The 144179-nt window shown below is 48.4% G+C and overlaps 2 protein-coding genes and 9 non-coding genes across 12 annotated transcripts; all 11 read left to right on the forward strand.

Moving 5' to 3' along the window:
- The first annotated feature begins 466 nt into the window (after positions 1-466).
- Positions 467-66107, forward strand: LOC149327250 (uncharacterized). 2 transcript variants are annotated; one of them, XM_089562908.1, is made up of 5 exons: positions 467-905; positions 56598-56736; positions 60492-60656; positions 63952-64187; positions 65723-66107. In XM_089562908.1, the coding sequence occupies exons 1-4, from the start codon at positions 483-485 to the stop codon at positions 64002-64004; spliced, it is 780 nt and encodes a 259-aa protein (XP_089419034.1). In that variant the 5' UTR covers positions 467-482; the 3' UTR covers positions 64005-64187; positions 65723-66107. The 2 variants fall into 2 exon arrangements, with proteins under 2 accessions (XP_089419034.1, XP_089419035.1); XM_089562909.1 differs by lacking the exon at positions 56598-56736.
- A 14032-nt stretch (positions 66108-80139) lies between these two features.
- On the forward strand, positions 80140-80212 carry TRNAF-GAA (transfer RNA phenylalanine (anticodon GAA)). Its single transcript has one exon. It is a non-coding gene; the product is annotated as a tRNA-Phe (tRNA).
- Positions 80213-95293: 15081 nt separating this feature from the next.
- On the forward strand, positions 95294-95366 carry TRNAF-GAA (transfer RNA phenylalanine (anticodon GAA)). Its single transcript has one exon. It is a non-coding gene; the product is annotated as a tRNA-Phe (tRNA).
- A 68-nt stretch (positions 95367-95434) lies between these two features.
- TRNAF-GAA (transfer RNA phenylalanine (anticodon GAA)) lies at positions 95435-95512 on the forward strand. Its single transcript has one exon. It is a non-coding gene; the product is annotated as a tRNA-Phe (tRNA).
- Positions 95513-95728: 216 nt separating this feature from the next.
- On the forward strand, positions 95729-96149 carry TRNAF-GAA (transfer RNA phenylalanine (anticodon GAA)). Its single transcript has 2 exons — positions 95729-95765; positions 96114-96149. It is a non-coding gene; the product is annotated as a tRNA-Phe (tRNA).
- Positions 96150-101335: 5186 nt separating this feature from the next.
- Positions 101336-101408, forward strand: TRNAF-GAA (transfer RNA phenylalanine (anticodon GAA)). Its single transcript has one exon. It is a non-coding gene; the product is annotated as a tRNA-Phe (tRNA).
- A 71-nt stretch (positions 101409-101479) lies between these two features.
- TRNAF-GAA (transfer RNA phenylalanine (anticodon GAA)) lies at positions 101480-101552 on the forward strand. Its single transcript has one exon. It is a non-coding gene; the product is annotated as a tRNA-Phe (tRNA).
- Positions 101553-101767: 215 nt separating this feature from the next.
- TRNAF-GAA (transfer RNA phenylalanine (anticodon GAA)) lies at positions 101768-101840 on the forward strand. The gene has a single exon. It is a non-coding gene; the product is annotated as a tRNA-Phe (tRNA).
- A 71-nt stretch (positions 101841-101911) lies between these two features.
- On the forward strand, positions 101912-101984 carry TRNAF-GAA (transfer RNA phenylalanine (anticodon GAA)). The gene has a single exon. It is a non-coding gene; the product is annotated as a tRNA-Phe (tRNA).
- A 71-nt stretch (positions 101985-102055) lies between these two features.
- Positions 102056-102128, forward strand: TRNAY-GUA (transfer RNA tyrosine (anticodon GUA)). The gene has a single exon. It is a non-coding gene; the product is annotated as a tRNA-Tyr (tRNA).
- A 24326-nt stretch (positions 102129-126454) lies between these two features.
- Positions 126455-137530, forward strand: LOC149327260 (uncharacterized). The gene is made up of 2 exons (XM_089564829.1): positions 126455-126459; positions 136192-137530. Exons 1-2 carry the CDS (start codon positions 126455-126457, stop codon positions 136940-136942), a joined length of 756 nt encoding a protein of 251 aa, XP_089420955.1. The 3' UTR covers positions 136943-137530.
- Positions 137531-144179: the final 6649 nt, after the last annotated feature.

The raw sequence follows: 144179 nt of genomic DNA on the forward strand, positions 1-144179 counted from the left end.
TTTTCCCGGTCCCTGCTAAGGGCCTGAGTAAAGCTGATGAGCGAACTCTGAGGCGCTTGCAGACCAACACTCTGTTGTGTCCTGCAATAGTGAAACATTTCGACCCCAAAATTGATGGGCGCTGCCCTCACTGTGGGGAAGTTTCCGATACCTTCCACATGGTTTGGGCCTGTCAAAAGAATCCTTCCCTTCCCCCCAATCCTTCCCCTTCCCGAGAGGCATGGGAGGCAGCCCTGCTCAACTGCTCGGGGCTGGAGTCTCAAAGGGCTCTAGTCCAACGGGCGCGAGTAGCGGCCTCGTCCAGCGGGGTCCCGGACTAAGGACTCCACCTATGTAAACGGCCATTTTTGGTCTGCAAACTCTCCTGTTGTTTATTAAAAAGTTTTCACCACCACCACTCCTCGTCGGAGGGCAGTGGCCCGTCGCCGCTCGACCGCGCACCGAAGAAGAAGGTGCGAACGGTGGACGAGGAGAACGCTCTGATGGACTTCTGCGAAGACACGTATTCTTCGCCATGGCGTCCCCTCCCAGGACTTCGGGCCGTGCCGGCCCCTTTCCCTCTCCCCTGCTCGGCGGCGGCTCGAGCGCCGTTGTTTCGGCGTTCAGCTGGCGCCGCTATCTTATCGGCGCGCTGGCTCCGTCGGCGCGTCAGGCGAACGATGGACGGTGTTTGTGCGGTGGTGTGTGTTGGTGCGTGTGTGACTGTGTTTATGTACCGCTGCCGCGCGCATCGGCCGGACCTTGCCACCGTGCAACCGTTGGCACCGCTTGGCATCGTCGCCCCGTCGCCGCGGGGCCGCCAGCCAGGACGCCGGCAGGGACTCGGGACGCCTCCCCAGCGTCTCGCCTCCCCCCCGGCGCCGGTGTGTCGCCGCACCCACAGACTCTGCCTGCAGGACTGTGCCGTGAGTCCGTCGCCGTTTTGTTTGTTTTCTTGATCACCCGCTTTGTTTTGGTTTGCTGTGTTTTCTTTTTGCGTTTATGATGGCTGAGGTTCGTTGTCTTACTTTTAACGTGCAAGCCTTCCGCTCTCCCGACAAGCAACGGGAGGTGCTTCACCTTGCGCGTTCGTTATACGTTGATGTTTTGTTTCTGCAGGAATGCAATTTCCGCACCCCGGCAGACGTTATTGTTTTTCGTTCTCTTTTTCACGTAGACGCTTTCTTTTCTTTGACGGACCCGCGGTGTTGTGGCGTGGGTGTCATTTTTCTGAACCCAGCGTTCTGAACGGGAGCGCACTGCACTTTCGGACACGATGGCCGTGTGTTAGTCGTCGATCTCTGGCTGGACGGGCGGAAGACGCGTTTCGTGAACGTTTACGCGCCTGTAACGCGAGCGCTTACGAACGACTTTTTCAGGTCGCTCGCTAAACACCTTCTCGAGGGTGTGCCACATGTGTTGCTGGGCGACTTCAATTGCGTCCTGGATACTTTGCGCGACATCGAGGGTCCGGGCAGAGGAGCGTCGAATTGCCACGCCAAAGAGCTAGGGAAACTGGTCAGGCAGCTTAATTTCAACGACGCGTGGGTGTTCCTGCACGGCGACCTTTTCGCGGCCACGCGCGTCATGGGACGCAGCGCCAGTCGCCTAGACCTGTTCTACCTGCCGGGCGTTCTCGTCCACGCCCTGGTGTCGTGCGACGTGGTCACCGCGTCGGGGGGTCTTAGTGACCACTTCCCTGTCCTGTTAGCTCTGAGGTGTGCCCCTGGGCGTCCGGCGACCTCCCCAACTTGGCGGATGGACGCATCGCTTCTCAACGATGCCATCAGCGTTCGCGACATCCGCGCGGAGTTGGCTAGCTCCATCGCGGAGATCGAGGACTTCTCTCCAGCTGTTTGGGACGACCTCAAAGCGCAATGGCGGGACGTTCTTGTTCGGGCTGGGAAAGAAAGACGCAGGCGAAACACGGTGGCGCTGAACGACGTTTTGCGTCGTATGCGCATCGTGAGACAGGCGGGCGAACTGACCTTCGCGATGAGGGCATACCTCGAGACCCTGCGCGTTCGTTATCAGCGCATTCTGGAGGAAGGGTCCCAGGCTTCCCGTATTGCGGCGGACCTCCGCCTGCCCTCAGAAGACTCCGCCGACATGAGGCATGCGAACAGCAGACGCCATAAGAATGAACAAGCGCCCCGCATCGAGAGCGTCACCATGCCGGATGGCGCGGTTTTCGACGAACCTCGCGATATCGAAAGCGTCTTCCGCGACCATTTCGCGAGCGCCTTCGCGTCGCAAGGCACGTGTGAACGAGACAGCTTCCAAGAGGATGTCGCCGCCTTCTGCGGCTCCCTTCCGCACCCTCCCGACGAGGCAGAAGCCGAACTCTCTCCACCGGCGAGTAAGGAGGAAGTGTTAGGCGTGTTGAGCGCTATGAATCGCACGTCGGCGCCGGGGCCAGATGGACTTGTCGCCGGCTTCTACCATGTCTTTTTCGATGTATTAGGCGACCTCCTCACCGAGATGGTCAACACCTTTCTCGGTGAAGGTGCTTAACCGGCTTCCTTTGGCGGGGGCCGCATTGTGTTGGTGCCCAAGCGGGGGATGACGTCGGCGTGCCCGTCGGCATGGCGCCCGATTACCCTGCTGAACACGGATTACAAGCTGGTTGCTTCGCTCTTGGTCCGACGCTTGCGTCATGTCCTGCCGCATCTCGTCAGCCCCTACCAGTCTTGCGCTGTGCCGGGCCGTTCTGTCTTCGCGTCTCTTACACTCACGCGAGACGCCTTTCCCTATGCACACGCACAGGGGGCTGGCGGGGTGTTTATTTCATTAGATCAAGCCAAGGCCTTTGACCGGGTGGAGCACCAGTACTTGTTTTCCGTGTTGCGCTGTTTTGGGCTGACGAGCAACTTTGTTGCTAGGGTTTAAGACATGTATTCGGGCCTCACCGCGGAGCTCGTGGTGAACGGCTCTGTCTGCGCACCTTTTCCGGTAACGCGCGGTGTGCGTCAGGGGTGCCCCTTATCGCCGGCACTTTTTGCCCTGTCACTAGACCCGTTGCTGCGGAGCGTGGCCACTAACCATCGCATCCGTGGCTTCCACATGGCAGGGCAAGAGACTGCTGTCGTCTCGGCTTACGCCGACGACATTTCATTGTTTCTGCGGGACTCGTCGAGCCTGGCGTGCCTCCTTGCAACTTTCGAGGCCTACGCGTCCCTGTCAGGCGCGCAACTGAACGCGGAAAAGAGCCATGCTCTTCGATTTGGCAGTTTCCGGGACCCGCTCCCAGTTCCCATTCTCTTCGTGGACGGCGTCCGTGTTCTGGGCGTCCTCTTTGACAGCAGTGGAGTGTCGCCTCGGACGTGGGACGAGGCGGTAGAGCGGACGACACAGGCGCTTTCGAGGGCCGCGCGCTTCGATCTCTCGATGGATGCGAAGCTAGCGGTAGTTAAGAGCCAGGCGTGCGCGTATGCTTATTTTGTTGCGCGCGTCGCGGTCATGCCGCGCCGCGCAGCGGCCCGCCTCGCGACCCTTGTGGGCGCTTTCATTTGGGACGGCGGCACCGCTCAGGTTGCACGGAACCTCTGCCAGCTCCCAATGCCTCGGGGTGGACTGGGGCTACCTTGCGTGGCGACAGTCGCCCGCGCTTTCAGTGCCAAGTTGGTGGCTGCACTTGACGACGAGGCGTACCCGGGGCGTTCGCTTTTTCTGTACTGGCTCAGCACAGCGCGACGCGCTTTCGCCCCCGGTCGCCATTTAGGCCCGCAAGCAGAGCGGCCGCTACCTTTTTACAGAGCCGCGGCCGGTTTCAAGAGGGCGGTCGAGGCCGACCTACCCGACGTAGACTTGATAGAGACATCACCGTCGAGGCCCATTGAGCTCATCGCGTGCGCGCGGCTGGGTCCCGACGACCAACGCCGCACAGCGGTGGGCAAGTGGCGAACGTGGGCCACAAGTCGACTGCCCGCGCAGGTCCGCGACTTTGAGTAGCGCAGGCGCTGGGGCGTCTTGCCCACCCGATCGCGACTCGCTTCCGGGGGGCTCGTACCGTATAGTCGGTGTCCTAACTGTGGCGCCCCTGAAACGGCGCGACATACCTTTTTTCAGTGCTCGGTCGCCAAAGTTATGTGGTGGCTGGTACAGCGCATGTTTTCTGTGCGGGTCGGCCCAGGTGTCCGACAACCGCGGAGCCACTTTGGCAAACTTTTTTTTGTTTGCGCATTGTTTGTGCTGTGGCGACGCCGCTGCCTTGCTGAAGCCCGCAGGTAGCCGGCGAGAGCGATGTATCCAGCGCTGCAGAACCTCCGCCTCCTCTTGTGGCAATACTTGTCTTACCGACTCGCTCTAAACGGAGAGGAGCGGTTTCTGCAGCGCTGGGGAGTCGGCGTTCCTGGCCTGGTGTGCAGACGCATGTGCGTATGGGCTCCGGCCATGGGCTCCGTCAGCGGGTATAAATACTAACGAAGTAGGCGAGGAAGACGTTGTCATTCCCAACAGGAAACAACATTCAATCCTCATCGCCACCACGAGTGGAGAGAGAAAACTGAAATACGCCAGCATGAGCCGAATCAAGCTTGGAGAAGAAGACATCGCGGTTTTCGCCTACGTGGCCACGCCAGATGACTGCGGCAAGGGGGTGGTACACGGCGTCGATGGAGAATTCACGCAAGAAGACATCATGAGAATGCTAAGACACAAGGCGAACCCCGAAATCATCGGGGTCAGAAGACTAGGGAAGGACTCCACATCAATACTAATTCTTTTCAAAGAAACCAGAGTACCAAGAACGGTCATCCTAGGATGGGCCCCACACAGATGCTACCTATACCGGAAGAAATATGAAGTCTGCATAGCCTGTGGCCGACTCGGTCACCGGATTGACGTATGTCCGAACCCCAAAAACGTCAAATGCCGTGGCTGCGGGCAGGAGAACCCTTCCGAAAACCACTCCTGCACGCCGAAATGCCAACTCTGCGGCAGAGACCACATACTCGGAGACAGCAAATGCAAGCTAATGCATCGCACACCGTACGAGGTCAAGAAGAGATACTGGGAGAAGAAAATGAGAGAAGAGGAGGCCGCGGCAGGAGCCAGCGACCGATCGCAACAGTCACAGGTGCACCAGAGCCGCCCGCGCACTAAACCAGGCAGCGAGGGGAGTGGCTATACAGTTCGAGACAACTCATTTCCGAGGCTAGGAGGAGAACAACGACAAACTTCCCGGGGACGGAGCGCCTCCAGAGGAAGAAGCAGATCCAGGAGACGTTCGAGCTCGAGAGACCGGACCTCCAGCCGGGCCCGGGGAGGATCAACGGCCTGGGGCGGCGAAAGCAAAGGGGTGAGTTTTGCGAACATGGTCTCCCAGAGCGATGCCAGCAATAATAAGAAAGATAAGAAAGATGAGGAAATAGAAAGACTAACGAATATCGTTAAAAATATGAGTGATACGATCTCCAGTCTTAAGAGGGAGATACAAAATCTAAAATCAGCCCTGACTACGGCAGACGCTAAGCCAACGGCAGTTGTAAGCACTCCCCAAACAGGGACACCATCCTTGGTAGCAGCTAAAGCACAAACCTCACTAAATAATAGCCAGGAGAGCGAAAGTAACATGGTGGTCGAGGATGCCGTCCCGCCCCCATCCAAGCGCAGAATAAGGGAAGAGAGCAACTCAGACCTGACTGTGGACGAAAAGCTAAACAAGCTAGAAGCCAAAATGGACAGACATTTGAAAAATTTCGCAAAGGAAAGGGATAGGAAACTAGAGGATTTTGCTAACCAAATCCAGAACCAAATGCAGAACCATTTCCATTTAATAACTGAGGCACTTCAGCAGCTAAAGGGGGAAAATGCCGTCATACATGCACGGCTCGCTAAGGTTGAGGAGAATATCGTCAAGCTTAGCAATGGACAGATCGTGCAGTAGTACCCAAATTTGGCAGTGGAACTGTCGCGGATACCGACGCAAGCGGCCGGTGCTACAAAGCGCCTTGTCGATGCTCGATACAGCCCCGCTGGCAGTTGCGCTGCAAGAGACCGGCGGTCCGGCTAAACTGCAGGGTTATCAGGTTTTCCATAGCAATAGGGGAGACAAATCAAGGGTATCAACATTAGTCAAGAGAAACGCAGCAACAATAGAGCATGATCTAGAAGACAACGTAATCGAAAACGTCTTCGTGGAAATTTTAACAGGAAAGAAGGGAGAAGCAAACACTTTTCTCTTAAACATATACAGCCCACCCAAACAGAGGAAGGTTAGGTTTAGGGCGATAATTAACAAAGCACTTAAAATAGCCGAAAACCAACCCCTAGTCATAGTAGGCGACTTCAACGCCCATCACCCGGAATGGGGGTACCTGAAAGAAGATCCAAAAGGGAGACAATTATGGGAGGATATACACAACCTGGGACTTACGATACTAACCGATCCGGAGCACCCCACACGAGCCGGAAATAGCGTCAGCGTGGACACTTCACCGGATTTAACCCTCCTTAGAAACGTAGGAACGGCGAAATGGATTAACACGGAACAGAACTTAGGCAGCGATCACTATGTCATAGCAACAGAGATAACAACCAAGAACAAACAAATAGGCAAGAAACAAACCCCTACGACGATCACAGAGTGGGACCACTTTAGGGAGCTCAGGGAAACAGAGACGAGACAGTCATAAAAAATATCGGAGAGTGGTGCGAAGCAGTTAAGAAGGATGCCAGAAAGGTAACCAAAGTGCTAGACGGGGAAAAAGCCCCCGAGATAGCGGACAGCCGACTCCTACACATGTGGGAAGCCAAACAAGGCATCGAGCGCCGACTAAAGAAACAGGGCAGGAACAACCGCAATCTCAAAATAAGATTGGCGCGGCATAATAAAGAAATAGAGGATTACGCGTTTAAACTGTGCCAACAAAATTGGAATAGCAAATGCAACGAAATGGAGAGGAGCATGAATCTCCCCCAGACGTGGAACATTCTTAGGCATCTCATAGACCCCAAAAAATCCAAGACCCAAGCAAAAGTTACAATGACCAAAGTTAGACACGCGTGTGGGGAATACGATGACGAAAGCTTCATACGTAAACTAGCTGAAACCTACATAGGAGATACAAATAAAAGCCGGCTTCCCGATTATGAAGGAGCCCCGAACGAGGCCCTGGACGCGCCCATTACGGTAGCCGAGGTAAGGGCTGAAATAGTCAGACTCAAAACCAGATCGGCTCCTGGTCCAGACGGGATTACGAACACAATGTTAAGGAACCTCGACGACAACTCCATAAAGGCCCTCACAGGTTACATGCAGGAGTGCTGGGAGAAGGGCGAGATTCCCCCGCAATGGAAAACGGCCACCGTGGTCCTAATACCTAAGCCTGGGAAGCAGCCGCAGATAGGGAACCTCCGACCTATATCCCTGACATCGTGCGTAGGAAAACTAATGGAGCATGTCGTCCAAACCAGAATATCGAATTACATGGAAAAGAATAGGAAGTGGCCAGATGAGATGTATGGATTCCGACCACATCTCAGCACACAAGATGTCATGCTGCGATTAAAACATGATATCATTGACTCCAGAACCAAGGATGCAAAGGTTATCCTAGGTCTCGATCTCAAAAAGGCATTTGATAACGTCAAACATGAGGCAATATTGAAAGGACTCAGCCACGCCGGAGTAGGCCACAAAACCTATCGCTACATAAGTGACTTCCTCACAGATAGAACTGCGAGCATAAGCTTCCAGGAGATTAAATCCGGGGAAATAAAGCTGGGAAGCAAGGGAACCCCTCAAGGGTCGGTGCTATCACCCATTCTCTTTAACATGGCCATGAGAGAACTCCCGGGCGAACTTGAGAAAATTGGCAACCCAAACTTAGAATATAGCCTGTATGCGGACGACATTAATCTATGGATCAACCGAGGAAGTGATGCAGAGATTAACCAAACCCTACAGGCAGCTGCCAATATTATTTCGATGTATGCAGAAGAAAGGGGCTTAGAATGTTCGCCCGAAAAATCTGAAATATTCATATATAACGATAAGGCTCTGAGGAACAAACCACCCTCGGAAATTCAGATTTCTGTAGGAGGAAAGGAGGTGCCCAAAGTGGACACAATCAGAATCCTAGGCCTTTATATGCAATCAAATGGAAAAAACATGACAACCATCAAAAAGCTTGAGAGCCACGTGATGCAGACCCTCAATCTCATCAAACGTGTCTCGAGCAAAAGAGGCGGTCTTAAAGAAAAAAACCTACTTAGGCTCATACAAGCTTTCATAATAAGTAGAGTCAGCTACGCTACGCCGTACCTAAATCTCAAAGCAGCAGAGAAGAACAAGATCGACGCTCTCATAAAAAAGTGCGTCAAGAAAGCTCTAGGCCTGCCCATGTGCACATCCTCGGAAAAACTCCTATCACTGGGCATACATAACACGCTTACAGAGCTTGCAGAAGCAGTCTATACATCACAGCTAGAGAGACTCAGCATAACACATGCCGGAAGAGCCACACTAGCCAAAGTCGGACTCAAAACAGATAGGGGAGCTAGACAGAGGGAGGATATCGACATGGAGATTAGGAGCAATCTCAGGATTCCCCCCTTACCCAAGAACATGCACCCAGAAATAAACAAGGAAAGAAGACAAAACCGGGCACAGGTGATAGACCGCATCTACGGTGACAAGCCTGAGGAGGAGGTCGCCTACGTAGACGCAGCGGGTGATATACATAGTCAGTACACGACCGTCGCGGTAGTGAACGGAGCGGGTAGCCTCATTACGGCCGCAACCGTCTTAGGGACAAACACTGAGACGGCGGAGGAGGTCGCAATAGCACTAGCTTGCGTCGGTTCCAAAGCTAAATACGTCATAAGCGACAGCAAAGCTGCAGTCCAAAATTTTAGTAGAGGGAGAGTCTCTCCCCTCGCTGCCAAAATTTTAAGACAAGCGACATTGAATAGAACAATCAATATAATCTGGACCCCCGCGCACAAATCTGTCCGTGGCAACGAGGCGGCCCACGAGGTGGCTCGAGATCTCTACCACCGAGCTGCACACGACGGTCCACCGCTCGTAGATCACGGGAGAGATGGGCGACTAATTTCCTGTCAGGAAGTTACAGAATATTATAGACAACATCGCAGGTACTTTCCCCCGCCTAGCATAACACTCAACAATCAACAGGCGGTGGCGTGGAGGCGTCTACAAACAGATGTCTACCCACACCCAATTCTATGCAAACATTTAATTCCTGAAATAGGAGACGATAAATGCAAGAAGTGCGGAGCGAGAGGGTCCCTCGACCACATAATATGGGAGTGTAGCCAATCCCCAGGCAGGGCGAAGAACATTAATAGTAGAGACGCCTGGGAGACCTTGCTCCGGAGCTCGGACCCTGAGCTCCAGCTCACGGCCGTCCGACTGGCTGAAGAGGCCGCCGGGATACAAGAGATCCCGGCCAGCATCTGACGCGACTACCCCATGCGGCCGGATCTCTCCTGATCCTCCTCCCTCAACTGAGGGTATGGGACAGGGGAGGTCTGGGTGAGGTAGTCTCATTCTGTTGGACAATAAATGTTTTTCACTTCACTTCACTTCACTTCTCCTGTTTTGACCGACTTTTGACCTTCCGCCGAATTTTATTGTGTCTCCCGAAGTTCACGAAGGTGCTCGGCACCTGCCCAGCCCAATTTCGGGACCGGCACTCCGTTTTTGTGACCTGCATAGACACTTGTTTCCACCGAGCCCAGCGCCAGCCTCGCTAAGCCTACCGCCGCTGGCGATAGGCTCTGCTTCGCAGCAGTGCCCAGTGCTTCGCCAAGCATGGACGTCGTCACCGTGGAGGGGGAGGATCTAGCCCCTCAAGATTATATACCCACGGGCTGGACCTACGTAGCCCGCTGCTACGAACGCGGCTTCACCGCTTCTTCATCGAAACGCACTCCCAAGCCACCGCTGACGGAGTCGCCTTCCGCGTCCGCCCAGCATACCGCGTCCCAGCAGCTACCTCCCTCCACGTCACGTAAGCTACCTCGACGTGCTCCGTCGCTGCCACGTCTCCCTCTTGAAGACTTTAAATCATTCGCCCTCGCGGGGGCCTCAATCTGCGTGCCTGGGGCGAGAACGCTCTTCGCAGAGCAATCAACTCAAGCCTTCGTTTGACTTACTCCGATACCGCAGAGGACCGCCTTCGGGTGAATTTCGTTCACAACACCCTCACCTTTAGCACCCCGAACCGGGACCGCGCCATCACTTACATGAAGCTACAGGAAATCATCCTGGGTCCGACAAGCTACCCAGTTGCCACCTATTTGGCCCCACCAGGCTCATACATCCGAGGTATCATTCACCACCAATACGTGGATGAGACCCAGGAGGAAATCATGGAGTACTTGATACCCCAGAATCCAGAACACTGCATTCTCTACGCCCGTCGTTTAGGCAAGACCCAATCTATTGTCATCACTTTCGCAGGGACAAAGGTCCCCCGCCAAGTCTCCTACGCAGGCAGTGCTGTGCACTGCTACATCTTCAAGAACAAAGTGGAAGCCTGCCTTAAATGTCGCAAAACGGGCCACCGAGAGGACGTTTGCCCGTCTCCCAAGCTCTCCAAGTGTCCTCACTGCGGAGTTTGCGACCCTGACGAGGCCCATGAATGCACCCCCACTTGTGTAGTTTGTTCTGGTCCTCACCAGACTGGTTCCTCCAAGTGTAAACGCCGCTACAAAATGCCTGCTGCCGTACTGAAACCCCAGCTACAAGCTGACTCAGACAGTGCCTCCACCTCCCATCGTTCCCGATCCCGGACCCGTCGCCAAGGGGCTGAGAACACCTCGACCAAAATGGACTCCAGCCACTCCTCCTCCTCCTCTTACCGGCGCTCCAGCCGGAATCGCTCCCGGTCCTTCCCACCCCTGGACTCCAAGTCGTCTCCTCACCGAGAGCCCTCCAAGAAAAACCAGGTGAGCTGGGCAGATGCGGCTTCTCACTCTCAGCAATCTCAGTCTCGTGATTCAGAGCTGCAAGCCCTGCGCGACGAGATAACAGCCCTTAAAGCTAGCAATCATAGACTCCAACAAGAAAACGCTTCTTTAAAGCGTCCATCCTTTGCACCCGATCCACCACCTCAAACAAATGCCACTTTACCACTTCAACCTGTTCCTACCATCTCACCTCAGGCGCCATCATCTACTCCCCCCCAAACCAAAGATACTACCTCTAGTCCTCCCTCTAAGCGGAAAGCTACCTCCCGCTCAGAACGCTACGTTAATTTTGCCGACCTCGAGGAATTTGAGGCTCGCCTAGAGGAAAAATTACAGGCTAACATTGATGCTAAGCTCGAAGCGAAATTTGCTGAGTTCTCCCAACAAATCCAACAGCAAATGCTCCAGTTCCAACAACAAATGCAGCAGCAAATCCAAAAACAAATTAACACCCTCATGCAACAGATCCAAACACGCGTCACAGGCCTTGAAGCTAGGGGAGACGCAGCGGCCGCCCTCCACACGACGCGCGGTAAACCATACGGTCGCTTGCCGCACGCTCCCGCCACCCAACCCATCTTAGCTTCACCCACACTTCACCATGGCGCCCCGCCACCTACTTAATGTGTGGCAATGGAACTGCAGGGGGTTTCACCGCAAGCGAGGCAACCTGCAGCAGTATGTCCAAAATTCCGACATCCCCCCTGATATCATCGCCCTTCAGGAAACTCATGGCCTAGTGAAACTACCTGGCTGTAAACCATACTCCCCCCTAGATGTCACCACTCCCGACGCCGCTATTTTGGTTCAACGCAACCTGACGGCCGTCCAACACTCCTTAGACGACGTTGGCGTAGACTGCGTCTTGCTCGAACTCTTCCCTCGTAAAAGGGGCGACCAAAGCCTCTTCATTCTTAACCTTTATAGCTCTCCAAAAGACAGAAGACGCGACTTCACCACCCTTCTTTCCCGGGTCAACAGGCTTGCGCACCATTCCGGTCTCCTCATTGTAGGAGATTTCAATGCCCACCACCCCGCTTGGGGTTACCGCACCGCCAACCGAAAGGGTAACACTCTGTGGTTGCGAGCACAGGAGCTGGGCTTCACCCTGGTTACTGACCCTCACACTCCCACCCGCGTAGGAAACAGCGTGTCTGTTGACACTTCACCTGATCTGACATTCTGCAAAAACGTACGGTTCGATCAGTGGCTCAACACTGGGAATACCCCCGGCAGCGACCACAATCTCCTCGCGACCACCCTCAGCATGACCCCGTTCCGCCGGAGAGGTCGCCCGATCCTAATCACGGATTGGGACAAGTTTCGTTCCCTACGGGCTCAGAACGCCCCTACCCGGATTAATAACCTGGACGAGTGGATCCCTAAACTGCAGGCAGATGTCTCTGCTACTACTCGAGAATCACCTATCACGGCTGATCAGTCCAATACAGACAGCCGTCTCCTCCACCTATGGCAGGCCGGCGAAAGCCTGCAAAACCGTTGGAAAAAACAGCGCCACAATAGAACGCTTCGGCGTAGAGTAGCTCAGATAGACAAACAGATTGAGGCGCACACTATCGCACTGACTACCCAGCAATAGGGTCAAGTTTGTGACAACATGCGTGGACAGCTCGGGCTAACTCGCACCTGGCACCTTCTCCGTGACCTTTTAGACCCAGACGGTTGCAAAACATCCGAACGAGAGAGCATTTCCCGCATAGTCCATCAACACCCCGGCTCAGACCAGGATCTTCTCGATGAACTTCGTGTACGCTATCTCAATACTACTTCCCCGGACCCTCTCCCCCCTACATGGGCGGTGCCAACCCTGCCCTCGATCAGGAGATTTCGGAAGCTGAGGTAAGATTCGCTCTCACTCAGCTCCGTCCTAACTCTGCCCCGGGACCGGACGGCATTTCCAATAAAACTCTCCGTAATTTAGATGACCCGTCCATTGAGGCCCTCACTGCCTTTATGAATGATTGCAGGAGAGAGGGTAAAATCCCCACAGCATGGAAACATGCACGCGTGACTTTCATACCGAAGCCAGGCAAACAACTAGCTCTCGAAAACCTCCGCCTCATCTTCCTCACTTCCTGTGCTGGGAAACTGATGGAGCACGTCATTCTCAAACAACTCAATAATTACGTTGAAGATAACCATCTCCTACCTCGCACCATGATTGGCTTCCGCTCAAATCTCTCTACGCAAGATATTATGCTCCAGCTGTCACGAGAGATACTGTGCCCCTCTGCCAGAGCGGGAACAAAGGCTGTTCTAGGGCTTGATTTAACTAAAGCATTTGACAGCGTCTCGCACGGAGCTATTCTCACTAACCTCTCCCTACTAAATCCTGGTCACCGTACCTACGAGTATATAGGTACTTTCCTCTCTGGTCGTACAGCTGAACTTAGCTTTGGCTCTCTCCTCTCAGACCCTATAAACCTCGGTAGCAATGGCACCCCCCAGGAATCCGTTCTCTCCCCCTTTCTTTTCAATGTCGCCTTGCTCACGCTACCTTCTAAATTAGACGCTATCCCCCGGCTATCACATACCTTATACGCAGACGACATTACCCTCTGGGTTTCAACAGGCAACGATGCTGAGGTTGAATCCGCACTTCAACAAGCGATCGATGTCATTGAGCGCCATGTAGCCGCAGCCGACCTCTCGTGCTCCCCTCAGAAGTCCGAGCTGCTGCTCATCCGAGGTCAACCCGGCCTCCACGGCCATCCTCCCATCTGCATTACTGCTAGTGGTCAGACCATACGCGAAGTATCCACCATTAGGGTATTGGGGCTCCTCATCCAGAGCAATCGGAAAAACACCGACACTCTAGCTAAACTTACAGTCTCTGTATCGCAGACCATTCGTGTAATTCGTCGCATTGCTAACAAACATAGAGGCATGCGAGAGGCTGACCTCCGACGTCTTGTTCAGGCTTTTGTTTATCAGTCGCCTCACATATACCCTCCCTTACCTCTACCTTAGCTGCCAGGAACAGGACCGCGTTGACTGCCTTATTCGACAGGCATACAAGGCGGCTCTTCATCTCCCCCACCGGACCCCCACGTATAAACTACTGGCATTAGGTGTCTACAACACTGTGGCGGAGCTCTCGGAAGCTCATCTCACTTCTCAGTACGAGCGTCTCACTCACACCTCCACGGGACGTCACATACTCGACAAGCTTGGAATACGCTTCGAAACAACCACACCCGACAGGGTCCAGCTTCCACACCATATCCGCAGTAACCTTATCGTTACCCCTCTTCCTAAAAATATGCACCCAGAGTATCATGTCGCTCGCCGCAAGCACAGGGCTAAGTCTCTGCACAAAAAGTATTTAAAAGATCGGACAGCAGTCTATGTCGACGCCGCCGAATACCCCGACCGTGAAGCTTTTTCGCTCGCGGTTGTAAACCACTGCAGACGGCCGCTAGTTGCGTGCTCCATTCCCGTCAGATCACCTGAGGAGGCCGAGGAGGCGGCCATAGCCTTGGCGATGGTCTCCACCTCTGCAGAGACCATCTTCAGCGACTCTAATCTGCGATTCGTAATTTCGCCAAAGGCCGGGTCTCCCTTGTTACCCTCTCTCTCCTCCACTCCACCAAACTTCAACTCCGCCCGATCCAATTAATCTGGGTCCGTGCGCACTCATCGCATCCAGGGAACGAGGCGGCCCACAATTATGCCCGAGGATTCGTCGACCGGGATGTGGTGTCGCCCGTCCTGCGGACGGCGAGGGACCGTATGGTTACATTTAATGACATAACCATGCACTACCGCGTAGGTAGACTTCTATATCCACCCGCACATAGTTCTCTCACCAAACCCCAAGAAGTTGCGTGGAGGCAACTCCAAACGAATACCTTCCCCAACCCCGCGATATATGCCCGCATATACCCTGGGGTCTACTCCCCTTCCTGTCAACTGTGTGGCCAACATGCCACTCTATTCCAAATACTCTGGGCTTGCCCTCGGGACTCCCCCCCTCGAGGCTTGCAGCTCTCAAATCCAGACCAGTGGGAGGCCGCATTGCTCAGTTCCGACTCGGACACACAGATCCGGGTTGTGACAAGAGCCCTAGAAGTCGCCGAACGCCACGGGCTCATGGCCACTTGATGGGGCTGTAACCCCACAGCGTCAGATACATTTGTCGACGGAAATAAAGTTTATCCTCCTCCTGCAGCGCTGGCATACAATGTCTTATTTTGTGCGAAATGGCAGGGTTGGCCTGCCAGCTCTGCTCTATTAGTGCATTTTGTGTTTGTTGTACTTTTCTTGTATGCGACAGTGGCGAGAGTCTCGCACCGAGTTCCCCCCCCCCCACTCTCCTCCTGGAGTAAGAAAGTGTGATGTGTAACTAGTGTACAGGCTAAGGGGCCGAGACCCCCCCCCCCCTACCTTTGTTGTCGGATTTTCTTAGTGACAGGGGATACCCGGTCAGTGTTTTGCTATGTGCTTTCGTGGAGTGTTTGTCGCGAAGTGTCTCGGCGTTGCCTATGTTTTATGCGCTTATGTGAGTGCAGTGTTTGTGTTTACTGCTTAGTCGCGAAGTTTTGCCACGTTACCCTTATGTCCACTCTGAACTGTTTGCCTCATTTGTTACGGTCACGTCTGGCCGTTACAATAAACTTCCCTTTATGTGTTACCTACTGCAGGAATGCTGTCTTGCCGTATAATGATTTCATCGGCACGGGTTCGAAGAGGCGAAAAGCAAAAGCCGCCCGACTGATGTGCCATATCAGTGCATATTAAAGGTCTCCAGGTGGTCGTAATTATTCTGCAGCCCTCCACTACTGGCCCTTCTATCTTCCTTTTTTGCTCAGTGATTACGGTGCTCGGCTGCTGACCCGAATGACGCGGGTACGACCAAGGCACTCGGTTACGGTGGCTGCAGCGGCCGTGTCGGCCCCGGTGCTCCGCCAGCTGCGCATGCGCAATAGAGCAGAAAGCAGGCGAGGCGGTTGCATGAAGAGGCATTTGGCAGTGTAGCCCCGGGAGGGGTGAATGGGGCCGAGTTTTTGTTGTTTTAGCTTGCGTCTTCGCTTCGGCAGACGCGTTTGTTGCGACGCGCATCTCTTCTTTCGCTCTTTTCTTTTATCTTTTCTCTCTCCTCTACCTGCTCGTGGCAGAGGTGGTGGCTCGACTCGAGCAGTCGGCAGTTCCGTGCATTTTCGTTTTCTTCCTTCTCTCAGTCGCAACAACAAAAACACCAACAACAGCCTCGGGAGGGGAGTATCTATTACAGCTAGCGTCTCCGCTTCGGAGGACGCGGTTGTTGCGACGCGCGTCTGTTAAGGCGAAAGGCTTTAATGCCTCACTGTTGTCGACAGAAGACTGTCAGTAGAAGCTTGTCAGCAGAGGTGTCACGCTTTTAAGGCGAAAGCCTTTACTGCCTCATCGTTGGAAGCAGGAGTTGATAGAAATGTTATGCTTTTCAGTTGGTCGAAATGGTCATGCGTCGCCGCGGTGGCTCAGTGGCTATGGTGCTCGGTTGCTGGCCCGAAAGACGCGGGTTCGATCCGGGCCGCGGCGGCTGAATTTCTTTGGATAAGAAATTCGAGGCCCGTGTACTGTGCGATGTCAGTGCACGTTAAGGAACCCCAGGTGGTCGAAATTTCCGGAGCCCTCCACTACGGCGTCTCTCATAGCCTTAGTCGCTTTGGGACGTTAAACCCCATAAACCAACCAACCAGAATTATTGGGTCATACGGTGCCCATCCTCATTTTCTATTATCAGCAGGCTCTGGTACGTAATGCAGGTGTTGCACTATTCAAGGTTAAGCATTCAAAAGCTACACAGGAGTTTCGCCGTCTTCATCTGGTCGTCTGAGGGGGAGCGCTGCAGCCTGACCAACCTATTCAGACGGATACGAGACGCAGGTCTGGGACCGGGCCATTTGTTTCTGCAGCAGCTGGCCGATATTTTTTTTGTTTTTTCGGGACACAAGAGACCCGTTTTTGCGAACCGTACGCTATGTTAGGCTGCAGCGACTGCTGCAGGAGTACGTAGTCCCTACTACTGAGGTTTACTTTAGGATCAGCGGCTTTTACGGGAAATCCTAGCGAGTGTGAGATTCTTTTCCGCACGGTTTTAAAATGATAGTCTCTCGACTCTGAAACGGAAGAAACTGTACCGTGCTTTGTGATATATAGTTTTCGCAGTGAACTTGTACAGGGCCTTGTAGAGTGGAGGCACAGACAGAGATATTTGAAATAGGATTAAAAAAATGCTGGTGCCGCCAGGAACAAAAACCTTCTTTTTTAAGCTGCACACAGGAACCTTACCGTTTAAAACATTTTCAGGGGAAGGAAGTATTCTTCCCTTGGGGATCTCACTGTTTAATCTGCAGAAAGCAGGAAGCAATACACCACGTTTTTTTTTACTCTATTGGGACGGAGGATATTTTTGGGATGTGTTGCAGCGAACCCTAAACAAAGATTTACCACTAGACCCGTATGGCATCCGGTACTTATCCGCCATGCCAGCTCGATGGTTTGGAATGAACAAAGGCGCGTCTGGTGAATACGGTGTCTTCGTTCACTCCCATCTTCCTTCCTGCCCTTACAGCGAGGTTCAGGTGTCCACCGAGATATGCGAGACACATACATTTCCTTTCCTCAGAAACCAATTTGCCGACAAGCAAGGCTGACAACCGAAAGGGCGATGGCGTCCTGTGGACTCCCTGGTGGTGGTGAAAATATTTTAATGAAATTGTTTAGGAGGTTGTAGCGGCGGGTGGAGCTCTCAGTCCGGAACCCCACTGGCGTAGGCTGCGGTCCTAGCTCTTTCGATGGGTTCTTTTTGACTCGTTTCATCCGAGCTGGTCAGAGCTGCTTTCCACCCCTCCTGCGTTGGCTGGTTATTGACAGTGATCGCATGATTTCGTTGGCAGGCCCATACCATATGATACAGGTCCGCCTTCACCCCGCAGAGTTTGCAGTGTGAGTCAAATGACTCCGGGTCTATTGGGTGTAGTCTTCGTGGGTTGTTGTATTGGTCTGTCAGTGTTGCAAAATGCTGTCGCGTTCCAATCATAGAGGCGAATGTTAACATCTTAACCACACATCAGTGACACAAGCAGCAACACCGCGCTTAAGCCTTTCGCCTCACCCCACCCCCACCCGAGAGACGTGGGAGACTGCTCTCCTCAACTGCACCATATTGGAGTCCCAAAGGGCTCTAGTAAAGCGGGCGCGAGACGGGGCCTCGTCGTGCGGTGTCCCGGACTAAGGATACCGACCATGTAGCGGGGTCTTCTGGTCCCCAAACTCTCTCTGAGTATTAAAAATGTTTTTCACCACCACCACCGCACTTTAGGTCAACAAAACGCCCCCCTGAATTTTTGACGGCAGTCCAGAGAGATATGTGAGACTGTTACTGCGCAATTTCCTTTCCTCAAATACACTTTTTATTTCTTCATTAGGCCCCTCTTCCTTCTTTCACGCCCACTTCCTCCATTCCTGTACGGTGCGGTCCAGGTGTCCATCGAGGTGACAGAGAATTTCTGCAACATTTCCTTTCCTGAAAAAGCATTGGGTTCAAAGGGCAAGGCAATGCGCCGAAAGGGTGGTGGCATTCGGTTCCGTGGACTCCCAGGAAGCGCTACACACCACGCTGTCGCGTTCCACTCCTAAAGGCGAAGCTTAAGCGTCATTAATTAGCTGTTAATTTGTTATTAATAATCAGTAATTAGACATTAATTAATAATTCATAATTACTTCCTAATTAGTCATTATTTTTTGTGACGTCATTCGGTGGTGACGTCACCAGTGCCTTAGGGGCAGTCAAAGTGGTGCTTTAGACAGTCGAAGTGCCCCCGAATTTCAACGCGACAGCGTTAAGGGCCTCGTGTCGCAGAAAAGACGGCGTCGGCTTCGCTGGCGTTGGCCGTGAGCGATAAATCACAGATGCATTAATAAATAATACCGAGTAGAAAATTGGTGGAGTTGGGGAATCGAACTAGGACCTCCAGAATGCGAGGCGAGCATGCTACCACTCCGCCACGGCAGCTCGATGGTTTGGCCCTTTGTGTAAGGCCCTTAAGGCGGGGTTCGCGTGTCCACCGAGATATGAGAGATTGTCGTTTCCTTGAAACCAATTTTAATTTCATTTTCCTTCTCTCACGGCGCGGTTCGGGTGTCCACTAAGGTATGAGAGACAGGCTTTGTTTCCTTTCCTTCGGGCAAGGCGTCGCGCTCAACGGGCGATGGCGTTCCGTGGACCCCATGGCACCGCTGCAACACGCTGTCGCGTCCCACTCTTAAAGACTAAGCTTATGCGTCCTCCGATTTATTTCTTTCATTCTTTTTTTCCCACGTCTTTCAACTCTCTTCTTTCTGCACCTGGCAGCGAGTGTGGCTCAGCTCGCGTAAGTGGGCAGTCCCGTGCACTTTCCCTTTCATCCTTCGTACACTCGCAACTAGAGATATGAAGGCGTGAAAAATGCACTGCAATTTAAAAAAAAAAAAACAGAGTTTTTCGTTTTTTCAGACGAGAAAAAATGGAGAGAAACATCGAAAATTTCACAATGTACTTTTAAGGTTTCATGATTAACGGCACTGTTCAGCACTGCAGTGTTAAGCATGTATTTCCGAATGCCACACGTTTGACAAGGCATCTGTTGGCGTGTAAGAAATACCCGCTGGACATCAAGCAAATTTGCAGAAAGGAATGAACGCCAAACATCGTGATGGTCTGTCAACTAAGTCATCAATTAAAACAAGAGAGTCAGAACTCTAAAAACGCGATAAAGAGCAGCCATTGCCAAAAAAATCAAGAGAATTGCGCCTTTTGGTTTGGTTTGGTTTTTTGGGGTTTAACGTCCCAAAGCGACTGAGGCTATGACAGACGCCGTAGTGAAGTGCTCCGGAAATTTCGACCACCAAGGGTTCTTTAACGTGCACTGACATCGCACAGCACACGGGCCTCTACAATTTCGCCTTCAAGAAATTCCTCCGCCGCGGCCGGGATCGAACCCGTGTCTTTCGGGTCAGCAGCCGAGCGCCGTAACCACTGAGCCACCGCGGCGGGGCCATTGCGCCTTTTGTAGACCACATGATTCCAGAGCAGCAAAGCCAAATCTACACTGCCTTGGATCGAGCGATCTACTGAAGCAATGTGATGATGATATAAACTTTATTTTCCGCCAGATAAGGAAGCCCCCTTTTCCCCGTCCCAGGCACGTAGGCCTTGGTGACGGGGGCCGGGACCTCGGCGTTTAGAAGCAGGCGAGAGCTCTTGATTCCTCGCCGCTTCATCCGCCAGGCGGATGGCTTGTTGCTGTGAAGCAGGTGCCTCGCTCCGCAGCAGGGCTTCCCAGGTTTTTCTCTCAATTTATGTTTTAGTTAGGCCCTGGGGAGTTAGCGCATTCCCAGATTATGTGGTCGAGGGTACCTCTCTCCCCGCAGTGCCTGCACTTATCATTTTCTTTGTTATCTCTATGAACTCTCTCTGTGACTGAGAATGAACATTGGAGAGCAGCTTCTAGGATGCTTCGACCATCGTATTCTCTGCGTTCTCGACACCTTCTAAGTGGACCTTTGCTGGACTCGGAGTACACACGAGTAAAGCAACACGTCGAGGAAACCGTAAGAAACGCTTCGTGTCTGACACTTTTGACGGATCAGTGGACGAAAATTCGTAGCGAGGCAGTCATGAATTTTCTCGTGGCAACGCCAAAGCCATTCTTCCTCTCAGGTGTTGAAACAGGCCAAAATCGCCACACTGCGGTGTATGTTGCTGCCGGGATCTACAAAGTGATTGTTTAATCGCTGGGGAAGCGATAAAGTGGTGGCGCTAGTCACAGACAATGTTAGCAACATGCAAGCAGCTTGCAGTATTGTTGCAAGCAAATATGAGCATATCACATGCATTGGATGTGCGGCTCATGGCCTGAACTTGCTTTTGAATGATTTCATAAAAGTAAAGACACTAGATGATGTGAATCATACGAAAAGGTAAGGTACGTGAAGCGTACCCTCATAGTTGCTGCGACGTTGCAGGAGAAACAAGAATCAATAGATGGTAAAGGGAGATCCGAATCTCAAGCTTCCGAGCAAAACAAGGTGGAAAGGCATGGCTCTGTCACTTCAAAGCCTCCTGAGAAAGAAGGAATCCCTTCAGGAGACCGTTATATTAAGTGACCTCAAAGTAATTAAGTCTGTGCGAGAAGCTGTTTTAGACGAAGACGGTTTCTGGAAGACCGTGCAAAGCTGCCTGCTCCTCATTACACCAATTCTGTCAGCCGTAACCTCACTAGAGTCAGACAATGCTCTGCTGTCCGACGTTGCAGAAGCCTTCCATTCCATTAGAATTGATCTTGAAGCAAACCTGGCGACCTCCGCGTTGACAAGCGAGGAACAGATTCGAGCGAAAGAAATCATCAACAGGCGGGAAAAGCTTTGTCTGCATCCAGTACACATCGCTGCTAATTTTCTAGATTCAAGATACCGAGGAAAACACCTGGACGATGCGCAGACTGCAGACAGCAATGAGTGGATATCTCTGCAAGCAGGCCACCTTTCACTGGACATCGGTACACTGATTTCCAACGTAGCAGAGTGCAGAACATCCACAGGAATTTGGTCCAGGACAAGGGTCTGGGACTCAGCGAAGCACGTGGCCCCATCCACCTGGTGGCAAGGCCTTTGCACCTACCAGCCGCTAACTCCTCTGGCTTGCCGACTGCTGCAGATACCACCATCATCCGCCAGCTGTGAACAAAACTGGTCATGTATCAGAAACGCCCATAGATGGATTCACAACAGCCTCGCAAGGGAACGCGTTCGAAAGCTTGTGTATGCGAAGTCAAACCTAGCTGTGCACACAACTTCATGCTGCTGCACGTAGTGTCGCATCCAGCGACAGTGACTCTGAGTCCGATATGGAGATATAGATCAGTTTTCATGTTCCCTTTCTCGGTGCAATAGAAAAGGAAGTTCGTTCCACAAATATGATATTTATATCTCCATATTCGCCTGAAGTGCAAATTATTATTTATCTTGTCGGTGCAATCGAACAAGAATTTCATTTCACAATGACCTCTATAACTGCTTATTCGACTGAACTACGTAGCATTGTTATTGATCGTTGTGCTGTTGCAAATAAATACTTATTTTTCACGTTTTGCGAAATTTTAAATTTTGCCTGAAGGAAGCCAGAGACCGCCGTTGGATTGAAACGATGCGGCGGCGACCAGCGACGAATGAAGAAGAAGAACCGAAACGAAGCGGCGAAAGACTATTTTTCATTTCGACTCGGCGAGTTCCACTCGGCCAGCTGTAGCTATCGCGTCACTCCAGCTTTAACCAGAGCTAAACCACAGTAAAATTTTTATCCCATCCTTTGTGGCATGAGTCGGATGTCCACCGAGGTATGTGAGACGACTGCTGCGTCATATTCGTCCGCAAAAACCAATTTAAGTTAATTAATTTAATGCCAACATATGCAATAACACAAAACAAGCCTTTAAGCACTTCTTTCTTTCAGTGAACTGCCAGCACGGGGCGGTAATGAGACTGTACGACAAGTGTGCTTTGAATCATCGTTAAGAACATTTTGGCAAACAGATATGTATTTTGTGCTTCGCACGCTTGTCATAAAGGCATAATTTGGGTTCGCTGTACACTATAGAAAATCGTGCAATTTATTTTCGTGCAAGACGGGGAAAAGGCTTCAGCTCTTAGTGTTGTCGGTCAGCCACTGCTCGTTTGTCGCCGTTAGTCTCACTTGATGTAGACTTCGTGTCCTTGAAGCTCCTGACCCTGCACACGTTCACAGCAGGCGGTGAACGTACACCTCTGCAGCCGCTGTGGTGCGCCTCCGACAGGTGGTGGGTCCTGCGTCTTCTTGTGAGGCCCATCAGCACATACCCGACAGGTGGTGGGTCCTGCGTCTTCTTGTGAGGCCCATCAGCACATACCCATCGACCCAAGCGACGCCCCAGCCCTTATACTTCCAAGGCATACCTCCTCCAGTCTTGTTAGTTTATGAGGGAGGGAAAAATTCGTTGGAGGCACTTCGATATCACTTCAACAAAACTTCGGGCTGGGCAAGTTGGTAGGATATAGTTGGAACTTGGTTCAGCGCCAAGAACGGAAACGACACACACGGAGCGCTACTAACAATTGATTTATTCATGGATGCAAGAAAAACATTTACAGTCGGGCACCACACATGCGCACATTCGGGCGGCTCCAGGCTATTTTAACAGTTTTACATGGCTCACGCTTATCTAAGATCGCCTTGTGCCTCTAAAAAAAGTGCGGGTAACAAGGTACGCTAGGTAACTCTGAACATTAAAATGACAAAAGGAAAAGATATGGATGGGATATGCACAATAAACTTAGAGAATCGAAGGACGACCAAAGAAACGGGCCAGGACGCTACATGACGTTGTCCAAAAACGTGCTCAGCCGTTACATGTCGTTACATGACGTTTTTACATGGCATTGTTCAAAAACACGCGCTCAGCCGAGCGCAAACTTATGGAAGGGTCGCTGATGCACTGGGTAGCCTTTTTAAGAATATGAAAGACCAGAAAAAGTACTCTTACTTTTGTGCTTTTACTCCTGCCTGAAACTTTTGCTTCTTTGAACCGTGGTGCGCAGCTTCACCTCATTCCTGTGCAAGCGTGTAAATCAGATGGGTCGGAGATACGTTGGCTGCACCACGAATCATCGGGATCGGTTTCTTTCCTGCGCTCAAGGTGTAATCTACTCAATTCCCATGTCTTGTGGTCATGCTTACGTAGGACAAACCCGGCAGATGCCTTAACAAAAGACTGTCAGGACACAAATACAATGTAAGCACACGAATCTCGGGCGATCTGGGCCTTCATTGCCGCGACTGTAAATGCACTCCTCACTGGAGTGACACGAGCGTGCTGAGCAGGTGCAGTGACCAAATCACGTGAGAGATAATTGAAGCCAAAAAAATCTCAATCCTAAAAGACCGCTGTGTCAGCACCCCATCCATAGCCCTTCTGGGTAAGGAATTTCGTTTCCTTGCAACAGCTCGGCATTCACGATTCCCTGCTCGTTTCCTGCTACGATTGTCTGTTTCATATCTTATCCTTCTTGTTTTTGATGCCTCGTGTATATTACCGATGTGTCAGAGCAATAAAATTTCAGTTGTTAGTTGGCGCCCGTGTCCCGTCTACCCTTGCTGCGTCCTTTGTGAAGTTTTCACTGTTTTCGCGTGAAAGCAACACTATGTGAGTCGCTGGACCATTTCGCGGAGCATAGGCAAGTCAATACAGCGCATGCGCGAGGAGCATTGACTCCACACGGCGCACAGCTGGCGCGGGTGACTCAGAGGTGCCGCCGCCGCGCTGTCCAGTAGCGCATGCACAGTAGCGGCGCACAGATAGCGTGACGGGGCCGCAGCCGACGCCGCGCGCTCTCAATCGCCTCTCTCTTTACTCGTTGCTTTCGCAGTCCTCCAGGTTTAACCAGGCTAAACCACTGCCACTTTTTCTCGTTCATATCCCATCCATATTTTTTCCTTTAGTCATTTTCATGTTCAGGGTTACCTACCTTATCTTGTTGCCCGCGTTTTTTTAGAGACATAGGTGATCTTAGATTAGTGTGAGCCATGTAAAGCTCTAAAAGTAGCCTGGAACCGCCCAAATATGCGCATGTGTGGTGAACGACTCTAAATATGTTTTTTGCATCCATGAATAAATCAGTTGTTAGTAGCCCTCCGTGTGTGTCGTTTCCTTTCTCTGTGTTCGTCTTTCGCGCTGAACTAAGTTTCAACTAGATATCTCTTAAGTGCGGGAAAGCGAAAGGCGTTTGCGACTTATTGCACTGATTTGAATCTGCGGTGCTTGAATTCATTTCATGACAGAGGAGCAGAGCGTGGCGAGAGGAAGCGGTGACATCACGCTGTGCATGCGCAGCACGCCGGCAGTTGTTGCTCGGCGGCGGATCACACTGCTTCAAGCACTAAATCTAAGTCACAATAAACACACAACGTCTGATACAACTAGAGCTCCAAAAGGGCATCGACCTAATTGGCCAACTACGGGACACTTATATACCCACATCCATTCAGTCAGCTGATCCACCCAATCTACCTCCACCTAACCCAGAACTTGATGCCGACATCACCTTAAACGAAGTCCGCCGGGGACTCTTCAGTATTCGCCGCTCTACGACGCCGGGGCCGGATTGCATAACGTACAACGCACTACTCACTCTGGACGAAGTCTCCCTCCAGGAACTGACGGAGCTCTTTAATAACCAATGGCAAACTGGGACGCTCCCATCAGACTGGACACATGCCAAATGCGATTTATACCCAAACCTGGCAAACCCCTCACCCTTCAAAATTGCGCCCCATCTCCTTAACGAGCTGTGTCGGCAAGCTCTTCGAGCATGTCATTTCAATCGCCTGCAACCTTTTCTAGCAACAACAGGCTTTCTCTCCAAAGTTCAATTCGGCTTCCGCCCAAACATCTCGGCGCAGGATGTACATACTTCTGGCCCTTAAAGAGTCCCTCTTTTGCACTAAGCGCCGTACAGCCGGTACGCAAGCCATACTGGCCCCGCATAGTCATAAGACTTTCGACGCAATAAGCCATGACCATATCCTCACGACACTAGCCACCACAGTATGCGGCACCGGCATATGGCAATATATTCGGGCCTTCCTTCAGAGTCGCACGGCAGAACTCAACCTTGGGGATATTGCCTCCTAGACCAGGGTACCCCACAAGGCGCGGTTCTATCACCTTTACTTTTTAGCATTACCCTAGCGCCACTGGCCCTTGCTTCTATGCCAGGGCTCCACACAGCCATATACGCCGATAATATTACCCTCTGGACAACGGCGGGATCCCTTGGAACAGCCCAGAATATTCTGCCATCTGCCGTAGACATCACCACCACCCATTTAGCAAACACAGGCCTCCGTTGCTCTTCAAATAAATCGGAACTCCTGCAGCTGAAGCCCATCCCCAGAGACCTCCAGATTGAACTGCACATATACGGGAATCCAGTGCCCATTGTGCCTCAGGTGAAGATTCTCGGCCTTCTTATTAACAACAGACTCTATGCAACCGCCACCCTTCAGCTCTTGCAAAGACAGACCCAAAAGGTCGCTGCACTTATCAGGCGGGTGGCAGCACGCAATCATAGGCTGTCTGAACGCGGGCTGTCTCAATATGTGAAATGCACTAATCATTAGCCGCATTACATACCACCTCCCATACCACGTACTCAACAGAAAACACAACAGGCAGACATCCTAACACGCACGGCTGTCACCTCCGCCCTACGTCTTCCACGGACGGTTAGCACGAAACGTCTCCTGGCCGCTGGTACCCAAAATACAGTGATCGAATTAATAGAGGCTCAATGCAACAACCATTTAGTCCGCCTGAGTCGCACGGAAACAGGACAACGCCTACTGCGACAGCTACGTCTCGATCCACCCATTCCCATCCCAACAATCCTAAACCTTACATGGTTTCTCTGCTCACGCAGGATCACATATATCACAAGCCCCTACCACGCAATTTGAGCGCTAGTCTCCATCAAGGTAGGCGGCAGGCACGAGCGAGCTATTATACCAAAACATACAGCAACCGCTCCGATATCCTTCATGTCGACGCGGCAGAAAATTCGAAACCAGGATTTTTCACGGCAGTCGCAGCCTATGAAGACGGCACAGTGGGGGCCGCCGCCACTATCCGGACTAATTCGCCTGCAGAGGCGGAAGGAGGCGCCATTACACCTGCTCTGGCTCACTCAACCATTGACGAAAACGTAACCGAAATTTACACAGATTCCCAGGCCGCGTACCGCCACTACCTAAAGGGCGTTGCGACGCCGGCAACATAACGTATTCTTGCCACGGCCGCCTCTCTCAACCGAACGGTGACTCTGTCATGGGTGCCTGGGCATCTTCGATCTCCGGTAATGAGCGTGTTCATGCGCTGGCCCGAGAACTCTCCTCCCGGACCCCGAATAATCAGGCACCCAACCCTGCGCAAGAGGCGCAATCGGTCCTCTCTACATATCATCAAATTACCACATTCTACAAATTCAGCCGCATGACAATGCCACCACCCCACAGTACCTCATCCCCGTCATCCAGCGCCACATGGCGACAATTACAGACAGGCTACTTTATTTCCCCCCACCGTCTCTCATGCTTTCACCCAACCTTTCCTGCTGATTGTAACAACTGTGGCGTGCCCAGATCCACACTTTTCCACTACCTTAGGGAATGTCCTTCCCCAAAGGCAGTACCCCCCATCCCCAATCCCACTCATTCTTCTAGGAGAGGCTGCTTTACGGTCAACCCGCCGGCCAGAAAGGGCTGGTGGATCGGGCTTTACGTGAAGCACAAGCCCGTGGACTCCTGGATCAGTAGGGAACCACCCGGGAAGATTTTGTTTTGTGTGCGTGTGTAATAAAGTTGTTTCCATCCATCCACACTGCTTCGACGTCTTTTCGTCTGATGTGACGTCATCACCCAGTTTTCCTCGTTTTAGTGACAGTTGTTACCCAAATTATAGATCTTTCGGTGATCTTAAGCACAAATTACGATTAATTACACTTTCGCAATCTAATTTGACACAAATGCGGTGTTTTTTCGCCCATTGTGTGATAACTTTCACTATGTTGTAACCACTTCCGGAGGATGTGGCGCCGTACCGTTTCAGTCGCTATATCGACGTCCGTGCTATACGACGCACTTTGTTGCTTTCTTTTTTTCGCTCTAACTGACTATAATTAAATTAATAATCACTCTACAGTTGTCAAACTTGGCGAGGGGGTTACATTTTGCCCCTGTATGTGATGCTACCATTCGTTTTCTCCGATCCTGTTTAGTTGCCGGGTTATTCGTGGAAGACAGCGTTACACCGGACGTGACCTTGGCATCGAGTATGAGCCATAAAAGGCTTTCGCCTTAATATCATAGGGGAATGAGGGCACATGTACGTTTCCTTAACGTGTTTGCTAAGATGTTGAACGCGGAGCTAGCATAGCAAGGGAGCCTAGTGGAGGATGTATTAGTGCTGGAAGCTTGGTGTGTGAAGTACCCGACTTTTCTGTGTTTAACGTTCTCAACATATCTTGTGTCCAGTGTATCTGGCCGCCCATCTTTGTTTTCTTGTTGAGCGCATGGATCTCCCGAGTGGCACATAGTGTCTTTGTTACCCTTTTCAGCTATTTTAAGGCGGTTGAGTCGGTGTAGATATAGGCCACTGTTATAATCTGACCACCGCAGTGGCTCAGTGGTTATGGCCATCGGCTGCTGATCCGATAGACGCGGGCACGGGCGCCTAAAATTTCTCCGCCGTCGAAATTCGACCGTGGCGGTCGAGTTTTGATGGGGGCAAAACTCTAGAGGTCCGTGTGCTGTGCGATATTTGGGCACGTTAAAAAAAATCGGGGGGGGGGGGGGCACATTTTTGACCTAAAGTACAAAGAGGCGAAAGCCTTAAGCGTGATGTTGCTGCTTGTGTCACTGATGTGTGGTTAAGATATTAAGCTTCGCCACAAAGAGGGGAACGCGACAGCGTTTTCCAGCACTGCCAGGGTGTCCACAGAACACCATCGCCCATGCGGCTGTACGCCTTGCTCGTTGCCAAATTGGTTTTTGAGGAAAGGAAATGTATGTCTCTCGCATATTTCGGTGGACACCTGAACCTCGCCGTAACTGGAAGGGGGGAAGATGGGAGTGAACGAAGACACCGCATTCACTAGACGCGCCTTTGTTCATTTCAAACCAGTGAGCTTTCATTACTGAGTGGTTAGCATGCCCCTCTCGCACTCCAGAGACCCTGGTTCGATTCACGCAAACGCTCATAGTACTAGGAGTACTCAATGACTGTAACGAACACAGCGAAGCGGCCACATTCTTTCAGAAAGTCAGGCTAGCACAATCCAAGGTAGGAAGGCACCTACTAACGAGACTTGGCGACCTAAAAGCAATGCGAGAGATCAAGAATTCGATTGACATAACACAAAAATTAGGGAAACGCTCGTGGTCAGCCCTGTACCAAAAAACATGACCCCCCTGCACAACACAGGGAGGAGAGAGGCTAGGGCAAGAGCTCCAGGCCGAAGTATGGCAAAGAAATCAAACGTCCTCTGCGTAGATGCTTCCACGTACAGAGACAGAAAAGCGGCAGTCGTAGCCGTCGTTAAAAACGAGGGAAAAAAAATATCCAGCATGTCAATTAGGACTGGGGATATAGACACGGCAGAGGAAGTGGCAATAGCTTTAGCCATCACGGAAGCAAACAGAAACAACAAGAGCTACACAATACTAACATACTCACAGGCTGCGTGCAGACGCTTCCTGAGAGGAAGAATAAGCAAGCAGGCCGGCACCATCCTCAGGGAGACGACAAAACTAAAAAAACAAGCAGAATGTGGTATGGGCACCTGGGCACGGAGGAGTGGAGGGAAACCTTAAAGTCGACGCGACAGTTCGAGGTTACACAAACCGAGCGAGCGACGACAAGGGAGAAACCAACGCTACTGCGAACTGCTACGGAGAGCTCCCCATGTTTTGGAAGTTAGGACGCCGTAAATACCCGGTTCTCCACAAGACACTACGCAGACATTGGGCAACTACATGGACACGGATACAAAGAACTCATACCCAAGTCGCTACATACACAGTAAGATTTGGCCTACGCAATACACTCCAGAATGCGTGTGGTGCGGAGAGATCGCCACCCTGTACCACTCCACATGGGGCTCTCGGGCGAGCCCGATAGAGCCCAAAATTACAAACCCGTCAATCGAGCAGTGGGAGGAGCTTCTGTCCAGCTCCGACCCGCAAGATCAGCTTGCGCTGGTTGAGCGGGCCGAGGAGGCAGCAAGAACCAATGGGATCCTGTACCTAGGAACACCACCTGCTGCTCAAGACCCCAACCCCTAAACCCCGTCCCAATTTGCGGAATCAAGTTTTATACTACTACTCGATTCCCCACCTTGACCAGTTTCCTACTCTGTTTACTAATTGGTTAATTAAGCAATTAACTAAGCTCAGTCACACTTACTCGGCGCATCAAGATACGATCTCTTTAATTGGTGGCATGGTTACTAGCCAAGGTGCAATTAGCCGTCTTTAAAATTCCGCACTGTGACGTCGCGGCCATTTCGACGAAATGAAACAAGGTCAGCGTAGCTACGGCGGCCTCCCGAGGTCTCGCTTTGGCTGTCGGAGTGTTGCTTTCGCAACAAAACCACATGTAGTCCAAATTTCCGAAGCCCTTCACTACGGCGTCCCTCACAGCCTGGGTTTGCTTTGGGACGTTCAGCACCCATAAACCCAAACTCTGTTATCGATTCTATTTTATTTATAGCTCCCATAACATTGCGGATTGCACAAAATTTTATCACAAGAGGATGCTGGTGGTCTGATGCGTATTCATAATGTACAGTGGTGAGCAATATTGGTGAGAACAAATTTTGAAAATGCGATTGTTAATTATTCATTACTTTGTGTGAGAAGTAACATATTTCTTGTTTTATAACTAGTTTTCTTCTTGGCGTATGATATGCAAAAAACATTATCAAATTCACTGAAAAATAACCAGGAAATTCGAAATTTTCTGGAAAACGTTTGTTCTCTGTCATATGGCTCATGGCTGTGCGTTTAGTTCTCTGTCGGGCTAGTGGCGGCTGTTCTACAGCCCATTTCCATAATTTACGCGTCGGTATTCGCAATACATAATCCTGGGCATACATCAACCGGTGGTCTGTTTCTTCGTTTCTCTTTACGACGAAGTTCACTGGTCTTGTTTGTCGTCAATAGTGATGAATTCTCATGGAGGAGGGTCAGCCAGTGTAGGTGTTTGCATTTTCACCGCATTGTACAGGGATGCTAACGGCACAACGTGTTTTTGCTTCGGATTTTTTGTTGCCTTTCTCTGGTAAATTCTTCCTGTCAGTGTATTCAGCTGTGCGAATGCTTGGAGAATTGGGATCATGGTAAGTTTTGGTAAGGCCGTGATGGTATGCATTGCGTTCATATTTATTGTTTCCGATACCGCCCATTTTCGCCGCGCCAGTCTTTGTAAATAGGTCTGGGACCGCATTACGAACCTTTGTCAAAATTCTGCAAAAGTTATTGGCAGTGACGTCAAAATGACGAAACGATGTGACGTCGACGCTCTACGCAAAATTGACGCAAAGAGGAATCAGCCAATTACAGCAGAGCGGCACCCCGAAGCATTTGCCTGCACGACGAGGGACCGTCTGCTAATTTTTTGCTAAAAGAGTAAAGAAATTCACAACGATAAAAATAATTATTACTTTATTTTGCCAAAAAATTATGTTGGAAGCTCAAAAATATCAGAAAAACAAGAAGCGCAAGAAGTCAGTCTATTAAATTTCCTAGTGGGTAACTTTTGCTGCCGCGGGGGTGCGCAGACGGCGGTAAAAAGTCAACACGCTGCTTTGCAGGGAAACACTGTTCCTCGCCTTGATATCATTTTTTGCGCGACGTCGAAAATCAAGGTACTGTGCGGTTGATCCAAGTGCGGAAAAATCGACGAAGCCAACTTGTTAAGGTCTGTGTTATTCGGCTTTTACGATCGATGACAAAAGTGTCAAAGCGTGAAGCGTTGCAGTATACAGGGTGTTTCACCTAAGACTTTCTGGAATTTTTAAAAATAAGCTATTTGAATTAGATGCCCGCTTTTTCTGGCATAGCATTCTCAGTGGTGTAGTACATCATAAGGCAGCTAAGACGTGCTAACTAGCAGGTTTGTTAACCAATATTTAATAGTTAACTTTAAACTATTACACTTGGGCTCCTTAATTATTGAGAGGCATGTAGCCCACTGTATGTAATACCCATATCAGTTTTTAGAATTTCGAAAACGCGGTTATCCTCGGCGCTGTGGCCCAACAAATTTCGCCTACATCGCACCAAAATACATGCGGTTTGAGAAGCTTGGAGGCAAAGCAACCTCTCCAGTGAACCTAACTCGTCGAAATAGCCAAAATTTGTTGGGCCACAGCGCCGAGGATAATCGTGCTCTCGAAACTCTAAAAACGGATATGGACATTACTTACGGTGGGCTACATGCCTCTCAAAAATTAAGGAGCCCAACGGTAATAGTTTAAAAGTTAACTATTAAATATTGGTTAACAAGCCTGCTAGTTAGCACGTCTTAGTTGAATTATGATGTACTACACCACTGACAATGCTATGCCAGAAAAAGCGCGCATCTAATTCAAATAGCTTATTTTTAAAAATTGCAGAAAGTCTTAGGTGAAACACCCTGTATGATGTGTGGTCGTCTGTTTCTTTTTCCTTGACCGGGAAACAGAAGACGACCATGAAGTGCGATTTGCAGGGGAAAATAAAGTTCTTTGCCAGCATAAGCATGTTTTGTTTGTATATAGCTGTGGCACAGAGGTGACGTCGGCTGACGAAGCTTGCATGAAAGCCGCCGGTGGCAAAGAACTGAAATGTACACAGCACCCGCCGCCGCACCGACAACGCACTCGCACACACACATCCCAGTTCATCGGCGAGTTCGTAGGACAGCCACACCGCAGTCTGGTTCTCCAGTCGAAAAAGACGTCGGAACAGCTCACCCGGCAAGTCAAACGCGTCTTCGTGCGCCCTCCTTCGCCGTTGCTCGCGTCGACGCAGCCGCCTCACAGTTACATACGCCGCCGCTGCCACCGCCGCCATTTTATCAAAAACGCAACGGTCCAATTTTGACCGCCTCGAAGCCGTCAAAAAAAAAACGTCAAAATACGCCTGCATAATTAGGTGTTCAACGTCACCGCTTCTGTCATGTCCGTGACGTAAGCGACAGCCAGCCATGACGCAAGAAAGCAACATGGCCGCCGGCCATGGCCGATCAATAGGAGCGCGGCTACCGCGGGGCTTTTTGAAGAGTTTTTGACAAGTTTTAGATTTGACAGTTCCGTAATACGGGCCCTGGTAGTACTGATTGTACAAGACGTCTTTCCATCTCTCTATGGGCTCCTCCATCCCAATGCGAAATGCGTTTGATGAAGTTCAAGGATGCCGCTGTTGCTTTTTTCATCCTATGGAGCCTTTATGTTCATTTGCCAGGTTCATGACTGTGTAGGACAAGGAGTCTCATCTTGTCTACTGGTTGTGATGCCTCATTTCTAATCACTACGTTGCTTTTTTAGCTGCGTATTCCATTTTTGCATTTGTGTTTTTTTTTTGGTGACTGTTCTCGGTCTGCATCATGGACGTACGCATTTGGTGTATAAGGTGATTTTGTATATCAAAACTCTTTGTTTCCAGCTGTTTAACAGCAGACCGAATCGTGGCATCGTCTTCGTAAGTAATGATCTGCACCCCTGGTGTTTCAGCTATTTTCTACACGACTGTTATGAACACAATATTAAATAGCAAGGTGCTAGAACTGACCCTTTGGTGTCCGCTTATCCGGACAGAAAACGGCCTGTTCTTAAGCGGAATATGTGCCACTTTTCTGAATGCCCATACGTTCCAAGTTGTAAAGGATCTTTCCAAGTAAAACGTGGTCGTGTTCCTTCGTCACTTCGAGAGCCTGCACAGTGCGGGCAAGGTGTCAATGACGCGACACACGTGTTACCTCTTCAGTAAGTACAGCCAACCCAGTTTCTCTGTCCGGGCTTGTACGGAACTAAATTTGTCGATCATGTTTTTTTTCTCATTTTTCAACCACTACAATAGGCGCGTGGCAATCATCTTTTCAAAAACCTTTGAAACTGTGGATGTTAGCAATATAGGCTGTAAAGATTGCTTGCAGGAGGTTACATGAGGTGCGCCACCTTTTCCTTCCTTTCTTCTTTCACTCCCTCTATCCCTATCCTGCACCACTGGGGCAGGAGTGTTGTGAGGACTCTCTGGGATCTATTAACGTTAAGGAGAGAAAGAACAGTTCCGCACAGGTGGGCATTCACCTATAATCTATTGGGTCATACCAGTTGATGCAGAGCGCGGGCAACGGTACGGCGGCTGCTACCTACGTGAAGTTAGCGTGCAGATCAGAAGGGGTGCGGCGGCGACTACGTAGAGCCATCCAGAGATAGAATTTCCATCGCGCGGTGACTACAGTCACAGAGTGAGCGGGGGGTCTTAAGCCTTCTGACACGTAAGCTATGTTAAGTCTCTGCCAACTTTTTTCTTTTTTCTTTTTTGGCTCTTCTCTCGACGACAGCGAAAATTTTATAACTTTCTTAGGAGCCGAAAAGAAACTTTCTACCACCAACCTACCACTTGCTTTAGCCGGTGGAACAATTCATGAATGTACGCAATTACCGGATGCTTCTTTTTCTCCCTACTACTGCATGTAAGACCACGGTAGTTGGAGCTTACGAAGTGACGAGCTTTTTCAGCATTTTCCTGCAAGCAAGTATTATAATATTGTTCGCGAAGCCCGCTGATCTTAGCATATGGTCGTGCTGTCTGAAACTGTTGTCAATAGAATATACACATGATTTGCAAACTTCCGATCCCAAGCAAAATACAGCTACTCAACATTTCACTATTTTCGAGCGGCTGAATGCTAACTAAGCCAAGGCTTTTCCAGACATTGTAGAAAAGATCAACAAACATAGCCATGCTTCGTATTTATTCTTATATCTAAGAATTGCCGCTCCTTTATGCCCGAGGTTAAATGAATAAATTTCATCCTTAATCACCAAGATAAAAAATCTCTAAAATGTCGTCTACATGGCTGCTGAATGAATGTTCTGTGCAAAAATGAGATAATCCTCTATATATCCGACCACCTGTTTGCCACAATATTTTGACAGCCTTCTTTTCATAGCACAGGATTTAATTACTCAGCAGTGGAGCCAGTTTTGAGGCAGTGCAAACCCACTTTCTTCAAAATACAATCTTCCCTACGATAGAAAAGTGGATTGAAGATTGCAAAAAAAACGATAGCTCGAGAAAAGAAGGAACTGAGAGCGCGCACTTTGAGATGAATGGCTCTTCATCGTTTTTTGTTCTATACATCTGATCACACTCTGGAAGTGCCTATCACGCGGAAGTAAATAAAGCAAAGCCTGCAGATCGATACTAAACACACCACATGAATTCGAGTTATTGTGCTTTAAAAATTCAACACAGGCAAGGAGTTAGAGAAAACAAACAGGTTATCAATTGCAAGTAAGCATCAATTTCTTTATCAGAAACTTGATACTCCGCGCTGACAGGTTGCAACGTTTGGTAAAAATACATCGGAGAGGAGTGTCAGGTTGTGGGTTTTTGAAGAAAAAATTCTTCTAGGCAGTTTTCTTTGGCATTGATAACAGATGGATGAATGCCCTGAAGAATTCATTTACTCCTCCATCCGTGACACTTAGCGCTCCTGCGCACCAGGAGCTGAGACACGTCCGTGAGCACTCCTATTGTTACCCATATCTGTGAAATTATTTATTACTATTCTCATCAGTAGCGCAATCTCTATACTTCTTGGGTAGCACAAGATCTATAGGTTGTAGACTGGGAGTTTATATTATCCATGTCTTTTCCAAAAATTACGAGGAACTTTAGCGGCTAAAGTGGTGAAAGGCGAAAGCCTGCGTGCTGCATTCTGCTACGCGATTGTTCACTTCACATTTTCTTGGTGCATTAATTAACTGCCAATTAATTACGCTTAAGCTTCGCCTTTAGGAGTGGAACGCGACAGCGTGTTGTAGCGCTGCCTGGGAGTCTACGGAATGCTACCACCCGTTCGGCGCGATGCGTTGCCCTTTGAACGCAACGCTTTTTAAGGAAAGGAAATGGGGCTGCAATTCTCTGTCGTCTCGGTGGACACCTGAGCCGCACCGTACAGGAAGGGAGGAAGTGTGAGTGAAAGAAGAAAGAGGGGCCGTAGTAAAGAAAATGAAAATTGTATTTGAGAAAAGGAAATTATTCATTAACTGTCTCACTTATCTAAGTAGACACTAGTCGAAAATTGTATTTGAGAAAAGCAAGTTGCGCAGTAACTGTCTCACATATTTCGGTGGACACCCGTCAAAATTCGCGCGCGGTGACGTCACGACAATTTGGAGCAATCTTGGCGCGGACAAATACGCCTTGCTCGTCGGTAAATTGGTTTTTGAGGAAAGGAAATGTATCTGTCTCTCATATCTCTGTGGACACCTAAACCTCGCCGTAACTGGAAGGGAGAAAGATGGGAGTGAACGAAGACACCGTATTCACTAGACGCACCTTTGTTCATTCCAAACCGTCGAGCTGGCATGGCGGAGTGGTAGCGTGCTCGACTCGCACTCCGGAGACCGTGGTTCGATTCCCAAGCTCGGCCGATTTCTTACTCGGTTTTATTTATTTATCTGGTCTGACTAGAAAGGTAAATTGGACTAATTAGTTTATAAAAAATTAACTAAACTCAAACTTACTTGGAGCATCACTATTCGATCCCTTTAATTGGTTGCATGGTTAGTAGCCAAAGTACAACTGGCCCCGTTTGAAATTCACGCACTGTGACGTCACGACCGTTTCGACCAACTTAAAAGCGTGACATTTCTGTCCACAGCTCCTGCTTACAACGATGACGCATTAAAGGCTTCCGCCTTAAAAAGTTTCTGTTCTTAGTAGCGCTTGTCCTTCCTTCTCCGTCCCCTGTAACAGTGGTGTTTTTGCATATACACGTGTCAGTAAAAGGAATAACTGGTCTCGAAAGGCTCCTGGGGAACCCTGCCATCACAGGGCAGTGGCTAATCGCTTAACGGCTACAGCATTGCGCCAGGATGGATGGATGGAAACAACTTTATTGCACACACAAAAAAAAATCTTCCAGGGTGGTCCCCTACTGGTCCAGGAGTCCACGGGCTAGTGCTTCACGTAAAGCCCGATCCACTAGCCATTTCTGGCCGGCGGGCTGAGCGGTCCGTAAAGCAGCCTCCCAGGAAGAATGAGTGGGATTGGGGATGGGGGATACTGCCTTTGGGGAAGGACATTCCCAAAGGTAATGGAAAAGTGTGGATTTGGGCACGCCAGAGGTGTTACAATCAGGAGGAAAGGTGGGATGAAAGCATGAGAGGCGGTGGGGTGAAATAAAGCAGCCTGTCTGTAATTGCCGCCATGTGGCGCTGGATAAGGGCGACAAGGTACTGGGGGGTGGTGGCAGTGTCATGCGGCTGAATTTGTAAAATGTGGTAATTTGGTGATATGTAGAGAGGACCGAAGGGGCTTCTTGCGCAGGGTTGGGTGCCTGATCCTCCGGATCCGGGAGGAGAGTTCTCGGGCCAGTGCATGAACGCGCTCATTACCGGGGATCGAGGCATGCCCAGGTACCCACGACAGAGTAACCGTTTGGTCGAGAGAGGTGGCCGTGGTAAGAATACGGTGTGTTGCTGGAGTCGCCACGCCCTTTAGGTAGTGGCGGTACGCGGCCTGTGAATCTGCAAATTTCGGTTATGTTTTTGTCAATGATGGAGTGGGCGAGAGCAAGTGCGATGGCGGCTCCTTCCGCCTCTGCAGGCGAATTAGTTCGAATAGTGGCGGCGGCCCCCACTGTGCCGTCTTCATAGGCTGCGATTGTCGTGAAATATCCTGGTTTATAATTTTGTGCCGCGTCGACATAAATAAAGGATATAGGAGCGGTTGCTGTATGTTTTGGTGTAATAGCTCGCTCGTGCCTGCCGCCTACCGTGATGCAGACTAGCACTCATATTGCGCGGTAGGGGCTTCTGATATATGTGATCCTGCGTGCGCAGAGAAATCATGTAAGGTGTAGGACTTGTTGGGGTGGGAATTGGTGGATTGAGTCGTAGCTGTCGCAGTAGGCATTGTCCTGTTTCCGTGCGACTCAGGCGGACTAATTGGTTGGTGCGTTGAGCCTCTAATAATTCGATCACTGTATTGTGGGTACCAGTGGCCAAGAGACGTTTCGTGCTAACCGTCCGTGGAAGACGTAAGGCAGAGGTGACAGCCGTGCGTATTAGGATGTCTGCCTGTTGTCTTTGCCGCTGAGTGAGTATGTGGTATGGAAGGTGGTATGTAATGCGGCTAATGATTAGTGCATTTGTCATATTGAGGGTCTCGCGTTCAGACAGTCCATGATTGCGTGCTGCCACCCGCCTGATAAGTGCAGCGACCTGTTGGTCTGTCTCTGCAAGAGCTGAAGGGTGGCGGTTCCATCGAGTGTGTTGTTAATTAGAAGGCCGAGAATCTTCACCTGAGGCATAATGGGCACTGGATTCCCGTACATGTGCAGTTCAATCGGGGGGTCACTGGGGAGGGGTTTCAGCTGCAGGAGTTCCGATTTATTTGGAGAGCAACGGAGGCCTGTCTTTGCTAAATGAGTGGTGGTGATGTCTATGGCAGATTGCAGGATATCCTGGGCTGTTCCAAGGGATCCTCGCGTTGTCCAGAGGGTTATATCACCGGCGTATATGGCTGTGTGGAGCCCTGGGACAGCAGCAAGGGCCTTTGCCAGTGGCGCTAGGGCAATGTTAAAGAGTAAAGGTTATAGAACCGGCCCTTGTGGGGTTCCCCGGTTAGGCCAGAGGAAAGGCTGGGAGGCAATATCCCCAAGGTGGAGGTCTGCCGTGTGCCCCTGAAGGAAGGCCCGAATATATTGCCATATGCGGGTGCCACACCCCGTGGTGGCTAATGTCGTGAGGATATGGTCATGGCTTATTGTGTCGAAAGCCTTATGGATATCCAGGGCCAGTATGGCTCGCGTAGAGGCTGTACGACGCTTAGTGCAAAAGACGGACTCTTTAAGCATGAGAAGTACGTCTTGCGCCGAGATGTTTGGGCGGAAGCCGAATTGAACGTTTGAGAGAAAGCCTGTTGTTTCTAGGAATGGTTGCAGGCGATTGAGAATGACATGCTCGAAGAGCTTGCCGACAGAGCTCGTTAAGGAGATGGGGCGCAAATTTTGAAGAGTGAGGGCTTTGCCGGGTTTGGGTATAAATCGCATGCTGGCATGGGTCCAGGCTGATGGGAGCGTCCCAGCTTGCCAGTGGTTATTAAAGAGCTCCGTGAGTTCCTGGAGGGAGACATCGTCCAGATTGAGTAGAGCCTTGTACGTTATGCCATCCGGCCCCGGCGCCGCAGAGCGGCGAATACTAAAGAGTGCTCGGCGGACTTCGTTTAAGGTGATGTCGGCATCAAGTTCTGGGTTAGGTGGAGGGAGATTGGGTGGATCTGCCGACTGAAGAGATATGGGTATATAAGTGTCCCGTAGTTGGCCAATTCCTCACGACGCCGATTTTAATCTAACCCAGCTAATTAACAAACCCACACGTACCACCAGCACATCGTCTAATATTTTAGACCTCTGTTTTACTACAGCTCCAGATTTGGTCTCTCCGCCAACGTACCTAGAAGGACTGAGTGACCACTCACTGCTTCAGTTCACAATTAGTAAGAATGTTCGTCCTAAGAAAATAGTTAAGACCATATGTGATTACAATGCCGCCGATACCACGTCCATCACAGCTGAACTAGAATCATTCATTGCCGACTACACTGAGAACTTTTCCGAACTTACTATTGAAGAAAACTTGTCATTGTACAAAAATAAACTGATAGAATTAATAGATAGATACGTACCAAAAATTAGGATTGTCTCAAATACTGCCTCTCCGTGGTTTACCAAAACCCTACGCCGCTTATGCAACAAAAAGAAGCGTATTTTTCGTCGCGCTAAAGCATCTAACCTTCCTGAACGCTGGGCAGCATATCATCGCATTCATGCTGAATATTTAATAGCTGTTAAAGATGCTAAACAGAACTTTTTTGAAAACACCCTCCCATCACTTCTGCAATCTAATCCGCGTAAATTCTGGAATATTGTTGGGGGCAAAGAAGATAAGGTAATTGAACTAACCCGTTCTGACAATATTTCCATTCCTCCGAACCAGTGTTGTTCCGTTTTAAATGATGAGTTTGCTTCCGTTTTCCAGAAAAGTGCTAATATTTTACCGTCTGTAACTACTTTCTCTTATTTGCCAATGGACCCTATCAGTATTGACTGGGTCGGCGTGCAAAAGTTGGTTGAAAACTTGAAAATGTCTTCTTCGCCCGGTGACGATGCAATCAGCTCTAAAATGCTGACACTCTCTGAACCCTACTCTTCTATTATGCTTTCAATGCTTTTTCCCCAGTCACTCTGTTCCTCAGTACTTCCAGGCGATTGGAGGGTTGGCAAGGTTGTTCCAGTACCAAAATCAGGTAACACTCATTCTCCCGACAACTATCGTTCTATATCACTCACAAGTATACCGTGTAAAATTTTGGAGCATATCATATACTCTCATGTGATTGATTTCCTTGAGTCTAATTCCTTCTTTTCAGGAGAATAACACGGTTTCAGGAAGACATTTTCATGTGAAACACAGCTTGTATGTTTTACTAATGACCTTTTTGCTTACACTGACTTGAACATTGATGTAGACTGTGTGTTTTTGGACTTCGCGAAAGCTTTTGATACTGTTTCCCACGATCTCCTAATTCTTAAGCTTAGCATGCTTAACATTGACCCTAACGTACTGAACTGGATTAAAAGCTTCTTATCGAATCGAACTCAATATGTCTCTGCTAACGACTGTTCCTCCTCTCACACCTCTGTGACATCCGGTGTACCACAAGGGTCGGTACTGGGACCTCTTCTCTTCCTAATTTACATTAACGATATTCCTGAATGCATTTCTCATTCTTCTATCAGGCTTTTCGCAGACGACTGCGTCATCTATCACAAAATATCTAACCAAACTGATTCTATTTATTTTCAGGATGATCTCACAAGCGTATCTAACTGGTGTGATAAGTGGTGCATGCGACTAAACGTTAATAAATGTAAAACGATGCATGTGTCACGTCGCACTAACATCACTTATAACAAGCGTACTTATGTTCTTCACGACATTCCGCTTGAATCAGTTAACTCCTACAAATACCTAGGTGTTCATATCTCACGTAACTTATCATGGCATAGACACGTCGAACATGTCGCAAATAACGCCAACAGGACTCTTGGATACTTGCGCCGAAATTTCTCTACCGCTCCTCTGCCGATAAAACTAACCCTTTATAAAACATTAGTACGACCAAAGTTAGAATATGCATCTGCAGTTTGGGATCCTAATATAATCACACTGATAAACACGCTAGAATCCATTCAAAATCGTGCAGCACGTTTCATCTTAACTAACTATTCCCGTTACGCCAGCATTACTTCTATGAAAAACACACTTGCCTTACCAGACCTTTCTTCGCGCCGGAAGTGTTTTCGACTGTCTTTTCCACAGACTGTATCACCATAACCCTCTGTTAAAGGATCATCTTTTTTCGAGCCCTTCATACATTTCATCCCGTTCCGATCATATATTTAAAGTCGGTGTTCCATTTTCGAGAACAAAATTGTGTCATGGTTCTTTTTCTAAAACCAGCGTTGACTGGAACGACCTTCCTCCCTCCATCGCTGCCATTACCAATGTTGAGAACTTCAAGAAAACTGTGTTTTCTGCCATCATATAACTTGTTTTGTATAACTATGCACTGTATTTTTTTTTTGTTGTACCACTCCTTTCTGTAATGCCTTCGGACCCTGAAAGTATGTGAAATAAATAAATAAATTACGTCGGTGCCCTTTTGGAGCTATAGTTGTATTAGACGTTGTGTGTTTACTTGTGTCTGAGATTTAGTCGTTGTTGGATCCAAGAGAGCGCGTAGGAGGGACCACGTGCGTTTAGTGCTTAATGTACCCTTGAGGTCGTTACAAAAGGTTGCCCAGTTGGCGCGGGCTAGCGTGTTCGCGTATTCTTCTGCCTCGCGAGTGAGAGCGGCTATGCGGTGTCTCAATTTACGATTGTGTCGCTGGTGACGCCAGCGCTTGAGAAGTCCCTGTCGGGCCTCCCATAGATGAGCCAGATGCGGATCAACCTGCGGTGCCTTACGAGTATTTTTAATGCTTTTGCTGTTCGCCTGGATGGCCTTCACCAGGCGGTCTGCCCAGTCAGTGACAGTACGGGGTTCTGTCGAATCAGTTGCCAAATATGTGCGCCATTTATCCCAGTCAGAGAGAAGCTGCGAACGAGGGTTGAAAATCTTGGAATCATAAGTTATAATAGTGGGGACTGGAAAGTGGTCACTTCCAAGGCTATCCTGGAGCACCGTGTGAGATTTAACGATTATGTTCGGTGTGGCCAATGTGAGATCGGGTGTGGTGTCGCGGGTGACGCTTGTGCCAATGCGAGTGGGTACAGTGGGGTTTGTGATCAGGCTAAGGTTGTAATCAGCCATTGCGGTAGAAATCAGGTTACCTTTGGGGGTATCCGAGTTGTATCCCCAGTGCGTGTGACGTGCATTAAAATCACCCACCACAAGAAGGTTTGAGGAACGGAAGGAGCCCAGGATACCCGGAATAACTCTGCCTTTATCTTTAGGATTGCTGTAAATATTAATAATAGTGAGGCCATATGTGTGTCCTGGTGAGCTGAGCTCTATCGCGGTATATTGAGTGCCCTTGCTGTCGGGCGTGTTTGTCGGTGTGCGGTCTAGTACCGGCATGGATGCGAGTGTCAGGATTGCCGTACGTGGTGTAAGGGCTGCCGTGTGATAACCGCGGATATGAATGCGATTTGTTTCCGTCTCTTGCAGAGCGATGACATGGGGGGGATTAGGGGAGTTTGCTATATATGCGGCTAGTTGTGCTTGTTTTCGGCGTATGCTGCGACAGTTCCATTGCCATATAATTGTTTCTGCTGGTGTGTTGGACTGGTGTCGCCGCCGACGTTTTCGCGTGTTATTGTTCTGCGCCATGTTGCTGGTCTGGATAGAGTGGATGAGGACAGGTAGCGGGTTCAACTGCGCGCTGCTTGCGAGGCAATTCCTGATGCGGTACAAGTTCGAAAAGCTTGTTGATGCCAGCTTCATGTTTTTCCAAGCGTGTGTTAATCGTAGCTTCTATCCTGTCAGCCATGGACTGTATCAACTGTGCCTGGGCTAGTATGAGCTGTTGCTGAATCGCTCCGAGTTGTTCAGCAACTATAGTATTTATTATGGTAGTGATTTCTGAGCGAAATTCAGCGGAACGTATGTACTGTTTAACCGCCTCTAGAGGTGTAATAGGGTAGTCAGGGTTTCGAAAAGAGGTGGGAGTGGAGGGTGCTTGGACGGACAACTCACCGCTTTTAGCAGAGCCGGCTTCTTTCTCGGGTGTAGCGTTCCGGAGTGACTGCGTCTCCTGGGTCTCCTGGATGTGGGATGCGCAATCATTGGATTTCGAGGTACAGGCCCGTGGCTCGGCGGCGTCTGTCTCGGTACCACTGGGCACCCGAAGGGATTGAAGTTGCGCGAAATCGCGTTGTGAAGTTTTATATCCGGCGTTCACGGTGTCCACACTGCGCTTTTCCGTGTGGTCTTTGCTATCTTGGTTGTCCGACGGTTCTGAGGTCTCGGTCTCCATGGTCTGCTCCAAAGGTGTCTGGGCACCCGTGGTGGCCACTGGGTTTTCCTTCTTCTGTGGTGGGAGGGGTGGCCATTGTTCTGTGCTTTGGTTCCAAACTTTCTTTGGATGGATGGCGAGTGCCTTGCTTGGACCGTTTTTCTGATTCCCTTTCGTGGGAAGTGTTGTGCTGTTGCTATATCCTTGAAGTTCTCCCGGCCGGTCGGCTTGGGTTTGGTTAAATTTGGGCCGATGCTCAGTCTCGTGCTCCTGCTCAGTATTGTTCTTCTGCGCATTCTTTTGCTTCTGCTCAGGCTTTTGGTTCTTCTGCATTTGGCTCTGTGCAGCAATGTCTTTATAATGATGACGTCGGATTACGGCTTCATCAGCTTTGCTTGTCTTTTCCGTCTTGTGCTGTAGTTCTTCTGTCTTGCCGGGCAGTTCGTGTCAATGGTGGAGTGGCCCGATGTGTCACAGACGATACAGTACTTTTTGCAATCGACATGTCCTGGTGGAGGATTGCGTACTCCGCAATTGTAGGATCTTGTCTCCTGCGGAGTGGGAGAAATGTCAGCACGGTGCCCTATTTTCAGGCAACATCTGCAAACCTGCATCACTGGTCGGAATGGTTTGCACCTGTATTCGATGCCGCTGAGGTAGACAAACCGTGGCACTGCTTTGCCTTCAAAGGTATATAGACATGCCCCCTTGGTGCCGAAAGGCCTCGCTTGAATGATGTTGATTTGTTGGGGATATGTTTCCGTGCAGTTTAGTAATTCCTCTTCTGACGGTATCGGTAAGGCGCCGGTAATGATGCCTTTACATGAGTTATCTGGTGAGGCTGCATAAGCGCTGATTGAATATTCCTTTCCCCCTAGATTGATTGCTTGGATGTTGCATATCTGTTCAGTGAGGTCCGGATCTGGGGTGCTCAGAATAGCGATGTTTTGCTCTGGCTTGATCCTGACTCTGGCCTCGTGGGTCAATTGGCGGCCGAGCTTGAATTGCAAAGCAGCAAGAAGTGACCTACCGGAGTTGTTATGCAGCGTCACCCCTCCACGCAGACGTATTACCACCTTGTAGTCATCATGCGGCAGCCTCGGTAATTTGATGGGGCGTGCGGGTCGTGATCTTTCGGCAGGTGTGTGTGCTTCTGCCTCCGTTACAGGTTTGAATCGTTTTTTGCGTGCGTCGATCATCCTGAACCATGGCGCCGCCTTCGGGTAGGCTTCAGTCCTGTCTCGTTGCGTCCCGTGCGGTAGGCCCCCCTCCGTTGTGTCGGTGGTAGAAATTCCGGGCATGGCGTCCTGGGTATCCATGTCGGCAAGTTCGTGGACTCCCTCCGTTGCCGTGGACAGCGAGCACGACCCGCTGTGGCTGGATGGGAAGGCAGCGGCGTCGGCCATATGAAGCGTTGACGTGGAACGCCGCTCCGCCGCGCCGAGGCGGCGTTAACGTGGAACGCGCTCCGCCGTGCGCCGCCAAGAGGGGTTAGGCTTAGTGCGGCGACTCCGCTTCGGAGGTCTTCGTAAGGTGCTTGTGCAAAATACAGCGTACTCACGGACAAAGGAGTCCTCGTAAAGGTTCCTTGGGTGTTCACGAAAGCCTGAGGTAGGAATTTAGGGCGCTATGATGGGTAAGTGGAAAAAGAAATGCGAAAGTTCACAGCGCCCATGTGAAGCGCGTCCGCTCCGCTCGGCTCTCCCCTTGCGCTAGGAATGATATGGTGACTCCCAGGATGTGCGGCTGTAAAGTAGACGCTGACCAAATATCGGTATTAACCTTCGTTAAATCCTGTCCACAAGAGTGGTCAAATATCTGCCATTTTTGGAGTAAGTTCAGCGCCTTGGAGATGCGCCTGTGCATAGGGGCCACAACAGTGCGCAAAAGGGATTTCCTTTCGCCGCACTAGATGGCACCACCATACCACGGTTTTTCTCGAACTCTGATGGAACCGTCCTGCTCCGGCGGTTTCGTTCGCGTACACTCTATAATATGAAATCATGATCTGGTGTGTATTATCGTATGCTCGTAATAGATCAAGCATTTTTAATGAAATGGTGTAAATATCTCGGGTGAGTAAAGCGAAGCTTATTTTATGGCATCTAATTTTTGTAATGTCTTCTCTAGTGGGCACTGTGCTTGACGGGAATAACCGCCCGTGCATGTGCGGATGTTGTGCGCTGTCTCGCTCTCCTATCGTGTGGCTTCTCTTTTTGTTTCTGACGCTTCCAACATTTATTACATAGCATTACTTTGTTCTAGATAGGATCCAGCGAGCTACACAATAAATCATTGACTGGTGCCAAAATAGACGAAATGTTGGACGCCCTTTGTCGGAAAATGAAGTGAATGCTTTGCTTGACCAATTGCCATCTGGCACTGATGACGAGTGCCTTGAGATCGAAGCTCGATACAGTGACGAAGTAGAGTAAGACATGTGGAGCGAAATCACTGATAGCTCTGATACTGACGATAATGACGCAGACACTGACAGCGATACACACAAACAGTGTGCGACAAAACAGCGTCGAGTACAAGAGATAAGCCAAAAGTTTTGCGCTGGGACAAGAAGGGTTGGTTTAGTTTATGGTGATTTAACGTCTTAAAGTGACTCGGGCTATAAGGTACGCCGCGAGGGAGGGTGGCTCCGGTAATTTTGGCCATCCGGGGTTCTTTAACTTGCACTGATATCGCATAGTACCATGGACATCCACAATTTCGCCTCCATCAAAATTGGACTGCCGCTCCTAGTATTGATCCCGCGTCTTCCCGGTCAGTCCCCGGACTCTATAATAGTTGAGCCCTGTGGCAGCGGGGACAAGAGGTACGTAGCTCCATCTTGACAAACGAAAGCTCAGTGCTGCAGCTGCAAGTGGAAACACTCCCCTGATAATGTTCGGAATCGTGTTTGGTGAGGATCGTATCGAGCTTCTGACATTTGAATCAAAACGATAAAGAATGATCATTCGCACCAGGATGACAGTGATGTTGCAATATTAGATGGAAGTGTTCCTAGGCATATGTTTGTATATGTCAGCTGTGGATAACGCATTTAGGCCCTCTTATTTGACGTCCAACATAAGGCAAGGTATGGTAGCCGATAGCATAAACCTCATTAAATGGGGATAAACTCTCTCATTCACCTCAGTGATCCTTCTCTGGAAAAGAGCAGCGATGATGGTATTGATCGTCTCCAGATGGTTCGTCCCATGGTTGAAAACTCAATGCAAAGTTCAGCACTTTGTCTGAACGAGAGACCTGCCAGCCGGTAAATGATAAAGTGAGCCATTTCCAAGGAAAACTCCTGTTGAAAGTCTACATAGTGAAACGGACCAAGAAATAAGGCTACAATGTATGCATCAGTGCCGGTGCGTCTGTATACTTCAATCAAATCGGATTTCACGGCTGCAATTTGAAGTCGGACTCACCTGATGCACCACTGACAATTGGCGCGGCAGAATGCATGGTGCTGCCTCTTTCCAGAAGTATACCTTCCTGTGCTTCCCTATTCGTCAAAGATGAGAGACGGATTGCGGCATGCACCATGCGCAAGAACAGACGGGCCAAATGCCTCCTGATGTCAGAGAAAGAGCTGAAAAAACCTAGCAGAGGTTAAGTTCACTACAGAGTCGATGGAAACAACAGCATTATGGTGTGTGAACGGTACGCCAACAGGCTTGTCATAATGAGCTTGAGCGTACATGGGGTTCGTCCACTCATAAAGGAGAAACGGTTCGACCGAAAGAACAAAAACACGTTGAAGCCTAATACCCTGCACTAATTGCCAGATACAATAAAACTCGGGTGCGCCGACAATTGCGTCTTGCTACATTCACTGTACCGAACGGTCCTCAAGAGCTAAAAAAGGTAAAGCGAAAAAAGGTAAAGGTAAAGGTAAAGGCGAGTTGTTTTTCATGCAACAGATTTGGCTGTTTGCACGCACGGCTCTTGTACCACTGTCTCCAAGCAGAGGGCACTGTGCAACTCAGCCACTTCAACCTCACGGTGGCGATTGGGCTGGTAAAAGCGGTATCAAGGAACGCAGCTGAAGCAGTTGATCCTTGTATGCAATTACCCGCAGGTTCTGCCACAGCAAAACGAAGACTACCCGTCAAAGTTTCGTCAAAGGGCGAAGTACGTTCAGTTTCCGCGGACGTGCTTTAAACAATATCAGTCATTTTCCCTGTAAGGAAGCATCTGCAGCTCAAAGATTTGACATGAGCGAATGCAAGCGCAAGACTACATATCCTTGTTTTGAGTTCAAGCCTTCGCATGTGCTAGGAAGAAAGCACAGCTTCCGAAAAACAATATTATCGGCACTCAATCATCGAAGCTGGACTTCATGTTGTTCATTCTAGGGGACCTTCTTTATCTTGTGAAATATACATTCGACTTGATGAGAATTTTTTTCCTTATTCTGGATGCACAATAGAAAATCAAATGTACTGGAACTTCAAACGCGTATTTTTGTTCGCGCAACAAAGGTTGAACTACTGACCGTTTCACGTCACATACTTCAGTATAAACGGAGCTTAAGTGTCTCCTCCTTTTTTGTTTTCGACTGCTGCACATGGGTGTAATACCTTTTCATTTGCTGGTACATGGCTGGTATGAATTATGAATAGGCTAGAAAAAAGTCTACACAGTGCAAAAATAAGGCGCCTTACAGGTACAAGCACGTGATGACCGATATATTTTCGAGTCGAGACAGCACTTTCATTTGGATGCAGTAGGCCACACTGAAAGGGCATTTATTCCGTGGACATTTTTCTGTCTAACAGTTTTCTAGGCACCAGACTGGCTGAACCATTGGCGAAAGCTGCGAGCAGCCAAATGCAGTTCGAAATACATGTGAGCTCCTGAGGGCTAAGTTGACGTCAAAATGCGTGACTACTCCTGGTATGTTGGCACAGTTGTTGTACGCCCACATGAGGAACACCAAGTGCGCCAGCGAGATCTCAGTGTTATTTACGTTGTGCAACACGCTCCACTGAAGCGGCGCAATGGCGTCGACTGCTGAAACAAGTGCGAGAGCAGTAGCCACCGTCTGGAGAGGGTAGCTGGTGTCGGACCCGTTGAGGTGAGTCTGTTCTATGCACTGCAGGCGGCCCTCAATGTTCGACCGTGACTCGCTGGACCACGAGTACTCCAGACGGAACGACCAGCATTGTGCCGCCATATCGATTACTGCCACGGGAAGGTCGAGCGCGATGTTCCGGCGGTGGTTCTGGGCCAGTAAGGCCAACAGGTTCGTCGGAAGGAAGATGTTGTTGCCGTGTCGCACGACGACCGGAAGAAAGAAGCTTTCCGTGTCTGGTAAACCGCGTGCTATCTTGGCTCTCCTTACGTCGAACGCGTACGAGCGCGCAGCTAGCAAGTTGGCGGCGATAGAGTCCGACACTGCTGGAACCGCAATGTCCAAGACTGCGATTTGTTCCGGAAGCACAAGCTTGAGCTGATTTAGCTTCTCTATAATTTCCTGCCTGGTAATTTCGGAGAAAAGGGGGAGCCCTGACGCATCACGAGTCACGGTGTCTTTTATTTGCATGAATAAGCCTCGCACATATTCTTCCAGGCGATGACTGCTCACCACTTCCGCCTTAAACGCATGTTCAAGTTCACAGATATTCAGGGCGTGGCATAATGTGCTATGTGGCATCATGCCATTACTGACCGGCGCTTCTTCCAAAGCGTCTCTCGTCTTGAGAGCGGCGCATACGATGACGAAGGCCGCTGCAACGGGCTGAAGAGTCTCGTTGGCTAGAATGCTGAAGAAGTGACTGATGCTCTCCGGCTGTTTCGTCGTAACACTGGTGACGTTGGGATGCACGGGCAATACCAGATCGCTTAAGATATCAGCCCATTCGCGTTGAGATAAACGGGAAAACGGTGACATTTCAATGCTGTGAGCCTGATTTCTTGAGTGACTGGCGTCTGTTAGTGCGGCCATGTCATCTTTGAGTCGTAAAAGCTGCTTGGTTGATACGGATGTGTTAAGAGCACCGTTGACAGCCTCAAGCACAGGATGCAAAACATCCTCGAACGCCGAGTTGGAGAAGCAATCATCAGTTGGTTTTATATTCAAGTCAGTGCCTCCCTCGGATGCACTGAAAGAAACTACGGCTGGTAGGCTGTACTTGAAATTAAGCTGGGCGAGAAAATAGACCATTTCATACTCGGTCATCGTGCGGGAAGGTACGCCGGTTTGCACGATCGCTGTGGCGTATTCGGCAACGTCTTTCACAGAAGAGTGATCTCTCTCCCATAAGCCCTGCCAAAGAAAGGTCAGCAGGGGGCCGGCTGCGCTGCTGCCTGGTCCCATTCCGGCCATATCCATGAAGCTCCACACCATGGCGGCCCTCAGCAGAGGCGACACATGCTCGTAGTCGCCATCGTTGGCCCTGGAGCAGACGTGCCCGTAAAAGTCTTCGCAAGGGTCCACACTGGTGTTGAGGGCACGCAGCACCATCAGAGCTTCATCCGGGCAGCAGAATGGCTCCAGGTTCACTGCCTCAGGGTCGGCTTTCCTTTTTCCAAGCAAAGTCGTAAGCAGCGCGACGAACAGGATGGCACAGAACACGGCGCAAAGGAATACGCTCAGTCTCAGCAGCTGTCTTGAACGAGGCTTGGCCATCTGCGTCTCGCCGTCTCGGGAAGTCATTGGTGTCGCCGGGAGGGACACCGTAGAGTCTGGAGTCTTCATCCCGCCCCCAGCAGGTCAGGAAATTTTGCCGTACGTTGGACACGCGTGAATCTTCTCCGCTCTTCTTCTTCTCACCACAGTTGTTGTTGTTGTAGCCTACGACAGAATGGCACATACCCACTCTGGGGGATCGGCCAAGAATCGGGTGGAAAAGGTTGGTATTCACCTGTACGTAGTAAAGGCAAAAGGAAAACACACGGGAGAGGAACACCGGGGGAGTCTACCACAAAAAGGGCACGGAGAGGATGAAAAAAAAATCAACAAAACTAAAAACAATAATAATAATAATAATCATAATATATATATATATATATATATATATATATATATATATATATATATATATATATATATATATATATACTCAGTTGCTACATAAACAACGCTTCTTCTCCGTCTTTTTCTTGTTAAAGAGCATCGCCGTCTTCTGTTCTAAAATATACATCAGCGACATTCCGAAATATTCTGAATTCGAAATCTTTCTTAATATTCATAACCTTTCTGAAATTCACCTTCTGGCTACACATTTTCAAAATTCATCTGTAACCAAAGCTTTCTAAACGCAGGATGTTTAGGCGGATTCCTATTTTCACTCAAAAATCGCAGTGTTTGATTTGTTAATTTAAGTGTCCAAATGTGCTTTCCCTTTTGATGCTTAGATAAAAGTTTTAAGCACCTCTCAGTCGACGCCTGTGTCTTGGCCAATCCTCCTCAGTGGCGCCCCTCCGCTTGAGAAATCGGACCGGTTGCTCCAGAATGGATATGCTCAGATTTCTCGGACACCATGAACTAGCGCCCTCTGTTGGCAGTAACTGCCGAACAGCGTCATTCAGGTGACGTCGCAACTTGGTAGTGGTAGCACCGTCGCTATCACTACCAAGTTGCGCCCTGCAACATTCCCTGAAAGTTCACTTTGTGTCTCTCTCAGTACCTCGTCCAATGTCCCCCCTGAGAACACCCCGACTGCTACCCGCCTATCGCCCTTTACACGCTCCATTATAGCTGCTTTTCTGCCCCTCCTTATGTTTCAGTCAGCAGCGATAAGCACTAGGGTACTATTTCCCTCCTTCCTAATTTATTTACCGGATACAGCAGATTTAGGCTGGAACAGTTGCTTATAACGGCAGCGCTGTGGCGCTAACGGAAGTCGCAAGGTTCTCTCGTTCGGTATAGGAAGGTCGAGCTTGCTGTGGCAGAGCCCCGAATAGGGTGCGTTTTTTTTGTCTACAAACCAAAAAAGCAGCCACAGTCATGTGTAAGTGGGAGTGCGTATGGGGCAGTACCTGTGGAGGCACCTGTAGTGTCTGCTGGACAGAAGTAGGTGCCAGCCAAACACTAGGCAGCCCTAGGAAGCACGGTGTCGTGGAAGGACTAAATCAAAAATAACGCTCTAAGGCTACCTGACATGCTCGTGTCGCAGAAAAGTTGGCGTCGTCGATGGCGTCGTTCAGCGTGAGGAAACATCCACGCACCTTCCCTAACATTCCTTAAACAAGCCACCTAGGTGACAGAGGGACCAATTTGGTCACGCTACACTGTGTCATCAAGCCAAACTTCCAAATGTATTGTGAGGTAACTGCCAACCGTTCCAGGTGAGAGTTAAACCAATGATTGGTTGCAAGAGGATGTTCGGGAAGAGCAACGTGAGTCGCGAAAACCCCGTAGGTGGCAGCACCTGCCATCGCAGGGCAGTGGAGCATCGCTAAATGGCTGCACCGGTGTGCCGGGAGTGGCATGCAAATCTACAGGGATCTATGAATATTGAATGAATGTTGACCAATTCTACATAAATGGGCATTCACCAACTAAAGATGTGCTGAAGGGGTCTTCATGTTCGTCCTTCTGTCGCGGGAACTCGATCTAAAGGCTTTTTTCAGTAATAGAAGTTACCAGTTGTGTTACGGTGTCGCCGACTTTTTTTGTTACGTTGAACTAAATGTTCCGGCTCCTGTCTTTTTTTTTTCAAACTCACCGCGGAGTGTTGGCGTCAACCAACACGAATTCAATGACAAAATGTGCATGCCGAGGGCTTTTGAACCAATCGTGTGACCTCTTACCGCTCTTCCACTAGAGAAGTAATACGCTGAGTGATCTTTGAAAACGCGTAAGTTCCTAACTGGGCTATGTTCATCCGGAGTGGACAATCGGGCGCATCGCTCCTGCGCCAGCAATGACCAGAAAACATAGTCCGCGTCTTTCGGGCCTCTAATTTCGATTACATGATCTCAGTACCACAAATATGTAGCAGTTTTATCAGAATGTTACTAGTGCCTTGTCCAAAATGAGTAATAACAATTACTTTCGTGTTTTCACGCATTATACAGTTTGTCTGTTTTTTTTTTTGCCATGACAGAGTCTTCCACACACATTTTTTTGCGAAAGAACTACTTCACGAGGTCAAACCGGCACACCGGTTTGTGTCAAGTATGACCTTGAGCGTTACTTTGGGAAAATCATAAATGAAGAAAAAACTGGATTGCACTGCAGTGTCTTGCACTGAAGAAATACGAAAGCATTAGCGCTTGAATACCAGCAACTTTTTTTTTTATCAGGCAATCGTTGTCACATGAGACATCTCGCGTGAGCCTTTTGTCAGAAACTTTTCCACTTTCATATTGTGAACTGACACTGATCACGTGACCTTTGGATGACGTCAGCCATTGTTGTCTAACATCAATGCACATCCATAACAGTCTTCATTGTCGTACACACCACTACGCATTCACTTCGTGCCCCTCTAACACGCTTGAACCTACGAACTGTTTCCCTAATGTTGTAAAGGTGGCTGATCTAAGCAATATATCGCATCATTGTAATTGTAATCTTTCTGGAAACACGTGGCTAGCAATAAATATTTATCTAAATGAAGTGTTTATCAATATCGCATATATATATATATATATCCTTTCTGCACAAAACCATGTAAAGAAATGCCATGAAATAAAAAAATATCCTTTGTGGCGCATGCGTTTTGTTCCCTCCTGCACATAGATGGCCTGCGTTCTATCCGCAATGCCGGCAAATTTCTTTTTTGAATGGCCTTTTCGTGCGAACAAGCTCGGCCGACAGGTCGTGTAAACGCCACTCATGAGACAAGAAATGGTTTCGCGAGAACGAATACTGCGCGGTTGGAGTTCGACCCCCTCGTGCCGCGAATACATCAGCTAGGCTGGCCACTCCACGAGAGAAATACTCCATCGCCGCAGCCAATCACGCAGAGAGTTCGTTGCAGTTTAATACATTGCAACGAACTCTCACGCTGTGCGTTGCATATCTTCTTCTTCGTCATATAATACCACTATCAAACTAATATTCACGTTGTGAGCGACATGGAGGTAGTCTTATACAGATAAGGCTAAAAGATTAAATAAAAGCCAAAAATAGAACGCTCTTTAATGCACCGTTAACGTTATCTCGTGATAACCGTAAGACATGGCTTGAGTATCCCCTCCAATTTTTTTTCAAGGCGTGGTCAGTCGTGGTTAACAGGATACCTTAAAAACAGGACATTTACCAGTATGTAAGGTGATATTCAGAGACCGCTGTTAGTATATTCTATTTTATGGTATGCTGAGGTAAAGAATATAGAGCAACTTCACGGGGGTATAGTTCTGGAGCGCTGTTTTTACTTTTACACACAAACTCGTTTTTCGTCTGCCTCTCCTGCCCGCGGAGGGTGACCATTCTCCGTGTACGCATTCCTATACTCTGGCAATAGCCTACTGCCGCTGTGAGTCTCCTCCTCCTTCTAGGGTAACCACCGTCAGATTGGTTGTTATGGAAACTAACCTCCGCCTGCGCCTTATGATCTCGCCGTGCCCCCCTTGTTCATAGGTGACCCTGCTCATCCTTCCAATGCAACTACCCTCCGACTGGTACCATGGCAACGCACCCACCGGTTAGGCCGAGGAATACGAATCACTACTCCTACGCCTAGAAAGCGCAGAACCCGCGATTAACCGCTGTCACTGCAAAAAATATGCGTATGGGATACGCAAGCGCGATCCCGACAACTCTCCCCCGGTCATGGATTCCTCCACTGGCGTCATACATTGCTCACGCGCTAACAACACTCCGAGTGGTTCCCATAGCAATGCACCCTCTGGTAACGCCGACGACTACGATATACGTACTACCACTGCTACGGTGCGCAACGCGCGAGTTGGCCCCTAATAACTGTAGCTATAAAAACACACACGAGGGTGACGCAGGCACGATCCCGATAACAATCTCCCTTAACGGGTTCCTCCATTCATGTCAGACCTATACCCTTCCACGGTAACCACATGGCAACACACAGACACCGACGAATACGACGTGCTACTACTACTGCTACTAACAGGACGGGAAACCCAATAATGGGAACTTGACAGCGGTCGGTGTAAAACGTGCTTCAAACTTTTTTTCAAACAATATCATAATTATTTTTACTGCTGACTCCTCACTGTATGAGGCCAGTTAATAGGCAACAAAAACGATGGAGTCAGATTTATTATGCGATGCATAGAAGCCTCGTTGGAGGGAAGCCCGGTGACCGGCGTCCTCAAAATGTCGAGAAGTGATTGGTTTATTGGGGCTTAACGTCCCAAAGCGACTGAGGCTATGAGAGACGCCGTAGTGAAGGGCTCCGGAAATTTCGAGCACCTGGTGTTCTTTAACTTGCACTGACATCGCACAGCACACGGGCCTCTAGAATTTCGCCTTCAAGAAATTCAGCCGCCGCGGCCGGGATCGAGCCCGCGTCTTTCGGGTCAGCAGCCGAGCGCCGTAACCACTGAGCCACCGCGGCGGGTGTGTCGAGAAGTGATGTAATCACAGCGGAGAAGTCCACATCAACTCGAGGGACGCGATGCCACCGTTCCAGAAGGGATGTCAGCAGATCGGCGAATGCTCTTTGGTTGGAGGTAAGTGACGTCACGTGACAAGGCTCGTCTATGCGGAGGGACGTGACGCGACCACACCGTAAGTGGACTGCCCGAATTGGCGAATGCTCATTACTGGAAAGAAGTGAGGTCACCTGATGAGCTTCGCCTGTGTGAAGCTTCCACATGCCAAACGTGGCTGGAAGATGCTGTACGAGAAGAGCTCGGTGGAGAGCATAGCTCAGGAAGAGCAGCGGGGGTCTCACATAGCCCTACCAGACCGGCAATAATGTCACTAGACCAAGTTCGTCAGTGTGAAGCATGGTGTAAGGAAATACTGTATTCTTACGCCATGGCGTGAAGCCTCTGCATATCACTTGCGGTGGCAAGGGGTAATAGGTGTAAGGGAAGAGCAACCTGGGCCTCACACGCCTCGCCAGTCATTTCTGGCACAGGCATCAACATCTTCGAAAGCTATCGCTTTGCTGATCCGTGATAGAAATAGGTATCCGATAAATATTTGGTATGCTAATTATGCACAGTGCTCAATGCAATACGGGAGATTCAATGGATACTTACGACAAATTGACGTACGTTTAAATTGATGGACTCCCGTGTTATAGGCAACATGTGCCGCCATCACTGGGCTATTCTGTATGCAAACTGCGGTGCGTCGGCGCAGTTTTTTTGGGCGTGGATCTAGGATTCTGGAATACACTGTCATTTACTCCATAATAGTGATCATGAAGTCGGTCACTCCTTTTCAGTGTTCTCTTGGCGAGTTTGACTCGAATGTCGAGAAAATGTTTAGCCTTTTTTTTGTCGAGGATTACATATGTTTTACCACTGGACAAGCGCCAGTATAACCATAAGAGCTATATCATCGAAATCTACTAAGAATGAAAATTTCATGGTGCTGTCCTCAGCGTACATTTCAACCTTAATGAAACAGACAGATAGCTCAAAATTACACCCTGTGAGCGCTGAAGGATGACCACAGTTGGCATAGCAGCAACTGTTGTGGTAAAACGTCACGGCATTGCTGTGTGTTGAGCACCTTAATGTTCTATGCAGCTATACGCATTGTGTATTCCAGTATTGCTTGTTGACCTTTGTTTCTCTTCAGGAATGTAATTAAACACGCAGCAATAAACACTGCTTACATAAGCTGTGCCTGTATCTGACAGCGCAGTGGGAACTGTAACAGCTGTCGTTGTTCGCTGTACTATGAACGAGTTATTGAAGGAGGGGAGATGACAGGCAGAGTGTTCGTAGATTGCCAGAGACAGAAGAATGTGCCTGCGAGTGCATGAAGCCACGATTATTTAGAGGCAGGAGGCTCCAAGTAGTTGCTACTCAGCATGTTCTGCCCAATGAATAGAGACTAGTGCCAGAAAAGACTGAAAGTAATAACGTACGAAGTAACTATGAACGACACTTGAATATACTATTTCAAGATCTCATTACCTACCTCCCCGATTTTTGTCCATCCGTATCACACCCATTAGGCAGCGCTGGGCGGCGACCGCCAACCACGATGTCTGCCGCCAGCTTTTCTTGAGTATGTGTTGAGCGTGCGTTTATACGCGTGTTCAGGAAATGTTAATTTCAATGAGTGTTCGGGATTTTTGCCGGCCACCACACGAAGGGGACCCATTCATTTCTAAGGGCGAGGCTTTCACTCACTCAAGAGAGTGAATATTTTACAATAGTGTACAATCTTCACCGTCTCTGCAGCGCCGCTCCTCGTCGGATTTCTCTGCGCAAGAGCTCAAAGAAAGAAGAAGAGTTGCCAAACCGGTGGGTCGCACTGCCAGGGCACCATGTCGATCAGCGGCTGTTCGGGCACTTCTGGGTATGGCTCCACGGAGGTCGTGTGAGTAATGACAAGTTGGAACGCAGTGCGCTGTTCCATCGGCATGGTATTATTTCACCCTTAGGGGTAGGCTGTTCGAAACGCGTTCTACGTGGTTCTTGTCCAGTGGCCAGTTTGCGTCTAGCGACCTTCGAGCAAGCCATAGATAAGAGTTCACCACTTTGTTACGAGTGGGCAAGCAGGTTAGTGGGACAGATCCCCGCACGTTCCCTCCTCCTGGCCCCCTAGCAGTATGTCTGAAGATTTTGGGCAGGCTGGACCCATCCAAGTTTCATTTTCACTTCGTCCTTCTTTATTCTTATTGCTTCTAGGGCGCTTTGCCCTAAAAATCACGTTTGCCCGGCTATCATTTGTCCCTTTTTTTTCTTCTAATTGGTTATTCCTAAAGTTTCTCTTGAGCGTTGCCTCCCCCCTCCCTCTCTTTTCTTTTATTTTCAATTGGTTCTCCTGCGATAAACTTTGGTTGGGTGCGGGCTTCCTGTAATATTTTTTTTCATCTTGAGAGTTGTACAATAAAGAACAAGGTAGCATCATTCAGCAGCGTGAGTTGTGCTTAAAGGGTCATGGCTACTGTCTCGTACTCTAAGCACGCTGTGTGTTTATAGGAACGTTTGTTCTGCCCACCACATGTTTTGGCACTTACATGCACATAGGTATGACACGTATCGCATTTAAGGACCAGATTGGACTTGCTAGGAAAAGTGCTGTTTGTGCGCACGTCATGACGTAGAGAAATTTATTGCTGTACGATAATTATAAGTGGGAAGCGTTGCAAACAATGTAAAAAGATCCGCAGCCAACTGTCCCTGAAACATGCAGTGCATTTCAAGAATAGCTGTTCCCTTAGCTTCCAGCTCAGGACGCTGTTATTCTGCACATGTGCCGAATGCGAACGTTGAGAGACAAGCCATCGCATTCAAACAAGCAGCCCTTTACATCGCATATTTTACTTCGTGACATACTGAGGAGCGTCAAATGGCGCGCCGCTTGTTTGGGTGCTTTGGGTGAAAAACATACTGTTAACATTTCATGTGTAAATCCTGAAGTTGAACGAACACTGTCATAAACACGTAGCATTTATTTTTATATTGCATGTATTTGCTAGTCCATAGGTCTAGTATTTTGGGATTATTTTAATTATAATTTAAAGCATGGCTCTCATTTTCAAGTATGGTCATCAGAATCTTACAGTAGTCCGTGAAACTAAAGCTTATCCATACGCTAACTGTTGAACAGCGTTTGGTCGCAACTCCAATTCATCGCCACATTCGCAATGCTTGGTTTTCGTTGCCATAATATACACTAATCAGTTGTCGCACAGTACGAATATCGAAGCTATCAGCCGCGTCCACATTCCGGGTAGTTATGTAAGGCCTTCCTTTGCGCAGCCCTACAAGTGCCCCGCGCACTCTCGGCTATGAGCCGCTCACACGACGAAGGGGCTACACGCGCGTAATGAACGCGTGGAGCATTGACGCAATTTCGGCGCGCAAAGAATGCGGGGCCGCGTGAGCATTCTAGCTGAGTGGCTCTTTATAACAGGTCCCGCTGTAATGTGCCCAACACCTCGTGGGAGGCTGAGGGTACATATGGCCATGACTTCACCTCATTGAGCCCTATTGTGTTTACTTCTTGCTTCACTGCTGTCGCTATAATACCCGGTGAACACGGCTCCTTAGCTAGTGACGTAGCCGAGCTGTCTGCCCGCATGATGATCGTATTATAGCTAAAGAATGAAAGAATGGGCATGCATGGACACCAGCAGCTGTGCAATAAAGAATGCCAGTCATGCAAAAAATTGGTCTTTGTAATCACCTGCTGGAAACATGCTGACGCTTCGGCAGTTGACCTTTCTTGACAGCGCGCCGTACAGCAATCGCACAGCATTTCACTGCGGTAGCAGTAGAATCCGCTATTTATGCGAGTGTGTAGCCTCCGCCCTCTAGAAGCACCCGCCGGAGAAAGCACCTTCCGCGGCTTCCGAGCGCCGACAGGTAAAATTTGCGTCTCCATAACTGCGAACCACCACCCACCTGCACCATACAGAGCTAGGCCTCTGACAGTCACGCGCCGGCGCAGCAGCGGAACAAAAAAGCGAAAAAGGAATTTAATTCTAAAAGAGAAAATGAGAAATAAAAATATAAAATCAACGTTGCAAAAGCAAATTTGTCGTACCAATTCGTGGGATTGTGGGTGGATTCTTGAAATTAATCGATAACAGTATTTTCATTTCAACACTTCGACGGCATTACGAAAATAGGTGTAAGTTAGCATTACAACTGTTTTCCACACCCTTTCGCAAAAGGCCCTACTATGCTGATATTTCAAAAATTAAGGGAGCCAACTATAAATTTGTCTGGTTTCTCTGTAGCTGGCGAATGCGAAGGGTTTGTTTTGTGAATTAGAGTACCTTGTATTGCTAAGCTGGCTTTAGTCTATATAATGCCAGGGACAGTGCACTTCCCGGCATATAAACATTGAATGAATTATCATACAAGAAATATAACTATACATTGTTTTAGGTGACATAAACAGTAATAACAATGTGTTGCACAGTTACTCGCCACCAGGCGCGGCGAGTAAACGCAATACACTTAAAAACTGCCGGTCTAAACAATTACATTCCTGCATGGAAACCGGTTATTTTTATTGGAGTTGCCTGAGTAAAAACTTTACGTTGATTTGAGTTCCGCACAGGAATAATGCGTCATTGTAAGCATGCACGCTGAGGGAGTGTTAACCGAGGCTACAAATGAGCAACTGATTTCTTGCTGCGCGCTGGTGAAGCGCGCAGTTTATTTCGTCACCCAGACATTACTGAACATGACCAACGAAAGATGCTGCTTCCTAGACACACGCATACACATACTTGCATGCATACATACATACATACATACATACATACATACATACATACATACATACATACATACATACATACATACATACATACATACATACATACATACATACATACATACATACATACATACATACATACATACATACATACATACATACATACATACATACATACATACATACATACATACATACATACATACATACATACATACATACATACATACATACATACATACATACATACTACATACATACATACATACATACATACATACATACATACATACATACATACATACATACATACATACATACATACATACATACATACATTCATACATACATACATACATACATACATACATACATACATACATACATACATACATACACACACGCATACATACATACATACATACATACATACATACATACACACACATACATACATACATACATACATACATACATACATACATACATACATACATACATACATACATACATACATACATTCTTTTCTAAAAGTAACCCGGCACAGGTGGTTTGTTCCTTAAAAGCGTAGCGAAAAATTCTCAATCTCTGATTCTAAGCTCTGAATCTGTATGAAGTAAGGTGGGCTCTTTTTCTCACGTTTTGCCGCAGTTAAGTCTTTAGGGGTGCTTTAAGGGCTCCCTTAGACGGTTTAGAAGCAAAAACTTATTGCTCAGTTACATGTGGCAAATGGGGCGCGCGCGCGCACGCGCGCACGCACTCACACGCGCGCACGCACGCATATACAAACAGTAAACTAGAAGATAATGTACTTAGATTAGTAGGACAGTGAGATTTAGCGCATCGCAAGTTCCTCCTAAAGCTTGAATCCGTTTCTGCACTTCTACCGTGTGCAGGGCTATGCCGGCGCAGCGGGTGCCTGCGGGGGACCACCAGTAGCAGGGCCTCCGCCCAGAAGACCCTGAAAGGGGCGCTGCCGAGGTACCAGCGGTGCTGGTCGCGACTCCGGCGCAGAGTCCGCCACGCATCCTTAACCCGGGTGGGAACCCTCTGGACCACGTGTGAGTGCCGCTGAACAAGATGCGCTATGCACGGCGCAGTTGAATAACTTTTTATGTGGGAAGCGGAAGAAGGAGCGCAAATTTCTGCATGCATTTGACTGATCCCACTTTATTGTGTTTTGCTGCATTATACAAATACCTACGCGTCCCAATAGATCAGCTCATTTCAAACTTTATTAATAAATTGAAGTAGCAGAGAAAACCACTCTTTCCGCATCACTGCGAAGTTTTGAACAGCCTATACTGTGAAGAGCATTGATAAGAATTCGGGCGGCGAATCACGCGCTGCGTTGCAGACAGACTCCGCGCAGTGTACTGCTGAAAAAGCGCTCTGTATTAAAGAATTTATCTTACGCGAGGCGATTAGTGAAGGATGACAACCAAAAAGTAGTAAGAACCGCGATGTCGGAGGGAGGCAAGTGCGCTGGCTGCTATTTTGTGAGTAAGCATGCGCTGCGCATACGTGCAGGAACGCCGACTCTCGAGGTGGCGCTGCAGACATTTTTGTTGTACATTCATCTGATTTGTTTTCAGAGTACCGCATTCTATTTCTCCACGCCAGTGGGCTTGGAATAGATATGGCTACCGGAGCCGCAGCGCTGGCCGAACAGAAAGCATCAACATTTGCAGGGAACTGGCATGGAGCGACGGCTATCCAAAGTCCCTGGGCTGTCCTCTAGCACATGCATTAGTGGTGCGCTCCTTTAAGAAGTTGCAAAAGCTATCGCTCACCTTTTTCTAACCTTTGGTGAACAACGTCACTGAAGTTAGCCGTGCTAACTACTAGCAGGAGTTGTTTACAAGCTATAGTGTAGCTGCAATGGCGGCTACGTGGGGAACAACGGATGGGATTGGAATGCACAACACGCCAGTCAGGACAGCCACTCAGCATTCGAACCCGGCGGCAAAGAGCGTAGGACGCAGTACTCGGAATATTTTTGCAGTTAATAAAATTTGTATTTAACCATCCCAACAAAGAAAACTAAATGCCAGCATAAAAATTAAACAGTCCTCCTTCCCTGCGCATACCCTCGACGTTCAACCTTCCCATTGGCTGAACTCCGTCACGTGCTTTCACACGCTTGTTTCTTGCGCCTTTGTCGTGGTGATAAACAATGCTAGGGGCGCATGCAATCTTCACGTTTCACGCCTCTGTCGTGATGTTTCTATTAGTGCTTCGTGTTCTTAATACCTGTACGCTACGGAGAGTGACTGCTAGTACAACACCGCGTAGGGGAGCCATGCTCGAAAGGGAAGAGAGCGATTCTGTTACAACAGACAGAGATGACGTTACAGCTAGATTTTTGAGGAACTTTCACCTGCGCAAAAAGCATATATGTTCAGCTTCATGGCTTTGGGTCAAACTACGCGTCTTTGTTTCACATGCTCTAAATTTTTAGCTGTAATTTTTACTCCAAAAGGAGGTATTTTCGGCTTCATCAGTTTCGAGCTCGTCACATGCAGCTTCTAGGAACAGAAATATTCCTTCCTACAGAGATTTAGAAGCACGTAGCCACACAGGTGTTTTAACGTCTCCTTGAAGAATAAACGGCCAACACTAGCCTCATCACTTTAGGCGAAAGGGCATGCATACAGATAACCTAGTTTCTTGGTACGCGCGCCTTTATTTTTTCTAATCTCTATTATTCCATTGCATGCGAGGGACAGAAAAAAGCTGGTTCGCAAAAAGTGCAGCCTTTTAACAAAACTGAGAAAACAACAATGATCAAATTTAAAGAGCAGGATTGGAGTTATAAAACAGAATAAAACTGCTTGCCAGGTAGGATAAACACATATGGAGGGCACTGGAATGGTTCAAGAGCATGGAGAGGTTTTAGTCTCGAGAGCCACTTGTTGATAGCAATAGGTAAGATGCATTCCATTGTGGGAGTTCTTCGAAGCCGGGACCAGCCCGTGCTGCATCTGCTTAGAGTACAGAGTCGACCACACTTGTCTAGAGCGCTGGAAAGGTACCGTTGGGAAGGGGGGGGGGGGATGAAGAGAAATTATGAAGCAAGTATTGATTTTCATTGATAATGGTTGCGCCGGAGAGCAACTGAATAGAGACGTGAACGCGCAAGCACCAGCGTCTTACCGCTAGCAAATCAGCTGCGAAAAGATCTCAGTTCATTTGCTCCCCAGCACACCGTCCGAGCACTCTAGACAAGTGTGATCGACTCGGTGCATGTCATGGGTTCTTGATAGCGTGACTGCTCTGGACCGTAAGCCTCCTTTTACTGAAGTATATGTAGGCAGCAGCAGAATGCGTGAATACTACCAACAGCGAGGCAAGCGTCGACTGTGACGTTACACCTTTAGAGAGATCCTTGCATTGCTAATGCTGTGAACTAAGAGGATGATAGCCAGGCACAGCGCTGATTGGTACAGAAAGTTTAATAACGTTAAAATGATGAATCCCCCGCCATTTCTTCGATATCGTTTGACAGGGGAAATACCTTGTGATAGAAAGACTGCCAACAAAAAACGACTTTCCGAGTCGCTGAAAGCTCTCCGATAATCTCCAAAGGACCAACAAAGATGTTAGCTTCAACGCTGCCTCATCTAACGCCTTCTCCTTACGATATTACTCGATAGAATTCAGCTGCAACCCCGGAGTCAGCGTTTTGGCAAAAGCAGGCGGTCAAACTGCCACCTAGGTCAAGTGACCTTGTGAAGTCGTAAAAACCGGCCAGTCGTGATAGGTGGATGTTAATTAAGGATTGGTCCCTTGAGCCTGCTCGGCAACAGCACCCTTGGTCTAATTAGCCGCACCGGTGGCTGTGTTTCAAACAGCTACCTTTGACAGCCTGAAACAGGCACCTGTGTTTGAAGCAGTATTTTCGAGGGAGGGATCTCTAATGACAGCGCATTGTGCTCTTTATGGTATGTTAAGCGTCATGTGAAGGTGAAAGAGAGAACTCAATCCAGGTATGAGTAGCGACACTCAAGGAGGTCCCCAGTCCGCTGTTTTAGCCTATTAACGACGTCGCACCATACCCTTAAGGAGGAGCGTAAGCGCGCACTTAAGTTTTTTTTTTTTTTTGATGCATCAGCTTGTGGGCTCGATAGGGTGTAAGAACGGGGATAAATAATGGAGGTTCTCGTGTCTTTAGATAAGCTAATGACATAAGCAGTGGAGAAGAGTCAAATGTCAATCTATCTCTTCAGTACACTCGGGCGGACGTTGAACATTGTGAAATCGATCAGCGTTCGTAGTGCAGCCAGCACTGTAGGACGCATGAAGTGAGCGTTAGAAATACCCAGCAGTCGCTGTGGCGTCTTCTGTCGCTGGCAGGCAGGAGCCGCAGTTGGAGAGCAGCTGCAGCCAGCAGTGGCACCAGCGGGTGACTGCGGCCCTGTGCGTGGCCGGCGTGGCGCTGTCCTTCGTCATCCTCGCCCTGGGGCTGATATTCGGCGGGGGACTGCGCCGAGCCAGGGGGTCTCAGTGGAAGCACACGGAGGTCACAACAGCCGCGGTCGCCAACGAGACGTCCGCTGCCACGCCGCATCCCAGGATGGACTTGTCTCGACGTTAGAGCACCTTACTTATATTTTGATTACACGGCTATTTCTCCCTTATATGAAAACTCTGGCCTTGGTGCGCTTTTGTTTAAGAATGGCGCCCAGGTGGGATAGGGCCATTTGGGTCCCTGCCCAACGTGTACTTCCTAGTGGCCGTTTCAGACAACTTGCCTTGTGTGTTGATGAGATTCATGTCAGCGGCTCAATAGGTTATTCTCTTTGGATTCTAAAACCCCAATGGCTCTCATTTCAATCCTGCGCGAACTGGAAAGCGTGAACTAATAATTTCAAGCTATTAATATCAAAAGAATAAATCAATAAGAAGGGTAGCGGCACATATGGTCAGGTGTTGTTTTTGAATGTCGAAACAGGCATAGGAGAAAGCGAGAAGCAGAACCCTGGACTTTCGGGGGAGAATGAAGCGGCTTCACACGGCAATGAACTGACATGTAGAAGAAGATGCGATTGCAATAATGCGGCGGTAGCGGTACCACAATAAACAGTGCAAGTTGTTCGTGAGCAGTTCACGCGGCTTTAACAGTTTGATTTTTGCACTCCAGTTGACTATCAGGCAGCAGTCACAGAAATGAAGAAACGGTGAATTTAGAATGCACTGGACAGTAGTTTTTACACCACTGTTTTGATCATGATAGATAATTTCCATTGAGAGGTAGCGTTCTAGCTAACAGTCTGCGTTTACTGGAGCCTCCCAATCACATATGCACTCGCAAACTGATCTACGCAGCAACCTTATCCCGCTCTAGTTCGGTGAGGCCGGCAGCGTGCCACAGTAACAAGTTCAAACAGCGCTTGCCTCCGCAATAGTATTTTGAGAAGGCTTTGGGCATTTCCAGTCACCTATTCCATTCATTTTTCTGTCATTTTTTGCTCATGGCACTCTAAAAGCGATACCTAGGTAAATGAATTTTCAAGGACTACATCAGAACTGCGCACTAGTAGCCGGCATATGTTGCATTTTCGACCGTCACTGGAGAAAATGTGTAGGGGTTGCCGGGGTTACTTACAGCACATGCATTGTCTATACACTCCAATAGATTTTCTCTGTTTTCATCATTTCTCGAGGATTCTTCCTTATAAGGAAATATTTTTTGAACCAAGACTTTTCGTGCCAATAAATAATGAACGGGTCTTCGATTTGTTTCAAATTCGGGGTTGGAACTTAATATTTAAGTGTGGGCCGTGTATTGCTTGGCAAGACAAAAGGATGCGACTGTCACCTTTTATATATATAAACCAAAATGAAACGCAGCCAAGGCTACTAGCGTACATCCTGACATCAGGAATGTTCAGCGTTCAATGTTCAAACAAAGCCGAAGAGTTCTAGCTGTATTTATAACTTCTGAAACCACAGAATTTTCAATAATTTAAAGGGCATCTAGTGTTAAGTCCCAGTCACGAAACAAGGCATACAAGTCGCCTTAAACATTGCTTGGCGATTTGGATGAAAACAGTTTTGTAGCAAACTATATTTGTTTCATTCATTGTTATTGACTGCTGCTTGTTTGTCACGCTTATGCTTCCAGATTGATTAGTTTCCCGCAACATGAATGAAGACAGTAATGTGGTAAGAAAAGCACCTGGTGACACAGGAACAATTAAGTCGAAAGAAGGCGACTTCTGCTTCTTTCCTGAAATGAATATTTCTCTCGAGCAAAATAAACATACAAATTATCCTCTGTTCATCTGGAAACAAAATTATTCGCTTGATAACTTCAAATGTGGCGCGTATATGTTCAGATGAAAACAATAAGCAATCTAAGAATAGAATAGTGGCATGAAAATAAATTAGAAAGATCTAGCACGAAGATATTTTGTCTGAGGAGCCAATGGTCTGATAATACCATTATTTCAGCATGCCCTCAGTAGTAGCGGTTGCCTCTTCTGCCGTGGCGAAGCCAACGGATCACAAAAGTCGATCTCATTCAATGCTTCGGTAGCAAAGTTTTGCAAGAAAGCTTATGGCCTTCTAGAAATCTGAGCCTAAAAACCCGCCAAGAATAACGATTCTTTGGCATATGAAGTAGACAGAGGAGATACTAAAGGAGGTATATGCGCAAAAAAGACTTTAAAACACTGAGTGTGGCAAACTTTATATCCGCAGAAATGGAACTAAATATGTCAACAAACACACTAACGTTACCGTGACCACAATATGCAAGAGAACGAAGTACAGCATCGATTGGAGGATTGGATGAAACAATTCGAAATGTTCTAGATGTACAAGGCTTGTTCTATGGAAAAATAAAAGGTGTTCTTACAAGTGAGCTTGATGCTTATTACACGGTACACGTTACGGGACGAGCACAACCATCTAGGCCCCGCCCTAGATGTACGCTGCGGGCTAGGAGCGTGGTGCTCACCTTTTGCGCCTAGCATATCGCTAGACGCTTACAGAAGTCCCGCCGCCTTCACATTTATAGGGCTCGACGTCCTACGAGAGAGGCTTATCGGCTGCCGTCCGCCCCTTCACGATGTTAGGTTGCGGTCTGAAGGAAGGCAGTCGTCCCTGCACCGTTTTCGTTGGTGGTTCCTCGGCGTTGCCAGCGGCCTGCTTATCCGCCCCGTCACCGGCGTCCGCGTGCGGGTAAATTCGGCGCACTGCCAGCGCTCGTCGACCGACCGCCATTTTCTGCAGTGGTGTCACAGCCGCCGTTGGCTCTGTCGTACTTGTCCTTTGAACGGCCGCGTCCACGCCCACAGGCGCCTCCAAAACAGCGAAGTCCTCACCCGCCTCCTTTCCCGTGGACGTCGAAGTTGTCTTGCAGAGGGCCACCGCAAAGCTTTGAAGACCGAACCTACTGGCGAGCAGGTGGCATCCTCTACAGAGAAAATATATTTGGCATCGCGCAGGCCAAGGACGCATGCAAAAGGACCATTGCTATGGTACCCGGCAAACTGAGAGAAGACACCTCGGCAGCACCTGTTGGTCATATTTTTACCATATCTCGTTTTATGCTACCATGGGTGTGTAGTCTTCCACCAGAAAAAGGAAACACCATTAGGAAGAGTATCAGTCTGATAGTCGCTATCACTCCACTGCTAATCAAGGCGTGTCCGCATAAGTTTCGGACGTTGGTGAACTGTGACCTTGCTGTTAAAGGTAATAGAGAGATGCCTTAGTAACCTGTGATGTGCTTTTGACATTGCCTTGGCGAGTACATCAAGGGACAAACTGCCAGGAAAGCAAGACCTTTGAAGAATATTTTTCTCCATGCTCTTCCAACCCATGACTGCTACGACAATATCTAAAATTGATCTGTCCTAAAATAACAATTTTAAAATGCAGTCATGGCCCTGTTGTTTTGACGCCCGTCTCGGCTGCGGGCACCCACCGGTCAAAATGAGCACAAGGGTCCTCCGGCCTGGCGCCCGGCTTTCTTTAGGTGTGTACGTTTGGGAGAAGCTCCGTGAACCGCGCTGCTCCCATCGCGGGCTCAGCCCAGTTTTCAACGACCTTCGCAGCCTTGCTGAAGGTGTGGCACCCTTCGGCCAACGCGGCTCGAACATGGTTCGAGCGCACGCCCCAGAGCAACGGCCTCTCCTCATACGCGAGGACAAAGCAGCCCTTCCACGCGGAAAAACTCTCTCTCTGCGTCTATCACTCGCACTTATCCACTGACTCAGAGCAGCAGATTCAGCAGAAGGTTGCCTGTTGGAATCACGTCCGGGTCACCAATTTGTGGCGTATGAGAACGAGGCAGACATCATTGCCCGGTGTCCACAAATATATATTTTAAGGTCCACTTCGCCAGGCGAAAAAGCAGACTGTGTGCCATATCTGATGATGATGATGTCCTCAGACTTAATGACACATACCCACTTCGGATGATATATATTGCTACGACGAAGAGGAAGTGGAAGTCGAAGTGGTCTCTCGCGTGAAAGGGTCGCACGAAGAAGAGGTTGCTGGTGCTTCCTGCTGGCGTTGGTGCTTCCTGATGCTCGCCGCTAGGAACTATTCACCGATTGCTTGTAAATAAATGTCAATAGTATTTCCCCGTAACATCTTGGTGGAGGTGCGGCAAGACGGAACTACGCAGCGGACGCTACCTTCCACCCCCGACGTACCTTTCACGCCGCCGCTACCTTCCACGGCTTACAATGACGGAAGCCGCTCCTCCAGATTCGGCAGCATCAGTGTCCTCGGTGGTCCTCACTCACCCTCGGGATCCTGGGCCCTTCTCTGGGGACGACGACGCTGACGTTGAGACCTGGCTTCGCAAGTATGAACGGTGCAGCGCTAACAACCGGTGGGACCAAACTTTCATGCTTGCGAACGTGGTTTTTTACCTTAAGGGCACGGCGCTGAAATGGTATGATAGTAACGAAGAGACATTAACCAGTTGGGATGACTGTAAGCAGAAACTTATTGACCTTTTCGGCAAACCACTCGGCCGGCAGCTTGCCGCTAAAAGAGATCTTGCCAGTCGCGCCCAGTCATCCACGGAGTCCTACGTGTCCTATATTCAGGATGTGTTGACTTTGTGCTACACGGTCGATAAGGCGATGAGCGAGGCTGACAAAGTCGGACATGTGCTGAAGGGCATTGCAGACGATGCCTTCAATCTGCTCGTTTATAAGAACTGCGACAAGATTGCAGACATCGTTAAAGAATGCCGCCGCTTCGAGGACGCCAAAAGCCGACGGATCACCCAGCATATCGCACGCCTGCCCAACACGGCTGCGTCTTCGTCCTGCCAAGATCTTTGCCCACGGAACCAGCCGACCTCACCAGAGAACGTGACCCGTATCGTACGCCGTGAGCTTGAAGCCATTGCTCCGGCCTCCTTAGCAACACCTGCAGCCAACCAGCCCCTGCCCCTTCCACTTATTCAAGCCGTCGTGCGCCAAGAAATTGCTAACTTGGGTTTGACCTCTGTCGCCGCTCTTCATACCTCCCAAGTGCCCGAAGTCCCTCCACTATACCCTGTCCGGCCTGTTTACGCCGCTCCTCGACAGCGCAACCTCTCCGAGTGGCGTACGCCCGACGACAGGCCTATCTGTTTCAACTGTTCCCGTGTCGGCCACATCGCCCGTCATTGCCGTAGTCGATGGTACTCCTCCCAGCGGACCCGTTACTCGACCCCACCTTATCGCCCCGACGCTGCAATCTCAAGCTCTTTCTCGCGACCCTTGGACACGTCAAGACCCACCACCGACGTCCCGCCGCCCCGCTTCAGCCGCTCACCATCTCCACAGCGGCGCCAATCCCGTTCGCCGCAACGACCGCGCGCTTCCTCTCCCGGCCCCTACGGACGATCACAGGCGGAAAACTAATTTCTGCAGCGTCCAGAGGTGATGCTGCAGATACGACCCGGCTCCAAAATCCTCGTTTAGTTCTTCGTGCCCCGCGCAATTTACTGACCATACAAGTCGATGGCGTGGCCGTCTCTGCTCTGGTTGACACGGACGCCCACATTTCTGTGATGAGTTCCGACCTACGACACCGCCTCCGCAAAGTACTGACGCCTGCTCCTACAGCCGTTGTTCGAGTTGCCGATGGCACAACGTCCCCAGTCCTCGGCCTGTGTGCTCGTGTGACGATTTCTTACCGCCAAACAACCGTGCTCTTTACCGTTCTGAATCAGTGCCCTCATGACATCATACTTGGCCTTGATTTCCTTAGTGAGCACGCAGCCCTTATTGACTGTGCTACAAGTGTTGTTGAGTTGGACCTACCGTACCTCTAAGAACCACCTGCCCCAGTTGTGCACCGTCTCTGTACTGCCGAGTTCACCCGCTTACCACCTGAAGCCGCTACTTACGTATTGTTTAAATCTGTTCCACCTCTTCCTAACGGCCAGTATATCATCACCCCTGTCCTTGATTTGCCCGTCACAAAGAATGTTGCCCTTGCCCATACGGTTGTCGCAGTCTCGGCAAACAGCGCGTGGTTACCTGTTCTCAACTTCAGTACGCACGTCCACACGCTTCCTCAAGGCATGTGCCTCGCCACGCTGTCCCCTACCGATGAATACGTGATCTCTGCAGTCAAAAATTGTGTATAGTCCTCTCCGGACGATCATGTCACAGCTCTTTCGAGACCTGACCACTTTGCCAATATGATCGCTTCAGATCTCTCTGCCGACCAAGCCGAGGCGCTTACCCATCTTCTGATATCTTTTCAGGACATATTTGACTTCAATGACCGCCCTTTAGCTCGTACGACTATTGTGAAGCATCGTATCAACACTGGTGACGCCACTCCTCTGCACCGCCGGCCTTATAGGGTGTCCAGTTCCGAACGCCAAGTGATACAACAGGAAGTCGAATAGATGCTCGCTAAGGACATAATCGAACCGTCGTCCAGTCCTTGGGCCTGTCCAGTCGTCCTTGTTAAAAAGAAAGACGGCAGTTGGCGTTTCTGCGTCGACTACCGCCACCTGAACCGCATCACAAGAAGAGACGTCTACTCACTCCCCATGATCGATGACGCTCTCGACTGTCTCCACGGATCTCAATACTTTTCTTCCATTGACCTTCGTTCCGGTTATTGGCAAATCGCCGTTGACGAGCAAGACCGCGAAAAGACAGCTTTCGTCACACCTGACGGTTTATACCAGTTCAAAGTGATGCCGTTCGGACTTTGTAATGCACCTGCTACTTTCGAACGGATGATGGACTCACTCCTTCGCGGATTTAAGTGGACTACGTGTCTTTGCTACCTTGACGATGTTGTTGTCTTCTCGCCAACATTTGCCTCGCACCTTGAACGTCTCAAGAGTATCCTCACTGTCTTTCGTACGGCTGGGCTCCAGCTCAACTCGTCCAAATGCCAATTCGGCCGCCGGCAACTCACCATTCTGGGACATCTCGTCGATGCCTCCGGTGTACGTCCTGATCCAGCTAAAATTGCAGCGGTGCAACAGTTCCCTCGCCCAAATTCTCAGAAAGACGTGCGCAGTTTTCTTGGGCTGTGCTCCTACTTTCGCCGTTTTATTCAAGATTTTGCCCTTATCGCTCGTCCCCTCACTGACCTCCTGAAGACGGACACAGACTTTACCTGGGGCTCTGATAAACAAAATGCGTTTTCCACGCTTGTCCGGCTGCTGACATCATCCCCGATTCTGGCACATTTTGATCCCGCGGCCCCTACTGAACTCCGCATGGACGCCTGTGGCTACGGGATCGGAGCCGTGCTGGCTCAACGCTCCCGGGACCCACACCACGTGGTTGCGTATGCTAGCCGTCTGCTTTCACCTGCCGAGCGAAACTACTCCATTACGGAACGTGAGTGCCCCGCTATGGTTTGGGCTGTAGCTAAATTCCGGCCATACTTGTCCGGGCGTGTTTTTTCTGTTCTCACGGACCACCACGCCCTATGCTGGCTGTCCTCACTGAAATACCCTTCTGGGCGTCTTGACCGCTGGGCGCTACGCCTTCAGGAATATTCGTATACTGTCGTGTACAAGTCTGGACGCCTCCATCAAGACGCTGATTGCCTGTCTCGGTACCCTGTCGACCCACCTACTCTCAGTGACACTGACGATATCCCTTCCCTGTTTGGAATTTCTGATCTACACAACGTCGCCGAGGAGCAGCGCAAAGACCCATATTTGCAAACCATCATCGAGGGTCTCAGCTCTGGAAGCTTGAAGCGCTCCCTGCAGCTCTTCGTTACTCAAAATGACATTCTCTATCGCCGCAACTTCCGTCCTGACGGGCCCTCACTCCTTCTAGTCATTCCCCAGCAGCTGCGGTCTTCTATAATTGCAGAACTCCATGACCTGCCTGCAGCTGGCCACCTTGGTGTGGCCCGAACTTACGACCGCATACGGCGCCGTTTCTTTTGGCCTGGATTATACCGTACAGTCCGGCATTACGTCACCAATTGCGACCTTTGTCAGCGCAGAAAGAAGCCTTTGGCACCACCTCCTGGTCTTCTGCATCCTATAGACGTGCCTGTGGAGCCGTTCCACCGTGTAGGGCTCGATCTCCTCGGACCATTCCCGACCTCGGATTCCGGAAATAGGTGGATCGCAGTAGCCACAGACTATGCCACTCGGTATGCGATCACCCGTGGGCTGCCTACGAGCTGCGCGACCGATATCGCTGACTTTCTTTTGCACAGTCTTATTCTACAACATGGTGCCCCTCGTCAATTACTCACAGACCGCGCACGCTATTTCCTGTCCAGAGTTTTCGACGACATCCTGCGTTCGTGTTCTACCAAGCATAAGATTGCCACAGCATACCACCCACAGACAAACGGCTAACCGAGCGTTTGAATCGAACATTTTCAGACATGTTGTCTATGTACGTCTCCCCCGACCACAAAGACTGGGATCTCGCCTTGCCGTATGTGACGTTCGCTTACAACACCTCCAGGCATGACACAACCGGTTACTCTCCGTTCTATCTCTTATACGGCAGGCACGCCGTCCTGCCATTGGACACATTCGTGCCATCCGCTGACCGTCCCGTCACCGCCTTCGCCCGGGACGCCATTGCTCAAGCTGAAGACGCTCGCCAAATCGCCCGAACTCGGCTCCAAGCGTCCCAACAAGCGCAGAAGTCATTGTACGATAATCGCCATCGTCATGTCACCTACGAACCGGGGTCGCTCGTTCTTCTGTGGTCTCCTTCCCTTCGCGTCGGTCTCTCTGAAAAACTTTTGTCTCCCTACCATGGTCCTTATCGTGTTGTGCGTCAGGTCACCGATGTCACGTATGAAGTTGCTCCTCATACACCTGCATCCTCTTCATGTCCACCACCCACCGACATTGTTCACGTTATGCGCCTCAAGCCCTACCCCGCCGGTCCTTTATCACCGGCCTAACGCCGGGACGGCGCTCCTGCCGCCGGGGGTCATGCTACGACGAAGAGGAAGTGGAAGTCCAAGTGGTCTCTCGCGTGAAAGGGTCGCACGAAGAAGAAGAGGTTGCTGGTGCTTCCTGCTGGCGTTGGTGCTTCCTGATGCTCGCCGCTAGGAACTATTCACCGATTGCTTGTAAATAAATGTCAATAGTATTTCCCCGTAACAATATGTTTTCTGCCCGCTCGCACGCGTCAATTGTCGCTAGGCTACTTCTTTTTCGGCCGGGCAATCATAGCAATCACGTGATAGGCCGCTACAAAAGCTTACAGAGTGTATTGCATTTGTTTTGTACGTAATATAATAATAATAATAATAATAATAATATCTGTATTAATTACTTATGCATTACAAAGGTTACAATTACGCCTATAACCCTTTTGCCCGAGTACTTGAAATTAACCTAATTTTTTATCTTCACTTCACAAGGTACAAAGGAATTTTCACCGGGTACATTTTCAACTAACACTTCTTTCTTAAAGTTAGCAGCTTTTCAGCGGATTGCAGAAATAATAATTCACAGTTTGAGGAAATATTGTTCGGTGTCTGCACGTATGAGCTAATGCCCAGACGTCATCAATTCCGTTTGTTCTCGCACATAGTACTCGGAAGCTTTCGCCCTCTCCCATTTTTGAAATAAATGCTTTGTAGTTGCATCCAAAAAAGCGCTAAATATTCGCCGGCGCTAGCATGCTAACTGCCACGTGAATTAAAGCGCATCAGGAGGCTACCTAGATGAACTTTCAATTACTGCTGGCGCATCACCTTATGTATGAAATCGCATTCAAGAGCCGAAAAGATGCCAAGCTGCTCAGGAAGTAGAAAATTGGAGCATTGCTTAGGAGCTCAACACCTTCCGAGCGCAGCTAGTGAAGAGAACGGGCCTCAAGTACGCTACTGGGTGAAACGAAACATGCTTTAACTACAAGTTTGAAACACGCCAAAACCCCGCTTTGCATCCACTGCTTTGCATCTTTTCCGCAGAAGAGACCAATGCGCTCAACTGATACATATTTCAAGGTTTCAGAGAATGAAGGCGGCACCTCTTCTACATATTCTTTTCTTCTTCGTATAAACGCCGCTTAAGGTCATTCTTGTCACATTCTTGTCAGAGCGGCCATGGCCACAGAAGATATTAACCACGTTCTTTTTTCTCCGCTTATTTACGAGCATTGTGGGGGATTTCGCTAAAGGTGTTCTATTGTTTTTCTATAGTCAGGGGGCTGCAGTCTCTACGAAATGTCTAGACGAAGCTTACAGCACGTTAAAAAAAAGACAGGGTGCCTTGTGAGGTGCGGACTAGTATAGAGAGAAAAACCTGAAGGCGCCTAAAATAAGGATAAGGGAGTACCGCCAGCCTGTGGTTAACAATGCTCACGGCCGTCTTTATCACAATCAAGTGCTGTAAAGAAGTCTGAGCCCTCTAAAGAAGAACTATATTAAAGCAGGGGCACAAAAGCACTTTAATTGCGGGCCGCTCAGGCATGTGCGGCTTAGTATCGTACGCCACTGATTCTTTTAACCGTCGTGTGCTGACCGCCGGTAATTGCTTACTGAAAACGAGCCACATTCACTACATTCCCGTGGTCTGCGTCAGCCCTATTTCGAATGCCTGATGAATAAAGCTGTGTCAAGTATGCAATCGACACACCACCGCTGGACGCTGTCTCGTAGCAAGAAACCTTCGGGGAATTAGTGGACAGCTTTTCAAATAATCAAGCTGGCTTTTCTAGGAAAGACAGTAAATTCGAGGAGCGGAGGCTACCGCGTCAAATAGCAGGCACATCTTCTCTCATTTTTCATGCTGTGCACCCCAAAAAATTAATTTTGATGTTTCAAGGGCTTTAGTGACGCATTATTGGAAGGCTCTGGATCAATACCGACCTCCTCAGCTCTTCATCGTGGGCCGAAAACAGATGTTTTTTTGTATTCTGCCTCCAGAGAATCTCGCCGCCGTGGCCGTGATCCGACCAGCGAAATTAGGATCAGCATTCGAGCGCCAAAGCAACCAAGCCACCACAGACAATCTGTGTGAAGAGTCGCCACCATTATCATACGTGGTGCTTTTCAGTGATTAAACTCCTTTCACTGTTTTAGTTAACATAGGAGTTATATGTAATAAATATCTTGCCAAAAACACCTGGCGCTCCCGCGTGCATTGTTTAAAAACCTTTATTTTGTGTCTGCAAAATTCTTGAGGAAACTTCATAACTCCAAGAACTATTTGTAATATTTTAGGCACATCTACTAATTTTAAATCTTTTACACCCAGAGCTATACTCAGTGCCAAACTCGAATTTCAGTGCATGTTTTCGGATGAGCTTCAAATGTCCTTCGGAATTAGCAGTTTCATTGCAACCGGCTTATGCCAGATGCCGAAGCATACTTCGACTATGGCCAACACACAGTGGTGCAGGGCAGACACACAGTGGCTTCCACATTAGGCCCTGCTCATTGCAAACATTGTGCCCAACGCAAATCCCAAATTTGACCTCAGATTTGGACTAAAATTCATGTACAGGCTACATTGATTACGGGCAACAGGATGGTCAAGCTCGGGTTTGACATCGGTCATTTGCAAATTTGGCCCGCACCAACTTCCCAAATTTCGCCTTGCCGGCTTTAGACCAAAATTAATTTCAAGGATAATTTTCCTATGACCAGCACGATGATGACTCACATTATTTACCCAGCTCATTTACTAATTTAGCCCACCACAAGCTCTCAAATATTACCTTCTCGGATTTGGACCAAAGTCTATGTCCAGGCTAATTGGACTATCGCAAACACGATGGGGTGGCAACAGAGGAACCTATCGCGCTACACTTTGGTATAACGTAATTAAAGCGTTGCTAATTTTTGTTGAAACTTGTCAGCGTTCATGGGCTGCCCTGCTTATTTATCTACTTTAATATGGGTGGTAAGCAAGAATCAATCATTAAAATACAGCTAAGATTCAGTCAGAATTGTACAAAAAGTTTGACAATCAGTATGGTTACATTGCAACACAACTTCATGGCATCAAACAGTCGCTGCTATTTTTTACTATTTCAGAAGTTAAAACCTCTGAGGACGTGAAACAAAAGCAGTACGAAATGGAAAAAGAAAACAGGGATATTCATGCGGCACTAGAAACTGCAAACATGGAGGCAATGGTTTGATTTATTGGTTTATTGGGGTTTAACGTCCCAAAACGACTGAGGCTATGAGAGACGCCGTAGTGCAGGGCTCTGGAAATTTCAACCACCTGGGGTTCTTTAACGTGCACTGACATCGCACAGCACACGGGCCTCTAGAAGTTCGCCTTCAAGAAATTCAGCCGCCGCAGCCGTGATTGAACCCGCCTCTTTCGGGTCAGCAGCCGAGCGCCGTAACCACTGAGCCACCGCGGCGGGGCTCATGGAGGCAATAGAATTTAAACAGTTTTCAAGGGAACAAAAGATTGAAATAAAGGGCTGCCTCTGAAGCTTTACGAAAAAATTCATACTTGGGTCTTCCGACGTAAGATTCTTCAAAGGTAAGCATTAATCTCAAGTGTGAGCATGAGTAACGAGGTCGACGTAACTTTATTTAACTCTGGTTTGAAGGCATGTTCTTGTGCAGTAAGATAGTCGATATTTTGAAAAGTCTGAGATGTGACTGTCACCTTCATTGCAATTTTCGCAGCGCCAGTAAGAGCCATGACGATGCCAGCTGCTTTCTCCTCCAGGATCCAACTCCATTATATCATGCAGCGGTTTGTGAGGCAAGGCGTTATCGAAATGAATTCAACAAGCCTGGGCACAGACTTTTTCTGCTGCAGACGAACACGTATGGGAGGAGGTAATATGTGCTAAATTTCATACCGCCTGCGCTGATTTCAAGTTATACATGCTCGTTTTCTGCAGATTCTTATTTTTCTGTTGTACCGAGCGCGAAAAACTATCGTAACTTTTATATGGAGAGCTCCTTTTGTCAAGATATCGTCCTTTCTACTTGGCACAAAAAGTTATGGTTTTACTTCTGCGACCAGGTCATCCACATCATCAGTCTCACTACGCCCACTGCACGACAAAGACCTTCTCACAACAAACTTGTTAATCATATCCACCCATCTAAATTTGTGCCGCCCCTTGCTACGCTCGTCTTCTCCTCGTATCCGGTCAGCTACCCTTAACAACCATTGGTTACCTTTCCTTCGCTTTATATGTCCTGCCCAAGCGCATTTCTTCTCCTTTACGTAGACTATGGTGTCATTTCCATCCATAGCTAGCTTCGTTGTCATCAGTTTAAGTTGAACCTTTTCTTTTACCCCCACGTTTCTACCACGTGGGTGATCACCGGTACGCGCTAGAGCTGCTTTCTGCTTTTCTCTTGAGGGATAGTACGAAACTGCCATTCGTGGTCTGAAGAAACCTGCGATATGGGCTGGAACCCATTCTTATTCTCGTTATGTCACTCTCGAGATCCCTATCTGCTTTCACTACCTGCCCTACGTAGAAATATTCCCTTGTCACTTTCAACATCTCGCTACCAATCAAACACTGATTTTCCCTTCCGAAAACTGTTGGACATTAACTTTGTTTCGAGTGGCACAAATTTCAGCGCATTTTTGAATCCAGAAACAAAAACAGCGCCGCGCGGACGAATCTCGCCAGCGCGGGTCGTAAAACCGCGCAGAAGGAAACCTGGGAGATCGACCAGCCTGGGTATGTGGCTGCCCCTCCACCACCGCTCCCCTACGCTACGCGAGGGATGATTGCGCCAGCGATGACGTGGACCCTTCTAGAATGTCGGAGTCGTTTCCACTCGACGCCGGCGGAGAGGGCGTCGCCTTGCGTGTGCTAAGAGATGCCGTCCCGCTCTTCACTCGTGCGTCGACGGCAGCGCCGCTCCGGAAAATTCTCGATGCTACTGGAAGCCCGTAACAGCGTTTTGACCAATCAGGGACGCGCGAACGGCGCAAGAAGGAGACTGCACATCCGATAATGTTTGTAAGTGCGCGCTGCCTTAGCGCGTACAATAAACAGACGCGGACCGAGCCTGTATAAGAAGGGCGCTGACCGCTCTCGACTAGCCCGAGCTGCCATTTAAGCTCCATCAAAGCGCGCCCGCTCAACTCCCGGGACCACACACACACAACTCGCCCTAGCCACGGTCCAACGAGGCAGCGCGAACCAGTCTGCGGGACAGCACCATCGTGTATTCCTGGCCGTCGGACTGTCGCAGTGCCAGGTGAACAAATTGTGTTTTGTTTGTTTGCCTCTCTCTTGTGTTATAACACTCTAGGTGCAATATCCCTTTTGTATTGTAATCTCTCTAGAATGCAACTTTGCTCGAGTTGCATTGTTTTGTTAATCACTTTGTATATGCTTGTACCAGTGATTGTGAAATCCTCACTTTCGTCTGATTGCTGTATAATGTTTGTTTTGTTTGTGAACCTTTGGCTCTGACCCATTCTCTGGCTTGCTACCGGCAAAAGCTGGGCGCCAAACGACCAAAAAGTTGGCGTCAAACGACCAAAAAGTTCTTGTCGCTTAGTAGCTGGTGTCCGCTGAGCTTGCCACGCTGAGTCCAGGCCATCTCTTTCGAGTCCCAGACCGCTACCTCCCACGCTCCAACGGTGTCTGGGAGCACATGCTAAAAGTGCGCGTATAAGTGACATACAGAATATTTTTTAGACCCGCCATTCCACTCTAAATCATTGGTCATGCTTTGCGAATGACCCTGTGAGTAACAGCAAGCCAATTGCATCAGTGAATCGAAGAGTACTGAGGTATTTTTGGTTAACTCTTGACCCATCTGTTCTCAATCCATTCCTCTGAACACTTTCTGTAAATAGGCTATAAAAAGCATTCTCTGGTCGTGTTTTCCTGCCTGAAACATTTTCGTTTTGGAAATTTTAGCCGACTTTATTGAAGGCTATGGTGGCGTTCCAGCTATAAGCAGCATACAGTATTTTTACAATTGGTTCATCTGCGCCATCATTTCGTAATTGCTGAGGTTAAGACTGAAGCAAATGCTCTCCATAATCAGGCAAGGCCAAAAACAGGTTGGTTATATTATTATCGTTTCCTTGTCACTTTAACGATAGTGTGACAATGGTCTATAGTCCAGTAGCCGTTGCGAAAGCCTGCCTGATCCTTTGGTCGATTGAAATCTACGATTGCCCTGGCATCCATAGCTACTACTATTGTGCATACGTTGTAGGCAATGGGCAGTAAGCTGATTGGTCGGTAATTTTTCAAGTCCTTGACGTCCCATTTTTTATGTATATGAATCATACTAGCGTTAATCAAGGCTTCGGGTACTTTCGAGGTCACAAGGCATTGCGTTTATAGGGTTGCTAGTTTTCCTACTAAATGCCCAAACTCCCTAAACAAATATGCTGCTTCCTAAACCTCAGAAGAGGCTTTCCCCATTCGCATTTCTCTTGAGTCTTTCTGTACTTCCTCTTTCGGTATTGGCTGGATATTGCAGTCCTGATTCTACAGGCTCCTGTAGAGATTTGGGCAGAACTCCTAGGCTACTTTAACTATGCGATCCATGTTGCTGCTGTCATTACCGCCTTTATCTCTTAACGCATGAATCTGGTTTTTGCCTACGCTTAGTTACCGTTCCGCAGCTTTTAGGCTACCTTAGTTCTGTACACCATGCTCGATTTTCTCCGGATTAAACTTGCATCTGTCGGTTACTTTATGCGCATTGATTAGCATTGATCTTAAGCATCATTTTTATGGTGTACAACAATCTTCCAAGTTTAATGATAAAGCATAAAAGTGTCTCCGTCCTTGTAGGTACCGGTTCTGCACAAGTGCTGCCATACTCTTGATATATTTCGATCATATATTTTGCAAGCTTAATACATTCTCTGTAATGAGAATATTAAGAATAAATGACTCTCTTCCGATCTCTCCGGGGCTGATCGAGCAGTTCCTGTTTAGTATTTTCGCTCCCGCACTAAGCAGAGTGCATACGCTGTTGTAACTACCACTTCCACCGTACCGAAGTACTTCAGATGGGAGAGCGTTAGACTGAAGATCTAAAGCTCCCTTGTTCAATCCCGGGTTTCAGCAGAACTTTTTTGTATTTTTGCTCCCACACTAAGGAGAGTGCACACACTGCTACAACAACAACTGCCGCCGGGCAGAAATAGCTCAGTTGGGAGAGCGTTAGACCGAAGATCTAAAGGTCCCTGGTTTAATCCCGGGTTTCGGCAGTACTTCCTTTGTATTTTTGCTCCCACACTAAGCAGAGTGCACACAATGCTGCAACAACAACTGCCGCCGGGCAGAAATAGCTCAGTGATTCCACTTCCGGCTTTCGAGCAGGACGGTCACGGAATGTCAGGCTCCTCAAGAGCGGTTTCAGTGGCCCAGCCGAGCCGCGGTACTAGGGGTGTTGCCAACGACGACAAGGAATATCAAGTGCTTCCGCCTCAGCCACCAACAGGTCGTATTGTATTAAATACATTTTTTTTTTGCATCCAGATGTGCGGCATCGACCGTATCGTGTGGAACATTTCCGAGATGCGCTGACGGGTTTATCGCTGCTGTCCGAGGTAGTCGCCCTGGGGGCGTATCAAATGAGCCATGTGTGGGCAGTGACATTTAAAAGCGGCGACAGTGTGAAGAAAATACTGAGCGAGGGCGATATAAAAGAGCGACGTTGCGTGGTCATCGACCTCACCAATCACGACATTCACCTGAAGCTACACTGGATGCTGCATAACGTGCCAGATGAAGACATACGTCATGCCTTTTCATCCCATAGAAAGGTCACTGAAGTTGGAAGAGAACGGTGGCGAGTTCAAGGCATCCAGGACAAAAAGTCGTCGACGCGACAGGTGACTCATAGGCTGAGAACGGGCCTGTCGCTCGACGACTTGCCCCATCAGATGCGCATTGGTGGGGAGCAGGCACTAGTTGTTGTCCCGGGGAGGGCTCCGCTTTGCCTTCGGTGCCGTAACACAGGCCGTGTACGGCGAGAATGTCCTGTACCGCGTTGTGCGCTCTGCCGGCGCTACTGGCATGACAAGTCCGAGTGTGTCAGGACGTACGCCAGTGTCAATGGACTGAGAGGGAAAGAGGATGTTTTCGAACTGCTCATGGACGAGGCTGACGACGAAGAAGCTTCAGGTGGCAACGACAGCGTGCCGAAGGCTGTTCCGAGCACTGTTCCGAGCACTGTTGTCGGAACTGTGATGTACACCCATGTTCATCTGCTGTTTTCCTGCTTCTCCTCTTCCTGTCCTTTCCCGACCAATTGACTGATGTGAATGCTCTGTTGACCCTCGTTTTCATCATGTGCCATCCATTCTTTCCTATCCTGTACAAAAAGTTGGCACATGCTGTACGATTGATTGTTTATGTATGTATGCCCCCCTGGAATTATGTCTTCATGGCGCTGCAGAAATGTATATAAATAAATTGTAGTGTAGTGTAGTCTTCGAAGCCGCTGCGTCACGAACGGCTAGCGGTACGCCTTGGTTCAGTCCAGAGGCAGCGATCAGTCCCAGCGGCAGCGATCAGCGCACACGCACGAGCATCGGCGCCGCTGTCTTCGTCCTCTTCTTTCTTACACCAGCCGCCCAAGGTTCGGGAGCCGAAGGCCAGTCTTACAACTGCCCCCGGGCGAAAAGGCGCCGTCCTGGCGGCCTAGGGTGATGTGACGACGGCGGGGTCGTAGTATGGTTTGAGGCGGTCGGTGTAGACAATTTCCCGGCTTCGGCGACGATGATCAGTAGACGGTGTAAGGGGTTCGATGAGGTAATTGACGAGGGATGTCTGCTTAAGAATGCGGCAGGGGCCCTGGTACTTGCTGAGAAGTTTCGAGGAAAGGCCGGGACTTGAGGAAGGAACCCAGAGCATGACCAAATCTGAACGTCTCGTCTAGGCGCCTAGAATAGTTTCCTCGGAGAGAGGACGAGAGTCCAGTTGTTTCACGATCGCCTCCAATGTTCTTCTTGCAGCAGTATAGTTCGGGCACTCGCAAAGAATGTGTCCAATAGTCTTTGGAGTGCGGCACTGTGCGCAATTTGGGTTACTTTCGATGCCGATCTTGTGAAGATAGTGTTTGGTGTAGGCAACGCCAAGCCGTAGCCGGTGGAGTAAAGTCCCATGACGTCGCACCACCATAGATGGCAAATGTAATCGTGAGCCAGCGTCAAGCTTACAGACGCGGTCCTGTTGATGACTCGAATCATGCCAGTGCGACTGCATTGCCGCTTGCATTAAATGCGCCAACAAGGCTCCAATGTCTGATCTAGAAAAGGCTGTCTCAATGAAAGCACCATCACTATGTGCCATCCGAGCCTCGGCGTCAGCACGCTCGTTTCCCGCTATGCCGCAGTGGCTCGGTACCCATTGAAACTTTATGATATGGCCGCGGTGGAAAGCTTCGGCTAACAAAAGCACAATCTGTTGAACCAGCTGCTCGCATGCCCTTGGTTTTAGATAAGTTTGTACGACCTGCAATGCCGATCTCGAGTCGCAGAATATAGTCAATTGCTGCGCTGGCTGGTGACCAATATAAAGGACGGCTTCTCGTATGGCTGCCAATTCGGTTGCCGTAGAGGACGTTTTGTGCATGAGCCTGAAACGGTGACATGAGGCATTTCCTGGCACTATCACCGCTGCAGCTGAAGAAGTGGTAGTCACGGATCCGTCCACGAAAACATGCTGGGTGTTAGTATACATAGATGTAATGTATGACAGCGCCAGCTCTTTCAGTCCGACTGTTGGAATGTGTGTCTTCTTTGTTATCCCTGGGATTGTTGTCCGTATAGATGGTTTTGGTACTGCCCAAAGTGGCACCTCCGCAATCTGGTGTGGCGCGTAGTTCGAAGGCACCGCATTGCGCTGCATCCAAAGGGCTCTGGAAAAGGCTGCATCTGGACGCACCGCACTAATGTTGGTCAGGGGGTGATGACGATGCCTGGTCAGACGCCGCAAATGCACACGAAGTGGCTCCTGTTGAAAATAAATTCGTGCTGGGCAGACGCGGGCCTCATAAAATGTGCCCCATGTAGAAGTTTTACATGGCAAACCCAAGCACGAGCCTGCGCGCTTTCAAGGACACGCAGGCCTGATAGTCTGACCCCCGAGAGAACGGGTGCACTGTATCTGAGAAGACCGACTACCAGCGCCTGGTACACGTGTAGTAGAGATCGCTCAGAGGGACCCCAACATTTTCCTGTCATACACCGCACAATGCTTGCAAAACTGTCGAGCTTTTTCTTGAGCACAGAAATGTGCTTCGTCCAGGACAGGTCACGGTCTATCGTAACACCTAAGAATTTGAGATGTATTACGTATGGAATAACTTGCCTGTCGATTGTGACCGGATACCACGCCATTAACTTGCGTGTGAAAGCCAATGCTACGCTTTTAGTTGGCGAAAGTTGAAGCCCCTGACGGCGCAAGTACGCACACGTAATGGAAACTGAACGCTGCAATCTTGCTTGCACTTGGGGACGCGTGACACTTGATGTCCATATGCAAATATCGTCTGCGTAGGCGGATATCGAAACAGTCTTCGGTAGTTGTTTGAAAAGGCCAATGAGCACGAGATTGAACAACGTTGGACTGAACACTCCTCCCTGAGGAACACCACAAGCAACATGATGATCTGCTGTGTCTCCTTCAAGAGTCTCCATGTAGACTGTCCGGTTTGTCAAATAGCTTGCAATCCAATTGTGTAGACGTCTGCCTATACTACATTCATCGAGTGCATTTAGTACTGCATCATGCTGAGCATTATCGAATGCGCCCTTGATGTCGAGGAAAAGAGCAGCAGTCAACCTGTGACTGCGTTTTTCATGTTCTACCGTTGACACGAGATCAATTACACTGTCGATGGCAGACTGGCCTTTGCGGAAACCCGTCATTGTGGAAGGGTCCACGTTTTTCAAGGAACCATTCTAGACGGGTTAGCACCATACGCTCCATCGTCTTGCCAATACAACTTGCCAGAGTTACTGGTCTGTAGGATGTTAAGTCGAGTGGCGATTTCCCTGGTTTGAGCAAGGCCACAATGCGGCTTCTTTTCCACTGCTGTGGAACAGTGGCAGAGGCGCAAGAGTGGTTGAACAATGTTAAGAGGGCTTCCATTACCTGTGGGCCTAGATGACGAAGCGCATTGTATGTTATTCCATCAGGTCCTGGGGACGAAGGATGCGTACAAGGAGAAAGAGCTGCTTTCAGTTCTTGAATTGTGAAGGGGATGTCCAGTCGATCGTCCATCGTGGGGGGAGCACATCGATGCTGCCGAGGTGAAGAAGCGCCTCCGGCCATTCTCGAGCAGAAATCCTCCGCCACCTCTAGTTCTTGCCGTCTTTCATAAAGTGCCAATGCACAGAAAGGGTGTTTCTTCTGGGGAAATGTCGGCAGTGCTCGAACGACGTGCCAGATTTTGAGAGTGGTTTGCGGGGATCCAATCTGCTGCAAAATGAACGCCACCGTTGTTTGCCTAGGTTCTCAAAATAGCGCTGTATTTGCCTCTGGGCCCGTCGAGAGGCCCGGAGATCCGAGACATCCTTTGTCCCCCGGTATTTTCTTTCTGCGCGCCGACGAATCGCCCGAAGCTGCGCGTAGATCCCATCCACTGGAGCTGTGGAATTGGGCGCTGAGATGTTGCGCGTTGTATCTTGCATGGCCGAAATAATACGCTGTTCCACATCTGTTGGATCAGCGAGGTTCCCACAGGTTTTTTCTAGAACAATGCGGAAAGCACTCCAGTCGGTGCAACGTATTTTAGTATTTGGAAGACGGTGAAACCACCGTAGCTGCACATACGTTGGTATGTGATAAGTGATAAGAAGGAAGAAGTGGGAAGTAGTGCAGAGGGATCACGGGTGCTTTTCTGCTGCTGCTGGGAGTGTGAAGTGAAAGACCGGGCAAGCTGGCGGCATTCTTCGGCATAAGTGGAGGCTTGAGAAATAGTCGTATATTGAGAAGCATCAGGGCGGTAAGGGAGAATGGTGTCCATTGTGCAAGAAGGCTGACGGCTGTAGAGGAGGAAGTATGGAGAGAATCCGGTAGTGGCTTGAGTAGCGGAGTTATAAGCATAGGTGACGAAAGGTAGAACGCGGTCCCAGTTGCAGTGATCGGAAGCCACATACATGGCCAGCACGTCGCCAAAAGTGCTGTTAAAACGCTCAACCAGGCCATATTTGTCTGCGGATGGTAGGCAGAGGTGGTGCGGTGAACGATGTTGCATTTCCGAAGGAGAGCTTCGACAACTTCAGACAGAAAGGCTGGACCTCTATCACTCAGCAACTCTTTGGGAGCACCATGGCGAAGAACGATGCGATGGAGAATGAAGGATGCAATGTCGTGGGCTGTACCAGATGGCAAAGGCGACGCTTCGGCGTACCGCGTAAGATGATGGATGGCGACGATGATCCAGCGGTTGCCGGCTGATGTGCTGGGAAGAGGCTGTGAAGAGGGAAGAGGATGTGCTGGGCTGCGCTGGGCAAGGCAGCGGTTGCAAAGGAGCGGCGGGTTGGCGAGGTGGGTTTTTTCGGCGCTGGCTTGCGGGGCACGACTGAACGAACTTGCGCACATAACGGTACATCCCACGCCATTAATAACGATGTCGTAGGCGGGTGAAGGTCTTCAAGAAGCCGGCATGAGCACACTGGGGATCATCGTGGTAGGAAGAGAAAATGAAGGAGCTCAGATGGGTCGGAATGACAAGCAGCCACTTGCGACCATCTGGAAGGTAGTTTCGACGGTAAAGAAGCTCGTCTCTGATGGCGAAATGGTGGGACTGACTACGCAGAGCACGGGAATGAGGTCGAGGCGATTGGCCAGATAAGAAATCCAAGAGGCAAGCGATCCACGGGTCTTTGCGTTGCTCGGAAGCCCTATCAGCGGGCTCAAACGTCAAAGAATACAGGGCGCAGATAGAAGACGCTGTCTCAGACGGCAGAGGGGAACGTGAGACGGCATCAGCATCCGCGTGTTTACGACCGGAACGACAGACCACGCGGATGTCGTACTCTTGAAGCCGCAGAGCCCAGCACGCCAGTCGACCAGAGGGATCTTTCAAAGACGACAACCAGCAGAGGGCGTGGTGATCGGTGACAACGTCAAAAGGGCGCCCGTACAAGTAAGGGCGGCATTTGACTATCGCCCACAGGATGGCTAAACACTCCTTCTCAGTGACAGAATAGTTCGCTTCAGCTTTTGTGAGTGTCCGGCTGGCGTAAGCGACAACATATTCTTCAAAGCCAGGCTTGCGCTGCGCGAGGACTGCACCGAGGCCGACACCGCTGGCATCGGTGTGGAGTTCCATCGGAGAACGGGGGCCGAAATTGCGCAGAATTGGCGGAGTGGTGAAGAGGAGATGGAGTGTCGTAAAGGCTTCATCACAGGCTGGCGACCAGGCCGAAAGGTCGTGGCCGGAAAGGAGCTTGGTCAGAGGGTCGATGATAGTGGCGAAGTTGCGGACAAAGCAGTGGAAATAGGAGCAGAGGCCCACGAAGCTGCGGAGGTCTTTTACAGAAGTCCGTTTCGGAAATTCTGCTACAGCTCGCAACTTTGCCGGGCCCGGGAGAACGCCATCCTTGGACACGACATGTGCGAGAATGGTGAGCTGCCGAGCTCCGAAGCGGCACTTTTTTAAATTGAGTTGGAGGCCTGCGTCGGCCAGGCAGCGAAGAACAGTCTCAAGGCGCTGGAGGTGAGACGAAAAATCCGGCGAAAATATCACAACGTCATGTAAGTAACAAAGGCATATGTGCCACTCAAGCCCGCAGAGTAGGTACTCCATCATGCGCTCGAATGTGGCGGGGGCATTGCAGAGGCCGAACGGCATGACATTAAATATATATATATATCCCGTCGGGTGTGACGAATGCAGTTTCTGGGCGATCAGCCTCTGCCATCTGCACCTGCCAGTAACCAGAGCGCAAGTCTAATGAAGAGAAGAACTCAGCGCCCTGCAGGCAGTCGAGGGCGTCGTCGATACGAGGGAGAGGGTAAACGTCCTTGCGTGTAATCTTGTTCAGACGACGGTAGTCAACGCAATACCGGATGGAACCGTCTTTTTTCTTGACAAGTACCTACCACCGGCGATGCCCACGGGCTTTGCGACGGCTGTATCACGTTGCGCTTGAGCATGTCGGTTACCTGTTCGTCAATGATGCGGCGCTCAGCGGCTGACACGCGGTACGGACGTTGGCGCAAAGGGGCATGTGTGCCAGTGTCAATACAGTGGGTAACGGTGGTTGCGCGGCCCAATGATGTTTGCTGGTAGTCAAACGAAGCTGCAAAACGGTGCAGGACGGTGACAAGTTGAGCCCTCTGGTTAGGCGTCAGGGCGGCGTCGACGGAGCGGTGAAAAACATCGAGAGGAGACGGATTGGCGATGGAAACAGGCGTAATGGCGCTGACGTGTAGGTCGGCCGTGCTATCGACGAGGGGGTAGGCTGAGGCGGGATCTAGCACGGCAACACTACCAAGCGATTGGCCACGGAGCAAAGTGGTAGGGCAGGAGAACGGGTTAGACACATAAATAGCGCTGGAGCCACGAATAATTGTCAGCACGAAATGAGGCAGCAAAACCGATCTCTGGTCAGCGCATCGTAAAGAGGGCGTGTATGCGACAGTTGCGTCGGACAGAGCAGCACAAGAAAGAGCCACGAGCACTGAAGAAAAGGGCGGAACGTCAGTGTCCTGTGAGAGGATCACAGTAGCGGCAGCAGCGTCGGGCACGTCCAACGGAGCGTCACTGAAGGTCGATAACTCAAGCTGATTACGGGCGCAGCCAATAACAGCGTGATGATTGGAAAGCAAGCCCCAACCAAGGATGACGTCGTGAGATGAGCGGGCGAGGACGATGAACTCTATTGTGTAGGGGACGTTCTCGATAAGCAGGCGGGCGGTGCAGGCGGCTAATGGTCGAATGTCCTGAGCGCTGGCGGTTCGGAGAGAAACGGCGGGAAGAGGCGTAGTCACTTTTTTGAGTGTGCGAAAGAGTGTGTGGCTAAGAACATAAACGGCTGCGCCCGTGTCAACAAGTGCTTCGACGGCGACTCCCTCAACGAACACGGTGATAATGTTGGCTGGCACGGATGCAGGGCTTGAGTGAGTCGCTGGCGGCGCAGTTCTTGCCTCCGGAACTGCGGCCGTTAGTTTCCCGCTTGCGGAGCGTGTGGGCGGCGGAGCATCGGAGAGCGGGAACGTCGGCCAGGGGACGGCGAGCGGTGAGAGCGAAAACGGTAGCTAGACGAAGACGGATCGGGAGGCGGCTCATGTGACACAGGCGAGGAGGTCTGGGATAGATCGTAAGTCGGCTCACGCCTATAAATATACGGACGATAGTCGCGACTGCGGCACAAGCGAGCCACGTGGTCAGAGACTCCTCAGGCGTAGCAAATAGGGCGGTTGTCGTGAGTACGCCAGGGGTTGAGAGGCTGCGGCTGCGGTCTTGGGCGTGCAACCGGACGATAAGCGGTTGGTGCATGTCGCTGGGGCTCTAACAGGTGATGGGGAGGCCCGTAGGCAGGAGAAGCAGGCAAAGGCCGCGGTCGCGCCACACCATCCGCGTACGTTAAAGGAGCCGTGATCAGTGGCTGCTGAGGAGGTGGAGGAGGAGAGGACAGTACCTCGGCGACCTGCTCCTGTATGACACGCTGGATATTGGGAGTGAGCGGCGGCGCAAGAGTAGGTGGGCTGGTCGACAAGCACAACTGGCGGGCGACTTCCTCACGGACGTACTGCTGAATGTGCTGGAGGAGCGACTGATGGTCCAGAGCACCGTCCCGGGGAAGAGCCAAGCTGGAAATATTCGCCTCTTTAAAGCCGGCTCGGCGGGTCGAAAGGCACTGTTTGCGCAGCTCATCGAAGCTTTGGCAGTGGCTTATCACGTCGGGGACAGACTGGGGATTCTTCGCGACGAGCATCTGAAAGGCGTCATCATTAATGCCTTCCAGAATATTTCGGAACTTGTCTGCCTCGCTCATGGAAGCGTTGATGCGTTTGCAGAGATCGACTACATCTTCGATGTAGCTGGTAAAGTTTTCGCCGCTTTGTTGTGCCCGACTGCGCAAGCATTGCTCGGCACGAAGCTTACGCACAGCGGGACGGCCTTAGACCTCCGTGAGGCTGGTTTTCAGATACGCTCAGCTGGAGATGTCCGCTTCGTGGTTGCCGAACCATAGATTGGCAACGTCGCTTAAATAAAATATAACGTTGGTAAGCTTGACGCTCTCGTCCCACTTGTTATACGCGCTTACGCGTTCATAGGAGGCCAACCAATCCTCCACATCGGTGTCATCCGTGCCGCTGAAGATCATGGGGTCGCGCTGACAGACGGCACCAGAACAGATGACAGCAGGGCCAGCAGGCTGGGCAGGTTGGGCCGGGGGGTCGGGCACCATGGTAGAGCCTGGAAGCCTGGGCATGGTGGCGTATCTCGATGGTGAGAGCAGACATCACCTCCACCAAGTGTAGTGTAGTGTAGTCTTCGAAGGCGCTGCTTCGCGAACGGCTAGCGGTACGCCTCGGTTCAGTCCAGAGGCAGCGATCAGTCCCAGCGGCAGCGATCAGCGCACACGCACAAGCATCGGCGCCGCTGTCTTCGTCCTCTTCTTCCTTACGCCAGCCGCCCAAGGTTCTTGAGCCGAACGCCTGTCTTACAAAATAAATAAACAAAATAAATAGATACCTGAACTGCCTCCTGAAAGCACCGGTACGGAGAAATAGCAGCAGGATGTCGAGCACTTCAAAGAAAGTTCCAGCGACCAGGAAGCCAAAAGCGTAGATAAGCCGGAAGAAACATTCGAGGTTTAGGAGGGCGTCGTCGATATGGATGGCGTCGAGGCAAGCGGAGCAACTGCTAAAAGATCGCGCAAGTAAATATTATACGACGTCAAGCTCCTTTCTCCCAGCAACGATGAACCACCACCTAAAACGGGGGGGAGGACGCCGGGAGTCACTAGGCCCAAAGCCGAAAATCCCGCCGGTCAATAGACCGGCGGCACAACCGCCCCCGTAGACGCCGGGACCGGTGCCTCACAAGGCTCCTAGGAGCGCAACGCCAAGCAATGGATGGACAAGCAGCGGTGTGCTCGCGCGACGCTACGAAGGTACGAGAGAGGAGACAGTGTTCGGCGTGTAGTAGTGTGTACTGCACACAAAGAGCATTTCTGACTGCTGCTACGCGTCACACGTCTCTCTTCACTGCACGATCTGTCTGTTCCGGCACTTAAATGATAGCTAAAATGGAGAATATACTAAGGATTGCCATCATTAATGTTCGAGGTCTTTCAGCAAGGTGGCGACAGTACCAGCTCATCCGCATCTGCCTAGACATTGAGCTTGACATTGTGGCTGTGCAAGAAACGAAAGCTGAGAGCCAGGAGCAGACGGATGGTATGGTTGCAGCGTTTACGGCGCATTATAATGTTTATATTTGCCTTGCTATAGGTACATCTGGTGGTTGTGACGTCTTAAGACGTAAATGCGCTGGCATTTTTGAGGAGTCTCTAGCAGTCAGTGAAAATGGGCGGCTGATTGTTTTAAATTTTCTTTTTGCCGGTTCGCAATGGCGACTGATATGCATGTATGCACCAAATTATATGCAAGACCGAATTATATTTTTCGAAAACCTTGAACCCTACATAAAATGCAATAGCGCCGTTATTCTTTTCGGTGATTTCAACTGTTTGTTGTGTGGAAGATCGTGCAAACAACCCCAACGTTAGAGATAAAAGCGCTGAACTTTTGAACACGCTAACCAATGAGCATAGCCTTGAAGATGTTGGCATGGTTTGATCGAACGCGGGAAAACAACAGTACATACATTTTAAGGGGAAAAGTCATGCCAGACTAGACCGAGCGTATCTGTCACTGGATCTGATACCTCTTTGTAACTACTATTCCGTTACACCTGTATCCTTTAGTGACCACTTCATAGTGTCCTTTACGCTATGGACGAAAGGAAAGCAGTCAAAATTTGATTGGCAATTGTGGAAGGTTAATGCTAAACTGCTCGAAGATGACATTTTTTTAATAGTGTAAAAAAAAAGGTTGACGACGTTTTGAGAAGGGAGCCTGCGCAGTACGGGGTCGCATGGGAGGAACTAAAAATCCAAGTAAAAATGATGGCGATTGAAAGGGGCACTATCTGAAGCTACAACGAAATGTTAAAGGAAAGAAAGCTCAAACAGCAGCTTGAATGGCTAGTAAGGATGGAAGGCGTGGAACCCGGCGCGTACACTAGTGAAGTAAGCAATGTTAAAAGCGAATTGGAACTGCGTGATGTGGAAAATTACAAAGCAGCAGTGATTCGCGCACGCGCAGAAAGGTTATGGCTGCGGGAAAGCCCAAATAGACGGGCGTTGGGCGATGAAAAACGATTCGCTACGAAGAAGGAAATCAAACGCATATCTTATCAAAATGAAATTAGTTCTGATAGCGTGGTAATTGAAAGGGCATTCGTCGAGCACTATAGGTACCTTTTTGGCGTCGCAAAACAAGTGCAAAGTGATTTGAAGAACAGTTTCTTGCTGACATGCCGAAGTTAGATGATGAAACTAAACAGAGCCTAGAAGGTGCTTTAAGCACGGACGAAATTGTGACGACGATAAAGGAGTTAGCTGTAGGCAAGTCCCCGGGTCCCGATGGGTACAGCCTTTTACAGGGATTTTTCGCCCGAACTCTCAGTGGTTTTACAGCGTGTGTACGAGGAAAATAGACTGCCCCCTTGTACAACTCACATCGTATTAATACCACAAACAGAAGACCCAGAGGGGCTGATGTCGGTTGAGTCACAGGCCAATTACATTAACAAACACGAATTTTAGCATTTTAATAAAAATTTTGGCGAAGAGAGGACAAACAGTAATTAAAAGTCTTCTAGGTCCTCACCAAACATGTAAAATCAAGGGTCGCACGATCACAACTAATACTCATATTGCGAGAAATGTTTTAGAATGCTGCGACGCGTTCGCAGGCCGAGTTGCTATGCTACAGCTCGACCTGGCGAAGGCTTTTGACCAGGTCTCGAATGAAATAATGTTTGAGGTACTAAAACACACCAATGTCGGGAACACGATTATTGAAGGTGTCAGGATGGCTTACAGCGAATGCACAAAGCGTATTGTAACAAACAGGACGCTTAGGGAACTTGTTCCTGTTCAATCATCAGTGAGGCAAGGCTGCCCACTCTCGCCACTGCTGTTTACCTTGTACCTTGAACATTTCTGGGTTGCTCTGTTGCACCATGCAAGCATTCATAGCTTCAAACTACAGTCATCAGAAGTCAAAGTGCTAGCTTACGCGGATGATATCGCTGTATTTTGCGAGGACAGAAGTAGTGTCCTTGACGTGGTTCAAGTAGCCCTCAAATTTTGCGAACAGACGGGCTCCAAGATTAATTGGGAAAAGAGCGTTGGCATCTGGCACGGCAATTGGGACATGACTCCGGACTATTTTGCCAATATGGCTTGGACGATGGCACCAGCTAAATACCTGGTAGTCCCACTATAGTATTACAAAGAAAATAACGAATATTGGAAGGCAAAAATGGAGACTTTGAAAGGAAAGACTGCATCATGGCAAGGCCGCCGTTTCTCAATGTTTGCGCGGGCTACAGTGTACAATGCATTTCTTGTCGCAAAAATTTGGTATGTGTAACAAGTTCTCTTCATGTCGCGGACGAATGTGCAAAAAATACACAGGGCTTTTACAGTGTTCATTTGGGGCTCGAGTTGGGAGAGCGTTAGTAGCTCAAATCTTTTTCGATCGGTCCGCAATGGAGGACTTGGCTTATCAAATTTGTTTTTTAGACAAACTGTGTCACGGTTCTTTTTATTACGGGACCAAAGTGATGGTTTTTCGCGCACAATGTTACATGTTCGACTGGCTAAAACTTTACCTGGTTTCATTGTTACCACTAGTAATGCTGTGAATCGTGGTGTAACTTGTTATCGGCACGAAATTGTTGTCATATCGCGTACTAACAGCTCGGTTTTCTTTACAGTACCTGTCTTTGGTTAACAAAAAGAAATTGTACCAAGATTTAATTGACGTCAGGATGCCAGCCCCACTGTACAGAACGGTGTACTGCGGAGGCCCAGGAGATGACGTTTTGAAAAGAGTGAAAAAGATGCCTCTAAGAGCTTCTTTTAAAACTTTCTTTTTCAAGCTGCATACTAATACTCTTCAGTAAAGACATGGCTCGAGGACAAAGGAATTTTTGTGCCCTGGACAGTGAACTGTCTTTTGTGCAAAAAAACCAGAAACCATTGACTATGTTTTCATCGAATGCTGGGATCCGATCTTTCGCTGGGACATTTTACAACGCACACTTAAAAAGCAGCCACCAGTTACCCCCTCAGGAATCAAGTTTTTAACTGCAGAGATTAATGATGACACACCGTCGGATACGTTGATGCTCCTGGGCCTCCACAGTTTGTGGTAGACAAGGATGGCCGTTCGACATGCGCACATGGTTGTTCGTTCTCCCCGTGAAAATTTTATTGAGAGTGTCACGTACGTTGCAGAGGTGTATCGCGCACAAACGGAGCCGCCGCAATGAATGGCTGTTCTTGAGGATTTGATGAGACTTACAATTTTTTAACTGCGCCAGGTATGCCTGTACTGCGTGTTTTAGTGTTGTCTGTATTGTTTGAACGGTTCTTTAAGGAGGCAATAAAGAAAAAAAAAACGAAATAGCTCAGTCGAGAGAACGTTAAACTGAAGATCTAAAGGTCCCTGGTTCAATCCCGGGTATCGGCTGTGCTTGTTTTGCATTTTCGCTAGCCCCACTGAGCACAGCACACACATTTCTGCAACCACAACTTCCACCATGCTGAAATAGCTCAGTTGGGCGAGTGTTATACTGAAGATCTAAAGGGCCCTACTTCAATCTCTGGTTTCGGCAGTGCTTGTTTTGCATTTTCGCTAGTCCCACAGAGCACAGTACACAGATTTCTGCAACCACAACTTCCACCCCGCCGAAATAACTCAGTTGGGGGAGCGTTAGACTGAAGATCTAAAGGTGACTGGCTCAATCTCAGGTTTCGGCAGTGCTTGTTTTTGCATTTTAAGGCGGAAGCCTTTAATGCCTCATCGTTGTAAGTAGGAGTTGTCGACAGAAAATGTCACGCTTTTCAATTGGTCGAAATGCTCGTGACGTCACAGTGCGCGAATTTCAAATGGGGTCAATTGTACTTTGGCTAGTAACCATGCAACCAATCAAAGGGATCGTATAGTGATGCTCCAACTAAGTGGGACTGAGTTTAGTTAATTGCTTAATTAATAAATTAGCCTAATTAAGATAGAGGAGAATGAAGAGGTCAGAAGACAGCGGAAAAGAAAAGAAAAGAAAAGACGCGCGTCGCAGCGACAACAGCATCCGCGGAAGGAGACGCTGCTGAAAAAACAGATAAGTACGAAGCCGCGTTCGCTCCACCACCACGCACTTCCCCACTCAGTTCGACGTTGCTCGTTTCATATACGTTGTGTCGAACATCCTAGATAGTTCCAACATTTGACAGGTGAATGACAGAACACGATGGATAGAAATACAATGATATAAATATGAAATAGCCTAATTAACCTTTCTAGTTAGACCGCATAAATCAATAAAACCGAGAACGAAATTGGTCGAGTTGGGGAATCGAACCAGGGTCTCCGGAGTGCGATACGAGCACGCTAGCCACTCCGTAATGCCAGCTGAATGGTTTGGAATGAACAAAGGCGCGTCTAGCTAATACGGCGTCTTCGTTCACTCCCATCTTCCCCCTTTCCCTTACGGCGAGGTGCAGGTGTCCACCCAGATATGCGAGAGAGATACATTTCCTTTCCTCAAAAAATAAATTTACCGTCCAGCAAGGCGTACAGCCGAATTGGCGATGGCGTTCTGTGGACTCCCTGGCAGCGTTGCAAGACGCTGTCGCGTTCCACTCTTACAGGCGAAGCTTAACATGTTAACCACACATCAGTAACACACGCAGACAGCCAATGGACGCGTCATTCGCTGGTAGCACATGAATCATCATTCACAACCACATTCGTGGCAGAATGCTTTCGTGGCAAGGCTTTCGCCTTGCACCACTTTAGTCGCCAAAGTGACTCCTAATTTTTTCGCTAGCCCCACTGAGCACACTACACAGACTTCTGCAACCACAACATCCACCCTGCCGAAATAGCTCAGCTGGGGGAGCGTTAGACGGAAGATCTAAAGGTCCCTGTTTCAATCCCGGGAATCGGCAGTGCTTGTTTTGCATTTTCGCTAGTCCCACTGAGCACAGTACACAGACTTCTGCAACCACAACTTCCACCCTGCCGAAATAGCTCAGTTGGGGGAGCGTTAGACTGAAGATCTAAAGGTCCCTGGTTCAATCCCGGGTTTCGGCAGAGCTTGTTTTGCATTTTCGCTAGCCCACTGAGCACAGTACAAACACTTCTGCAACACCTTCCACCGTTCCGAAATAGCTCAGTTGGGAGAGCGTTAGACTGAAAAATCTAAAGAAAGGTCCCTGGTTCAATCCCGGGTTTCGGCAGTGCTTGTTTTGCATTTTCGCTAGCCCACTGAGCACAGTACAAACACTTCTGCAACCTTAACTTCCACCGTGCCGAAATTGCTCAGTTGGGTGAGCGTTATACTGAAGATCTAAAGGGCCCTGCTTCAATCTCTGGTTTCGGGAGTGCTTGTTTTGCATTTTCGCTGGCCCCACTGAGCACAGTACACAGACTTCTGCAACCACAACTTCCACCCTGCCGAAATAGCTCAGTTGGGAGAGCGTTAGACTGAAGGCGGGTCGCTGGTTGACCACATTCTTGCATGCAAGTCAAAAACATGTACGCCTATCTTTGATAAAAGTGTCGTAATAGGAAAAAGCAGAGAAAGAGTAACGCGCGAAATCATCGAAGCTGAAAAGATAAATAGGTCAGGATGCTCGTGTGTAAGCACACCTTCCATTCTCCTCTCAGATAAAGAGCTTGTTTTTCTGAGGAATTGATACTGTTCGCACATGTGATTACCGTTTTCTGGCGTTATAAATGTGATGCTTCAGGAGAATAAAATCTGTTGGAAGTTAGCGCTCGTGGTGTTCGTCTCTCGTCTCTTCTGTCCTCGTCTTTTGCTGCGCTACAGTATATTGGATCTAAAGGTTTCTGGTTCAATCCCAGGTTTCGGCAGTGCTTGTTTTGCATTTTCGCTAGCCCCACTTAGCACAGTACCCCTCACTTCTCCAACCACAACTTCCACCGTGCCGAAATAACTAAGTTGATTGCACTTCCGGCCACCTAGCGTGACGGACGTGTAATGACTAGCTCCGTCGGAGCGGCTGCAGCTGCCATGTCTGGCCGCGGAAACAGGAATTTTGGCTCGGACAGCGAGTACCTGGTCGTACTGCCCAGTTTGCCTACAGGGCGTTTTGTTTTGAACACAGTTTTTCTGCACGGGGACATCAGTGTTCGCCTCTAAAGGGTGGAAGATTTTCGAGATGCTCTGGCTCCACTGTCGCTCCTGGCGGAAGTTATCGCCCTGGATGCGTATCGCATGAGTCATGTGTGGGCCGTCACGTTCAAGGACCCCGACGCTGTGAAGATCAACATCGGTGAGCGTAAAGTGAAAGGTGCCGGATCTATTGTGATAGATCCTGCAAACCGGAAAGTCCGAATAAAGCTGCACTGGCTCCTTCACAGCGTACCTGACGAAGACGAGCGACTCGCTCTCTCTGTTCGGGATGGTGACGGACGTGACGAGGGAGCGATGGCGCGCACAAGGCGTGTCGGACAAGGGTTCAACTACGAGGCCGGTGACCGTTAAGTTGAACGCCGGCGTGAAGATCAACGACTTGCCCCGCGAGGTGAGTGTAGACGGAAGGTTTACGCTTTTGGCCGTGCCGGGCAGGCCTCCCCTTTGCCTGCGCTGCCGCGGCACGGGCCATATTCGGCGTGAGTGCAAAATCTCATGTTGCAACGCTTGTCGTCGTTTCGGGCAAGAGGAAAGCCAGTGCACTGGGATGTACGCCAGCGTCACCGTGCCCATGACCAGTGAGAAGACGACCAAGCTGCTCATGGATGAGGCCGATGCGAAAAACTGATCGAGAGCGGTGAGCGGGTGAGTGGAGAGAGAGCCCGTCAGTTGCTATTCGGGCGAATCAGTTGGAGAGACAAACTTGTTATGTCGACACTCCGTCGCAGTCGCCTCCATCTCCTGCACATGCTGACGATGTAGTGACGTGAGATGCGACTGCAAAGCCCGGGGACTCTCCGGTGAGCGCCGCCTGTACTGTGGCTGAGCCCGTGGACATTCCTCCAACAACCAGCGTCACGGCCGGAAAACGGGCGCATGATGACAGCGCAAGAATGAGCCGCAGTAGGTTGCCAGCGGGGGTGACGAGCCTCCTTATAGAACGCAAGGTATGAGGCGAGTGACCTACAAGCCGCGGACGAACATTACGGCCGACTCACGGCAGGCGGGGAAACCGACTCCGTAGTTTTGTACAGTAGAACCCGAAGTGGGGCGTGGGTGGTTTGTGATGCGATAGGTTCTTTTTTTCACTCGATATGGCAATCAATCTCACGGAAGCACTACTTGTAGCAACTTTGAATGTACGAGGCCTCGGGCAAGAAGGCGACAGTGCCAGTTGAGTCGCCTTCTTCTAGATAACGATCTGCACGTAGTAACAATTCAAGAAACTAAGATTGAATGTGAGGAGGCAACGGATCGAATGGTGTCTGTTTTCCGGACTCATTTCGATGTATGAGTGAGTCACTCTGTCGGCGCCTCATGTGGCTGTGTTCTGTTCATTCGTAATAACCTTGGTATCAATGTGCAGTCCTTGTTCTCCTGTGAAAGCGGCCGACTTCTGATCGTTGATTTTATGTACTCCGGCCAGAATTTCAAGGTTATCTGTGCGTATGCGCCAAATGTAGCGACTGACCGAAGAATCTTTTTGATCACTTCCAGACATATTTAAACTGTGACAGGGTGCTTGTGTTAGCTGGCGATTTCAGTTTTGTTTGTCATACCTCTGATCTTGCAAATGGTGTTTTGGTGCGAGACAAAAGCGCTGACGTCTTGAAGGAAGCGGTCTATGTGCACTATTTAGAGGATATTGGGAGTGTATTCTCATATGGTACCTGTCCGCGGTATACTCATTTTCACGGAAAAAGCCATCGACGGCTAGACAGACTGTACTTGATAGCGGACCTTCTGCCTCTATCTACCTTGTACGAACTAAAACCTGTGCCCTTTATGACCATTCCCTAGTAAGAGCAGCTTTTGGCAAAAAAACAAAACTCATTTTTTCTGGCACTGGTGGAAATGTAATACTAAATTATTTTAAGACGATGGCTTTAATAATGAAGTAACGCAAGAGCTAAACAAACTACTTGCAGCGCAACGGATAAACTACGCTACTCAGTGAAGGTTTTAAGCAGCGTGTCAAAATAAGAGCGATTGAGAAAAAATCTAGCACCTTGAGATACGCAGAGAAACAAACCGAAACACTGTTTCGTGATCAGCTTGAATTCCTGATCAGTATAGAAAGCGCTGAACCAGGAACATGTTTTAACGAAATAAGGGAAATAAGGGACCCTTTTTATTGAAATAAAGGATGTAAAAGCACAGCTTGAAAGAATAGACGCAGATAAGTGCAGAGCGGCAGTTATTCGTGCACGGTCGGAGAAGCTGTGGGCAGCGGAAACCCCCAACAAAGCGTGCTGTGTCTGATGAGAAGCGATAGGCATGTCGCAAGGAGATGCGACAAATAAGCACGGGCGCAGATGATTCGACAGAAAGCAGCGTTATCAAGGGCGTAATCCGTGATGACTTCAAAGACGTACTGGGTCATTCACGAAAAGCTGAAGAAAGGTTTTGCAGTGAATTCCTACCGTTTATGCAGAAACTTGACGAAGAAGTGAAAACGCGTGTTGAGCAACTGATTTCCAGAAATAGAGCACGCGATAGACGCATTGCCAGTTGGTAAAGCTCCTGGCCCCGACGGCCTGAGGCCTGCTTTCTACAAAACATTAAGAACTATATTAGCTCCTGTCCTGCTTAAAGTATTTGCAGAATGTTGCGAAACAAAACATGTTTCAATGTCGTTTACAACTTCACACATTTTGCTCATACCAAAAACTGATGACCCGGAAAAACGCCTGTTGGTGAGCTCTCATCGTCCGATAAGCCTCACTTACGTTCACTACAAAATATTCATGAAGGTTCTGGCAAAAACATTTCAGGGAGTCATAACCAGGCTGGTAGGGGCACATCAGACATGTGGTATAAAGGGGCGAAGCATCGCCACTAACACACATGCAGCGCGATCAGTGTTAGAATGCTGCGACTATTTGACGACCAAGTGGCGATGATGCAGCTGCACTTGGCAAAAGTCTTTGACCGTGCTTCTCATGAAGTGCTCTTTGCAATATTAGATTACTCGAATGTGGGCGAGATAATAAGAGGGCGTGAAAATGGCGCACGCAAATTGTACAACTCGAACTGCTGTCAACGGAGACCTCACAGAGAGCCTGCAAGTGCGGTCTTCTGTGAGCCAGGGTTGTCCTTTGTCACCCTTGCTATTTGCAGCCTACTTAGAGCCATTTTGAATGGCTGTCCAGAATAACAACCGCATAATGGGCTACAGGCTGCAGTCAGCGAAAGAGAAGATCTTGGCATATGCCGATGACATTGCAGTTTTCTGTTCGGATAGAGAAAGTTTTTGTGAAGCCACAGATTTAGTACACAAGTTCTGTGGATCCACTTTGCCTCAGATCAACTGGGAAAAAAATACGGGTACTGGCAAGGGAGTTGGGAAGTCATGCCCGACTACTATTCTCGAATGCGCTGGTCCACCATTCCGACAGTATATCTAGGAGTACCACTTGATTGTTACCAAGAGCCTGTTCGGTACTGGAATGAGCAAGCAGCGAAAGTCAAAGAAAAAACTGACGCCTGGTAAGGACGACAATTGTCCATGTTCTTACGTGCCACGGTTTGTAATATTTTCCTTGCCGCAAAGATATGGCATTTATGAGTGTGCTGAGCGCAGCGCGAGTCAACATTCAAGAAATCCATCCTGTTTTTGCCGTTTTTATTTGGCCTTCGACTTGGGAAAGGACCAGTCGAACAAATTTGTTTTTGTCCTGACGAAAGGTGTGCTCAGACTGGCACACACATTTCTGCGACAAGTGGTCTCGCGTTTTATGTACCTCCGAGATCAAAACGATATGTTCCTACGCACCGTAGTGCAAATTCGGCTAGGTCGATTACTTCCAGAGTTTCTTGTGTGCTCGTGCCAAAGTATGGGTGGGACAGTGAGAGGGGATCTGCGAGAGATCATACTCGCGTATAGGATGTTGCACGTGCAATTTTCTGTGGAATATTTGTGTGACGTAGGAGAAAAAAAACTGGATAAGGATTTAGTGGGCATAATGCTACCTGTACCAGTGTACCGTTTCCCGCATCGTGAAGGCCCAGGAGCAGATGTTCTTAAGAGAGTAAAGAATATGCCGCTATCGTCATCAGTTAAATCTTTTTTTCTTTAAACTTCACACTAACACATTATCAGTCAAAACATGGATGCAAGATAACGGCATCTTCATTCCCTGCTCAACTAACTGTTTTCTATGCAACAAAGCTGAAACCATAGAACATGTGTTTTTCGGCTGTTGGGACCCACGCTTTTTCTGAGATATTCTTCAAAGGACTTTAAAAAGAGACTTACCCTTAGATTCCCACGGCATAAGATTCTTACCGTTACACGACGCAGATGGCATTCCATTGGATGCAATTATGCTCCTGGGCCTGCATAGCTTGTGGAAAATAAGAATGCAGTTCAATAATGCTGATGTAGAAGTTCGTTCTGTACAGGAACATTTCATTCAAAGTGTTGTACGTTTCAGAGAAGTGTACGGCGCGCTCCCTGAACCTCCAGCATGGGCTGATGTGCTTGACGGTTTGACGAAATTGAAAACAAACTATGTTAATTGAAAAAATTAACATATCATGTCAGCCCAAGCTTGCTTGACATGTTTTATCAATTGTACATTGTTATCAACGCCGAAGCCGGCAATAAAGCAAAAAAGGAATAGCTCAGTTGGAAGAACGTTACGCTGAAGATCTAAAGATCCATGGTTCAATCACATGTTTCGGCACTCCTTGTTTTGTATTTTCGCTGCCATAGTGAGCAGAGTGCAAGCACTTCTGCAACCACCACTTCCACCATGCCGAAATAGCTCAGTTAGGAGAGCGTTAGACTGAAGATATGAAGGTCCCTGGTTCAATCACATGTTTCGGCACTCCTTGTTTTGTATTTTCGCTGCCACAGTAAGCAGAGTGCAAGCACTTCTGCAACCACCACTTCCACCATGCCGAAATAGCTCAGTTAGGAGAGCGTTAGACTGAAGATCTGAAGGTCCCTGGTTCAATCACATGTTTCGGCACTCCTTGTTTTGTATTTTCGCTGCCACAGTGAGCAGAGTGCAAGCACTTCTGCAACCACCACTTCCACCATGCCGAAATAGCTCAGTTAGGAGAGCGTTAGACTGAAGATCTGAAGGTCCCTGGTTCAATCACATGTTTCGGCACTCCTTGTTTTGTATTTTCGCTGCCACAGTGAGCAGAGTGCAAGCACTTCTGCAACCACCACTTCCACCATGCCGAAATAGCTCAGTTAGGATAGCGTTAGACTGAAGATCTGAAGGTCCCTGGTTCAATCACATGTTTCGGCACTCCTTGTTTTGTATTTTCGCTGCCACAGTGAGCAGAGTGCAAGCACTTCTGCAACCATCACTTCCACCATGCCGAAATAGCTCAGTTAGGAGAGCGTTAGACTGAAGATCTGAAGGTCCCTGGTTCAATCACATGTTTCGGCACTCCTTGTTTTGTATTTTCGCTGCCACAGTGAGCAGAGTGCAAGCACTTCTGCAACCACCACTTCCACCATGCCGAAATAGCTCAGTTAGGAGAGCGTTAGACTGAAGATCTGAAGGTCCCTGGTTCAATCACATGTTTCGGCACTCCTTGTTTTGTATTTTCGCTGCCACAGTAAGCAGACTGCACACGCTGCTCCAACCACCACTTCAACCATGCCGAAATAGCTCAGTTGGAAGAGCGTTATACTGTAGATCTAAAGATCCCTGGTTCAATGACAGGTTTCGGCAGTGTGTGTTTTGTATTTTTGCTGCCACAGTAAGCGGAGTGCACGCACAGCTGCAACCACCACTTCCGCTGTGCCGAGATAGCTCAGTACAGGCTGTGTTCTTTTTGTTCGCCAACATTGTGGGCTTTATGTGCAAGCCGTATGGTTGGACCATGCAGGATGTATACTTCTTTGCGATTTTAGTTTTGGTTCTGTGCTGTGGCGGGTGATATACTTGTGTGCTCCTTTGTACTGAAGGAAAGACGACAGATGTTTGAGGGACTCAAAACCTATTGCAATGCCGATCGGAGACTAGTAGTGATCGGAAACTTTAATTGTGGATTAGCGGCGCGTGATACAGCGAACAATACACCGTACAGAGATGCCAGCACGGCAGAACTGAGAAAATAAATCGATGAATTTTGGCTCGAAGACCTAGCGGAATGCTTGGAAGACGACGTCTGCTTCCGCTTTACGCATTTCCAAGAAGCCAGCCACGCCCGACGTGATAGAATGTATGTTTCGGCCAAATCTACAGCGCTTTGCCGAGATTACCATGTGCAGTCTATGTCATTCAGCGACTGCAGTCTACCATGTGCAGACTGGTCAGGAATCATGGGGCTTGAGGAGATTCAGTGTTCACTGATCATGGTCAAACACAAATGACGTTTAGGTAGCGCTACGGCTCCCTTGTTCAGAATGAGCAACCGGCTGGACGTCCCAGGCTTTTTGTAGCGGTTAGTATCGGCCTTCGACATCTCACGTAGACAGGGTGCAATGTGCCATCATTATTCTTTATTGTGTTAGGCGTAGTCTGGATGACTAGTGAGTCGAGATTTCGGCGGGCTGATACATTCTTTTCCGTTGTCAGTATATCTGCTTCATCAGAGTTCATTTCATGGCCAGTCTCCTGCGCATGCTCCACGATTGCGTTTGTTGTCACCTTTCTTTTTTGTACATCGTACTGACGTTCTTTCTGGCGTCTCGTAAAATCTTTCGTTTCGCCTATGTAAACGTATGAACAGGTGCAACATGGACGCCGTGCTTGCGGAACATCCCCGCCAGCGCCTCGCTGATCCCTGATACAAACGGAATAGAAGCTCGTTTCGGTTTCGGTGAGTTAGCACTTTTGTCTTCTTTGGCAGTAGGCTTCTTCGATGGAGTCAACCTTCTTTGCGTGTTCTGAATGAAGGAAAGCGGGTAGCAGTTTCTTCTCAAGTCATTTCTCACTGTCTTCATTTCGTGGTTTAGGCCGTGTGTATCAGGGATCATCGAGGTACTGGGGCGGATGTTCCGAAAGGACGGCGCCCATGTTGCACGTGTCCCAACAAGGAAGATAAGGTTTGGCTTGGTTTATGGGGTTTAACGTCCCAAAGCAACTAAGGCTATGATATATAGTCGAGGGTTTGACGGCATACCGTCTGGTCAGGAATCGTGGTGATGAGGATTGCTGGTCACTGGCCAAAGTCAATAAAGATGGACAGACGTTTCGGAAGCGCTACGGCTCCCCTGTTCACTGCCTTGAGAGGCTATGAGAGACGCCTTAGTGGAGGGCTCCGGAAATTTCGACCACCTGGGGTTCTTTAACGTGCACTGACATCGCACAGTGCACGGGCCTCTAGAATTTCTCCTCCAAAGAAATTCAACCGCCGTGGCCGGGGTCGAACCCGCGTCTTTCGGGTCAACAGCCGAGCGCCGTAACCACTGAGCCACCGCGGCGGCCTACAAGGAAGATAAGAATTGAGCTTGTAAACGTGAAAGACCAGCTCCGTCGTACCATGCTTCCCGGCGTGGTTTACAAAATTGCCTGCGCCGACTGTTCATCAGTTTACATGGACACAACAAAAGATTTCACGAGAGGCGTGAAAGAACAAGAGTACCCTGTACGAAAAGAAAAACTGAGAAAGAGAGCAATCGCAGAGCATGCGCAAGAGGCTGGCTATCAAATTAACTGGGATGAAGCAGATATAGTGACAACAGGAAAAAATGTATCAGCCAGCAGAAAAGGAACCGGGGGTGCGGGCGGCACGAAAGACAGAAAGCTGGAAAAAGAAAACGATGGGCTCCTTTTGCTTTCTCATAACGATCGCCCCGCTGCAGCGCCAGGAGTTTGTCAGAGTTTCAGGATGGAAGTGGACGAGTAGAGGAGATGTCGCGCCTGCATCACTTATGGTTGGTTGGTTTATGGGGTTTAACGTCCCAAAGCGACTAAGGCTATGAGAGACGCCGTAGTGGAGGGCTCCGGAAATTTCAACCACCTACACATAAGCATACATACACATATTCTTTATTTCTCTAAAAGAGAAAAAGGCCCCTAGGCAAAAAGCTACTTCAGAGTACTTCAGACCTGGGGTACTTTAACGTGCACTGACATCGCACAGTACACGGGCCTCGAGAATTTCTCCTCCAAAGAAATTCAACCACCGCGGCCGGGATCGAACCCGCGTCTTTCGGGTCAGCAGCCGAGCACCGTAACCACTGAGCCACCGCGGCGGCTCATCACTTATGCATCGGAGAATAATTACTCCAGAAGGTGAAATAAATGTAATAAGCAGAAATACTCGTCTTCTATATAGCTGCCACGCACATCTAGGTTATACGTTTAGTTCAGCCCTTGCATTCCAGATTTCCAAGCCAAGCCAGCGCCAGCAGAGCGCCGTAGCAGACGAAGCGAGGCTGATTACAATTACAACTTCCGCAATGACTCCAATACGCCTGGTCATGTGCAAGGTCGCTGGTTATCGAAGGGGGTGCAACGGGAAGCGCGGGAGCCAGGCTAAGGGAGGTTTCCTTTAAAAGCGGACGCTACAGTACGCTTTCCCCAACGTGAAATGGTAATCACCCACGATGTCAGAAGATTGTCCGATGACGTGACCAAAGGTTTAAGGCAACAATCAGGAACTATCTGGCGTCGTTTGGAGATACTGGTGGCTTTCTCTGCAGCCAAGTGCGTCTGCTGATTCGTAAAAGCCACGGCGCAGCAATACTAGTGGCCGAATGCAAAGACCACTTAGAAACAAACCACTCAATGCAAGCAGAGGCCAGCCTGCTGGTGCAGTGATATTTCGCATAACAGTACGTTGTTGTTGTTGTTGTGACTGAGAGAAGGATGAAAAGGAAATTGCACGGGCCTGCCTACTGGCTCGAGCCAAGCCGCCATCGCTGCCACGTGGCGATCAGAGGAAAGAAAAAAATGAAATTGGATTGGATTGGAGCAAAGTTTATTTGTGCCTGCAGTTGGGCGCTCGCGCGCCCTGACGAAGGCCTACGTCGTCTACGAGGCTGCCGTTACTTGGCGCGGGTCTCCGCTCGCCGTTGCCGGCTCGCTGGGTCCCTGCCTTTCGAGCGCCCCGAGGACCTGCTGGACGGCCCATAGCTATTGGTCATGGTCGTTGCTATTCGCGGCTGCCTCCAGCCGCGGCGCGATTGTTCGTGATCTTGCTTCCTTTGGATTTCTGATGCAGTCCCACGAGATGTGCGTGTAATCTGCCGGCTCCCTCCGGCACACTCTACACGTATCGGTCGGGTAGGTCTCGGGGTACATGCGATGCATCAGTCCCGGGCTCGGTAGCGATCCGGTCTGGAGCTGTCTCAGTAGTACCGCCTCCGCTCGACTCAGCCTCGGGTGCGGGGGTGGGAGAGTCCTGCGAGCCAGGCGGTAGGCCTTCGTGATTTCGCTGTAGTCGGTCATGCTGTCCTTGGCTCCGAACCACGTCGGACGGTGTGTTGCCGGAGCGCGGTTGGTTAGCGCTCGCGCCGCTGCGTGTGCCGTCTCATTGTGGTTCGCACTGCGTTCCGACGCGTCGCCCGCGTGCGCCGGAAACCACTTGATTCTTACTCTTCTGTCTTGCAGTTTAGTCCCTCGTAGTACGCGCTCGGCCACCCTGCACACTTGGCCTTTGGCGAAGTTTCGCACCGCCTGTCTCGAGTCACAGCACCGTGTAGCAGTCTGCGTCGGCGATGGCCAGGGCGATGGCCACCTCCTCCGCTTGTTCCGCTCCGGCGCTTCTCACGCTCGCTGCCGTCCTCGTGGCGCCGGTCGACGCCTCTATGACGACCGCTGCGAAGGCGTTCCGTTGGTATTCGGCGGCGTCCACGTACCGCGCGTGCTCGTCGTTAGCGTGCAGGTCGATGAGAGCCTTGGCCTTCGCCGCTCTTCTTCCCTTGTTATACTCGGGGTTCATGTTCTTGGGTATGGGGTCGATTCTGGTCTGGCATCGGACCTCTTCGGGGACGGGGAGCTTCGTCTCCGCCTCGTTCGAGTGTCCTATTCCCAAGACCAAGTCGCACCAAAGGGACAGACTCGCCAAGCTCATACATCGGGCGGTCTCGGTACACGGCGCCGATGAAGTCACCAGGCGCATCAATGACAAATACCTGCCCACTATACCCATCGAACAACACGCGCCGTACGGCGGCCTACCCAACGCGAAGCTCGATCGTGACATCGACGTCGAGGAGGTCCGCGCGGCCCTGCACGCCCTCAACAGCCGGTCGGCAGCCCGTACCTCGTCACGAACAAGGCGCTCAAGAACCTCGACAACGGCTCGATTGAGAGCCTCGCAAAATACTTCAACAGGTGCTGGAGAGCGGCCACGCTACCAAAGCAGTGGAAGACAGCGAAGACTGTCCTAATACGCAAGCCGGGGAAGCCACCGGACACGGACAACCTTCGGCCCATCTCGCTCACGTCCTGCGTGGGCAGGGTGCTGGAGCACGTCCTGCTCAACAGGTGGCAAGGCTACCTGGAGCGAGAAGGGCTGTATCCGGCCACGGTGATCGGCTTCAGACAGCACCCCAGCACGCAGGACGCGATGCTGCAGCTCAAATACCAAATCATAGATTTAAGGCGGCAGCGCCCGCGACAACAAGGCAATCCTGGGTCTCGACCTAAAGAGCGCCTTTGATAATGTTAAACACTCGGCGATTCTGTCCCAAGTCTCTAAGCTCAACATGGGCGAAAGATCCTACAACTACATCAAGGACTTCCTCACGGACAGGACCGCCGAGCTACGATCAGGCGACCTAGAAACGCAAGAGAAGCTCGGGAGCACCGGCACACCGCAGGGATCGGTCATTTCGCCGATGCTGTTCAGCCTGGTAATGATCGGAGTGGCCGAGAAGCTCGCGGACATCGAAGACTTCAGGCACACCATCTACGCGGACGATATCACAGTGTGGGTGACCGGCGGCAGCGACGCCCACATCGAGGGCGCTCTGCAAGGTGCCGTCGACGCGATAGAAGACCATATGGAAGGCACCGGCTTGAGATGTTCGCCGAGCAAATCGGAGCTCCTCATACTCCCACCTACCAACAATGGCAGATGCAAGACCAGACAACGCGAATGCGAAAAAATCAGAATCGTAACCAAATCCGGCAACGTGATCCCCGAGGTCAGCAAAACCAGGATCCTAGGCATGGTCATCGAAAAGCATGGAAGAAACGGCGAAACCATCGCCCGTCTCACGGCAAAAGCGGCCAACGCTATGCGACTCCTCAAAAGAGTCACTTCCCGGAAGGCTGGCATGAGAGAGGAGAGCCTAATCAGGCTCGTCCAATCCTTCATCATCAGCCACGTCGCGTACGTTGCAGCCTACCACAGATGGCTTCAACACGAACGCAACAAAATTAATGTAATCATCAGGAGAGCGTGCAAGGCGGCGCTGGGCCTGTTCTAGTCCACGAGCACAACCCGCCTCTTACAACTCGGGATGCACAACACGCTCGAAGAAATAGCCGAAGCGCAACGGACCTCTCAACTAGAGCGGCTGTCCACGACCGAAGCCGGGAGGGAGAAAAATGAAAGACGCGCGTCGCAGCGACAACTGCGTCCGCCGGAGCGGACGCTGCTCAAAAAACAGATAAGCGGCCGAAGCTGCGCTCGCCGAAGCGAGAACAGATGCAAAAGACAGATAAGCGGCCACATAACAGTACGTGCTAGGCCATCAGCTTTTGTAGCGAAAAGCTTCACTACGCGCACCACAACGGCGCTTCGCGTGAGCCGTCAGACCTAAGATTTGCCAAAGCTGCGCATGTGTGAAACGGAGTGACGTCACACGCGGCACCAAAAAAGAAATAAATAAGAGACAAACAATGCGGCAGGAAACGCGTATCTCGATGGGCACCCGAACCGCGCTGTAAGGGAAGGAAATTGAAAAGAAAATTAGGTTTTAAGGAAAGGAAACTGCGCCTGTCTCTCTCCAATCTCGGTGGATACCCGAACCGTGGCGTAAGGGCTTTAAAGAAAATGAAATGAATTTAAAATTGGTTTTAAGGGAAGGAAATGCCTGTCTCTCCTACCTTGGTGTACACTCGAAAGGAATGGACACCACAGTACATCTCTCTAAAGCAACCTTCTAAGACAGCACCGTAGTCACTACACGCGTGTCTCCTCCTCCGCCTTCCGCCTCCGTACAGGCAATGTGCAGACGGTCGAACGCCTCCACCGTTATCGTGGTGCTCCCAGTGCATTGTGCGGCAACTGCGACAGCCATGACGTCAAACCAAAAACAACTGCAGCTTTTCGCTTGTATATTCAGGCTTAACCAGAGCTAAGCCGCGGCCTAATTTTTTTTTGTAACTACGAACCATTAATTACTCTGCAAGCAGACACGCATGAAAATCGAGAACCACCAAGCTTAATACTATACAAACCGATAGCACCTCAAGCTGACCCAGATTCCCCGTTTGAAAACCTCCATGCATACGGTAACTTTGTCCCGCATCTAATAACCCCGCCGAAAGAAGCAGGTGATGGACTTCGCCTGTGATTACTAATCACGTCGCATTCCGCTAATCGCGCAAGGCTGTTATCGTCAATTTTAAGTGAATGACTATAGAAAGGAGGTTTAAAAAATATGGAGGAGGCTGAAGTTTCGCCGTGAGGATTGGAACACGACAGCGTGTTACAGTGCTGCCAGGGATGCCATCGAACGCCATCGCTCGTTCGGCACGACGCGTTGCCCGTTGGACAAATCTAAGTTTGTTTGTTTGTTTGCGTTTGCAATACTACTGTAGGTTTTGCTTCGTCGCGTAGGCCCGGTCGGTAGGGACGGACGACCTTGCAAAACGTTGCTTCAGCCGCGCTCCGTCAGATGGCAGCGCCGTCAGCGCGCCGCGCGGCAGCGGCGCCGAGCAGTTTGCTTTGTCTACGACAGATAGCGCCACTACGAGGTCCGCCACTTTCTGACCTTCGAAGCATTGGCGCGCAGTTCATCGATGGCATTCGAATGATATCGGTTAAGCAATTAGCCTAAGTTGTAGTCAGAAGACATAAATAAACGAATTGAGGGAGGCACTTTTTATTTATTTATTTATTTATTTATTTATTATTACCCTCAGGGTATAAACATTACAGAGGGGAGTGGGTTTTAATCAATAAACAAACCAAAAACATGCACAGCAGCAAGAACATACAAGTAATACTGTAAGTGGCAGTTAAGTTTGGATAAGAAATGATCTAAACAAAGGCCCATAACACTTAATTAATATAACACAATGAAATTCGCGGTAACGTTTGAGTGTACACAGTGGTGAAATTAAATAATACATGAACACACAGGAAGAGAGGTAGGTTTTATACAATGTTAAGAAAAACTCGCATGGTCTATTGCGCACGGCAGACTGAAATAACCAAAATTTATCGATTGTTGCAACGGAAGGGAGAAGGCGGTTCCAGTCTTTACATGTGCGGGGTATGAATGAATCGGAGAAACATTTAGTGTTGCATGAATTTATGCCAACCTTGTGAGCGTGGTCAACGCGTGATGATACATATGAAGGCGGAATGAGCAATTTACCGTGTAAGTCATCATGGTAAAATATCTTATGAAAGAGTGATAACCGTGCATGCTTTCGACGAAATGTGAGGGGTAGCAGATTGAGATTAGATTTAATTGAGGATACACTAGCGGTGCGGTGATAATTAGAGAAGATGAAACGAGCTGCATTATTTTGAATCATTTCTAGCTGGTTAATGAGATCAGTAGTGCCCGGGTCCCAAACTGAAGATTCGTATTCAAGTTGCGAACGAACTAACGTTTTGTAAAAGAGAAGCTTGGTACTAGAAGGGGCCGAGCGAAAGTTCCGTTTTAAGTAGCCTAGCACGCGGTTAGCTTTGTTGACAATGAATTCGACATGGCTGTTCCAGCTAAGGTTAGAAGCGATATGAATGCCTAGGTACTTGTATGAGGCTACTGATTCGAGAGCTACATTGTTAAGGTGATACGAAGGTGAGTTGCTAGATGACCTTGATACGCGCAGGAATTTACACTTGTTAACGTTTAGCGTCATTTGCCATGCTTTGCACCAAGAAGAGATGTTGTCAATGTCAGTTTGAATTGCGCGTACGTCATCGTCGGTTCTTATTTCACGGAAAAGGACGCAGTCGTCTGCAAATAAGTGAATTGATGATGTAACAGAATCAGGCAGGTCATTAATGAATATTAAGAAGAGTAAGGGCCCAAGCACGGTACCTTGAGGAACGCCAGAAAGAACGGGGTGTAAATGTGAGTTAGTTCCATTAGTTGCTACAAACTGCTGACGGTCTGTTAAAAAGCACTCTAGCCATTTTAGTACGTCAGTATCGAGTCCTATCATGCGCAGTTTTAGTAGCAAAAGCCGGTGACAAACTTTATCAAAAGCCTTGGCGAAAACTAAAAATATGCAATCTGCAGTGGAACGATGATCAAGAATTGCATGCAATTTATGAGTAAAGAGAACACGTTGCGTTTCACATGAATATGACTTACGAAAACCGTGCTGCGCATGATGAAAAAACGAGTTTGACTCTAAGAAATTTGCTATATGTGAAAAAAGAACGTGTTCCAGGATCTTACAGGGGATGCTGGTGATTGAAATAGGCCGGTAGTTGTAAGGTGAGTGCTTGTTTCCAGATTTATGTACTGGAATCACCTTCCCTATCTTCCAGTCTGCATGCATTGCGCTATTTTCTAGAGACTGCTGAAATAATTTAGAAAGAATAATGGAGGAATATATCTTAGTGCTTTTCAGAAATTTCGAGTTAATGCAGTCGATGCCAGCGGCTGAAAATGGTTTCAGGCCGTCAATTATCTTGGCGATTCCATCCGGGTTGACTATAACACGATACATTGGCAGACAATTATGGGCGCAACAATAAGGTAAGTCGTTTGGCAGGGATTTTGTGAAGTAGCTGGAGAAGACATCATTAAATACAGTGGAGCATTCATCGCCAGGAACAGGTTCGTCATTAGCGCTTGTTAAAATAATTTTAGACCGGTCTGTAGGATTGATAACTTTCCAGAACTTTTTAGGATTATCTACCAATATATAGGGTAAAGTCTTCGCAAGAAACATTTTTTTAGCATTTTTAACTGCTGAAATATAAGCGTCGTTTGCAGTACGATATAAAGACCAACGAAACTGACTACATGAGGTGTTAGCAAGCCGGTATAAGCGCTTTTTCAGGTTAGATAAGCGCCTAATGTATGAGTTATACCAAGGTGCCTTTGGATTATACGAGATATTTCTGATGGGAATAAATCGATTGATGAGCTCGGTAACCTTATTCTTGAAGGGTGTCCAGTTCGTTTCAACAGAGCGTTGCTCGAAGCCTTCTAGGAACTTTGTTAAAAAGAGGCTTAACTCACTGTTGAATTGGGTAAAATCTGCACGGTGATAATTGCGCAGTGTTTTAGTTGTCTTTACTCTCTTTTGTTTGGGTGTTAATAGTAAAATTCAGTGCAAGATGGTCACTCAGCCCTGGCAGGTATATTATTTCTGAACATAATTCAGGGCTCGAGCACAGGACTAAATCTAATATATTAGCAGTGGTGTCCGTTATTCGGGTAGGTTGTGTAACTATTTGCGTGAGGTTAAAGCACGAACAAAAATCTGTGAATTCTTTGGAAGTAGAGGAAATTGAATTAATAGAAGCAGTACTCACTGACCAATCAACGCCAGGAAGATTAAAATCGCCCAGTAAAAATATAGGTGTTGTTGGAAATCGTGTAGTTACGATGTTGATACTGTCATGAAGCTCAGAGACAAACGTCGACGATGCGTTTGGTGCGCGATAACAAGCCCCTATAATGAATTGATGGTGCGTTAGTTTCAGATGTACCCATATTATCTCTAATCCGGTCGTGACATTAAGGGCGAAAGATTCGAAATTTTTGTTAATGGCTATAAGGACGCCACTGCCTTGCCTTTTATCACAACGATAAAATTGAAATTTGTTAGGTGAGTCAAGGATTTCGCTATCGCGAATGTGGCCATGAAGCCATGTTTCGGTTAGTACTAAGATATCAGCAGAGCATGAATCAACAAGAGATGAAAGTTTATTTCTTTTCCTGATTGCGTTTCTTATGTTGGTATACAAGACGGACACGTGTGTTGGGGGAAGGTGGTAGCCACTGCCCCTCTGTAACCGCTAATCACATAACACATTTTGTTCCTCGGAAGAGGCAGGCGGGGGTGCAAGACTAGGAAGCGGGTTACGGGTGACAGAACGTTTCGGGCTAGTGTAGGGTAACTCAGATATAGCATCTGCAACAGGATTGTGCGTAAAGCACTTGTTATCGATGACTAACTTATTGTACTTAAGCTTGAAAAATGGCAAGTTTGGTAGGGATTTAGCATATTCGATCAGCCTCTTTCTAGCTTCACGAGTCGCTGGTGAAAAATCCTCAGTTATGCTGATTTCGTTTTCTTTTAGTTTAGCTTTTAACTGCAAAAATTTTTACTTTGACTTGTGGCTGGCGAATTTTACTATAACGGGGCGGTTACGGGAGGGGTGGTGTTATCCTATTGTATGCGCGCGCTGAATGTCAGCTGAAGTGATCTGTTTACCGAGCAAGTTTAGCACCTTCTCTTCGGTCTGTGCCCATGTTTCGTTTTCATCAGGAATTCCGTGAAATAAATTGTCTCGCCGGCTTCTCTCCTCGAGTTCGTTCATACGCGATTGCAAAAGCTCGTTTTGTTTCCTAAGATCGTTGATAGTGTGTTCTATATTTTCTTTAAGACTGTCTATGGCTTCCCCCTTGCGCTCAACGTCCGCAAGCCTGCTGCCCAAGTTCCCGAGAACCGATTCGATTTTTTGCTGACCTTGACGGACTTCTTCAATACTTTTTTTCATTTCAAGATTACTGGCTGATATTGAAGCAGACTGGTCCTGTAGCACTTGGAGGATGCGCAGTATTTCGTCGTTTTTTGAGGTTACTTCTGAAGTATTAGCCGTTGATGGTTTGACTTTATCGCGGGGGCTATCTTTCGAATCTTGACGGATAACATTGCGTGTCGAGGGGCCGGGGTTTTCTTCGACATCTCCCGACATCAATAACAGAAGGCAATTGTTTAGACACTCGGATAATAGATGAAAGAAAACCCGTGGGCACGGGAACAGCAACAGGCAACGATTTGCGTTCTTTTTTACGTATACAGAAATACAGTTACGCACGTGGAGCAGTAGAACAGGGTGTTTGTCAGAGATGGCTCGTGCCGTGCTGTCCGCGTGCCCACTGAAGAGTGCAGGCCGTTGCTGTAGGTTTATATCCGGCGGTTCCCAGTGTGTAGATGATGATGCAGCTTGCCACGTGAAGAAACGGCTATCGGGGATTGCCAGGAGCGCTTCTGCGTCGCCTGGCGGCAGAGGGATGTCAGCCTGTAGTTGAACGGGGTTGGCCGCAGGATAATGGCTTTCGATGTAGCAGTTGGGATTGGGTCCACTGCCGAGCTGGAAGCCACCGTGCACCAAGACAGAAAGCAGGACCTGGAGCAGTAGAACAGGGTGTTTGTAAGACATGGCTGGCGCCGTGCTGTCCTCGTGCCCACTCACGTTGACCTAAAGTGCGGTGAGGCGAAAGCATTAAGCGTAGTGTTGCCGCTTGTGTCACTGATGTGTGGTTAAGATGTTAAGCTTCGCCTCTAAGAGTGGAACGCGAGAGCGTCTTGTTACGCTGCCAGGGAGTCCACAGAACGCCATCGCCCATTCGGCTCTACGCCTTGCTCGACGGTAAATTGGTTTTTGGGGAAAGGAAATGTATCTGTCTCGCATATCTCGGTGGACACCTTAAGCTCGCCCTAAGGAAAGGGAGGAAGATGGGAGTGAACGAAGGCGCCACATTAGCTAGACGCGCCTTTGTTGATTCCAAACCATCGAGCTGGCATGGCGGCGTGGTTAGTGGGCTCGTTTCGCACTCCGCAGACCCGGGTTGTGGAATCGAACCGGGTCTGATGAAACTTCCCGGCTACCTCTTTTTTTTTTAACTCTCCGCAGACAGTAGGAGTTTGGTTGTCTTATGAGGTTTAACATCCGAAAGCAACTCAGGCTATGAGGGACGCCGTAGTTAGGGGCGCCAGAAGTTTCGGCCACCTGGGATTCTTTTAGCGTGCTCTGGCATCGCACAGTTCATGGGCCGCTAGTATTTCACTTGCATCAGAATTCGACCGCCGCAGCAAGGATCGAACCCGCGTATCTCGGGTCAGCAACCAAGTTCCACTTATAGCCACCGCGGCAGCCCAAACAGAGAGGGCAGGAAAGGCGCAGTAGCTGTCTCATTTATCGGTGGACCCCTGACCTACACCTTGAGGGGAGGGAGGAGGTTTTTAGTGGAAGAGAAAAGACAAAAATAGAGGCCATAATTTATGTTTGCATCTCTGCTGGCGTCGTAATCGTTGACCACAACAGGACGCAGACGCGCACATCAGAGGCGCCCAATCCGGTGGTTCTGAGCCGAGAAAAGTGTTGTGCTTGTCCACTCAAAAAAGACAGAATATTGAATTAGACATCACGTGAGTGCCTCATTTCAGACATTTAGGCATTTCGCAGCAGTGACAGCGCTGCACGCAGAAGCTGATTTCAATTCTACACCTTGCAGGAACGCCGGGGGAGCTTTGCACTCGACAGTAAAGCATTGCTATCAAGCACGGGAATCATCATCGTGTCATCAGTCGGACCACATGACAAGCTGGACCCCGTGACACCCGGCCATCAATTAAGCCCGGACATTGACAGCGATCTGCTCATTGGCAGCAGTGACAGCGCTGCACGCAGAACCTGATTTCATTTGTACACCTTGCAGGTTAGTGAACAGATGAGGTTTGAGAGTCTGGTTTTATTTCTCTCGCTGTCACTGCGGCCTTGAGTGTTCTCTAGCTTGCTGTTATTGCATTTTTTTTACATGAGTAAAGAAGGTGCTAAGTTATTTCTGGATTTTAGAGAGGATGTGAACGCAGAACTGAAAATGAAAAACTTGAAGGACGCACTTGAGCGCAGATTTAGATCCAAAATGAGAAATGTGAAAACATCTGTAGACGAAATGAAAGAGTGCACGAACTTCATGAGCAAGGTGCTTGATGAGACAAACGAGCGGCTTGAAGTTACCTTGAGCGAAAACAAAGAACTGGAAAATGAGAACCAAATGCTTCAGCAAAAGTTTTTCAAGGCTGAGAAGGACCTGGCGGAAACTAAAGCAGCGCTCCTTAAGTCTGAACAGTATTCGCGAAACAGAAACCTAGAAATTAAAGGAGCTATGGAGGAGGCAAATGAAAATCTTGCACAGATGCTTCAGAAAATTGGTGAAGCAATTGGGGAACCCATCGCGCGGAATGACATTGATGTGTCTCACAGGATGCCGACCAAAGATGCGAACAAGAAAAATATTGTCATTCAATTTCAACGCCGTGAAAGCTGTGGCAAAGTTCTTCAGCTCGCTAAAAAGAAGACTAGCAAATACTACCCTAGTCTTGACTTCAGATGAGCCCATTTTCATCAACGAACACCTATGCCCAGCTATGAAAAAACTGGAAGGCATGGCTTCCGCCCGCAAGTACGACCACGGTTTGAAGTTCGTATGGACACGAAACGGTTCCATCTTTGCGCGGTGCACTGCGTCATCTCAAGTCATTTCGATCACTCGAGAAACTGATCTAGACAAGATCAGCAGCGACGCGCAGGACACTGCGTTACCAGCAGTCGTCCCGAACAGCGATGCTTCTGAGTAGGAAGGCCTTCTAATGCTTATCGATTCTCATATAAAAAATGGCCAGTGCTTTCACTTCTCCCGAAGACATCGCTAAACTTATCAAACAAAACAACATAGCCAAGCGTTTTAAACTGCTGTATTTTAATACGAGATCAGTCGAGTCAAAAAGGATGACATATCTGCATTGCTTTGATCTTGCCATTGCAACTTTGATGTCCTTTTGTTTTTACGGAGACGTTGTACAACCAAAACTATTTTTATTTTGTGCTACCCAAATATCACCATTTCTGTTTGAATCGCATACAGAGGAGAAGAGGCGGCGTGTGAATACTAACGTTCTTATCGCATTGTGAAATTGTGAATGAATATAGCCTTATCACAGACGACTACGAAATACTTGGCCTGAAAAAGGATAAAAATTTAATTGCAGTGGTGTACCGCCCTCTCCCCGGTAATATTCGCGTATTCCTCGAGTTCATTGAACGCTTTATTTCTTAAACAAACGACTCGGCATATGCATTACCAATTGGAGTGAATTTTAATATAAATCTATGCAAAACGTCTACCCAAGGCATAGAATTTCAATCACTATTTGAGTGCAATGGTTTTTATAATGTTATTTCAGTACCAACACGAGTCACTTCATCATCGTCATCATTACTTGACTTGTTCATTACAAACTCATCTGATAAGATTGCAAAGTAAGGAGCTCTAACCTGCGATATTAACGACCACCTCCCTATATTTTTGTTCTTACGGAGCAAAGAGTCCAAGTATAAGCAGACATAGATGAACATGTATCGTTCTATATCACCTGAAGCATTATAATATTTCAAGGAAATGATTGGACAGACTGACTGGACTGATATTTTTGAGATTTTAGATACTAACACAGCATGCCAAACATTTTTAGCCAGATTCCAAGCAATATATGGTGATTGCTTCCCTCTTAAACATTATTGTCAGCATGCAAATGCTCGGAACCCATGGATCACACGAGAGTTGATGATAAAAATAAACCACAAGAACAAACTTTATCAGCGCTTCATAGAAAGACACGATCCGGTAAAGTGGCTCGAATATAAAACTTTTCGTAATAAACTAAACAGCGAAAAAGAGAAATGAAAAAAGGACTACTACCATCGTATTTTTCGCGCAGACTGTCTGCGGAAAAACAAAAATGTGTGGAAGAAATTAAACAAATTATTAAACTCAGCGAGCACCCCGCTCATTGACAGCCTTATCATAAATGACTAGGAGACACATGGTACAGAACTTTCTGACTGTTTTAACAATTTTTTGACGAAGTAGGTGGAAACAGCGGGCATAGCAGATCAACCACTCAAGTACCAATAAATCTTAAAGGCATATTTCTTCAGCAAACGTGTGCAAGCGAAGTCAGTACTGTATTCCAAAGCCTTAACAACAGTCGTAGCATGGGCGCAGACGGTTTAGAGATAAGGCCTATTAAATACGTAATTTTTCATGTTGCACCTTTGCTAGCAGACATATTTAATTCAGCACCCTCAGCTGGCGTGTTCCCAAAGAATGTTCAATTATCGCGTGTCATCGTAATTCATAGGGAGGTGTCAGAAATAATATAAATAACTACCGTCCTATTTCCATTTTACCAATATTTTCTTAAGGGCTAGAAAAAACAATAATTATTCGAATAGACAATTTTTCTCAAAAACATAGTCTGTTAACTGAATGTTAGTTTGGATTCAGGAAAGGGCGTTCCACACAAAGTGCTTTGCTGAACCAAAAAGACATTATCTTAGAAATTATAGAAAAGAAACTAATAGCTTTGGGAATCTATATAGATTTCAGCAAACTCTTTGATCGTGTTAATCACGATCTAATAATAGACAAGCCTGAAAAGTATGGTTTCGTGGGTACGTGCACTCGACTAATCCGTTCGTATTTATCCTCACGCTCACAGTTTGTTGAAATTAATGACCATAAGTCACAAATCTGATCTATACAAAGTGGTGTGCCACAAGGCACCATTCTCGGTTCCTTCCTTTTTCTATTTTATATAAATGATCTAGTACTAATTTGACAGTTTGTCCAAATTTGTAATCTACGCTGATGATTGTAACCTATCTTTATTAGTGGAAGAAGCCTGACTGATATTCTACCACTCGCAAGTTCAGTTTGTTTTCCGTTGCAGGAGTTGTCTGAGAATAGCAACCTCTAAGTAAATGAATCAAAAATAAAATGTGTTTTGTTCCGTGCACCCGTTAAGTGTGTGGAAATGCCTGAAAGCATTATCATTGGTCCATATAAAATTGATAGAGAGATATCTGTGAAAGCCCTTGGAGTTGTTTTCTCTGAACACATGCTTTGGAACGACCATGTCGGTCATCTTTGCTCAAAAGCGCGAAAGGTAGTTGGCGTTCTCAGTAGAAATCGTCATTTACTTCCTGCGAAAATTAAACAGCTTTTATGTAATTCCTTGTTCCATTCTGTGCTCAGTTACTGTGCACTGGTGTGGGGAAACATCAGTGCACAAAATTTAAACAAACTAACATGACTAAAACAATGCTGTTCGGGCAATAGAAAATGTTTCATTCAATGCGCACACTAAAACTATTTTCTACAAATACAAAATCATGAAAGTCGATAACATATACAAGTACAAACTAATAAAAAGTTACACTAGAGCGATAAAAAGCAAGTTAGATACAATCCTCTCACTCGCTAATCTCCACAAACAAGAATACGTATACCCTCATCGCCATAAACTGCCTTGGAAAGTTCCTGTCACGCGCACGAGTTATCGCCGCCAACGCATTGAATACACACTCCCACACACACTCAATGACTTCGCGAAGGAAGATACAGATATTATAGCACTTAACAAAAACGACACAATGTAGTTCTTTGTTAGCGACCGTTAGTGTAACTAGGGGTCGCCGCGGTGGCTCAGTGGTTATGGTGCTCGGCTACTGACCGGGTTCGATCCCGGCCGCGGCGGTCGAATTTCTTTGGAGGAGAAATTCCAGAGGCCCGTGTACTGTGCGATGTCAGTGCACGTTAAAGAACCCCAGGTGGTCGAAATTTCCGGAGCCCTCCACTACGGCGTCTCTCATAGCCTTAGTCGCTTTGGGACATTAAACCCGACAAAACCAAACCGTTAGCATAACTAGAGACTATTTTATACTTTCTTTTTCATTGTAATTTTTTTTCCTCGTAAAATGATCAAAAAATGTAACTGTTGCAATACTAGCATTGTTGCCAGGGTGGCTGGAGCTTTGTCAAGCTGCTATCGTGCAGCTTTTTCTCCAACCTCCCCTTTGTCGCCATGTATACTTTATTTCGGTGAAATTTATTTTGGTGGGGGCGCGACATCGCATCGGCCATGCGCTTACCACTGTTTTTCGCCCAGGTCCTGTCCCACGCCTTTTTTTCTTGGTCATCCGTGAATGTATCGTCTTTGGATAAAGCACCCAAGCATGCGCTTGTCGAGCAGCTCGAATGCTGCTGACGATGCCTCTATGACAAGCTGCTGCGTACCACCAGCGCATCTGCCTCCCAGTTTGGCTTCGACCACACTGTTGATCTGGCAACAAAGACGCACTAGCAGCACTATCTCCGAGGGGCGGATATTTATTCGCCAATTGCAAGCCGGCCAGCTGGGGCACGAAATCGCATCGGCCATGCGCTTACCACTGTTTTTCGCCGAGCTTAGTTACCGGTTTCCCGCTGCATGCTATTGTAGTTCCAATCGATGTATTATTGCGGTGTCGTGCCGCGACGACTTGGTGTGTGTTATGAAAAAGTGTGTTGTTAAGTTGAACTATGGTCATGGTCTTTTATGTAAAATTTTACTGCAGGTATGCGGTGATGTCGAGAGCAACCCCGTTCCCGGTTTCGATACACATGAGATGAATTCCGATAATGAAGACATTGATGGCATTCACGCTGCCATACAACGGCTAGAACTTCGCCAGTCGCAGTTCTTTCACGAACTGCAGATGCTTAAACAGCAGCAGGACGCTACAAGTACGTCTTTAAAATGTTTACTTGGCAGGATCGCTACACTAGAGAACGGCATGCATTTCCCACGGCTGGCCGCAAAGGCTGGTGATTCAAACGCATCATCGTGTGTTTACGCCTTGACTAGAAAGGTTGCCCACCTTAAGGCCTGTTTTGAAGATGTTTCTAATAGGTCCCGCAGGAATAACTTGCTTATTCTAGGTCTAAGTGATTCCGCACCAGAGAGTGTTGGTCTGAATCTGAAAAAAAGTGTGCGCGAATTCTTCTCCTCTCATCTTAACCGAAATGTTCCACCTGAAAGCATCGAAAGGGCTCATCGAGCAGGTCGCTTTGGTGTAGGGAAGCACCGACCAATTGTCGTTAAATGTTGTAGTTATAAAGTCAAAGACAATATCTTATCGTGCGGTTTTAAGCTAAAGGGCACTAAGTTTGCCACACCCGAAGACTTCACGCCCGCAGTCAGAAAGCCACGCTTCAGGGTTTCACAATACGCACGTGACCTCGCTTTTCCTTCCAAGTTAAGATTTGATAAGCTTCTCGGCACGAAAAAGCGTTTTGTCTCTCGTCGTGAATTGAAGGAGTATCAAAAATAAAGCTGATGAATTTTCTACTCTTGTTTCCTCTGTAAAACTTCATGTTATAATTGGCACTGAATCATAGCTGGATAATTGTGTTCTCAGCTCTGAAGTATTTCCCACCGGTTATGATGCGTACCGTAGCGATCGACACTTGCATGGTGGGGTGGTGTTCTTACTTAATGACCAGTGTTTTAGCTCTTCATTAATAACAGCGCCTCTAGTTGGTTGCGAGTCAGTATGGTGCAATCTTCGCGTAAACATTGGAAAGAATTTGGCTATTGGCTCAGCTTAACGTCCTCCTTCCACTACCAACCCTGACGCTTTCAGCTCGCGTTTTGAATTTCTACTCACCTTAAAAAATGACTGACTTTCTTTTTGGTGGAGACTTCAACATGCCTGATTTGAAATGGGTAGACCTTAAACCTCTTCGTACGAAACATTCTTCATTATCTTCATCCTTTTATAAATTAATTACTACTAATGACCTATATCAGTACGTCACTGAGACTACACGAGAAACTCAGCACTCATCTTCAGTGTTACATTTTTTGTTCTGCAACCGGCCTTCAGTGGTGCGTAACACTGTGGTCATACCGGCATACCGAGAATAAGCGACCACAGTTGTGTTGTCGGTAATGTTCGGCATTTTCCTTATTTAATTTCAAGAGGTCGACCTCGAAAGGTTTTCTTTTTTAATAAGGGAGACTATACATCAATGAAGAACGAACTTGCGTCTTTCCTTCCTGAATTTTTAACCTTAACCAGAATTTAGATGGTAGTTTCCTTTGGGAAGTATTCAAGAATAACCTGGAATGCCTAATTGATCAATATATCCCATCTAAAAGCCTTTCCGGAAAGCGCCACCGCGACAAACCGTGGATCACACGGCAGACCAGACGGCTTATTAAGAAAAAACATCGCCTTCTAGAGTCATACAAAAAACATCGGTGCCCTGCAGTATTGCAGTCGATTCGTGCTCTTGGCAGTACACTACAAACTGAAATTAAAGCTCTTAAGTATAGCTTTTTAAATGACTTGGGATCAAAACTGCGTTATAATCCTAATTTGAAACACAACGGACGTGAACCAGTCGGAATACCGAATTTAGACCCCGATGGTGAAGTTATTACGAATGATGGTGATACGCCATGCTGCTTTAATGCTTTTTTCCAGTCTTCTTTTGCGCCACTGTACTACATGAGAGAACTTCCGTTAACTGTGAATTTGTCACTGAAACCATGTCTGAATTAGTTTGTACTCACCAAGGTGTTTTAAAATTACTTAGTGATATCAATTCATCTTCTGCCGGTAGTCCTGATGGTGTTCCTAACTTTGTTTTAAAGTCATGCGCGAATGAAACATCTTATTACTTAGTCATCTTGTTCCGAGCATCACTTAAGTCGACGTCTCCGCCAAATGACTGGAAAAATGCTAGTGTGGTACCAGTGCATAAAAGTGGTTCAAAAAGCTCTGTTGTTAATTACCGACCGATATCTTTAAGCAGTGTGTGCTGTAAAACGTTGCAGCACATAATATACAGCGCGGTCTTAAAACACCTTGACTCTCATGAGTATTTTACAGAAGTTCAGCATGGCTATAGGTCAGGTTTTTCCTGTACTACCCAGTTGGTTGAGTTTAGTAATGATCTGGTTTCTTCCTTTGACCGTGGCTCTCAAATAGATTGCGTATTTCTAGATTTTAAGAAAGCCTTTGGCTCTGTACCTCATTTACTATGATTACATAAGTTAAGTTGTCTTGGTCTGCACCCCAGTGTCATCGATTGGCTTAATTCGTATCTTCAGGGCCGCATGCAGCGTGTTTTGATTAATTGTTCGCACTCAGGTTATGTAAATGTTTCCTCAGGTGTACCGCGGGGGTCTGTTCTTGGATCTTTTCTTTCTCTGATTTATATCAATGATATTGTTTCGGATCTTACCTGCAAAGATGGGCTCTATGCTGACGATTGTGTTGTTTACCATGTTGTGGAAAGTTCCTCTGATGCGTTAAAACTACAGCGAAACTTGCATTCCATCCAGTCCTGGTGCTCAAAATGGCAAATGTCTTTGAACGCCACAAAATGCCAATTTGTCTCTTTCACTCGAAAGCGTTCCCCATTACAAACAAATTACTCACTACATAATGTTGCCTTGCAAAAAGCACTTGAATATAAGTACCTCGGCGTTTATTTTACATCTAACCTAACATGGACGAGGCAAGCTGAGTACACTACATCAAAACTCTGCAAAATGCTTAATTTCTTAAAAAGAAATTTCAATAAGGCACCGTCTAATGTCAAACGACTCTTGTATTTCAATTACATCCGACCAATTCTTGAATATGCCTGCCCTGTATGGAACCCCCAGTTTGCTTACTTATGTGATATGCTCGAGCGCGTACAAAATAATGCTTCGAGATTTGTGTCCAATAATTACAGTTTCTCTACTAGTGTCACGTCTCTTAAAAGCCACTTTGGCTGGGGATCTTTAGCTAACCGTAGGAAACATTTGAGATTGCAAATCATGCATCGCATCTACGAGGGGGAACCCAAAAGAAACCGAACTGAGAGCGCGCTGCCATTCGTAGACGTAGGAGAGAGTTTTACCGCTAGACGGGGTTAGTAGAGACCTTCACGAAACAGCTGTGCAGACGACATAAGTTTGTAAGTAAACATTTGAGCGTAGTGTTGTGTTTCGCTTGCAGTGATTTTGTTCCGCCTGCGAAATCTTTATGGCAAATTTAAAAGAACAAAGAGTTTGTTTGAAGTTTTGTTTCCTACTTGAAAAATCAGCAACAGAAGCTTACCAAATGTTGCAAAAGGCTTTTAAAGAGGATGCTATGAGCAGCACACAAGTTTTGGAGTGGTTTGGGCGCTTCAAACGTGGTGAGATGAATATTGAAGACCATGCTCGTTCTGGGCGTCCTTCAACGTCTCGAAACGAAGAAAACTTTGAAAAAATCCGTCGAAAATGAACGAAGATCGTCGTTCTACGATCGACCAAATTTCAGAAGAGACAGGTGTGAGTTGGAGCTCGTGTCAGCGAATTTTGACTAAGCCGTTGCAAATGAGGCGTGTTTCCGCTAAATTTGTTCCTCGCATTCTCTCACAAGATCAAAAGAACATTCGATTGAATTTGAGCCGGGATTTAAAAAAAAATAGATTGAAAGTGATCCAAACTTCTTGACCAAAGTCATTTTCAGGTGATGAGAGTTGGTGTTACGGATATGACCCAGAAACTAAGCAAGCGTCAAGCCAGTGGAAGTCTCCCAACTCTCCGAGACCAAAAAAAGCAAGACAGTTGAAGTCGAATGCGAAGACAATGATCCTTGTCTTTTTTGATGTTCGCGGAATTGTGCACCAAGAATTTGTTCCCCTGGCCAGACTGTTAACCTGCACTTTTATTTGGAAGTTTTAAGTCGCCTGCGAGAGGATGTGCGGAGGAAACGCCCGGAACTTTGGCGATCAAGTGACTGGTTCCTTCATCACGACAGCGCCCCCGCACACACAGCCTTACGAGTAACCCACTATTTGGCCTGTCGGGGATGGACTGTCGTTCCCCACCCTCCATATTCACCAGACCTAGCCCCGTGCGACTTTTTTCTCTTTCCGTGAATGAAGAAAAGTCTAAAAGGGAAGCGTTTTGGTGATGTGGAGGCTGTACAAACAGCTTCGCAAAGGGCACTGGACGATATCAACGTTGAAGAGTTCCAGAGATGCTTCAAACAGTGGGAAAAAAGACTTGATAAGTGCATTGCATTTCATAGAGAGTACTTTGAAGGTGACTGAAGGAATTTTTTGCAAGAGTTAATAAACAAAATTTTTATACAAAAAATCCGTTTTTTTTGGGTCCCTCCTCGTATTTTGGAAAGCTGAGCATTGACAAAGACCGACATCTGCATCAACCTCGCTTTTTTTCTAGACGAGTTGATTATCAGTGGAAGATCCGAGGGACTAAACGTCGCACAGATATTTACAAAACCTCGTTATTTCCACGGACGATCAATGAGTGGAACAGGCTACCAGCCGACGTCACTGAGTGCTGCACGGAAGGTCAATTTCGAGCATTCTTATCTGATGTGTGACGTGGCGCGCAGTTGTCTTGCGCGTGTCTTTTTCATTTCATTAGTGTCATTGTATTTGCGGAGCGTGGTTGTCTTCCTTCAGTGCATGCTTTTCCTCATCTATCAGTTATGTGATTGTATTTCTGTTATCATGTGCACTGTCGAACAAATGAGCCGAAATTATTGTGTCCCCCCCTGCAATAATGTTGTCGGGCGCTGCAGGTATATGTAAAAATATGTAATAAATAATAAAAAATAAAACTGATTGATTGATTGATTGATTGATTGATTGATTGATTGATTGAAATCAATAAAAGAAGTTTCCAAAAAATAAGCCCGTGCTTTCGCTTTGAATCATGTGTTGTAAACATTCTCCGTCCTTTTTTCTTCTGCTAATTTCTCTGAAAATATCCGCCATCAAGAGGAAACCCAATTCTTTTTTCTACTGAATTACAAAAAAAAAATTGCCTGTGGCTTAGCTAAGGTTAAGCCTGGATATCTCGAGGAGGAGGAGACGGTGGTGGTAAAAACTTTATTTGAAACTGGGGAGATTGCGACACGTAGGTCCTTGGGCCCCCGCACAGCCCCACTGCACTTAAACGTTCATATCCCGGAGGCTCATGACGCTGGCAGCCCGGCCTACGGCGATGGCTTGTTTTTTATTAAGCAACCCTTAAAGGGAAGCCAGTGAGGGTGGGCATAGGGATAAGGGGGTTGCAGGAACAGATGGGCCCTCGCGGTCCCGCTAGGTGGCCAGGAGCCCATGGGCCCTGGCGACCTCTGTGGCCCAGGTCCCCAGCCGGAGCTGAACTTCCGGCTGTGAGCTGTGCAGCACGGCCTCCCATCTCTCCCTCTCGTCGAGTCTCATAAAAGGGAGAGTTGGAGTATTAGGGCAAGCCGTAGGTATGTAATAAACATCCGTCTTAGGGTGTTGGCAAAATTTTCAGGACGGATGATAGTCCTTCGGGTGCATGAGGGAATACAGGTAAGGGTTCGCAAAAATGCCTGCCTGAATCCGTCGCCAAACGACTTGCTCGGCCTTATTTAGCGATTGATGGGAAGGGGAGTAAACTAGTCGGGAACCCCGGTAGTGAAGTGCGACTTCATGGTACGTCATCATGCGTTCCCTAGCACTGCGGAACGAGAGGAGGCAGTCCACCACCCTGTCGACGAGTCCTCGGGCGTGATTGTGTGCAGCCGTATTCTCCGGGAGTCCGCAATGCGCAGGAGCACACATGAGTGTTATGAGCCGACTCGGTGGTAAAACACTGTTCAGAACACGATGTGGTGGGGTGTAAACCCGTTGTTTGGCGAAATGTCACATGGCTGACTTATAATCCAAGAATATGTATTTCGCACTTTTTGAGTAATGACCAGGACTATAGCTGCTTCTTCAGCCTCGATGGGATGTTGAACGCGATGGAGAGTTAGAGCTGAGCAATTATTATGATCGTGGTTAAGTACCGTGATGACAAAGGCTGAGGTGGTAGTATATTCTGAACCATCTAAGTATGTGACTGTTCGATCACTAACGCAGTGCTTATCTAGGGCTGTTGCCCGGGCTGTGCGACGATCTTTGTCATGCTCAAAATGGGTGTTTCTGGGCAGAGGTGGAAGATAATGATTTTTTTCAAGGTCTAGAGAAATGTAATGCTGATTCGAAATTTGGTCGTCGAGGATGATTTTGAATCTTTTCAGAAGATTCTCTCCAGTAGGTGTTCGAGATAGGCGATAGTTTTGCGCCATGAGGTGAGCTTCAATTAGTTCTGCCAGGGTGCTATGTACACCTAGTTTGAGGAATTTGCTGGGGGGGGTTGAATTCGGTAGGTGGAGGGCAGCCTTATATATACCCCACATCATTCTATCTATCTGCTCCTCCTCTGTCCGCGTGAGTTACAGATAGGGGAGAATATAAATGAGTTTGCTGATACAGAAGGCTTTAACGAGACGTGGCGTGTCTGCCTCCCTCATGCCTTTGTGTTTAATATTAATTCCACGAATGATCATCGACATGTACGCAATCCTCCACCCGGACATGTCGATTGCAAAAAGTACTGCATCGTCTGCGACACATCGAACCACTCCACTATTGACACGAAATGCCCGGCAAGACAGAAGATCTACACCAAAAGAGGGGCAAAGACAAGCAAAACTGATGAAGCCGTAAACCGGCGCCATCCTTATGGAGACGTTGCTGCACAGCGCACTCCTCTAGATGTGCAGAAAAACCAACGGACTGAGCAGAAGCAAAAGACGGCGCAGAAGAACGAGACTAAGCACGAGAACAAGACTGAACATCGACCCGGGAATGAGCATCGGCCCAAATTGAACCAAACCCAAGTCGACCGGCCGGGAGAATCGCAAGGATAGAGCAGCAGCACAACACTGTCCACGAAAGGGAATCAGAACAACGCTCCAAACAAGGCACTCACCGTCCATCCAAAGAAACCTTGGCACCGAAACACAGTACAATGGCCACCCCTCGCACCACTGACGAAGGAAAAGTCAGTGGCCACCACGGCTGCCCAGACACCTCTGGAGCAGGCCATGGAGACCGAGAGCCCAGAACCATCGGACTAACAAGATAGGAAAAACCACACGCAAAAGCACACAGTTTACTCCGTGAACACCGGACATAAGAATATGGAACGCGATTTCGCACAACTTCAACCTCTTCGGGGGCCCAGTGGTACCAAGATAGACGGCACCGAGCCACGGGCCTGCACATCGAAAGCCAGTGATTCCGCAGCCCACATCCAGGAAGCCAGGAGACGCAGTCACTCCCGAACGCTACACCCGAGAAAGGAGCCGGCCCTGCTGAAAAGGGTGAGTTGTCCGTCCAAGCAGCCTCCACTCCTACCTCTTATCCAACCGCTGCCCCCCCCCCCCCCATTACACCTCAAGAGGCGGTAAGACAGTACATACGTTCCGCTGAATTTTGCTCAGAAATCACTAGGATAATCAACATTATAGCTGCTGAACAACTCGGAGCGATGCAGCAACAGCTCATACTAGCCCAGGCACAGTTGATAAAGACCATGACTGACAGGATAGAAGCCACGATTAACACACGCTTGGAAAAACATGAAGCCGGCATCAACAAGCTTTTCGAACTTGCACCTCATCAGGAATTGCCTCGCAAGCAGCGCGCAGTTTAACCCGCTGTTTGTCCTCATCCAATATCTCCAGACCAGCAACATGGCGCAGAACAATAGCACGCGAAAAGGCCGGCGGCGACGCCAAACTACTACACCAACAGAAACAATTATATGGCAATGGAACTGTCGCAGCATACGCCGAAAACAAACACAACTAGCCGCATATATCGCAAACTCCCCAAATCCCCCCCCCCCCCATGTCATTGCTCTGGAAGAGACGGAAACAAATAGCATTCATATCCGCGGTTATCACACGGCAGCCCTTACACCACGTACGGCAATCCTGACACTCGAATCCATGCGGTGCTAGACCGCACACCGACAAACACGCCCGACAGCAAGGGCACTCAATATACCGCAACAGAGCTCAGCTCACCGGGACACACATATGGCCTCACTATTCTAAACATATACAGCAATCCTAAAGATAAAGGCAGTGTTATTCCGGGCATCCTGGGCTCCTTTCGTTCCTCAAAGCTCCTTGTGGTGGGTGATTTTAATGCACGTCACACGCACTGGGGATACACCTCGGATACCCCCAAAGGTAACCTCATTTCTGCCGCAATGGCTGATTACAAGCTCAGCCTGATCACAAACCCCACCGTACCCGCTCGAATTGGCACAACTGTCACCCGCGACACCACACCCGATCTCACATGGGCTACACCGAACATAATCGTTAAGTCTCACACGGTGCTCCAAGACAGCCTTGGAAGTGACCACTTTCCAGTCTCCACTATTATTGCTTATGATTCCAAGATTTTCAACCCTTCGTTCGCAGCTTCTCACTGACTGGGACAAATTGCGCTTATACTTGGCAGCTGATTCTACGGAACCCCGTAATGTCACTGATTGGACAGACCGTCTGGTGCAGGCCATCCAGGCGAACAGCAAAAGCATTAAAATACCCCTAAGGCACCGCAGGTTGATCCGCATCTGGCTCATCTATGGGAGGCCCGACCGGGACTTCTCAAGCGCTGGCGTCACCAGCGACACAATCGTAAATTGAGACTCCGCATAGCCGCTCTCACTCGCGAGGCAGAAGAATACGCGAACACGCTAGCCCGCGCAAACTGGGCAACCTTTTGTAACGATCTCAAGGGTACATTAAGCACAAAACGCACGTCGTCCCTACTTCGCGCTTTCTTAGATCCCACAACGACTAAATCTCAGACACAAGTAAACACACAACATCTAATACAACTAGAGCTCCAAAAGGGCACCGACGTAATTGGCCAACTACGGCACACTTACATACCCACACCCCTTCAGTCAGCAGATCCACCCAATCTACCTCCACCTAACCCAGAACTTGACGCCTACATAACCTTAAACGAAGTCCGCCGAGCACTCTTTAGTATTCGCCGCTCTACGGCGCCGGGGCCGGATGGCATAACGTACAAGGCCATCCGGCTAGCTGTCATTCAACTCGGACTTTAGACTCACACTTACCCTCTTGCAAACTGAATCTATATTTTTTTCCCCTACTTCAGTGGATGAAGTTTTTTCTATCATTAATTCTTTTAGGAACACCTGCTCACCTGGAGATGACGAAGTTGCTGCTTTTCCTATCAAATGTGCTGTAAATATTATTGCTGGCCCTCTTCCGCATATTTGTAACAGAATGCTACTTTCTGGTGTATTCCCTAGCAAATTGAAACTCGCGCGTGTTACCGTTTTATTGAAAGGAGGCAACAAAAATGACCCAAATAATTACCGTCCTATTTCGGTATTGCCTCTGTCTTCGAAGTTAGTCGAGCGTGTACTCTACAGGCGACTAATCAATTTCTTACAAGCTAAACATCTTATCTGTCCCCAACAATATGGCTTTCAGGCCGGTAAATCAACAGAATCTGCTCTGTTAGATATTAAGAACTCTACAATTAACAATTTTGGAACTAAGCTTTTTTCTGTTGGAATTTTTCTTGATCTGCGCAAAGCTTTCGATTCTGTGCGACGTACAATACTGCTCCATAAATTAAAGACATACGAGACCCGTGGAATGGCGAATTCACTTTTGGAAAGTTATCTAACGGCACGGATACAGTACACTCAGATTCATGATGTAAAATCTAGTTTTGTATGATAAAATTCGGTGTCCCGCAGGGTTCAATTTTGGGATCACTTTTATTTATTCTCTATATTAATGAGATTGTAAACATTCCATTAACTCCTAATATCATGATGTATGCCGACGATACTAATGTCCTTTTTTCCGGCTCCAGTCTCCAAGTACTTGAACACCAATGTGATGCCTGGCTTGTGGAGTTAGCGGTTTGGCTCTGTGTTAATCAACTTCAATTAAACGTAAACAATCAAAGTTGATGCTCTTCCATCCAAAAAACAAACAATTAGATCATCACATTAAACTATTTTTTAATGACTTTAACATCGAGCAAGTTCATAGTTGCCGGCTCCTTGGTGTGTTTTTTCGCAGCGATTTGGGTTGGACTGATCATATAAACTACCTTAGACTAAGTACACCAGACCTATTTATGTTATTTATCGTGTTAGACATCTCCTCCCACTACAAGTTAAAAAACAGTTATATTTGGCCCTTGTTCATTCTCACCTGGTGTATTGCAACCTAGTGTGGGGCACATGCAACAAAACTGATTCATACAAATTGCTTTCTCTCCAGAAAAAAGCTCTACGTTTAACAAGTTCAAGTTCATCTGTTGAAGCAAATCATTTCGAAGCATTTCATGTTCGCAATTTGTTTCATTCATACAATTTTAGTTTGGCTCTTCACATTTTTTATAAAGTCAAGCGTGACTTTAGCTCTTTTTCTAATACTTGTAATTCAAGAAACGTTGCGTATGGTCTACGTTCCGTTGCCCCACCTACTGCAAGACCCAGAACAAATTATGGTAAACAAACAACCGATTATCAAATTACAACATTGTGTAATGCCTACCAGTCTCTTATTCAGATTGCTTTAGAAAGTTATAATGTGTCTGTATTTGAGAAAAAACTGACAATTCTTCCCCCTCCCCCCCCCGGTTCAACTTCAGCTAATTCTGTATATTTAGTTTTTTTGAGTGTGTGTTTGTCTTCTTTTTTTTTAATGTGCATATTATGAAATGTTTTGTTTATTGTTCATTGATATTTATTATTGTCTATAATTAGCTATTTTTTGTTGTGATCATGTTTGCTCATTGTTTTTTATCTTTTGTCCATTCGGCCTCCCTTTCCATGATGTGTTGATCGGGGTGTAGGCCTTGTCAGGAGGCATGCTTGGTCTACCTCCTTTAGCCTGACCTCGAGGACATATTGTACATAATATGGCCAAATAAACATACTACTACTACAAGGCACTACTGAGTCTGGACGAAGTCTCCCTGCAGGAACTCACGGAGCTCTTTAATAACCACTGGCAAACTGGGACGCTCCCATCAGCCTGGACCCATGCCAACATGCGATTTATACCCAAACCGGGTAAACCTCTCACCCTTCAAAATTTGCGCCCCATCTCCTAAACCAGCTGTGTCGGCAAGCTCTTCGAGCATGTCATTCTCAATCGCCTGCAACCGTTTCTAGAAACAACGGGCTTTCTCTCCAACGTTCATTTCGGCTTCCGCCCAAACATCTCGGCGCAAGATGTACTTCTTGCCCTTAAAGAGTCCCTCTTTTGCACCAAGCGCCGTACAGCTAGTACGCGAGCCATACTGGCCCTGGATATTCACAAGGCTTTCCACACAATAAGCCATGACCATATCCTCACGACATTAGCCACCACACCCCGCAGGGGCACCTTGTGTAACGAGGTGTTGTTGCTTGGCGCCACCACGGACCCTGAGCCCCCATACCGAAGCTGTCATCCGTACTGTGGCGATAGGTTGAGAGGTGGAGGGAAGAAACCATGAACGGTGGTGGTCGAGGAAGTGGTCAATCCTAGGCCGATGGGCTCCTCGTCTGTCTACCAGGCGGGGAGTCCCGGTACCTTCCTCTGTGTATAAGGGTGAATCAGAGGCGAAAAAGTATCAGGAACCCTTAGTCAGTACATGCCGTATGGATAAATCTGCTGGAAAATCTGATCGGCCCCAAAAAGGGGTCGCACCGATGTGAAGAAATTGAATCCACAGAAGCCAGAAACGTTTGCGAAGTTTTTTATGGTTCACTCAAACACTGATGAACCGGTAGCCAACCTGTCTGCATATGTCATCGCCAACGCTCTAAAACGCCGTGTAGGCAAAGACTACAAAGCAAAAATCAGCAAACCGGAGATCTCCTTGTAGAAGTAAACACAAAAGAACAAAGTATCAAACTGATGTAAGTACAGAATCTTGGAGAAATGAGCGTACAGGTAACTCCGCACCGCACCCTGAACCACTCGAAGGGCGTCATATCTGAATATGAACTCCTGCAGAGTACCGATGCGGAAATGGAAGAACTAGTTCAACAAGGAGTAATAGCAGCCCGAAGAATAACCATCCGGAGGAACAATGCAGAAATCAAGACAAAACACATTGTTCTAACTTTCAATGGCACAACTCTGCCTGACTCCATCCACGCCGCATACCTCCATTGCAAAGTCCGCCCATACATACCAAATCCGAGACGATGTTTCAAGTGCCAGCGCTTTGGACACAGCATGTTGGCTTGCCGGGGTAAACCCACTTGTGTCACATGCGCAGAAGACGCACATACAGAGGAAAGATACGAACGCACACCAAAATGCGTCAACTGCAATGGCGCACATTGCGCGTACTTCAGGTCGTGCCCAGTCTGGAAAACAGAAAAACAAATTATAACTTTGAAGACCACAGAAAACCTGTCCTACCTTGAGGCTAAAAAACGCGTCTCTTTCCAACAGAAAGGGACATACTTTGAAGCGGTGACGCGGGGACCGCCGCCGCCTTCAGTTTCTGTCGGCACACAGGTCGATCCGGTGGACCTGGCATCGACAACCAAGTCCCCACCACAGAAGTCGGTGGTACAGTTCACAGGGCTGAAAATTTCGCGAGAAGACCACGCGATCCTTGCCGGAGGCCCTCAGGCCCCACTTTCAGCAGCGGCATCCTCGGCGACAGACGCCCAGAGCAGCTCTGCTGAACTAGACCTCTCGCCCCACCCCTCTAAGAAAGCAACTGCTGGTCCAAAAGACTCTGCCCCTGGAGCAGGGCCTTGTTCAGTGGTGCTAACAAAAAAGACGAATGCGAAGGCCACGGGCCATCGCAAAAAAGAAGCATCCTCCACGTCCACCGTGGAGGATATGGATGTCAGCGAAAGTCCGCCGACATCTAAAACACACGCATCCCCGGCGTCTCCGCGGAAATCCGGCGCCACGAAAAAGGGAAAGCCACGAATCACTGCTGCTGAGAATAAGTAACTTTCCCCACCAATCCCCAGCTTATCACAATGGCTTATCTAATACAATGGAACTGTAGAGGTCTACACAGAAACTACACAGACATAACCGATATGATCAAAACAATGGCACCTACAGCTGTGTGTTTGCAAGAACCAACCTTGGGCCACAGCACACAAACATCTTAAAAAAATATAATATTTTCCGGAAAGACCGAGTACAGGCTAGCCGACTCTCAGGAGGCGTCGCTATCATTATGCAAAGCGATGTCCCTCAAAGAGAGGTATCATTAAAGACGAACTTAGAAGCGGTCGCAGTAAACATCATTAGCCATAAAACAATAACAGTATGCTCTGTGTACATACCACCACACAACACAATAGCCATGCATGACCTAGAAGAACTCCTGGAACAGTTGCCAGAGCCATATGTGATAATAGTGGATATTAACGCACACTCCTCATTCTGGGGAAGTGAGCATACTGATTCCAGGGGTCAGCTCATCGAGGATATTATTCTTTCGAATAGCATATGTTTAATGAATACGGGAAAAGCCACGTACTGCTGCCCCAGCTCTGGAAAAATGACCTGCCTCGATTTAGCATTTACATCACCATCTGTTTTTAATGATTTTTTATGGGGTGTTTTAGACGACGCCCGAGGAAGTGATCACTTACCTCCGGTTTTAAACCTAACATCATCTACATTCATACTCCCTACGAAGCCACGGCGATGGAAAACTCACCTCGCCGATTGGGCACTTTGCAGAACGAAGGCCACAGTAGAAAAAGAATATGCCGAAACCCTTACGATAGAAGAAATAAATGAAATATTTGTGACATCCTTAACATCTGCAGCAATAGAAGCAATTCCCCAAACGTCTGAAATTGCACGAAAAACACATAAAGTTTGGTGATCAAATGAATGCACATTTGCCAGAAAGCAGCAAAACAAGGCTAGGGGCAACCTTCGCAGATATCCCACTGCAGGAAACTTGCTCATCTTCAAAAGGGCTAGAGCCAAAGCACGATGTATTAGACGCAATGCAGAAAGGGCATCATGGCAACAGTACATATCCTCCATAAACAGCGCAATATCATCAAAGAAAATGTGGGAGCAGATGCGGAAATTCAGAGGGAATTTTACTCCTTTCACATTTCCAATGCTAACAACACCCGGTACTCAAACAACACTAGAAGAGCAGGCCAACATATTGGGTGAGCATTTTTCCACAGTTTCAAGCACATCCAACTACACACATACATTTCAAAAGCAAAAACAATAGTAGAAAAACAAAAACTTCCCTTCGGGACATGCATACATGAAGACTACAATCAGCTTATTACAATGCAGGAAGTAAACACAGTAATAAAATCCGGTAAAAGGACAGCATCTGGCCCAGGCAATACACATTATGCCATGCTTGCCCACCTCTCTGAGAATGCCATAGAGGCTCTCCTAAAATTTTCCAATAAAATATGGATGAATGGAGAAATCCCCCATGCTCCACCATGCATGGAAAGAAGCCATCATAGTACCCTTCCTAAAACCTCGCAAACCACCAACTAGTCCCACCAGTTACAGACCAATAGCACTCACTAGCTGTATAGCAAAATCATTCGAAAGCATTCTAAACATCAGACTAGCCTTCATACTTCAGTCCCGGTAACTGTTAGATATACACCAATGCGGGTTTAAAAAGACATGTTCCAGAACCGATCACCTTGTTCGCTTCGAGAACACAGTCTGGGAAGCGTTCATCCACAACCAACACTGCATCGGGGTCTTCTTCGACCTGGAGAAGGCTTACGATACCACGTGGAGGTTCGGTATCCTCCGTCATCAACCCTCATCAACCCTCATGCACGGCATCAACCCTCATGCACGGCATCTGAGCCTCTCCTCTGTGTATTTACAGTTTTCCCCGACCCGGTGTTCTGGAACCTGAAGGACAGAAATTTGCGGCAACGCACTGATTCCACCGACTTCACACTTTCACACGCGGCCACATCGGCCTGAAATTGCTGTGGACCTATTCGAGACGGCTCGTTCAAACCCGGGAACACCCATCGCCATTGCACCAGCGCCGACAGCGACAACCGGCAACAAGTCCCGCGAGGGGCGTCGTTCGTCATTTGGCAGTGGCGGCATCAACCCTCATGCACGGCATCTGAGCCTCTCCTCTGTGCATTTACAGTTTTCCCCGACCCGGTGTTCTGGAACCTGAAGGACAGCAATTTGCGGCAACGCACTGATTCCACCGACTTCACACTTTCACACGCGGCCACATCGGCCTGAAATTGCTGTGGACCTATTCGAGACGGCTCGGTCAAACCCGGGAACACCCATTGCCATTGCACCAGCGCCGACAGCGACAACCGGCAACAAGTCCCGCGAGGGGCGTCGTTCGTCATTTGGCAGTGGCGGCATCAACCCTCATGCACGGCATCTGAGCCTCTCCTCTGTGCATTTACAGTTTTCCCCGACCCGGTGTTCTGGAACCTGAAGGACAGCAATTTGCGGCAACGCACTGATTCCACCGACTTCACACTTTCACACGCGGCCACATCGGCCTGAAATTGCTGTGGACCTATTCGAGACGGCTCGGTCAAACCCGGGAACACCCATCGCCATTGCACCAGCGCCGACAGCGACAACCGGCAACAAGTCCCGCGAGGGGCGTCGTTCGTCATTTGGCAGTGGCGGCATCAACCCTCATGCACGGCATCTGAGCCTCTCCTCTGTGCATTTACAGGTTGGTTGATATTCTTCTGTACTGCTTTTTTTCTTTTCGTTGTTTTATCACCGCCTATGCCGCTGCTGCCAAAGACCTCTTGTTATTTTTTTCTGCTTTGCCACGGTTTTAACCATGTCGCGTTGTTGTGCGTGCCGATCGCGGGTTCCCGACAACGGGCCGCATATGACCTGTTCAGAATGCCAATTTACTTTTCATCTGGGTGCATGTTCTGGTATAAGTGACGAAACATGGAATGCCAAACGCGGTTCTTTCAGGAAATCTTGGAAGTGTGACCGGTGTAGCAAGGGTTCACGAAGCGATGACTCGGAGAGCCCCAACTTAGACAGCGACTTAGCAGCGCACTTGCTAGCAATTCAGACCAAACTCGATACTCTCCTAGCTCTCCCTAAACTGGTAGACGCACTTGACTCCAGCGTGAAGTTCCTGTCAGACAAGTTCGATGAATTTCAGGATCGTCTTCAAATTCAAGAGCAAGCGACAAAAAAACTGGCCGAACGCATGGATCGGATAGAAAAGGCCGACTCTTCCAGTGAATTGCAACAGATAATGCAAGATGTAGATAACCTGGAGTGGCGTAGCCGTCGCAACAACATTGAATTTCACGGCATTCCTGAAACTGAAAACGAGAACTTGCTCGAAAAAATAAATGAATTAGCCCCTACACTGGACATTCAGCCACTAACTAAGCAAGATATCACCGCACTACATCGGCTTCCAGCGAAACAAGGCAGAACACGGGGCATCATTGCTCGCTTCGTCAGTCATGAACATCGTGACGCCTGGCTGGCAAAGAGACAGACACTAAGGAATGAACCTGGTGAGATGTTTATGTGCGAAAACATGACAAGGCTTTCCCGTAGTCTTCTGACAAAAACGAAGGAATGGGCGAAGAACGCAGGCTACGCTTTCGTATGGCACACGAACGGAAAAGTGCTAGTTCGAAAGAAGAGCGGTGATAATGCTGTGGTGATTCGCACGGTTCAGGATCTTGATGATCTGCAGTGACTATTCTTGGCAAGTTTGTTTTTCTTTGAAATTTTTCTTCCGCAATGAAAAACCTGCCCACACTTTCAGTTTTTCATCTTAATGCCAGGAGTTTACGCAACAAGTATGATGAAGTAATTTCTTTTTTGTCGGAACCGAATCATTCCTATGACATCATTTGTTTTACAGAGACCTGGTTCTCATGTGATGACGAGTGTTTTTCACTTTCCGGATATGATGTTGTATCTGCATGTCGCTGTAGGAGGCGTGGTGGTGGTATCGCTGTATACATCCGATCAAAGCTTAATTATAAGGTACTTCCGGAGTTCAAGATAATTGGCGATAATTATGAATGCATAGTTATACAGTGTCGTGGTATGATTTTCTCTGTCATGTACCGTCCTCCATCAGGTGTTCTCAGTGACTTTATGAAGTTTACTGAAAAGATACTTGAATTCAGTGTTCAGCTGAAGTCTGAAAGCGTTCTTGTGGGTGATTTCAACCTGAATGCTTCCCTTGACAATCAAGCCTACTTACAATTCAAAGAGTTATACGAGTCTTATGGTTGCTCCAACGTAATCACCACACCGACAAGAATTACACCAAGTTCCCAAAGTATTCTTGATCTGTGCGTTACAAGTTTCCCTCGCGAGAATGTAAAATCAGGCACCCTGGTCTGCAGTTTAAGCGATCATTTGCCAATATATTGTGTGTTACCCTGCCAACACACAGTCGGTACCGAACACAAAGTATTAATTAGAGATTACTCCGAGTACAATGTTAACAAGTTTAGGGACATGCTGACAAATGTTGACTGGAACATAATTTTGGAGCTCTCGAACCCCGATGCCGCTTACGACGCTTTCCTTCCATGCTTTGTATCTGCTTATAACACATGTTTTCCCCTCAAGCCCCGAAAAAAGAACAAAAAAGTACGAAAGCCCTGGATTTCTCGTGAACTGTTTCAAAGAATCAAACAGAAAAACAGACTTTTCCAAACATTCTTGCAAACAAAAGATGCAAGTGACTTTCATGCATTCAAGAAAGTACGAAATCTGCTAAATTCAGACTTAAAGAAAGCAAAGCTCGAATACTACACAAATAAATTTACACAGGTGAACGGTAATACACGACTGGTATGGCAAACCATGAGAGAGTTAATCTATAAGAATGCAGAAACAAAAAAAGTGAACTTTCGGAATGCCGATCTGTCTGAAGCAGAGGTTGCAAACCTGTTTAATGAGCATTTTCTTGCTGCTGGTGCTCCTTTAGCCGACGCAACAAATGCACCTTCTTCTACACCTTGGGAAAATTATGTCACTGCAAGCAATCCGAATACAATATTTTTGTCCCCCACTGATTTCAGCGAGGTGCAAGATATAATTATGTCTCTAAAAGACGGTTGTGCATCTGGCACTGATGAGATCAGACCAAAACCACTGAAGGCTGTGAGTCAAATAGTTAGTACTCCTATTGCACACATCTGCAATCTTATAATGGAAAAGGGAGTCTTCCCAGCCAAAATGAAACTTGCTCGTGTGACGGCTATACATAAGGGAGGCTCTTTCGATGACGTGAACAATTACAGGCCGATCTCTGTGCTTTCTGTATTTTCGAAAATAGCTGAGCATATCATAAACAAAAGGCTTGTTGGATTTCTAACCTCGGAAAATATTATCGTCAGGCAACAGTTCGGCTTCCAGAAAAACAAATCGCCAGAAACAGCACTACTTGGAATAAAAGATGAAATTCTGCACAATATCGAAAACAAGGCACTGACTCTGGGTATATTCCTCGATTTTATAAAAGCGTTCGACAGTGTACAACATGATATACTAATAAAAAAGCTTCAGCATTACGGTGTCAGGGGTATAGCTGGTACTCTCCTCATGAGTTATTTAACTTCACGTGAGCAGTATACTGTCATCAATGGTGTATGCTCAGAGACAAACACTCTGTTGTATGGTGTACCACAAGGGTCCATCCTAGGGCCAGTCTTATTTCTCATCTATATCAATGATATTGTAAATATACCGGGTGCCTCGAATTTGGTTTTATATGCGGACGACACCAACGTGTTCTTTTCGGGTAGGGATTTAGATGTGCTGTTCAGGGAGGCAAACAATTGGATGTTGGGCTTAACCTCATGGCTGGGAAGTAACCGGCTCGCATTAAGCATAAACAAAACAAAGTATGTACTCTTTCGCTCCAAAGGTACTGAAATGTATTCAATTCCATGTTTAAAATTTAATGGCCTGGACATACAACAGTCTTCTACTACCAGATTTCTAGGTGTGACATTCCACGAAAATCTCTTATGGAATGCTCACATCCACACACTTAGAACTGATCTCTCTCGTGCCTTAGGCATCTTAAACAGACTGAGGTGTTACCTCCCAGCTTCTATCAAACGACTGGTGTACTATTCCCTTATACATTCACGTTTTAGCTATTGCTCTCTTGTGTGGCAAACCACGACGAAAACAAATTTAGATTCCCTACTATCAATACAAAAAAGAGCAATACGCGCTATCAGTAACTTAGAGCTGTCCTCTAGTTGTGCGCCCTACTATAGATCGCATGGAATACTCCAAATGCCTCAGTTCTACAAATACAGACTAAGCCTGGAAGTTTACCGCCAATACCGGTTGGATAAATCTACCTTTGAAACAAAATACCAGGAGAAAAGAAGTGTGTACGATTTAAGAAAGAGCATCATAGTCAAGCCCCGAGCTCGAACAAACTATGGACATCAAAGATTAAGCTGTCAGATAGCAGATTTATTAAACAGCTATCCCGTCATTCATGCCCTATTAACCGAAAATCTTTCATTAAGCAGGTTTAAGAAAACATTGAAGGGATTATTCTTAAAGGAAGACTAGTGTGTTATGTTCATGTTTTTCTTCTTGTTTTCAATTTTATGTTCCATGTGCTTCAAGTTCGATAGTTTACATGTATTTTATGTTTGGAAGTGTTTTGTTAACATGCATTGCTAGTAGAAGTTGCTGCACTTATTCTTGTACTCCGTTTACTGTACATATCCTTGCACTGTAAAAAAAATATAATAAGGGGGTTGGGGGATACAGTTTCATCTAAGACATTTCTCTGCATGTAAACTCTGTTGAAACTCTGCATGAGTGTCAAACCGCTGCTTGCCACAGGGTGGCGTGACCTCGTCAGGCACTTTTCCGCCTTTTGTCACGTCCCCCAAGACAATAGTTTTGTATTATTGTCTTGAATAAAAAATGATTGATTGATTGATTGACTTAGCGGACCTAGTTATCCGCGGCAGGATGCTGGGCTGTTTGAGCGACTTCCTAAGCAACCGTACGTTCAGAGTCCACCTAGGCGCAACCTTCTCCAACACTTTTATCCAAGAAACTGGCGTACCCCCAGGGCTGCATCCTCAGCACGACCTTATTCATAATCAAAATGAACTCCATAGGAAAAGTAATCCCAAAGTCCATAATGTACTCAGTTTACGTAGACGACCTCCAAATAGCATGCACGTCTTCCAGCATACCTACCTGTGAGCGGCAAATACAAATAACAATAAACTGGCTACCTGAGCAGATAGAAACGGATTTAGATTTTCCCCTCAGAAAACAGTAGCGGTTCTGTTCTCTTTGAGACGAGGTCTACAGGCCGACCCCACACTATATCTAAACCAAACCCCATTACCTGTCAAACAAGAGCATAAATTTCTAGGCGTAACTTTCGATAAAAAGCTCACTTTCTTGCCACATATAAACAGCTTAAAGAAAAAAGCTTCCAAGGCCCTCAATGTGCTGAAACTACTGTCAAAAAAACGCTGGGGGTCTGGTAGGGCATGCCTGTTACATATATATCGCTCTCTGGTTCGCTCTAAGTTAGACTATGTATACGGCTCAGCAAGACCATCCTACATAAAACGACTGGATCCTGTCCACAATCATGGTTTAAGGTTGTCTTCCGGTGCTTACAGAACTTCCCCAGTAGCAAGTCTGTATGTGGAAACTAATGAACCTTCCTTAGAAGATCGAAGAACTGCACTAACTTGTACATACATCCCCAAATTGCTTTCTCAGCCCAAACATCTCTGTTACCCAATTGTCACAAAATGCCCATCCCGAATACTCCTCAACAACAAGCCTCACGCGATTAAGCCGTTGCTCTTGAGCTTCGAAGAAAAATGCCAAGCTTTGGATATACTAAATGAAATTAAAAATATTGCCCCAAGACACGAAGCGCTACCACCGTGGTACACTCTCCCCACAGTGTGTGACGTCAAACTAACACGCCTCAGGAAAACCTGTACGCCACACAACCATATAATACAAGAATATCTAGCACTACAAGAAGAATACAGAAATTATACTGCATTTTATACTGATGGGTCCAAAACTCATGCTCATGTAGGAAGCGCAGTAATACAAGGAAAAAATAAAAATGCAGTGCGATTGCCCTCATGTGCTACAGTTTTCACCGCTGAGTGTTATGCCATTTGTGTTGCGGTACAGAAAAAAGCAAATGAAAACATCAAAAACAGCATCATTTATACAGATTCACTGAGCGTCCTTACAGCATTAAACTCCAAAAATGCCACGGAGCCACTGTTAAAAAGCATCATATACAATATAGTAAAGGTCACAACACAAAAACATGTTACAAAATTCTGCTGGGTTCCCAGTCACGTTGGCATTAGGAATAATGAGAGAGCCGACATGTGTGTTGCACAAGCCAGAACCATGGAAATAAAACACGTGAATTTGCCTCCTAAGGATTACATGAAGTTAGTGCATAGCAAACTAAGAGCCAAATGGCAAGCTTCCTGGGGAAATGAAGGAAACAACAAGCTGCACACTCTAAAGCCCATTATAAAAGAATGGAAATCAAGCCGCCATAAAGAGCGTTTTACGAAGTAATTTGATGTCGTTTGCGCATAGGTCACACACACATCACCCATAGCTTCTTATTAAAAAAAGACAAACCTAAGTGTGAAATGTGTGGCGAGGAGCTCACAGTTAATCACATTTTAATTTCTTGTTCGCATCTTGAAGAACTTAGAAAAAAAATTTTACTGTATTTTACAATGAACACATCCCATTTCATCCCGCATTGCTTTCAGCGAGCAAACACTCGTCAAGTTTTCACTTGTTTGCAAGTTTCTAAAGAAAGCCAATATTTTAAATCTAATATAAAGTAACATCTATACACTTAATATAACATCATCTAACCTTGTGTTTGGCGCATGATAGCCACAGTTACTTATGCGCCATAAAACCCCATATAACTAACTATTCGCCACCACGGGATGCGGCACCAGCATATGGCAATATATTCGGGCCTTCCTTCAGGGACGCACGGCAGAACTCCACCTTGGGGATATTGCCTCTCAGCCTTTCCCCCTGCCTAACCGTGGTACCCCACAAGGGGCGGTTCTGTCACCTTTACTTTTTAACATTGCCCTAGCGCCACTCTCAAAGGCCCTTGCTGCTATCCCAGGGCTCCACACAGCCATATACGCAGATGATATAACCCTCTGGACAAAGGGCGGATCCCTTGGAACAGCATAGGACATCCTGCAATCTGCCATAGACATCACTACCACTCATTTAGTAAACACAGGCCTCCGTTGCTCTCCAAATAAATCGGAACTCCTGCAGCTGAAGCCCCTCCCCAGTGACCCCCAGATTGAAGTGCACATGTACGGGAATCCAGCGCCCATTGTGCCACATGTGAATATTCTCGGCTTTCTCATTAACAACACACTCGATGCAACCGCCACCCTTCAGCTCTTGCAAAGACAGACCAAACAGGTCGCGGCACTTATCAGGCGGGTGGCAGCACGCAATCACGGGCTGTCTGGACGCGAGACCCTCAATATGACAAATGCACTAATCATTAGCCGCATTACATACCACCTCCCATACCACATACTCACTCAGCGGCAAACACAACAGGCAGACATCCTAATACGCACGGCTGTCACCTCCGCCCTACGTCTTCCACGGACGGTTAGCACGAAACGTCTCCTGGCCACTGGTACCGGCAATACAGTGATCGAATTAATAGAGGCTCAACGCACCAACCAATTAGTCCGCCTGAGTCGCACAGAAAGAGGACAACGCGTACTGCGACAGCTACGTCTCTATCCACCCATTCCCACCCCAACAAGTCCTACACCTTACATGATTTCTCTGCGCACTCAGGATCACATATATCAGAAGCCCCTACCGCACAATATGAGCGCTAGTCTCCCTCAGGGTAGGCGGCAGGCACGAGCGAGCTATTACACGAAAACATACAGAAACCGCTCCGATATCTTTTATGTCGACGCGTAGAAAATTCGAAACCAGGATATTTCACGGCTGTCGCAGCCTATGAAGACGGCACAGTGGCGGCTCCCGCCACCATCCGGACTAATTCGCCTGCAGAAGCGGAAGAAGCCGCCATCGCACTTGCTCCAGCCCACTCCACCATTGACAAAAACGTAACCGAAATTTGCACAGACTCCCAGGTCGCGTACCGCCACTACCTAAAGGGCGTGGCGACGCCGGCAACACATCGTATTCTTGCCACAGTCACCTCTCTCGACCGAACGGTTACTCTGTCGTGGGTCCCTGGGCATGCCTCGATCCCCGGTAATGAGTGCGTTCGTGCGCTGGCCCGAGAACTCTCCTCCCGGGCCCCGGATGATCAGGCACCCAACCCTGCGATAGAGGCCCCATCGGTCCTCTCTACATATCATCAAATCACAACATCCTCCAAACTCAGCCGCATGACACTGCCACCACCTCACAGTACCTTGTCAACGTCATCCAGTGCCACATGGCGGCAAATACAGACAGGCCGTTGTATTCCCCCCCACCCCCCTCCCCCGTCTCTCATGCTTTCACCCCACCTTTCCTCCTGATTTTACCGCCTGTGGCGTGCCCAGATCCACCCTTTCCACTACATTTGGGAATGTCCTTCTCCAAAGGCAGTACCCCCCATCCCCAATCCCATTCATTCTCCCTGGGAGGCTGCTTTACGGACCGCTCAGCCCGCCGGCCAGAAATGGCTCGTGGATCGGGCTTTATGTGAAGCACAAGCCCGTGGACTCCTGGAGCAGTAGGGGACCACCCTGGAAGATTTTTTTGTGTAATAAAGTTGTTTCCATCCTCAGTCGTATTCTGGACTGTGTGGCAGAGTAATTTAATGGTGGTCGCGTTGAAATTATCATTCGTGATGAGCACACCCAATACCCTACTGACGGGTTTAATTGGAACTGGAATGT

The sequence above is a fragment of the Amblyomma mixtum genome, chromosome 10 (genome assembly GCF_055824585.1).
Source record: "Amblyomma mixtum isolate Tamu chromosome 10, ASM5582458v1, whole genome shotgun sequence".
Taxonomy (NCBI): domain Eukaryota; kingdom Metazoa; phylum Arthropoda; class Arachnida; order Ixodida; family Ixodidae; genus Amblyomma; species Amblyomma mixtum.

Bases quoted from the DNA above. Each gene is read 5' to 3' on its own strand.
- LOC149327250 (XM_089562908.1), top strand. From the start codon at position 483: ATGGACTTCTGCGAAGACACGTATTCTTCGCCATGGCGTCCCCTCCCA. The intron at 906-56,597 runs GTGAGTCCGTCG...CCGTCTCTGCAG, and splicing joins TCTGCCTGCAGGACTGTGCC to CGCCGCTCCTCGTCGGATTT. The intron at 56,737-60,491 runs GTGAGTAATGAC...TACCGTGTGCAG, and splicing joins TATGGCTCCACGGAGGTCGT to GGCTATGCCGGCGCAGCGGG.